This window comes from Ursus maritimus, unplaced genomic scaffold (genome assembly GCF_017311325.1).
Source record: "Ursus maritimus isolate PB19 unplaced genomic scaffold, ASM1731132v1 scaffold_30, whole genome shotgun sequence".
Classification (NCBI taxonomy): Eukaryota; Metazoa; Chordata; class Mammalia; order Carnivora; family Ursidae; genus Ursus; species Ursus maritimus.
In genome coordinates, this window is record NW_024425564.1 from 11,435,146 (window position 1) to 11,544,878 (window position 109,733).

The window sequence follows — 109,733 nt, forward strand, 5'->3', positions numbered from 1 at the left end:
CCCCCCCCCCCCCCCCCCCCCCCCCCCCCCCCCCCCCGCCCATCCGTGGGGCTCCTGGGGCCAGGCTGGCCGTGCTGTCTTCTCTGCTGCCACCTGGTGGCTTATAGCTGGGAGCTCTCAGGAGACCATGACGGTACTTCCATGAAGTGGAAAAATAAAATCCATGTTTTCTTAATTTTGAATCTCGGCTGCTTCTTTGCCAATGAGTGGGCCTTTGAATATTGAGATGCCCTCCTCAGCGCACAAGCCTGCAGAGATCTGGAAGTAGTCTGAGTTCCTGTCTTGTCCATATGCATAAGGGTGGGAGCTCAGCAGGAGGAAGTTGGCAATGTAACCATCAGAGTAACACGGACATTCAAACCCACATTTCTCCCATTCTGGAACCACTATTTAGGAAAACGAGAAACCAAATGTAGTCTCTTTTTAATAGCTTATGGTTTGCACGCTTCTGGCTGAGCACGGAAACGTCCCTAAGGGCGTCTGGGCGGGACTAAGTTCTAAGGGGATCAATTTCCAGAAGTATATGTATCCCTTCCTAAAATGAAGCTGCCTGAGGACTGCTGTGCTTTCCTTTTCCACCTGCCTCCATTAACAAAGCACCCTTCTCCCTCTAGATGGCGAGAGGCCGGGCTCCCTTGCTCACCCTGAGCAGGACCGGAGTGCTCTTCCTGACGTTGCCCGACAAAAGTCAGTGGGGAACGGAAATCATCTCATTTCGTCCCATTTCCACCTCATTTAAGAGATGCACCTGAAATAAGAACCTACCTTTCTGTTTGATCACCACCGTCAAGTTTTAATCGTCACCTTGTAGTTTTGACAGAGTGTGTCTTGTAAGAATTGTAGTAATAAACCCACTGCAGACTAACTGTTTTTAACGCCTAGGGTCTTATAGTCAGAGGAAATAAATTTCAATTTATATACATATTTTCGTTACGGAGATATACAAAAGGAATTCCCCAAAATACAATAAAATACAAGAAAGAAGTGATACAATGGAAATATATTTCATTAGGATAAAACTGTAGGGAGAGTGGAATGGAAAAAACTAAACAAATGTAAGTTATATTTGCTGACTGGTTAAAGGGCTTGCTCACTTATTAAAAGGGCATTGTGGATGCAAAAATGTTATTATATTCCATCTGCTACATTTGAAAGAGTGATGTGGCTTTTAACAGGTAAGTATGTACAATTCCCTGGAGAGTATACTCTTTGCAATATATAAATTTATGATTAAAAATGTTAGCTGTTGACTTAAAAATGTGTAAGGCATACATAATTTAAAAAAAAAAAATCTTTAAGGGAATTTTTGAGCAGAAAAGTTCAAAAGGCAGGAGTCAAGAGATGTCCATGGCCTGAGATCAATCAAGGGGCTTACCAGGATGGGCGCTGAAGAGGGGTTAAAAGAAATTGAGTGTTCACCACTTAGGACCCAATTTGTTTATGTGGCAACTCCCATCAGAACCTGTATGTGACCAGTTTGAAAACAAAACCTAATTTTAGAGTTTAGAAACGATAAGAACATATAAGAATTGTAGGGGTGGGCCTAGTAGAAATTAATAGGCCCCAAAGTGGGACTAAGTTCACGAAATTCATTCCCTTCATATGTCCATCAATGCCAAGTGCCATGGGGAATACAGAAAATACAAAATATACTGTTCCCATTCTCAGGAAGCCTAAAATGCAGCTGGGGAAGAAAGGATTTGCATGAAAAGAGTAACAGCAACGTCACTGACAGCGCGGGTGCCTGTAACTAAATAATGATGTGAGTAAGCGCCAAACAGCCTTGACAATAAACGCCGTGAGCTCAGAAGGGAGTCACGGGGAGCCGCACTAGCCCGGGGAAGCTTCCAGGAAGCAGGGCCCGAGCCGAGCAGCGGGGCTGGGGGTCCGGCCCGGAGGCCGCGGACGGGGTGAGGGAGTTGGGGGTGGGGGGGGGGCTCCAGCGAAGGCGCAGGCGCGAAGCTGCCCGCCGCCCGCCCCCCGCAGGACCTGCCGCCGCGCCTGTGAGCCGGGGGTCGCGGGCTCCTGCGTCTGTGCGCGCTGCTCGCCGTCCGGAAAGGACCCCCGCTCCGCCGCCGGTGCGAATTGTCTTCGGTGACGCCGCTCCCCACCCCCCTGCACCCCGCCCCGCGCCGCCGCGGTCCGCGGGCGCCTGCAACAAAACTCAGACGGGAGATCATGTCTTCCGTCTGCTCTCCCCTCCTCGGCTTCTTGCGACAGAGGCGGCCCGGAGCGTCTCCTCTGGGACCTCTTCGGTGGGCCATTTCGGTGCCCCGTGCTCCCAGGGCGCTGTCACTCCCAGCAGCCCGCCCAGGCCTCGGACTTCTGGGACATCGGAGTGCGGGAAGCACCTGTAAATGTTTCTCCCTCACGTCCTCGCTCCAGTACCGCGCCCCCAGCCCTTCAAGGATGACCCACAAATACGGGGTATCAACACCCTAGTCCTCTGAGCCCCAGTTGCCCTCCATGAGACTTTGCTTGGCCTCCTTCCATTTCCCCACTCCCTCTCCTTCCCCACCCCCCCTCACCTTCTAAAAATAAATCCCCTTTCCTTGAATCTTTGTCTCGGGATCTACTCCTGGGCAGCCCAGCCTAAGCCACAAAGTATGCTTTACTACAAACCACACGGCAGCTACTTAGGACCGCGCAGGGGCTGTATGGGTGCTCCTGGCAAAGGCTCTACAGATGAACCTCTCACCTGATTTGCACAGTAACCGTATCCTCATCACCGGTTTGGATCCGGAGAGGTAGTGACGTGCGTACAAGGAGACACAAATGGCAAAGTTGGGATTTGAACTCCCGTCTATCCCGTGCCAATGTCTCTGATTTTAACCACTATAGTCTCCCATCTCTTTATTCCTATTTGTCTGTGTAACCCTGGCGCCGAAGACAGTGCCTTAATAGGTTATATTAGGATTCTCCAGAGACACAGAACCAACAGAATATATATGGAGGTTTATTATAGGAATTGGCCCTTGAGATTGTGGAGGCTGAGAATTCCCACAGGCTGCCCTCTACAAGCTGGAGACCCAGGACAGCCAGTGGAGTAATTCCCAAGTCCTGAGACCCAGGGGAGCAGAAGGCTTAGGTCCCAGTCCTAGTCGAAGGACGGAGAACCAGGAGCGCGGATGACGTCTGAGGCCAGGAGAAGATGGATGTCCCAGCTCAGACAGAGCAAATTCGCCCTTCTTCCGGTTCGATTCAGCCCTCACAGCTTGGGCGATGCCCACCCACACTGCTGACAGGAAGCTTCTTCCCGCAGTTCACCATTCAAGTGCTGATCTCCTCCAAGAAACAACCTCACAGATGCGCCCAGAAACAATGCTTTACCAGCTCTCTGGGCATCCCTTAGCCCAGTCAAGTTGACACATAAAATTCACCATTGCATACATGTTTTATAAATGGCTGAATTCATTAATAAATGGCAAGCTTGTGGTGCGCCCGGGTGGCTCAGTCGGTTAAGCATCTGCCTTCAGCTCAGGTCATGATCCCAGGGTCCTGGGATGGAGCCCTGCATCGGGCTCCCTGCTCAACTTCTCCATTTCCCTCATCCCCCCCCCCCCCCCCCCCATGAATGCTCGCTCCCTCTCTCTCATTCTCCCTCTCAGATAACTAAATAAAATCTTAAAAAAAAAAAATGGCAAGTTTGGGCAACATAGAGTAGTCTGCAATCGTTCGAGTGAAGGGCTTACAACCTGGAAAAGAGGAGGATATTGTTGGACAAGTGAGTTGGAGGGAAATTAGGGAAGCCAGGTGTGCGAGCTTATATCAAAAGTCTTTGTCCTCTGATAGAATAGTGCCCACTGGTGGGGAGGCTCACACATATGCTTGCGTATGCTGCGGCAGGGAGGTATGGGAGGGAAGGGAAGAAGTCTGGATCCCTCAAACTGACCTGTAGCAACCCCCCAAACCAGTGAGGTGAAGTTCATTGAGAAAAGAATACTTGAAGGAGAGAAAAAGAGGGAAAGGAACTGCATTCTTGGTGTGGCCCACGCAAGGATCTAGGGCTCTTTACATCGTGCTGTCTTATTTAATTTCCACATTATTGTGGTTTTCATGTCTTCCTCCTCTTGTAAAGTATGAGGGTCTTGAGGGCAGAGACTGTTTCTTGTCTGTGTTTGTAGGCCTTACTTCTCCTCCTAGTCCTTGGCCCAGAAGGTGTTCAATAAAGCAAATTGTTAGCCCCATTTCACAGATGAGGAAACTACTCTGAGAGAGCTAACTCATCTGTCTAAGACGTCACCCAAGTGCCAAAGTCAAGACAATGCAAGACTGCTTGGCTCCCAACCAGTTCTTCCCAGTTTGACACAACAAATGGGTGAGTGGGAGAGAGAAGGGGGAGGCATGAGGTAATTGGAGATCTTCATAGCTATTAATAGGCCGCTGGTATTGACACCCAAACAAGGCATGTTTATTAGCAGGGAAGGAGACCGAGTGGGACGAGGGTTTGGAGTAGTAACACAGGGGAGCCCATTGTGCCAGCTATTCGTTCAGGGTAGACAATACGGCTTCTTTCCCGTCTACTTTGGCTGACCTCACCTAGGAGTGAATGCGGTGGGGACACTGTTGAATCTTAGGTCAACATGGAGTCAGAGAATTAAATAATAGAATGGGATCACAGACTTAGAGCACAATAGCTCAGTACCTTGGACATGGTAGTCAAATAAATGCTTGGCCAATGAAAGAAAAGAACCTAGAACTTGTATCATGGTATAATCTAATTATAGAAGCTGAGTTAACTTGAGAGGGCATCAGGCACAGCCCTCAGCCTTTGGGCGGGCCAATCCTGTCTTTGGACTAGACAGAAGAGATGGTTGTCTGCTCTTCTTTGAAGATCTCGGCAAAGAAACCCCAACCCACTCATTTGCTCATCCATTTGCCCATACACCAATCACTTATTGAGCGTCTGCTGTGGGGGGTGCTAGGCCGTGGCGATGATCCCAGGAAGTCGCTTCAGTCCTCCCTGCCCTCAAGGAGCTCTGTGTCTGGGGAGGAAACAAACATGTAAATCATGACAATAAAATGTGATGGAAGTTAAATTACAGAGAGGCACACCCTGAGGTAGGAGTGGAGGAGGGGAAGACCTAATTCCTCCACAAACTTCATGTTTTGAGTTCATTTGAAAACTTGCTTTGGTATAAATTTAAGCTCTCTTGCTATACATTTTCTTCCTCTAATCTTCAATTAAGTGCCCACTGGGTACCTGGCACTGGCTCAAAAAACTTGTTGAATTAAACCAAATCCACCTTCCAAGCCCCCCCCCCCCCCATATCCTCAAATATCTTTAGCCTTCCTTTTGGCCACTTAATCTCAACTCCCGTGATGGGGGAAGACAGGATGGCATAGTGGTGAGAGCATCAGATTGTGACCCAAGTCTTTGTCCCTACTCTGCTATCTATTCTCAGTATGACCTTGGGATGTGACTTTAGGGAATTTCTTTAATAATCTCTGAGTTCCCATCCGATGCTGAGAGCCTAATTCCTTGTGTTGGGTATTCTACGCTCTTCCACCAGGGGGCAGCCTAGAGGCTCCTCCAAAGTGTTTCCCTCCAGAGTCCTCCTTGCTCTTAGCCTCTACCATCATGCACTCCTCAGGCCTCAGTCAGGCCCCACTAGTACCCTCCCGGTCGCCAAGGTGACCCTCTAAGGTGAGTCAGGCACATGAGGTGAGATGAGGCTGGCTCTGGGGCCCTCAGGAAGATTTGGGCACGGGCTGCTTGGCCAAGTGGCTCACATACTCATTATTTCTTCTTTCTTTCATTGTATACCGAGTTCCTTCCACGAGCCAGGCAGAGCTCTAGGGCGGTGGTGAGTCAGAGAGGAGGGCCCTACCCTCATGGGGCTCGCCTTGTAGTGGGGGAAGGGAACAACACAGAGATGTACACGGGACATATGCAATAGGGTGTCACACAGTGATAAGTGCTCTGAAGAAAAGTGAGGCAGATTCGGCTCCGGTCATGATCCCAGGGTCCCCCATCGGGCTCCTTGCTCAGCAGGGAGCCTGCTTCCCCCTCTGCCTGCCGCTCTCCCTGCTTGTGCTTTCTCTTTCTTTGACAAATAAATAAATAACATCTTTAAAAAAGAAAAAAAAGAAAAGAAAATTCAGGGAGAAGAAGGAAATGGAGCGTGGTGGCCCATATGTGGGGTTGGGGTGCGATTTTATTTTACTATATTTTTAAAAGATTTTATTTATTTATTTGAGAGAGAGAGACGGGGAGAGAGAGAGAGAGAGTATAAGCACAGAGGGGGCAGAAGGAGAGGGAGAAGCAGACTCCCACTGAGCAGGGAGCCCGATGCAGGAATCGATCCCAGGACCCTGGGACCAGGCCCTGAGCCGAAGGCAGATGCTTAACAGACTGAGCCACTCAGGTGTCCCTGGGGAGCGATTTTAAATAGAAAAGACAGAGGGGGGCGTCTGAAGGCAATGGCAGGTGACAAGAAGTGAATGAAATGAGGGAGGGAGTCAGGCACGGGAATCCCCAGGAAGAGGAGGAGGCACAGCATGCAGCGTGTAGCTTTCCCAGTGCAGGGAAGCCCCAGCCACTGGGGTAGGCGTCGCCTTAACTGCCTGGGCTTGTGTCTGCAGCTCCGAAGGACGAGTACTAGTTCCTATCTCCTGGGGTCACTGAGAGCATCAGGGTCAGTCCCGCATATGCAGCTGACTGTGATGACCTGAGTGCTACCCACTGCCGGGCACTCAGTGTTGTTCTCTGGTTCTAGTCCCGGCGTGCGGGAGAACAGAGCTGCACCGGGGAAGCCAGCCTCTCCAATAGCATTCTGTCTTATCTGGTCACCTGTGTCTGTGGGTGATACGTCCGGTACCAGGGACAGACGCAGGAGAAGCTCCCTCCCGCCAGAGGGATTTAGGCCAGGAGAAGGAGAGAAGATGGGCTCACAGGATCCACCCCCCAGCAGCTCCAAGAGCCACACCTGGCCCGGGAGTCCCACTTGGTACAAGTCCTTCCAGCTGCCCCCGAAAGCTCCTTCAGACCGTACCCTGGCCTTCCCTTTCACCCTCCCTGGCTGCATGCTCTGGGCTGGGGAGGGAGCTGGTTCACTAATTCTGGATGACCAGTAACAATAAAAAGCATTAATAGCTACAGTGGAAAGAATGACTGTTTTCAAGGTGAGCGTAATAAGCAGACAGTGAGCGCTGGTTTCCCTAGCACTTGCTCCACAGAGCAGAGAAGAGGAAAAATATTATTGTTGCTCTGAGAGCTAATCGCAACCTGTGCCGTCACCTCCTCACGAGACAAGCGGGGCGCTGGCCAAATCAGATGTGACTTAGCCCCAGTGGTCTTGGGCCCAGGGAGTGTGACCGGCCCTCAGCTGACTCCCTGCTGCTTGCAGAAAGTGCCCAAGGGAAAGAAGGGGGAGCAGAGCACCCGGTGGGCAGAGCCCCTCCCTTCTGAGTTCTTCCTCTTCAGGACTCACTGCCTGAAGATGCCCCTGCGTGGGCCCCAGCTGCGGTGCCCTGGGTCCCGTAGAGGGTACCCGCAGGCTGCTGAGAGGGGAGGATGGGGCACGGGAGGAGCAGAAGTGGAGGCTGGCCAGGCCAAATTCCACAAGGTCAGCCCTAGAGGAGAGATGGCAGGACTGGGGAGCTGATGGAGAAGGAGGAAAAGGGAGAGCTGAGTCCAGCCCAGCCCAGCCCGCGGAATATGTTTTGAGGGAGCAGAGGATATTTTGATGAGGTGGAGACTGCTCCCCAGAGCAGGGATTCTTAGCGAAGCGCAACATGCTTCCTGGGTGGGATTTCCAACCAGAGTCACCTAAGAGGTTTTAAAGCACACAGCCCCGGCCTGCTCCACCCCGGGTTTCAGATGAACTCCGGGTGCAGGGGAAACCCCGAGACTTCCTCGGGGTGCTTCGTGAGCTCTGCTCTTTGTTAATGGAGGTGTGCTGCAACCCTCCGAGAAAAGACATCATCCAGGGGAGAGAAGAGTGGCTCAGGGGAGACAGTCACCCGTGAGGAATGCGGGTGGGACAGACGGGCCCACGAGAGAGCACAGCTGAGTCGTTGTGCGTCAGAGCCAGGTTCATGTGCCTCCTGCCCCCTGCCTGGACAGACCGCGTGCTCCTGGAGGCCAGGCCCTGGCCACTGTGGCATCCCACCTGGCACCTGGAGTGCCCGCGTACGATGTGGCTGGCAGGGGCGGAGGCACTGAGAGCAGAGAGGAAGGAGATGTATTCCAGGGTGAGTAAAGGAAGAGGGGAGAATCGCCACGGGCCCACCACGGGGAAGTGCTTGGAATTCAGTGAACAGACAGGTGCTTTGCCTGCCATCCTGGAGCCCACAGTCGAGGGCCAATGGCTGTGCGGGGGCCACATGCATAATGTGCCGCAGAACCTATCTGAACAGAGGGCAAAGAGTCAGGCCACGTGGCCTGTGGATTCTGGGCTTGATCACCACCCACAGGGAAGAAACCACAGAAGCAGGCGGAGGAGAGAGACTACAACCGAGGGAAGGTTAGCCAGTCACATGGGCACAGCTGGGCTGAAAAGGGCACAGGCCAGGTAGGAATTCCCATGTACAAATCCGTCCTCTCCTTCCTGGACTCATGTCTCAGGGACCAGGTGGAGAGCGTGGATGACTCAGGGGCACCCATCCCCACTGCAGGGAAACAGGGAGACACTGCTGGGAGTGGGCCAGGGCTGTCAGCCTCCTCCGTGTGGAGGGAACCGTGACTGCTGGAGAGAGGAGCCCACTGCAGGCTGAGCAAGTGTGATGGAAGGAGAGCAGGAGAAGAAAGTGCCTTTGGCTGGAGCAGAGCAGAGACTCAGAGGAGGGAGGAGATCTCAGGTCCCGGAGAGCAGAGCAGCCTCTCCTCTCCTGGGCTTCTTCTCTTCCTGTGTTTTCACTCCCCTGTTCCTTCTCTCAAGAGGAAGCCCTAGGTCTAAAACATCCTTGCATGGGACGTTTGTTCTAGAACTTCTGTCCTGGATAAAAAGCAGAGGAGACAAGACTGAGTGGGAGGGACAGCATGTGCTATTGACTTTCTCACTTAGGACCTCTCAACTTTGAGACTTGGATGACACACAGGAATTTTGCACACGCCCTTCCAGGGTCTCAGGAACCTCTGGGTCTGTCCATGGACCAGTGCCATTAATGTATGGCCTGGTGTCCGCTAGAAAATGGGACCTACATGGGCTCTGGAGTCCAACGGGCTTGGGTGTGTGTCCTTTCAAACTCTTGTGCAATCTGCCAGCTGGTTTGAGCAACCAACTTAAACTCAGTTTCCTCATCTGTGAAATGGGGGAGAAAAAACCCTTACCCTGTGGGGCTGTTGTGAGGCCTAAGCACCAGAGCACGTGGGGCGTACCCGGGACAGAATGTGGCCCGGGGTCGGCCATCAGGACACCGTGGCTCTCCACCCCACGCCTCCTCTCTGACCATGCTGTCTCCCCATTCAGAACCCTCCGTTCCCTGCATCTCCCGCACCGACCCGTCCTCCCTTCGCCTGCGCTACACATCACCTGGGAGGTCGGTGCAAGTCGCCTTTCTGTTCCTCCAGCCTGCTGTCCCTCTGCTGACACTTCCCAAGCCAGACGCTTGTTCGAAATACAGCTTCGGCACCACCAGGGCCCCGGGTCTGGGCTGCCTTGCTCGCTGTCCTTCTCATCATTCCCCGAAGCCCAGGGCCCGTCCTGACGCCTCTTTTCTCCACGCTGGGCCTCTCTCTAGGCTGTCTGTTCCAGCTGGACTTCAGCTCCTCAAGGACAAGGACAATTCATCTTCCTCTTGGTCGCAACTTCCAAAACCCGGGGCGGGCCGAGCATGCTGCACCAGCCGCAGCCAGGGCAGCGCGGGGCGGCCGGAAGCGGACACGACCTGCCTTCTCCTAAGTGTGGGCCCGGACTCCCGATCTCTTGCCCTTGGAAGGCACGTGCTTGAAGTTTGATTTTCTCTGGTGTGTGGCCTGGGGCCACCCCTGCTCTCTCACCCGGTCCACGAGCTGGGCAGGGCACCTGCCGCTGGGGAACACAGCAGACCCACCTGCACCTCCGTGGCCATTGTCTAATTGGTGACTGTCCCACAAGATGGCGCTGGCCTGGCAGGCACCCAGCCAGTGTCCCTTCCCTGCCCGCCTCAGCCCCATGAGCTTCAGAGAAGGGTGAATGATGAGTCCAAGGGACATAGGCTAGTAAAACATAGCAGAGCAGAGAGGATCCCAGTAAGAAACGGGAGAGCGGAGAGGAGCTGGGAGGGCGCACATGTGGGCAGCCGTGTGCGGTGGCATCGGCTGGAAAGAGGTGGACAGAGCGGACGGGAGGACTGTGGCTGTGCAGCAGGTTGTGTGGGCGGCTGGAGATCTGGAGAGAGGCCGAGAGACATTGTCCTCCTCCAGCGCTGGCTGTCCTGGCCAAGGCCTGACAGCATCTGGGAGGAATGAGAGGAAGAAAACAGGACAGACGTTGCCACCTCTGTTTGTGCTGGAAGAGAGTATCCCACAGGCTTTGCAGTTCCTCCCCTTCTCCCCACCCACAAGGCTCCTTGGGCCTCTTCTTTTGGGCACTCGCCTCCTTGCTCCCAGCCCACCCGCCTTCCCTCCTCCTCCTGGAGACCAGCGGGACTCTGTGGGAGGGAGCAGGTGTGGCCAGATGGGCGCTGGGAACTGATGTCATTTTCAGTAGCACCCCCGGAGCCTCTAGGTCTCCTCTAGGTCCGCTGGCCTGGAGACTCTGAAGAGAGAGCCTGGGGCTGTGAAGTGAGCCCACCCTACTTGCTGTCTCCCAGGGGAGGCCTCAGACTGGAGGCTTCATCTGCTAAGTGCCTGTGCCCGGAGGGCTACAATTTTGTCCCACTGAGTCTTTCTGCTATTTCCCATTTGATCCTCACAACTCCCCTGAGAGGTAGGCGTGATTTAAATATCTCCATTTCACAGAGGAGGACACTGAAGTTCAGAAAAGTTTGCAGACTTGCCTGAAGCTAGGAAGTTAGCTGGGACTGGGGCTCAGGTCATCCTGAATCTAAAGCCAGTGTTTTTTTATTTTTTATTTTTATTTTTTTTAAAGACTTTATGTATTTATCTGACAGAGAGAGAGAGACAGCCAGCGAGAGAGGGAAGCAGGGGGAGTGGGAGAGGAAGAAGCAGGCTCCCAGCAACGGAGCCTGATGTGGGGCTCGATCCCAGAACGCCGGGATCACGCCCTGAGCGGAAGGCAGACGCTTAACGACGGAGCCACCCAGGCGCCCCTAAAGCCACTGCATCAACCCTCTTCGGGGGACACTGTCCCATTACCCCCTCTTGCCAGAGCTCCCCGCACCTCCTCCTTCCCAATCCCAATGTGAGTGCTGGCAAAGTCCTGGGCTAGACGGGGTGGTAGCCACCAGCTGCACATGGTTATTTACATTTAAATTAAAATTAAGGAAAATTAAACATTCAGGTCCTCAGGTTGGACATGCAGCCCCATTTCATGTGCTTAATAGCCACGTGTGGCCAGTGGCTCCCTTACTTGCCAGCACAGATACAGAACATTCCTGTCATCCAAGAAAGTCCCATGGGCAGCCCTGGGCTGGAGGGAAAGTCAGGACGGGAGAGAGCATGGGACAGGGCAGCCAAGTATGGGACAGAGGCTGCCTTTGTGGGGAAGTATGGAGATGAGAGTCTGGATGAAGGGAGCAGGGTGGGGGAGGAGGAGAGGCAGCTTGACCCGACTCCCAGGCCTCTCCCTCCGATACTGATACTCTGGGCAATACGAGTGAGCAACTAATTGGCTGGGGTGGGGCCAGGACCAAAGCAGGAAGGAGGGGAATGGGACGGAGGAGGGTCTGCCTCCCTCTGGGCTGATGTCAGGGCTCTGATCTGCCAGTCCTGCCTTTTATCCTTCGGGGGGCCCTGAAGTCCGCCTGGCCCCGCTTTACCCCACTCAGACAGGAGCTGGCTGTTTCCTGTCCCCTCATCCAGGCCGGGGAGCCAGCTAATGGGCTGCAGGGCCACCACCTTCCCAATTAGCCTCATTAGCCCGTGGCTCACCCACCGGAGTCAGGGTCACCAGCGGAGGCGGAGGTCCTGTGAATGGCCTGTGAGTAACCTCAGCCCCAGCTATGACAGGGGTTCCCAGCCCAGGCCTCTCCCCAGGCTGAGGCCCTGGCGCCCAGCACCCCTCGGACTATGCCAGGAGCCCCCAGAAGGGAGAGGTCAGGGAGCTGGTATTTGAAGTGCAGATTACTAGCCGGTAAGAGGGAAAAGGCTCATTTAGTGATGAAACCCGTAGTAGGTGTGTGGCCGGCGCGAACCGGACAGTGACAACAGGGGGCTCAGGGGGTGCAGTGCAGATCCTTTGATGTGCAGGAGAAAAGTGGAGGCTGAGTGATGGATCCCAAGGAAAGGGGCAGGTCTAGCGGCTGTGGATGAGAAGCCGAGGGGGCGGGGGGGTGCGGGCAGAACAGGTACCTTGCTGTGGACGGGAAAGTCGAAATGTCCATGTCTGTGCACGGAAGGAAGATGCGGGTGGGACAGGCCAACACCAGGGGAGGCAGGGCCGTGGAGAAGCCCGTGACTGGGTCCTGTGGTGAGAGCGGCTGCCTGAGTGGGCAGAGGGCCTGGTTCCAGGTTGAGCAACGAAGAGCCACGGGTAGGCCAGTCAGGTGGCAGGAAGGCTGGAATTGTGAGGGGCCCCGTGGCCCGGGTTCCCCACACCGAAGCCGCCTCTGCCGCTGAGTAGGCAGATGCCCCGTGATTGCCTCAGCTCCTCCCGGCCACACCAACTTGCCCCGGGCACCTGCCCCTCCACCTCCCCACCCCTCCCCACAGTGACTCCTGCCCAGAGAATGTCCAGCCCTGGCATAAAGGCCCTGGGTGTCCACGAGCCGCTGTCAGTCAGAAGGCTGCACAGTCCAGGATGGGCTCCTCGCGGGCACCCCAGGCGGGGCGTGCGGGAGGGCGAGGAATGATGGCACTGCTGCTGGTCGCTCTCCTCCTGCCAGGTAGGAGGCTGGGGGCCGGGAGCGAGGAAAGCGGGAGGGGTGGGGAGGAAGGATGCAGATACCAGGTCAGAGACGGCTGGAGGGATCCGGGGCGCGCCGGGAGGTGGGAGAAGCCAGGAGAGGACCCCGCAGGGGAAGGGCAGGGGCTCCGGAGTCTGAGGCCTGCTCCTCGTGTCACTCCAGGCAAGTCACTCGAACTTCCTGAGCCACGGTTTCCGAAGCTCTAAAACCAGGTTGATGATAACACCTACCTCTAGTCTCTCCGAGTCTCAAATTAAATAATGTATGTGACAAGTCCTTTGGAAATTCTAGAGGGTTATATAAATGTTGGTTGTTGTTACTGCTATTATCGAATCTTAGAGCAGTAGAAGACGAAGGCCGGATATTTAACAGGAATGATTGTTACCGGCCACAGAGCGCTTTTTCTGGGCCAGACACTATTCTACGCTTTACTTTAGAAGAACCGCAGGAGAGATTCGCTGCTCCCACTCAACCGGGGACCACGTGGAGGCTTGACCGGTGAAGAAACTGGCTCAAGGTCACAACTTAGAAAGCAGTAAAGTGGGGATCCAAACCGGGGCTGTGGTGTGGGCCAGCAGGTGTTTGCGGAGATCCTGCCCACGGCCCCAGGGGTAGAGAGGAGGCTGTGTGGCTTGGGGGAGCAGAGTAAGAGTGCCGCTAGGTGAGTGCCGCTAGGTGAGGGGGGCTGTGGGCACAGTTGGGGTTGGGAAGGAGGGGGCCACCTAGGGCTTCTCTTTGAGGAGAGAATGGGGACATCACAGACTGAGGAGAAAGTGCTTGTTGGTAGACAGATTCGGCCTCTCTGAATGTGTGAACTAATGCTCAGAGAGGTTTGGTGACTTGCTGGCATGAAGCTCTGTGCACACTGCTTGGGACCTGAAGGCGGTGAGGTGGGGAGTGGAGGAAAAATGGGGGTAAGACGAACCTGGGGTTAGAAGCAAGGGCTTGGTTAAGGAAAGAAGTGGTTCCAGGTCTGCCAGGGATGGAAAGGCTGGAGCCTGGGGGTGGGCAGGCCTGGCTGATGGCTGGGCCGGGAGAGAGGAAACTGATAATGGTGGCGAGCCTCGGAGGAGGGTTTCATCCTCGAGGCCCTGGTCTGGGCCAGGACAGCAGGGCAGGCTCAGGGTGCGGTGTCCTGTCACGTGGTTCAGCAGGTTCTGAAGCAACAAGGGTGCCCCCACATCCTGTCCCCCACCCAGCTTTCCCGGCATGGGCAGCACTGAGATGGGAACGGAACTCCCACCCTCTACCCAAGCCTGGACTCTCCCAGGAGGCTGGTGACAGAATCTTAGTCCTCAAGGACCTTCGCCCTTACCTCAGTCCCTCTGCCAGCGGCTTCCTCTTTTCTGAGTCTCTTTTGCTACTTTTTCTTTCCTTCCTGGCCAGTTATTGTTTTGTTTTGTCTTGTCTCCTCCTTCCATCTGGTCCCTCCTTCTCACCTGGGATTTTCCCCGTCAGGATGTATGCCCCATCTGGAGGAGTCTCAGTCCCCCCCCCATGCTCTGTCTCTTCGGGGTCCTTCCTTTTGGACCATGAGCTCCTGCTACTCCTCCGTCCCCTCTTCTCTTAACACCCCCTCCTTTGGAGTCTCATCTTCTCTGTCCTTGCCCCTCCCAGAACGCTGAAACTGCTGTTCTTCTGCCACCTCAGTTTCCTTTACGGACAACAACCGGTTCTCCCTTCCCTCTCCACCCCAGACTCTCCCTGGGCCCCTCGCAGGAGAAAGCAGAAGCAGATGACTGAGATGGGCTTGGAAGCTGAGGGAGGAAGCCAAGTCACTCTGGCCCTTACTAACCACGCCTTCTTCCCCAGGGGCCTTGGCTAAGAGCATTGGGACCTTCTCAGACCCCTGCAAGGACGCACGTATCACCTCTCCCAACGACCCCTGTCTCATTGGGAAGAGTGGTTCCAGTAGCTTCAGTGGCCACAGTGGCTCCAGTGGTTCCAGCAGCTCCAGTTCCAGTGGCTCCAGTGGTTCCAGCAGCTCCATTTCCAGTTCCAGTGGCTCCAGTGGTGGCTCTAGTGGTGGCTCCAGTGGCTCCAGTGTCGCCCAGGGTGGTTCTTCAGGATCTTCGTTATTTAAGCCAGGAACAGGGTATTCCCAGATCAGCTACTCCTCTGGATCCAGCTCCTCCCAGTCGGGAAGCAGCAGTTCCCAACCAGGATCTGGCTCAGCTCTACCAGTCAGTGGTCTTTCTTCCCACTTGAGCTCTTCCCAGTCTAGAGAAGGCTCAAGCTCATCTGTTTCCCAAGGCTCTTGGATATCCAGCAGCGATGGCCAAGGGGTCAACTCTAACTTACACCCCTGTAGTTCAGATGTCTCTGACTCTCCCTGCAGTGGGGGGCCTATTGTCTCCCACTCTGGCCCCTACATCTCCAGCTCCCACTCTGTGTCAGGAGGTCAAAGGCCAGTGGTGGTGGTGGTGGAGCAGCATGGCTCTGGTGGCCCTGGAGGGGTTCAGGGTGCCCCCTGTAGCAGTGGTGGCCTTCCAGGCAAGCCCTGCCCCCCCATTACTTCTGTAGACAAGTCCTATGGCAGCTATGAAGTGGTGGGTGGCTCTTCTGACAGCTATCTGGTCCCAGGCATGACTTACAGTGGGGGCAAAATCTACCCTGTGGGATACTTCACCAAAGAGAACCCTGTCAAAGGCTCTCCAGGTGTCCCTTCCTTTGCAGCTGGGCCTCCCATCTCCGAGGGCAAATACTTCTCCAGCAATCCCATCATCCCCAGCCACAGTTCTTCTAGTTCCAACATCTACCAGTCAGGGGCTTCCTCAGCCATTGTGTTTCAGCCAGTGGGCTCTGGTGGGGTCCAGCCCTGTGGAGTTGGCTCTAAGGGGCCCTGTTCCCTCTCTAGTTCTGGAGCCCACAGCAGTTCTAGTGTTTCCAGTAGTTCATCCTTCCATCCTTGCGGTGGTGTTTCACAGGGACCCTGTTCCCCACCAGGCACTGGCTCCTTCAGTGGCACCTCCAGCTCCCAATCCAGTGGCAAAATCATCCTTCAGCCCTGTGGCAGCAAGTCCAGCTCTTCTGGTCACCCCTGCATTTCTGTCTCCTCCTCAACATTGAGTGGGGGTCCCGATGGCTCTCCCCAACCTGATCCTTCAGCTGGTGCCAAGCCCTGTGGCTCCAGCAGCTCTGGAAAGCTCCCCTGCCGCTCCATCCGGGACATCCTGGCCCAAGTAAAGCCTCTGGGGCCCCAGCTAGCTGACCCGGAAGTTTTCCAACCCGAGGGAGAGTTACTTGACCGTCCATAAGTTAGCTTTTGCATACGTGCATGTGGGGGCATACACATGTATATATATACACACACACACCATCTCTCAGTTGGGAGAAGTCCAGAGGCCCAGGCATGGGGTTAGCTCAGTTTCCCTCTTCCTTCCCAAGAGAGCTGCTCTATTTTCTCCATTGCTCCAATATGGCAGACTCCCCTTATCACCTCTTTTTCCTTCATCTCCCCAAATTGTAGACTCTAAATTCCTTTCCTCATTCTCGCCTACTGCTTAGATGCCCCTTGCACTGCAGTGCCCTCCCTGCCAGATAACCATTCCCTAAAATTTCCTCTGTCATTTCTTTGAGATGGTACAATCTGTTATCTAACCCTACCTATTCAGATTCTTGACTGGGAAACCCCTGAAATGTCCCATAGTAATTCTGGTTCCTGGACAATCATCCCCCTTTTCCCTATTTGCCAAATAAAGCATAGTCCAAACGGGTGCCTGAAAGCAATGACCACTTTTCATTGACCTCTCTTTGCTGTCTGGTCAACCAACATTACACCCCATGGGGTTCTCACACTCCCAATTCCACTTCCACTCAGCTATAGAGTTCACTACAACTTCTGTGAGTTCCCAACACTCCTTTTTGCCTCTCAAGGTCTCCGTCTCAGTCTCCCTTCCTGGCTGCCACTTTCCTCAATCCTCAGATGCTTCCCTGAGTGAGGGAGACACCAGGGTACCCTCAGACACTGGAGTAGGTTCCCTGCTCTCTCTCGATCCTGGACAGATGGTTCAATAAACTGTGTGAACAGACTTTTGCCATCTTCGTGTGCTGGGTCTCCTCTGAGGACCTGCATGGTGCTCTCCTATACCTCTAGATCCCCTTGTCCCCCATTTTCACTCATAAGTTGGAACAGTATTTCTCTTATGCTTTATAGCTCCTCCCACAAAGGAGGAAAACAATAAATATTTGTTGAACTGAAAGCAGAGATTGGTCTCCAAGATTCTTTCTCCCATTTCTTTCCTCCCTCACTGCTCCAGGAAATCCATTCTCTCTTCACTTCTCATTCACCTGGGGTCTTCCCCTCTCTGTGTATGGGGCTCTGATTATTCCCTTCCCCACCCCATGCAGGCTCCTTCTTCTCTACCATTAGTTTGCCTCATTTACTAGATGCCATCCTCTCTAGGAATCTGAACATTGATTTCCTGGGTTTCTGAGACACTTGGAACCTTGGGAAGGCTGGAATACAACAACCAGATCAGTTTCCTGGTGACTGAGTAGGAGCCCAGGTGGGTGTTGTTCTGGGAACTAGGGGTGGAGAGAGTAAAAGAGAGGATGGGAACATGACAGGGAGCCCTGCCAAGCATAGTGACTCACTGGCCTACATAAAAATGCCCCAGCCCATGGCAGAACAGAGCCAAGTGTCCTCTCCACCTCCACACTCTAGATGCCTCTGCTGCAGTTCTAGAGAGAGATCTACGGGAGATGAAAGGGCAGAGCACTATAGTGGAGAAGGGGAGTTGCTTCCATGGGAGAAGAGAGAGAAAGCAGAGTGTGGGGAGGGCCAGACAACTGTGTTCTGGAGACTGAGCCTGAGGCCAAGGAAGTTCTCATAGCCCAAGAAGCAGAGAGTGGGCTATGCTTATCCCTTTAGGAAGGGCCTCACCCCAAAGCACAGGCCACCTCTCAGAACCTCTGCTTGGCTACAAATGAATTTATCCTTACCCTACGATCTAATCCATTCCCCCCATTGGACGGTGTTACCTGGTCCCAAATTTAGGGCTATTATTGATCAGAAATGACCTGGCAGCTGAGCCAACCTGCAGGGTTAACTGAAGACAGAGAAGGGCTGCAGAATAGTCCTGTTTTTCTCATCACTGGTGAGTCACACTTGGCCCGGCATCTAGCCCTGGACTGCAGCCAATGACAGGCATCGAGGTCCTTAGAGGTTCCATGCACCGCAACGGCAGGAGGGATATAGACTCTGATGCGGAAATTCTTCTAGGCTCTGGTGTGGTCAAGGTCAAAAGCTTTTGAAAATTTGGTGGATGTCACTCAGAAAGGACACGCCCTCCACTGGCCAGGTTCAAAGAGGAGCTCCCTGCCCGTCCAGCACGTAGCAATCAGGGGCCAAGGATACGGATGGAGAAGGCAAATCTAAGAACTTAGTTTAGGCTGCATGTAATCAGGGATGCCGAGTCTGGGTATCTCCTGGAAGCAACAGAAAAAACAAAGGCCTTTAAACACTTTTTATTGTAAACAATTTCAAACATATTTAAGAGTAGACAAAAGAATTAATGCATCCCTGTGATCCCACAACTCAGCTTCAAAAATTATCAATTCATGGCCATTTGACGACAGCATTTAAACACCCTGCTCTACTGTTAGCTGGGAACATCTACTCCTTCTCAGTATTTCTTATATTCTGTGGACCCATTTGACCATCTGTGGTAGACTGAATGCTGTCCTCCCCAGCACCTCCAAAGATGTCCACGTCATCCCTGGAACCTGTGAATATGTTAGGTTACATAGCAAAGGGAAATTGAGGTTGCAGATGGAATTAAGCTTGTTAGCTGACCTTAAAGTAGAGAGATTACCCTGAATTATTTCGGTAGGTCCATGTGTAATCATAAGGGTCTTTAAATATGGAAGGGGGGGGAGAAAAGGTCAGAGTGATATTATGTAAGAAGATCCTCGGTTTCTGGCTTTGAGCATGGAGGAAGGGGACTATGAGCCAAGGAAGGCAGGTGGCCTCTAAAAGCTGGAAAACGTGAGGAAATGGACTCTCCCCTAGAGCCTCCAGAAAGAGACACAACTCTGGTGACTCCTTGATTTCAACCCAGTGAGAACAATGTCAGACTTCTGATCTTCAAAATTGGAAGATAATAAACTTGTACTGTTGTAAGGTACTAAGTCTGTGACCGTTACAGCAGTAGTAGGAAATTAATACACCAGCTTCTCTTAAGGATGGGAACCAGGTCTATTTCCTTACATACAAGGTCTCATCTAGGAGCAGCCTCTCCAATGGGAGGGCACTTCTGTACCCCAGAACTCTTATAGGTTGCAGTCAAGGTAAAGGAGCTATGGGGATGCATGAGAAAGGGGTGCTGGAAGAGAATGATGTGGATCCCAAAGAGAAAGTGAAGAGAAGGGAGTGTTTCTATTGCTAAGAAGGCGACGAAGAGGGGCGCCTGGTTGGCACAGTGGTTAAGTGTCTGCCTTCAGCTCAGGGCGTAATCCCAGCGTTACGGGATCGAGCCCCACATCAGGCTCCTCTGCTATGAGCCTGCTTCTTCCTCTCCCACTCCCCCTGCTTGTATTCCCTCTCTCGCTGGCTGTCTCTATCTCTGTCAAATAAATAAATAAAATCTTTAAAAAAAAGAAAAAAGAAAAAAGAAGGCGACAAAGAGATTGGGACCCCAAGGGCGAAGGTCCTCCTGTGCTTGGTGTAGGGAGCCTAGGGCAGGGCAGTACTGGCAATCAGTGACAAGCTGTGAACCAGGACACCTGGGCCAGGAAGGGGTGGGGAACCTTAGGAAAGGAATGAGAGGTGGAAACACCCAGCTTCCCTGGGACATTCAAGTTGCACCTGTTGCCACAGACTGAATTAGGAATGAGAGTGGAATGTACAGACTTATTATCTGCACAACCACTGGCTCAGCTTGTTCCTGCTGTCCCTCACCCCACCAAGAGGATAAAGGGCTGGCTGTCTCGGGGCAGAGAGAGATGTTAGAGCTGAGCAAGATGCAGGGCTTCACGGTAGGGAGCAGGGTTCCTCTCGGCCTGCTTCTTCTGATCTGTCTTCATCTCCCAGGTATGGAGGTTGTGCCCAACCCTTGCACAGGTGGAGACTGGGGGCCCCAGGGGAACTGGAATTGAGGGAACGGGCACAGGCAGGAGGGTCCCTTCGGTCCCTGGGGAATACGAAGGAACTTGGAGCAAAGAGAATCAGGGAATCAGGGAAGGCGGGCATGAGAACCAAATATCCAGTCCATTTGCTGCCTCCTCTTTCCTTTTCCTCAGGCTTCTTTGCTCGAAGCATTGGTGCAGTGGAAGAGAAAGTTCTCCAACACTTGGGAACCAACTTGCCTCTGCTTGAACAACCTTCCTTGCCCAGCCACTCCAACTCTGAACTTCCTCAGCCCAAACCAGACCCTGGGCCAAATGATTTAACAAGGGTTCCTTTGAAGCCCAATGCTTCTCCATCAGATGGCATCCAACCTGCAGGTGGTTCTGGGGTTCAGAGCTGGCCCGCAATGGAGGGGCTGCCCTCCACGGATTTCTGGCCCTCTGAAGATCCTTGGCAGACGGTGGCTGCTGCCATTGAGGACCACGGGGGTGAAGCGTTGCCTGAAAAACAGTCTTCCCTTTCTGGTGCTCTCCCTCGGGGCAGCAGTCCTTTGCCCGCAGGGCCATCTGCACGCTCCACGCGCCCAGTACCTGAGTCTTCACTCCTCTACCAGGACTCCAAGTCTAGGCGGTCGCTTCATTCTAATGTTCTGGGAGCCCAGAGAGAAATCCTTGTCCAACATCCACCCTCTCTTACTAACAGGATTCGACAGCCACTTCTGCCTGGGCACCCCTGGGGAACCCTGAATCCAGGAATGTCCTGGGGAGGTGGAGGTCCTGGAACTGGATGGGGAACAAGGCCCATGCCACACCCTTTGGGAAACTGGGGTATCAATAATCAAAACCCAAGTATTAGCTGGGGAGATATTAACCGGTATCCAGGAGGAAGCTGGGGGAATATTAACCGGTATCCAGGAGGCAGCTGGGGAGATATTAACCGGTATCCAGGAGGCAGCTGGGGGGATATTAACCGGTATCCAGGAGGAAGCTGGGGGAATATTAACCGGTATCCAGGAGGCAGCTGGGGGGATATTCATCTACACCCAGGTATTAATAATCAATTTCCTCCCAGAGTTCTCCATCCTACTGGCTCTTCTTGGAACATCCCAGCTGGCTTCCCCAATCCTTCAAACCCTGGGTCACAGTGGGGTTAGGAGAATGACAGAGGGGAAAACCCTAAGTTGGAAATCCAAAGAATGGAGTGTGAGCTGAATGAAGATTCAATGAGTGTGTTTTCTGGCATTCTCTCTGCTTTCCACTGCCTCTCCTGCTCCTCCCATGCTGATCTCCAATAAAACACAAGCAATTATTAAATTTGCTCCTTTGCCATGTCTTTGTTTCTCCGCGCAAAGTGAAGTGAGTTTTGTCCACCCCCATTTTCTAGCCACCCACGTGTCTCTCTAGGGTCTTTGGATGCTCTCTTCTGTCCCCTACCCTTTGCAAAAGATCAAAGTCCAGGTGTTTGAGGGTAGAGCTTCTCCTAGCCAAGTGGGAGAGCTGGTTCCAGAATTGTCCTGAAATCTGAAGGGGCGGGAGGGTTAGCAGGACCAGTTGAGATGGCACCTGTGGCAGAAGGGAAGGATGAGATCCAAGAAGTTAGTTCCAGGGCCAAGTGGGAAATGAATACCCTTTGATTCACAAAGAAACAGAGTCAGACAAAGTCATTTTGTTTCTGCTTATCTTTTCTTCCCCGAAATGCAAGCTTCTGGGAAACAGAGGATGCATTGATCTCCTCCCTGACACGCATCACTTGGCACATTGTGCCCTAGAGAACCAAGACTTTGAACATTTTCTGAATGAATAGTGGACCTCAATGAAGGAAGGAATAAAAGGGAGAAAGAAAAAGGAAAGAAAAACCTTGGAGTCAACAATCCTACCTGCAGCTGTGTTTGCCACTTTATTCCCAAGTGATGGCACAGTCTCCTCTTTTGGTCACATAGTTGTCTCTCTGCCTCCCTTTGGTTTCCCCGCACAAAGCTGGAGCGAAGTGCGGAGGGTCATCGTAAGAAGTGCAGATGGAAGTTAGCAGGAGCCAGCTGGGGGTGACGGGGTGTCCAGAAGGGCACACTCCTGGTGGCCATGCGCGTATTCACCAGAGTGATTCAGGTGTGTGTACCCTCTGATAGCGTGGGAATCACCCCAAGTCCCAGGAATCGGTTAGGTTATGGGGAGGAAGTAGGAGAAGAATAAACATCAGAATTGGAGGGATGGGGAACTGCCTGCCCGGGAGGTGGGTGTTCTCAGAGAAACTTCTCCCGTCCCAGTGTCTGCCACGCCAAAAATCCCTTCTTCGGACACCTTCCCAACACCAATCACGCTCCTTTCTGTATCACCTCAGCCTTGCTCCCCTAATTCTTTCCCACCATGGACTCTTGGTTTCTCCTTGTTCTTGGGCAGGTGGTTCTGTTTTTAGCACCTGTCTCTCCCACAAGCCAAGTTCGTTCTCTCAGGCTTGGGGTCTCAGTTCTCTCCGTCTCTCTTTCTGGTTGAAGACTTGCACGTCTAACTTCCAAGACAGCACCCTCCTCTTTTTTGTTCCCCACACTCCCTAGAGTGTAAGCACCGTGTGTCTATTTTGTTCACTGCTGCACCCCCCAGCAGCAGGTCAGGATGAGGGCTGGATCAAGGAACCCTCTCTGACTCCCTCTTCTCTTTCTTCTACCTTATTCCTGAGCCACGTGGCTGCAACCAAGTCTAATCTGTACTCCTTTCTGGCCTTCCCAGAGCCTCACTGACATTTCCTTTCAAACCCCACACAGCCCTTCCCAGCTCATAAAATGCTCTGAATACGCCATCGTTTTACCCTCATTACTATCTGTGAGGAAGGTATTATAAGATGAAGAAACTGAGGCCCAGAGCGCTTAAGTAATTTACGCAAGGTTACATAGCTAGCAAGGGACAGAGTCAGTGATTCAAACCGAATTCTTCTCATTATCTGTGCGGGGAGTGTTCAAGTACAACACGCGATTAACAAAACCCCACCTAACTTTCAGTGAGTACCTACTATGTGTCAGACTCTGGATAAGGTGCTCTCGCACACACCCTTCCAGCTAATCCCTACAATTCCGTCAGATAGGCACTGCCGGACCCACTGTACAGGTGGAGATACTGAGGCCCAGAGAGGGAAGTGAGCCGAGGCTCGCACAGAGGTAACACTGAGCCAAGGGGGTGAAGTCCATCAGGCACTTGCTGCGGATAGAGGGTCCTGGGTACCTGTGGCCAGCCCCACCAGTGCGGTCCTCGCCTAATGGCCAGTTGTTGCTAAAAAACAAAAACAAAACCAAAACCCCCCAAACAACACAAACAAACAAAAACAACTAAGCAGGGTTAGGTCAGTAATCGGCGACATGATAAAGGTCCCAAGGTTTGCGGTGGCAGCTGCCGCTGTCCCGGTTTTTCTGTGTCTCTCAGTGGTTCGTTGGTGGAAGTGGTGGTTGGAGCAGCAAGAGTCATTTCTCTGCTCCTAGGAGGGAAGGCGTCAGGGAGGGCAGGAAGCGCCCTCGTCGAGAAATCCAAAGGCCGGGTTTCCTTCCGTGTGTCCGCGTGGCCTTCTCTGCTGTGCCAGCCTGAGCTGGTCACCTTCCTCTGTGGACCTGAGTTTTCTCATCTGTAAAATGCGATGAAAGCGGATATCCTGTCTGTCTCCCAGTTTAATTAAGATCACGACAAAGCGCATTAGAGGCTGAAAAACCCCAAGCACTGCAAGGGACCGATGACGACGCAGTCCAGGGGCGCCCCAAGGCCATCAGGTGGGGCCACACGGAAGGATGGTTCTCAACCCCCAGCAGGGGCTGCTCTGGCCGTAGCTGACTTCACGGTTGACTGTTGAGGCTGGCGTGATGCTCCCCAGTGGGAATTCCACTCGAGAATTTTTCCAAGATCCAGAAAGGGGAGTTGGCTTCTCACTAAGTATTTCGTTCCCCAAACTGTGTTCGGTCAGATGTCCTTTACTTGCACACATACTTTTGGGCGGGAATAGGAATAGCATCTTTTTCTGTGTATTTGCCACAGACGAAATGTGTTACAGGGTTATTTCCATTCCAACAATTCTAGGACGTACTTAGATAAACAAGTAAATAAAAAAATAAGTTTTTATTATTTCCATCTTCCAGGCAAAGAGCACGAGGCTCAGCAAGGGTAGGTAATTTGCCCACGGTCACACAGCCAGCAGGCAGTAGAGCTTGGTTTGGGTACCATTTGGAAACTGCAAACGTGGGTGGGCAGACTGCGCAGAGCAGGTGAGATGCCCCACCCCCACAGCTTCACGGCCACCTTCAGTCCTTTCTCCATCTTTTCATGTCACCTGAAGACCAGCAGTCAGGTTTTGGTTTTCTTTCTCTCTGTAGCCCAAATGCTTGCCTCTCGTGTTCCTCTTACTCAGTTGGAAAGATGTCCCCTATTGCTTTTTCCCTACCTCTTTCTAGGCCAGCATTTCCCTTTTGCTGTCGGGGAAACTGGTGAACACACCTTGGAGACGCCTTTACTAACCCCTATTGTCACATGTGAGAGTGAGCACAGGGCCGTTGGGAGTATTGGTCACACGCCAGCTTTCCACGTGCAGAGCATCCGGGTCGTGGAGGCTGGTACGGTCCAGGGAGGGGGTAGTGGGAGGCACTTCAGGCTGTGGAGGGGTGGCTGTGGCCGCGTAGGAACAGCCATCCTCAAACCCTCAGCAGCAATGGCTGCTCTCCGGGTTGTTCTAGGCCCTGCGTAGACAGAGATCAAGGGGGTGGATACGGTTCATCTCAGGGTGGTAGTTAAGCTGGGGCTACAGGTGGTGTTTGTTCTAAAGGAGTAGACTGGGCTCACGTGAAGTAAGTTTTGATCTCGGACGGCCCACCTAGGCAAGCCCCACCGTGGAAATGTGGGAGAAAAAAAATTGTGAAATAGCTTCCAGGCCATTTAGTCCTTCTTGGCCTCAGCACGGCAGTCATGACCGATGGAGCAGAAGCCGTTTTCTGTAGCATCTTTCCCGCTGCCCCTCTGTGTCCTTTCCTGTGCTCGCACTACTCCCTCGCTACCCAGGTTCCCCCATCAGTACTTGCCTCTGGCTGAGTGTACTGCCGTCCCACGTGCTGGCCGTTGCCCCTTTCCTTACCCCATCCCAACCTGCCTCTCCTTATACCCACGGCTCTGGGGCTCCCTGTTCACTGTGACGTCGTAATATGCTGAACGCAGAAGAGCTAACTCTGGTCGCGGTGAACGGGGGCAAAGGTGATGAGTTTAGGAAGATAAAACCAATCTACTATGTTAGTGGACCTTTAGCTGCCTGTCTCCCAGCCTTCAAACGCAAACTCTCCTCTCCCGGGACTGCCGTTGTCTAAGTGACTGTAAGGCACTTCTGTTTAAAGTTTGTTACCCTTATAAATTTACTAAACAATTAACATTGAAGCATTAAACAACATTCCTTTATTTACATACTACTTACACAAGAACTGTAAAAGAACTTATGGGTTTAACAAACCAAATTTATGCAAACATTAAATATTGGTTCACATTTAGACCAATCTATGCATTTAATGAAAATCACAAGTCTGATATGTAAAATGCTCTTCAACGTCTTAAACCCCCAAAGAAACAAATGCACAAGTTACAACAATTGTAAAAATGATCACTTCATTTTCACTAGAAACCAGAAAGCTAGTTCCATGGATTTAAACATACTTCTTCATTCTTCTTCTCTTTCCTCTTCCATTGTTGGGTTACCTTTCTAGGATGTCAGGATGTTTTATTTTTATACCATCCTGAGGTTTCAATAATCTTAGGATCTGCATTTTGGCCGCCTGAGCTTGGGCTGGAAGTGAGGCTGGCTGTACAGTTTACAATTCGGATCTGGGCTGCTCGTCACTCGCACGAGCTGCTATTCCTCCTGCAAACCCCCCGCACCGGGTACGGATTCCCCCAGCTGCGTAGGAAGCTTCCAAGTTTTCCGTGTTCTTGTCAGCACTTGGTATTACTTTATATAGCCAGGACTGTGGATGTGAAATTGTATCTCACTGAAGAATAAAACTTTAAAGGGCATAGATTCTAGAATTTTGCAACCCATTTTTATCCCCTTAACATAACATGCTTAAAAAATCCCTCTTGCCCAGTGTCACATAATACATTTTCTCTCATTATGACATACTGACTAGATCTATTGGCTTTATTAAATCTGATGCAATCCTTACTTATATTTTATTATAATTAGTAGGGCAATCTAGAATCTTCTAGGAGATGAGGAACTAACCAGGTTGACTTTGTTAGCTCTCTTTTTCAGTGATGTTTTGGTTCATTTATTGTCTTTGTATCTCCTATTGAAACCACCTTTTCTTTCATTGCTGCGTCTGACCTTGCCCCTTGTCAGACTTTCTCATTTCTGCTAAAGCCCATATTTACAGTGCGGCTTCTTGGCTTTCTGAGAATTCTTTTGTACTTACAGAGATGAAAGCACACCTCTCTCTGCTTCATAAGAAGACACATAATTGATAGCAGAAACAAAACAAACAATTCTCTTTTTATTACAATCGATTTTTAAGAACTCCTTTATTTTCTATTACAAGCCATCTTTTGGGAACTTTATATTCATTTCATCTCTCGAGTATTGTGATGATCTCATGGCCTTCCACAGCCTCATTTACTTGAATGAACCCTAATTATCATTTTCCTCCTCACTTCTTTCTTCTCACGTTCAACTGTCTTCAAGTGAACAATGGGAGCTCCTTTAAGTTGGCTCCTTTGTCCTTTTTATTTCATTTATTTATTTAACCTCTTTTAAAAATTCAAGTGTAATTAACATAGTGTTATACTAGTGTTATATTAGTTTCAGGTGTAAAATATAGTGATTCAACAATTCCATACATTACTCAGTGCTCAAAATGACGAGTGTATTCTTAATCCCCTTCACCTGTTTCACCCATCCTCCCCCCCCCATGATCTCTGGTAACCATCAATTTGTTCTCCATAGTTAAGAGTCTGTCTCTTGGTTTGTCTTTTCCCTTTACTCATTCGTTTTGTTTCTGAAATTCCACATGAGTGAAATCATACAGTACTTGTCTCTCTCTGACTTACTATACCTCTAGATCCATCCATGTTATTACAAATCCCAGACTTCATTGTTTTTATGGCTAACATTCCATTGCATGTGTGTGGGTGGGGGGGTTTACCATATGTCCTTTATCCATTCTCTACTGACGGACACTTAGCTTGCTTCCATATCTTGGCTATTGTAAAGAATGCTGTGGTAAACGTAGAGGTATGTGTATCTTTTCCAGTTAGAGGTTTCGTTTTCTTTGGGTTACTGCCTATGTTTTCTTCTAGGAGTTCTACAGTTCCCTTTTCTGCTTATTTTTATGCATGATGTGAGAAAGTGGTCCAGTTTCATTCTTTTGCATGTTGCTGTCCTGGTTTCCCAACACCATTTATTGGAAAGTTTCATCCCTTCACTTTCCTTTGCCCCTTTTAGCACTTTCCTTGCTATTCCTGAAGTCTCCTTGCTTTCTGATAACAACAGAACATTCAAGTCCTGTCCTGATTCTTCTCTTCCCTGAGACATGGAATCTGCTATCATCCAAGCCTTGCATTCTAAGGGGTCCAAGTTTCTTTCGGGGAAGGACAGTATTTGAAACCTAAAGCAAGGTGTGGGCATCCATATGAGAGCCGATTAAAAATGCTACCTCCTGGGGCACCTGGGTGGCACAGTTGGTTAAGCGTCTGACTTCGGCTCAGGTCATGATCCCAGGATCCTGGGATCTGGCCCAAGTCAGGTTCCCTGCTCAGCGGGGAGTCTCCTTCTCCTTCTACTCCCTCCCCCTACCCTGCTCATGTGTGGTCTCTCTCTCTCTCTCAAATAACTAACACCTTTTTAAAAAATGCTATCTCCTCTGTCAGCTACTTTTAAGATAGACAATTTACATTGTGTTTGCTAAGTTAACATGATATGTCTATTGTTTCCTACTTTTGTTAGATATGTGTGCCGTTAACCGTGGAGATTTTTGACATCGCCAAGAGACTAAAGGAGGGGAACATACTCTGGACCAGGTTGTGTGGGAGGATGAAGTGAAGGCCTGTGTGGAAGCTAATGTGGGTGTGGGCAAGGTTAGAGGGTGTGAGTTAGGCAACATTCAGGTAAAGTGGGGTTGGGATTGGGAGCCAGTTCACTGCAGAGATTTTGAAGTCATCAGATGGGATAGGATAAACTGTTCAGTGATATTTCCACTTGGGAGGGCTTGTTTGAGCTATACTCACTTGGGGTGAGACCATATTCAACTCTGTTATGGGTTGAACTGTGTCCCTTAAAGCAGCTATGTGGAAGTCCTAACTGCCAGTACCTAAGAATATGATCTTATTTGGAAAGAGGGTCTTTACAGGGATAATCAAGTTAAAATGAGGTCATCAGGATGGTGCTCTTAGAAAAAGGAGGAAGGGCACTTGCTGGCTCAGTCGGTAGAGCACACGACTCTTGGTCTTGGGGTTGTGAGCTGGGAGCCCCACATTGGGTGTGGAGATTACTTAAAAATAAAATCTTTAAAAAGGGGGGATTTGGACACAGACGGAAGACAACGTAAAGACACAGGATAATGTCATCTACAAGCCAACGAATGCCCAAGGCCACCAGAAGCTAGGAGAGAGGCGTGGGAGCGATTTCCCCTCACAGCCCCCAGAAGGAGCCAACCCTGCTGAACCCTGAGTCCAGACTTCTGGCTCCAGAGTGGTGAGACGACAAATTTCTGTTCAGTTTGCGGCTCTTTCACATACACCTCCTCTGCCTGCTACCTCTCCAGCCTTCTCTCCAGGATCACCTAATCTGTTACTAGCCACCTACAACTACGTGTAACTGACTTAAGATACGTGCTTGAGAGCAGGTTACGTTCTGCACTCGTTTCGCTATGAATGTTGCCCACTTACTCTGCCCAGGCGCGGCGGCCATAGTAGGGAACGTGATTCACACGGTCCCTTCCTCCTGGAACTTACAGACTCACAGGCTAATGGGGGAGAAAGACACGATGTCATAGTCACACAAAGACTATCTGAAGAGGCTTGGGGAATGGTGGTCGTGGCCGGCACCTTCCAGCAGGGGGAGAACCTGTGGTGACACCTGGAGCATCTGCACCACCAAAGGAGCCTGAGACCCTTCTCGTAGAGATTTTGGGTTTTATCAGCATCTGAAGAACCATGGGAATTCCGAGTTTGAAGCAGGGGGTAAAAGGACCATATCTTCTCTGGATGGAGAAGGAATTGAAAGGGAATGAAACGGATGAGCGAAGGGATAGATTTTGACCATCTGGGGACCTTCAGTAACGTGAGAAACGGCTGCAGAAAAGGGCTGTGTAGAGCTCTGGCAGCAAGGTAGGGTGCTGGGCATCGGCCAGGCGCGGACTCCAGCCAGCCAGGCAGGTCACCCCGACAGGAAATGAGTCCTCCGCAGGGCTGGCCTGGTGCGCGCCTCAGGTACAGGGAGGTGCTTCCGTTTAATTACTCAATTTGTTTCCTGTTTCTTCTTTCTCACAATGGGGATCCTGCCACCTCCCGCCTGGGTGCTTACAGCAACCTCTAATTGGCCTTATACCCCCAGGCTGCATCTTCTCCAGCCCACCCTGAAGTCAGCTCGCGCGCGCCGGGGGGGTGGGGGGGGGAGCGGGAGCTCTTGTTTACTAGACAGCATTCAGGTTTACAAGATGAAAAGAGTTACGGGGACAGATGGCGGTGATAGCTGCCCAACAGTGTGCATGGCCCTCATATTACTGAACTGTACACTTAAAAATGGTTAAGTCGGTGAGTTTTATGTTTTGTGTATTTTAATACACACACAAAAAGTCAGTTCCAGTCAGACCACGCCCCGCTCAAGGATAAGCTGTTGCAGAGCCTGGAACTTGCACTGAAGGTCATTTCTGTGTGGCCAGCTGCCCCTCTGGATTTTGCCTTCCTCTTCTCACCCTGGTCCCTGGGTCCTGCTCTGCGCTGCCTCAGACATCACGAGTGGAACTCACAGGGTGTCTGCAGAAGCAATGAATTCATGTGCTCACACACCAGCCCATCCACGGGGGCCCAGCCCTCAAGCCCGTGGCCACTCTAAGGCCTTGCTCCTGCTTCACCTCCACCTCCCCTTCCTCTTCCAGTGACATGGTCCGTTCCACCACAGGACAGTCCAGTTCCAAAAGATTATAACAAAACCTGGGGAATCCTGGGAAGTTACAGCGGGTGGGGGGCGGGGGGAGGGAACAGGAAGGAAGAAGTGAAAGTATGTTTGGTTTAGGGGAAAGACTAAAGATACCTATTAATCTTTGGTGTTAAATGAAAATATAAATTTAAATAGCTTTGTTAAAAACGTAAGGGTAATCACAAATCCACTAGACCGTAAAGATCCATATTTAAACCACTGAGTGGTCTGAAATGACGATACAAAAAGCGATCCTTTCAGTGAAAATCAGGAAAGGAAAAGAAGATACCCAGGAAAAGAAAGAATACAGATACACAGCTTGTCTCTTTTTTGGTCTCTGCGCTAAGGTTGTTGAGATGACTCAATCAAATAATTACATGTTCAGTGCTGAGCGTTGTGTCCAGCACAATAACAACTCAATAAACTGCTGTTACTATTATTACAATTCACTCTAATTCCAAACAACCTTCAAGATAGGCATTACCAATAGTAGAAATGAGGAAAACAAGGCTCAGAGAGGTTTAGTAACTTGCCTAAAGTGACAGAGCTAGTAAAAGGCTTTCTGGGAAGTCAGATGGAAGCTCATCCCTGACGAGAGGAAGCTGTGGCAAATCTGCACACAGGGAATGAGAGGCACCATCTGGGGAAGGATGGCGCTAAGGAAACGTGAGAATAATCAAGTCCAATCAAAGGGTAACCCGGGGACGCATGCCTGGATGGGGACCATAACTCAGGAAGAAGAAATGGAATCCACAGTGCTGGGTCCCATCTGAAGAAAGAATGTGGCTGCAGAAGGGGGTGACCCCTAGGAAAGGAGGGGTCCGGGGGACAAGAATTGCAAACTGTTTAGTCATCACTCTGTGGGGAGACAGGGCTGTTCTGGCTCTGAGTATTCTTTCTGTTGTAGCCTACTTTTGATCAGCGACCCCAAATGGCTGTGATGTCAAGTGAATAATAACACTGAACGCACGGTCATGCTCTACATATCGAAAGATGGGTGGAGAGAGGAACTCTCGTCAGTTTGAGGGAAGAATACATGTGCCCCTATTTCACATTACCCTGGAATCTCTCCCTGGGTTATGCTGGACCAACAGAAAGGGCACAAGGATTGCACTGTTCCCAGTCTCAGGAAAAGGAATAGCTGAGCCATCTCCTGAGATTCTGGTCTCTTTTCACTTTATGGATGTTGGGTGCCATGTAATGACTGTATTTCCCTCTTTGAACTGGCTGCTAGAGAGCTCCGTTCCAAACATGTGGTCCTCTTCCCAGCATGACATTGGTACTCTTCATTTTCTCCGATTTTTCTTTCATTTTTTAAAAGATATTATTTATTTATTTAGAGAGAGAGTGAGAGAGCATGGGCAGGGGGAGGGGCTGAGGGAGAGAGAGAGAATCTCAGGCAGACTCTCCATTGAGCACAGGCCTGGACCTGGGGTTTGATCTCATGACCCTGAGATCATGACCTGAGCCAAAATCAAGAGTCAGACACTTAACCAACCGAGCCACTCAGGCATCCCCTTATCTGTTTTTTCTAACTTTTCATTTTCCCTCGTTGTAATTTTTTTTTTTTAATTATTTTTAAGTAATCTCTACACCCAATGTGGGGCTCAAACTTACAACTCTGGGACCAAGAGTCATGTGGTCTACCGACTGAGCCTGCCAGGCACTAGTTGAAATTTTTTGTTCAAGCTATTTTCGATTATGTTTAAAACAGGCTGGTATAAATGAATAAACACCATGTTTTATTTCAGGACTGGGTTTTGCTGTGACCTGGAGGAAATGTTCCCCAAATATTCACCTCTCCTGACTATGATTTCTTGGTCAACAGGCAACATTCTGATTGGCATTTGTCCTTCTCTTCCAGGAATCTTGCTACAAGGAGGTGGGCTCCCTGGGTGGTGGGCCAGAGTACTCCACCTCAGGACTTCAATGGTCCCTAAACCAGGGATTGAGCAATATCTTCTGTCTGTCCCAGTTTCTTTCCTAGGAGCGGGGATTGCTCGAAAACTCAGAAGGGAGCTTCCCGGGCAAGACTCGGAGTGCAGTCAATTCTCTTGCTTCATTTTATAGGAGGTAAACCCGTTTGTAATGCTTGCCCAGGGAAGGCGAAAGAAAGGAACCAGCACTCAGGAGATACTGAGAGGACAGTTTATTGTACGAACACATTTAATTTTGGCAGTAGTCTCTGTTGGGTTAGAGAAGCTCTCTAAGTCTTAGTTTCCTTATGTGTAAAATGTAGCTAATAATAAATGCCACCTCTTCCTTGTGTGGATTAAATGAGATGATTCATATAGGTCTACAACGATTGCCGTTCTCTTACTGCCAAGCCAGCCGTCAGCACATCCTCACTACGCTTCTCCCAAGTGGGGAGGACCGCCCCCGTTCGCGCTCCTGTCCCGCCGCACTCTTCCACTAGAGGGCAGGCTGAGGCTGGGATGCGGCAACGGGCCGCGACTTCCGGTCGCTGTGCAAGCGGGAAAGGCGGCCGCCGTGGGAAATAGGGGCAAACATCTGTGCTCCGATTTGAATACATGTGCTTCCCAAAGTTCTAAAAGTAGGAGCCAGGTCTCCTTGGGATGCCTGGGTGGCGCAGTCGTTAGGCGGCTGCCTTCGGCTCAGGGCGTGATCCCGGCGTTCCGGGATCGAGTCCCACATCGGGCTCCTCCGCTGGGAGCCTGCTTCTTCCTCTCCCACTCCCCCTGCTTGTGTTCCCTCTCTCGCTGGCTGTCTCTCTGTCACATAAATAAATAAAACCTTTAAAAAAAAAAAATAAAAGTAGGAGCCAGGGTTCCATCGCCTTCTCCTCCTCCCCGTGCGCTTCAGCCACCGTCCAGCTCTGGTTCTCTTGTGGGCTGAGCTTCCTGCCCGGCTCAGTGACACAGCCGCCACTACCAGCCTATCTTCTTCCCCCAGACTGAGACTTAAGCCCTGGATCTCCTCCACCCTCAGATTTCCTCCGCTCGCACAGGTAAACGACGGCAAACTGACAGCCCCGCGGGCAACTCCGATCTCTGCTTTAGGCTGAGCAGCAACAAACCGCTCGCTTCTCCCGTCTGCGGAGCCTACCCCCGCGCTCACATTTGATTTTCGCGATGATACCTCGGTCAATGCCTCTGCCGGGAGCCCTGCCCCTCCGCTCCCCACCCTGCCCAGGGGCACGTGCCCACGCTCCGTCGGGGCAAGGCTGGGTGGCGCCCACCTCGCAGCTGGCGAGAGACTCTTCTAGTAACCGGGAGGGCCTGCGGAAGGCACCTGGGCAGCCCAGAACTGTAAAAATTGCTCTTAAGGAAGGGCTGGGAGCCCCAGGCAGCTGCAGCAGCCGCTGCGCTTCTGCCCGAGGAGGTCCTGTTCTGCTCCCATCTCTCGCCAAGGCGTCGGGCTGAGCGTGGGGCTGTCCCAGGGCAGGACGTGGCGGCNCTGCAAGTCTGGGTGCTGCTGCTTCTCTTCGCGAGCGGGAGCGCAGCCTCCTGCTGGTCTTCGCTCAGGAGTCTCCCTGGTGGCGGCCTCTCTACGACGCCCTTCTCCCCCTTCTCCGTTCCTTTGCCACTTGCTGCACTTTCCTCGCCCCTGCCTCTTCTCTTTTGCTCCCTGATTCTCCTGTCCTTCCCGTCCACACCAACCCTCAGCGCTTGGGGTGTTAGCCGTGCTGGCCCCAGGAGCTGGGGCCTTTCTTTCTCTGGCATGTGCTTAGAGGGGATGTGACCCTGTGGGTGAGGCTATGATGTCCCTGACCAATGAAGAAACAGGGGCCTCCCTCCTCTCAGCTTGCTGCCCCTCACAGCGGACCCCGCCCCCCAGGAGACAAATTTCTGGGAGTTTTAACCCACTTGAGTGTTGTTGAGTTCCTGTGCTCCTGTGGCCTTCTTCCTAAAAGACAATAGTGTATTTCTTCAGAAGGGACTTCATCCTCAAAAAATGAGCTGATTACTCTCAGGGCCTAGAATATAGGATGTTCCCTCTATTTTATTTTTTAATTATTTTTAAATATTTTATTTATTTGAGACAGAGAGAGCGCCCTTGGGGGGACAGTGGAAGGACAGAGGGAGAGAGAGAAGCGGACTTCCCACTGAGCAGGGAGCCTGATGTGGGGCTGGATTCTAGGACCCTGAGATCATGACCTGAGCTGAAGGCAGACGCTTCACCGACTGAGCCACCCAGGTGCCCCCCTTCCCCTGTTTTAATGGTGTTTCCCACCACCTAAATCTGATTGTTAGAAAGCCCATGTAAGTGAGAAATGTCTCTCATTAAAAGATGATGCGGATAACTTCTCAGATAATCACATGCACTGGCCTTTTAGCCCGCTCCTTGCTCAGGGCGTGTGTCTCTGGATTATCTTTTTAGCTTCTGCCAGTACTGCTCTCTATAGTGAGAGTCTGCAGGAATGTTTCAGGTTTTTGCCTCTCCAGTGATTTTCAGCTCTCTGCAAGCAAATTAGACCAGAAAACTACAGATTCTTACACCACAAAGTTGGCTTGGAACGGACTCGAAGCACTTCCTCGTCAAAGGGCAACCCTTTGAAAACTATGAACCTATTTTGTTAGTATGATAGATGGACAGAGATTTCTGGGATTTCAAGTACGGAAACTACCTACGGCAACCCAATGCCCTGAAAAAAAAATGCATTGCCTCCTATATGTTTTCTATATCATTTAATTTCTTTATTCTTGGCTTCTTTTTAAGATTTCATCAACTTTAAATGGGCATTTTTGCCTTTGGAATTTTATATATATATATTAAAGATTTTATTTATATTTGACAGAGAGAGAGACAGCCAGTGAGAGAGGGAACACAAGCAGGGGGAGTGGGAGGGGACGAAGCAGGCTCACAGTGGAGTAGAGAGCCCGATGTGGGGCTCGACCCCAGGACCCTGGGATCATGCCCTGAGCCGAAGGCAGACGCTTAATGACTGAGCCACCCAGTTGCCCCAATTTATTTATATTTTTTTGAATTATGTTTTTAATTAAAAATGTTGCCTTTTAATTCTCTTAATGTTCATTTTCATAGCCTCTCATTCTTCTTTCATGGAGACAATATCTTCTCTTATTTTTATGAAAATATTGTGGGTTTTATTTTTTAGTTCTTTGCACTGTCTCTATTTCTTCAAAGTTCCTCAATTCCTGTATTTTCAATCCCTATCTTTCATTTTAGTGGCCCCAAATGGTCACTCTGCTGGTTATCAGTGTGTTTTCTCTCCGCTGGAAATCTATCTTCTTACCTGAGCTTGAGAATAGCGCTGTGAGCATTTCTCCTTTGCAGCCAGCACGAGATTTATCTTTGTCAGGAGAGGGCGCTGGTGGGACGTGTGGGAGGAAGGGACTTCTGGTTCCAAGGAGCTGCAGTTTTTGATTCTTGTAGCTCCAGCTGCACAACCCATGAGAATCCCTGGTGGGCACATCCAGTGGGCTCCGACTCAGCCCCATGCCGAGAGTATGCATTTCCTTAATGAGCTAGTCCTGACACGTACGCTGCGTGCCCCAGGCTTTGCATGGAGTGGGCTCCTAATGCCCGACTCCCTTGGTGCCTCTGCTCCACCCCAAAGGCGTGTTTCCTGCCTGCCCACAACTGCGTTGGCCTGGGCATCCCAGTGAAATTATCTGTCACACAGGGGCTCAACCGCATCCTTTCCAGGGAGGTCTGAACCCAGCTTCGGGGTGGGGGAAGCCCTTCCAGGCTTGTCATCCTTCAGGTGTGCTCTCTCAGCCCTGGACTACGCTTTAGGTTCTCCGTATGTTTTTTGGCTACTCCTTTTTACAAGTCAGTAATTCTTTACATTAAACTCACCTTGCTCAAATTAGGGCTTGACTGCTGTCTCTTGATTGGACCTGGACTGGTATGGTAGTCCTTGGCTTGTAGTTTAAGCTGTTTGATAACAACATATGTTGGTGGTTTTTTTCAGTGGGCTTCACTATAGTGCGATTGGGCTGGACTGTTTCTCCAGAAGATCCTGCATTCAGGGTCCAGTCAGGTGAAAGAAAAAACTCCATATAGTTAAACAGATCATTTTTCTCTTTTTTTAGAGAGAGAGCACACATGCAAGCAGGGGCAGGGCAGAGGGAGAGAGAGAATCTCAAGCAGTCTCCACACTCCGTGTGGAGCCTGACACAGGGCTCGACCTCACGACCCTGAGATCATGACATGAGCCAAAATCAAGAATTGGAGCTTAATGGAGTGAGCCACTCGGTTACCCCTAAACAGATCATTTTATATAAAGAATTGTTAACCATGTATTGAGATCCAAAAAAGACAAAAAGGAGCAATGAGGGACCACAGAGGCAGGCAGTGCAGGAAGCAGCTACCCATCACTAAGGCTGGGGAACAAAGGAGCTTGGGATTATTAAAGAGTAGAATCTATTTTTGCAGGGGCCCCATGGAGCTGGAACTCAGACCTCTGAGTGGGGCTTGACCCCTGAGTTGGTGTCTCTGAGGTGGAGTGATGGGCTTGTGCTGGGAGTGTGAAAGAACTAGTTTGGGCCCAGCAACTGCTACTGGAACCAGCTGTCCCTTCTGTGGTGTGCTGACAGGATTGGGGAACAAACACGAGGGAGCAAGTCTCTTCTTCTTACTCCAGCCCTGAGGGCTCTCTCTCTGCCTAAGAGGGAGCAGCTGGCAAAAGAGAGACTAGAAGAGTGGGACTGAAGCCACATGACAACAGCACAGCACCCCTACTGCTGGAGTTTGCAGGGTTTTTCTTGGTCTGATCAGTCTCTCCAGAGGCGATTTCTTTGTTACTCTTCTGAGGGCAAGTCTGGCCAGCAAGTTCTCAGAACTGACGGAGAAAGAAGACCTGGAGGTCTTGCCATTTTGTATGCAGACTTTTAGATAATTCTATTTTCAGAAAAGTTCTCTGGACCTCCCTCTCCACTAATAAAGCACGTATTAGGGTGGGCTGTGGGAGACACACCGCCGTGCATGTGACTTAGGGGTTCTGGGGCTCTCCTGGCTTCTTGCCTGGATGTTCAATGTCTGTTTCCAGGCCTCTTGCATCCTTGCATTCAGAGGTACTTGTTATCTTCATTCCTTACTATTTCTGGGGTTCTGCTCTGTGAAATCAGCCTGCTTCCAGGATTTTCCCACTGTGAGCTTGCCTTTACTTGTCTCTTATCTGCTTATCTGTTTATCCATTTACCGTCCAGATCTTGATTTATTCACTTATATGTTTACATAGATTATATAGTTTCCTGGTTGTTTTCTTCCCTGTAGTTTCTTGCCTTTTAAAAAACCTTTACCAAATTTTGGTGGGCTTTCTGGTGGGAGCAGAGACAAATGTGTGTGGGTTCCATCAGCCATATTAAGTCAGAAGCCCCAGTTGAGTTTGTAGTGTGGCTGTGCTGGACTCGAGCTACCTCGCATGGGTCAACTGTGCCATGTAGAAGCAAATGCCATGAAACCGTTCTTTCTATTTTCCCTTTCTTTGGCACTTAGGTCTCTGCTTTGGCATTATGACTTAATGCATTTCCAACAAGATGCTTCGCTACATGATGAGACAGCCAAGAACTCTGACTGATATGTCATCCTGTGGAGAGATCTTCTGGGAACAATGTGAGTTTACGGTCTCCAATTTATTTTAGTTGGCCTCTAATGATGGGAAACAAAGCTGAGCCAAAATAAATAGGCAAATATACAGTCTCCGCCACTGATGCTCATAAAATACCTGGGTTTTCTTGTATTGCTGCCAAAGCAAGGACTGCAGAAAGGGTATTTGGATGGATCTGACAGCAATCTTAAGAACTGTGGAAGAGATGGGGTGCCTGGGTAGCCCAGTCGGTTAGGTATCCACCTCTTGTTTTTGGATCAGGTCATGATCTCAGGATTGTGAGGCTGAGCCCCTCGTTGGGCTCCGTGCTGGGCAAGGAATCTGCTTAAGATTCTCTCTCTCCTTCTCCCTCTGCTCACCGCCCCCACTGTCCTGCTTATGCACATTCTCTCTTTCTCTCTCTCAAAAAAAAAAAAAAAGATTTGTAGAAGAGACTCTCTTTTGCTCAATAACTTTCCTTTTCATTAAAAAAGTAATAATATTTATTGAGTTTGGAATCTTAAGGGAGAAATTATACATATATAAGAAAATAAAAATAATCTTCAACACAATCCATAAATATTGCTAGCATTTTGATATTTTTTCATTCAATGGGCATCTGTTCCTTATACTGAACGTTATGTTGTAAACAATATCTTACCTTTAAAAATTCTCTTTTAAAAAGATTTGATTTATTTATTTGGGAGAAAGTGTGAGACAGTGAGAGCATGCACAAGCAAGAGGAAGGGTAGAGGGAGAAGAAGACTTCCCACCAAGCAGGGAGCCTGATGTGGGACCCAATCCCAGGACCCTGGAATCATGACCTGAGCTGAAGGCAGATGCTTCACTGACTGAGCCACCCAGGGGCCCCTAAAAATTCTTCATAAAATAATTTTAGATAGCTGCCTAATGTAACACCACGCGATGTTCTCTTTCGTTGGGTTTGTCAAATGTGTCACTCTTGTGAGTAATGCTGCCATGAGCACCGTGTACAAGGGATGTTTTGGTATGTGTTGACTCTTGGTGCGTGTTATGTAAGTACTGCCAAAGAGACTGTCCCCCTCATTAGTATATGACAGGGCTGTCTCACCACACCCTCTAAAAGTCAAATCATTTCCTTTATTAAAAAATTTCCAGTTCCTTTTTAAACCACTATCTCAACAGTTCAAACATGGTTTTAAATAGACCAGGGTCATGGGGCTGCCAAAGAAGGGAAGTGTGCTGCACAATGTCCACAATAGCCAAATTATGGGAAGATGTCCATTGACAGAGGAATGGAGAAAGAAGCTGTGGTGTATGTATATAATGGAATATGACTCAGCCATCGAAAAGAATGAAATCTTGCCATTTGCAATGACCTGGGATGGAACTAGAGGGAGCTATTATGCTAAGCGAAATGAGTCTGTCAGAGAAAGACAAATACCATATGATTTCACTCATATGTGGAAATTAAGAGACAAAACAGATGAACATAGGGGAAGGGAAGGAAAAATAAAAGAAGATAAAAACAGAGAGGGAGACAAACCATAAGAGACTGTAGCAAACACAGAGTTGCTGGCGGGGAGGTGGGTGGAGTAACTGGATGGTGGACATTAAGGAGGGCACGTGATGTAAGGAGCACCCAACACATGTGCAACTGATGAATCACTAAATTCTACCCCTGAAACTAATAATACACTATGTGTTAACTAACCTGAATTTAAATTAAAAAAAAAGAACAAAAGTGGGCTGTAGACATGGTTTTATTAACTTCAGCCAGGAAGGATCCTGGTTTTAAGAGATGAATGATCCTGATAACTAAATAAAATAAATAGCCACAGTATTATTACATAAATTAAAATAATTGTCTTTGGCAGACGTTTTCTACAATTAATTTGGATATCTCAAGTAAGTATACAGAAAATTAATTACATACATTTTGCAGGGTTCCTTGTCATCCTCAGAGGATTTGATGAGTAATTTCTGAGATATTTCTCTTTGTAGCAGGTGACTGGTAGTACCTGCTTTGACTTATTTTATTCAAGATAAGGTTTTTAGCTCTTCTATGAACAACATGAAGTCAGGGACTAGGTCTGTTTTGCTGTAGTGATGCTTCGTGATGTGGCTTGTTCATTGCTGTTCATGAGCTGGAGCGATCCGAAACAGTTTCCTGCAGGACGTCCTGGCTTTGGTGTTTCTGCATAGACTGCTGCATTGTTTCTGTCCAGCTGGGAGCATAGGCTGAGGGCCTTGGTTTCCATGGAGCAGTGTAGACCTGTTACCTGCCCAACTGAGCTTTTAAGAAAAGGTGGCTAAAACAAAAGGCAGAAACAGACCCATAAACACAGAGAACAAACTGATGATCGCTAGAGGGGTGGGGGTAGAGGGATGGGCAAAATGGATGAAAGGGACTGGGGGATAGAAGCTTCCAGTTATGGACTGAGTCACAGAAATAAAAGGTACAACATAGGGAATAGAGTCAATGATCACGTAATAGAGTTGTATAGTGGCAGGTGTACTTGTGGTGAGCCCAGCATAATGTATAGACTTGTCAAATGTTATACTTCCGAAACTAATGTAACATTGTGTGTAAACTGTACTTCAATAAAAAATAAATAAAAATAAATACATTTTTTTTAAAAAGAAAAAGTAACTTGGGGCACCTTGGTGGCTCAGTCAGTTAAGCAGATGCCTTTGGCTCTGAACATGGTCCCAGGGTCCTGGGATCGAGCCCCGTGTCGGGCTCCCTGCTCAGCGGAGAGTCTGCTTCTCCCTCTGCCTCTGCCTGTGGTTCTGCCTACTTATGCTCTCTCTCTATCTCTCTGTCAAATAAATAAATAACATCTTAAAAAAAAAAAAAAGAAAAGAAAAAGTAACCAATCTCAGTCAGCAATGGAAACCAAACATCCTAAAATTACCTAACAGAGAGTATAAACTAGGATTTCTGGTATACAGTTCCTAATGATAGTCCAATGGAGATAAAGGATATTTTAGAGATGATTGTATAAGGAGCATGTGATTTTTCTCCTAAGTTCTCCAATTTCTGTCCCTGGATCATGGACATCTCTATCTTTGTAGGACTTTTTTTAGCGCTTCCTGGAATCTCTTCCATTACTCTGTGTCTTAATGCTCTGCCTTCTCCTTGGCTAGGTTTGCTATAGTGAAAAAGCATATGAAATCGATTATTGAATTTGCTACAGAAAATTTGCTGAAGACTTTTAGCTTTACGTTACCTAGTACCCTTATTAAGGACCTCATGTGAAAAATTTATTTTAGAATTTACTGCTGGGAAAGGTTGCTTTACTTTTCCTCATATGTACTATAGGCTGCCCATATTTTTCTTTTTGTGCTGGTTGCCCCAAAAAGCTTAAAACACTAATTTTTGCAAGTACTTCAATATTTTCATCCTTTTAAGGTTTGGAATATTTCTATTCTCTTTTGCCTCATTTTGTATGTTTTAAATGTTTTCATGTGTATTTATATATTATTATTTCATAATTGTGTTTTTGTTATAAACCATTTCAAATAATCTGTGGAAAGAGAAGAAGTGTCTATCAATGCACATTATAAATTGTTCTCTTGAACAAACTCCCAGGAGAAGTCAGACACTGACATATGCACTGGCCGTGCCAATCATAGCATCTGTTCCACACACAGGCTCTGCTGAGAGCACAGCCCCAGGCACCCTGTGTCCTCTGATTGGTCCAGAGATGAGTACCTGATTCATGGTCAGTCGATCAATAAGCTGGCCAGTGTCTAGTAATATGGCATGGTACTAAAAATTGAGCCAAACCAACCAGATTCTTTCTATTAAGAATTCACACTAAAATGGGTACCTGGGTGGCTCAGTTGGTTAAGGGTCTGCCTTCATCCCAGGTCATGGTCTCGGGGTCCTGGAATCGAGCTCTGCTTCAGACTCCCTGCTCAACAGAGGTCCTGCTTCTCCCTCTCCTTCTGCCCCTCCCCCTGCTTGTGTGTGCTCGCTCACTCTCTTTCTCAAATAAATAAATAAAATCTTTAAAAAAAAGAGAATCACACTAAAAAATAGAACTATAAAAGTGGTTTGTAGTAGAAAGAGAATTTGGAAAGCAGCATAGCATAATGGGTAAGAGTTTGGGCTTTGGAATCAAACAACCCTAGGTTGTTTTGTTTTGTTTTTTAAGATTTATTTATTTATTTTGAGAGAGAGACAGAGAGAGAGCAGGGGAAAGGGCAGAGGGAGAGAATCTTCAAGCAGACTCCCTGCTGAGTGAGGAGCCCAACGCAGGGCTCAATCCCACAATCCTGAGATCATGACCTGAGCCGAAACCAAGAACCATTAACCGACTGAGCCAACCACACGCCCCAAACAAACCTAGGTTTAAATCTTGGTTGTGTGACTTACTAAATGTGTAACTCTGTACAGGTTATTTGACTTCATTTCCTCAGAGGGGAATCACAGTACTTTCTTAATGTTGTGAGAGTTGGGACACCTGGGTAATTCTGTATGTTAAGCGTCTGCCTTTGGCTCAGGTCAGTATCCCAGGCTCCTGGGATCAAGTCCTGTGTCGGGCTCCTTGCTCGGTGGGGAGCCTGCTTCTCCCTCTGCCTGCCGCTCCCCCTGCTTGTGCTCTCACTCTCTCTCTTTGACAAATAAATACATAAAATCTTAAAAAAAAGAATATTGTGAGGATTAGCTGTACTTTTTGTTCTTACAGGAACTAAATGGTAGTGATAATGATGGTAACGATGGTGCTGCTGATGGTAATTAATAGTCAGTGTGATGGTGACGGTGGTGGAGCTGGTGGTGGTGATGGTGATGGTGGTGGTGATTAGGCACGAGGCTGGAAGGGCCTTGATTTGGAATGAGGAAGCAAAGTTCAGAAGTTAGGAAATAGAGGAATTGTACAGTAAGTCCATGGTAGCAGAAAAAAGTAGTGCGCATAGAGGAGAATAGCCAGGCCTCTCTGATGGCCGACATACAAAGACTGAAACAGGATTCATAAGAGAGAGAAAGGAGAGGGGAGAGGGAAAGATACGGGCAGTTGGGGAACAGTGAGTTTAGTTTTTCTTTTCTTTGGGTTAGCTGAGATTGGCTGATTGAGCAAGTTCATTGGGTCATCAGGAAAAACCATTTGAGTTATTTATAGATTCTTCCAGAACCTTAAGAGCTCAGCTGTGGAGCATTTGTGGAGACTGTCTACCTGTAACGCCTGCCAGTAACCTTCCACCAACACCACCTTAAGCCACATTTGCATTTGTCTCATCAGAAATTCTCTTTCATGATAGAAAACCTTTTCTGGACCCAGTTTTATAGTTTCCTGATCTCCAGATCCCCTCCTCCTTTCATGGATTCTGAATGTCTTTCCTCTTTGAGCAACCAGATTTCCAGGTTCATAGATTTTTTTCTTTTTTCACCCTCAGTTTCTACATTCTGTGTTTGGGCAGAGGCTAGAAAGTCACTATGTAGGATGTAATGGAAAAAAATTCCTGCTCTCAGTGGGAGTTCCTCAGAATCCCAAGCACCTGAGATACCACAGATGAGAAGCTCCTCCAGAAATACCTAGAACCACCAACCAAATTTAAAGGCCAGACAACACTTGGCACATCTTTATTTTCTCCTCTGGGTATTGTTCAAAAAATCAGTTTCTTTTAAAAAAAATTTTTTTAGTTCAGTTCAGTTTGGGGGCCCCTGGGTGGCTCAGTCATTAAGTGTCTGCCTTCAGCTCAGGGCGTGATCCCAGAGTCCCGGGATCGAGCCCCGCATTGGGCTCCCTGCTCCGCTGGGAAGCCTGGTTCCTCCTCTCCCACTCCCCCGGCTTGTGTTCCCTCTCTCGCTGGCTGTCTCTCTCTCTGTCAAATAAATAAATAAAATCTTTTAAAAAAATAAAGTCAGTTTGGTTAACATATAGTGTATTATTATTTTTAGGGGTAGAGTTTAGTGATTCATCGGTTGTGTATAACACCCAGTGCTCATTACATCAAGTTCCCTCCTTAATGCCCATCACCCAGTTACCCCATCTCCCCACCCAAAAATCAGTTTCTTTTATGTTGGCTGAGTTTGAGATCTTTATCACAACATAGTATTACAGTTACTGTCATCCCATACTTGCCTTTATTTATATATCAAGGAGTTGACATCACTTTAAAGTAAAATTTTAATTGTGTCTTGAGAGCAGCGTTTTTCCCCTTTGGAAATTGTTTCCCAACATATTGAAAATCAAAGCAAGATGGATTTAGTTTATAGAAATTCCCTCCATTTATGGGAACTTATCAGAAATAAGCAAAGCAGATGTACCAACATTACATTAGCAAGAAGTAAGAAGGAAGTTAAACCATGAACAATAAATTAAAATTCAAAGGAATTGCAGAAAGCATTAGAGAAAATCAATAATAATTTCTAAAAAATTTCAACAGAGGTAGAAAAATCTTATCATGTTGACCTTGCAAAGAAGCTGGAACACAGGTTCCTTGCACTCGCCCATAACCGGGCCTCTCTGGAGGCTGCAGGCTTGGGAAGCAGCATATCACCTGGGGCTGAATGAATGAAGATTATCTCCTACAGTTCTTATTCTTTTTTAAGTTTATTTATTTTTTTAGTATTCTCTACATGCAACATACGGCTTGAACTCACGACCTCAAGATCAAAAGTCTCATGCCCTACTGACTGAACCAGCTAGGTGTCCCTCAATTTAGTTTAATTTAATGGGAAAACAATTACTGATGGAAGAGCTTCCTACGATGAGGGAAAGTCAAAAAGGAGTAAGACTTGGGGCGCCTGGTTGGCTCAGTCAGTTGAACATCCAACTCTTGATCTCAGCCCAGGTCTTGATCTCAGCATCGTGGGTTCAAGCCCACACCCAGCGTGGAGCCCACTTAAAAAAAAAAAAAAAAAAAAAAAGTAAGACTTGGTTGCTGACCTCTAAGAGTTTACCGTTTAGCAGAGGAAGACACATGCTGGGCATAACTAATGACAGAAGGCAGGAGGTGAGAAGAGCCACGGAAGGGGTCAGAGAGGCAGTGCGGTCTTGGAAAAAACACCCCGCACCTGACACCCTGGGCCTACTCCAAGGAAACTGTGTTTTAAAATGTGTTTATAGGTTTTTTTCTATCATAAAGGTAAATCATCATTACCATATGCGTTTTGGACAACAGCAAAATATTTAGAAAGTAAATCAGAGATTATTAAATCCTAGGTCATTGTGATGGTTAATTTTGTGTCGACTTGACTAGGCCATAGTACCCAGATATTTAGTCAGACATTTTCTAGGTGATCCTGAGAAATTATTTTTTTAGATGAAATTAACGTTTAAATTTCTTTCTTTTTTTTTTTTTTAAGATTTTATTTATATATTCGACAGAGATAGAGACAGTCAGCGAGAGAGGGAACACAAGCAGGGGGAGTGGGAGAGGAAGAAGCAGGCTCATAGCGGAGGAGCCTGATGTGGGGCTCGATCCCAGAACGCCGGGATCACGCCCTGAGCCGAAGGCAGACGCTTAACCGCTGTGCCACCCAGGCGCCCCCGAAATTAACATTTAAACCAGTGGACTTTGGATAAAGCAGATTACCCTCTGTAATCGTGGGTGTGCCTCATTGAATCATTTGAAAGCCCGAACAGAAAAAGGCTGACTCCCCCAAGGAGGAAGAGGGAATGTTGGCTCCAAACTGCCCTCCCACTTGAACTGCAGTGTCGGCTCTTCTCTGAGTCTCCAGCCTGCAGCCTCCACAGCTGCATGAGCCAGTTCTCTCTATGTATCTCCTCTTGGTTCATTTCTGTGGAGAAGGCTGACGAAAACAATCATGGTTCCATTTTTCACAAACACTTTTTCTTGTCTTCATGGCTAGATTTTTGGGGCTTTTTTGGGGGGGAATGTATGCTTTTTATCACCAATTGCATATGTAATTGTGTATTCCTTCATTCCTTTCTTTCTTTTTTTTTTTGAGGGAGAGAGAGAGTGCGAGTGAGTGAGTGGAAGAGGGGTGGAAGGACAGAGGATCTCAAGCAGCCTCCACGCCCAGCGCAGAGCCCATCACAGGCCTTGATCTCACAATCCTGAGATCATGACTTGAGCTGAAATCAAGAGTTGGACACTCAGCGGACTGAGCTATCCAGGCACCCCACCTTTATTCCTTTTTGAAAATTTATTATGACATTTTCATCTTCCTTGTTAATACAAAGTTTTAATAAATGTCACTTACGCAGCTCTACGATGGTGTATGAAGCGCATGGTTCATAATTTATGGTTTTTCCCATGGAGTGTTTAAGCTGTTTCCAGTATTTTTTTTTAAGGTTTGTTTGTATTTTTTAATAATCTCTACACCCAATGTGGGGCTCGAACCCACGACCCCGAGATCAAGAGTCATGTGCTCTTCCCACTAAACCAGCCAGGAGCCCCTTAAGATTATAAATAGTAATGAATACTTTTTATTTATAAAGGCTTCCCCACAACTGAGAATTTGATAGAGTCTCAGAAATGAGATCACTGCATCTAAGGCTAAGAAGAGGCACTGGGAGAGCAGCAGCACCTTTCAGCAAGCTGGACCGGAGATGCTGTCAGGACATGCAGGGAGGAGGCAGTGGCAGACTCTTCCCTCAGCTTCCCTCCCCTGCCCCCAGGCTCACATTTATTTATTTATTTACTTATTTATTTATATTCATTCATTCATTCATTCATTCATTCATTTATTTTTAGAGAGAGAGAGTGCACAAGCAGGGGGAGCGGGAGAGAGAGAAGCAGGCTCCCCACTGAGGAGGGAACCAGATGTGGAGCTGGATCCCAGGACCCTGAGATCATGACCTGAGCTGAAGGCAGACACTTAACTGACTGAGCTATTCAGGTGCCCCAAACAACAGGTAATTTTAATAATATATTTTATTTAATTTGGTATATACAAAATAATATACAATTTTAAAGTGTAATAAATATAAAATTATTAGCGAATTTTTTTGTACTAAGTCTTTGAAATCTGGTGTGTATAATTAAGAAACCATCTGAATTTGGACTGGCCCCCTTTAGGTGCTTATTGCCACACGTGGCTAATGGCTACCATATTGGACGGCGTGGACCTATGGCCTTTAATGAGGAAACGATAGCAACTTGTGTTTGTTTTGGCTCATATTCCTCAAGAATGAGTTAGACTTGAGTGATAGACTTTTCGAGCATTTATAGATCAGTCTATCACAAACTACATGAGACCAGGTGAGGTGACAGCCTGAAGGGACAGCCAGGCCTGGACACAACTATATGGAGCGAGCATGACTTGAAGGCTGCAATCATAGCCACTCTGTTTCATTCTCCACTGTCTCCTTAACTTGCTCAGTGGGACCAGTTTTCCCTGTTCCAAGATGGAAACATGGATAGTATTAAAGCTTTTCTGATCTCTCTTAGGTGATAAAAGTCCTGAGGTCATTTTGCATTAGCAAATACAGTGTCAATTCAGAAATTTGATGTCTAGTTCCAAAGTTAAAATCTTCTCTAGTTAGTGTTTTCTGAGTGTGGGAAGATCAGGAAATGCAGACACAGTTCCTCTTTTCTCTACTTTAAGCTTCTATCCCTTTCCCCTTAGCTTGCTAATGATGATTTCTGACCCCCAAGGTTGAGTAGAATGGCGAAGTGTTAGAGACAGTGGGGCCAGGAGAGTTCTTTCTTGCCTGGCAGGGTGGTAAGAGGGCTTTGTAGTCTCTGGGACTGGCAGGTGCTTAAAGCTGATTCTTGAGGGCTTTCATAGATTCTTCTGAGATCCCTTATTGTCCCACAGTCATTGCTGAAGACCACTCAACTGTAGTTCCTTATTGCAGATGAGGCCTTCTTTTTATCATTTGTGTCTTCCATAGATCCTGGGCATGCAGCAATAACTTCAGTTCGGGGAGGATGGCATGGGCAAATTAGGGATTACGAGGTACAAACTTCCAGTTATAAAATAGAGAAGTCACAGGGATGAAGAGTACAGGATAGGGAATATCATCAGTGATATTGTAAAAACTTTGTATGGTGACAGATGGTAACTCCATTTATCCTAGTGGGCATCTTATAATGTATGCAATGTTGCATCACCGTGTCGTATACCTGAGACTAATCTAATATTGTATGTCAGCTATACTTCAACAAAAAAGATTGAAACTACAAAATATAAATTTAAAACAATTTTAAAAATAGCTTCAGCTTCTCTATATTGAGCCTGCTCACACTTGTGGCTGGCTGGACTGTACAGGATTGACTCAGCTCCACACTGGCTCTCTTTCTAGCACGGCTTACGGCCAGTCCACTGGAAACACTTACATAGCCTTGCCCTGAAAAACCCAGGAACCAGCACCCGAGCCTCACTTCCTACTCTCTCACCGCCAGGCAACTGTGTTTGCCAGGCAAAGATGAGACACTAGTCCATAGTAGGCTGTCCGCTGGGGAGCAAGAAGCTCCATATTGGACCTAGAAAAAGTCTGATATTATTCCAGATTAGACACTTATATGCACAAAATGATACTGCTTAATACCTGAAGGTGACAAAAACTGGAACTTTCTTGAACCAGGAGCAGAAAAGAACAATAGGATCATAGGTTGTCATGGACACAGTTTCCATAGCTACTTTGCTATTTTGACTGTTACTGCATGCATTTTTAAAAAGATTTTATTCATTCATTTGCGAAAGAGAGAGAAAGCAGGCAAACACAAGTTGGGGGAGGGACAGAGGGAGAGAGAAACAGACTCCCTGCTGAGTGAGGAGCCAAATAAGGGGCTAGATCCCAGGACCCTGAGATCATGACCTGAGCCAAAATCAAGAGTTGGACGCTTAACAAACCGAGCCATCCAGGCGCCCCCACTGCGTGTATTTTAAAGGACTGTGCTATGAGAAAATATAGCTCCTTCTTGATTTAACAGATGTAGGCAGAACACATGATAACAATCCCACTTAATACATGGACAAGCTGAGGCTGAGTGGGATCACACACTCTATTAAAGGGCAGTCCTAGATCAGAGCCCAGGTTCCTGACTTCTGTTCTCTGTTTTCATTCTGTAACTCATCCAGTCATAAAGTTACTGACGCACAGAATGTTAGTGCAACAAAGACCGTCAGAAATCCTGCAGAACAGAAGAACAAAAGCCCACAAAGACAGGACACCAGCACACCTCTGTATGCTCAGCGCTGAAGTCCTATCCCAGAGTTGCACTTAATAGATGTGGTAGGATGAATGAGTGGTGTAGCTGTTTATAAGTGAGCAAACAAATTCCAGAAGTGTTAGTGATTCCCCAAAAGTCACTTATCATATTTGATAGATTACAAGACATATAATAACTTCCACATTTAACATATTTTTTTTTTAAGATTTTTTTATTTATTTGACAGAGACAGCCAACGAGAGAGGGAACACAAGCAGGGGGAGTGGGAGAGGAAGAAGCAGGCTCCTAGCGGAGGAGCCCAATGTGGGGCTTGATCCCAGAACGCCGGGATCACGCCCTGAGCCGAAGGCAGACACTTAATGACTGTGCCACCCAGGCGCCCCCACATTTAACATCTCTTAAATGGGGCTACATCTTACAATCAGTGGCATGTCATCATTTTTAAAATGTAAATTAAATTTAATTAACGTATAGTGTATTGTTAGTTTTAAAGGTAATTTAGTGATTTATCAATTTCATATAACACTGAGGGCTCATTACATCAAGCCCTCCTTAATGCCCATCACCCAGTTACCCCATCCCCCCACCCACCTCCCCTCCAGCAACCCTCAGTTTGTTTTCTACAGTTAAGAATCTCTTATGATTTGTCTCCGTCTCTGTTTTTGTCTTTTTTTCCCCTTCCCTTCCCCTATGTTCTTCTGTTTTGTTTCTTAAATTCCACATATGAGTGAAATCATATGATAATTGTCTTTCTCTGACTGACTTATTTCACCTAGCATAATAGTTCCCTCTAGTTCCATCTACATCCTTGCAAAGGGTAAGATTTCATTCTTTTTCATGGCTGAGTAATATTCCAGTGTGTGTGTGTGTGTGTGTGTGTGTGTGTGTGTGTATGTGTGTGTGTGTGTATTACATCTTCTTTATCCATTCATCTGTCAGTGGACATCTGGGCTCTTTCCATAGTTTGGCTATTGTGGACATTGCTGCTATAAAGTGCAGGTGGCCCTTGGAATCACTATGTTTGTATCCTTTGGTTAAATACCTAGTAGTACAATTGCTGGGTCATAGGGTGGCTCTATTTTGAACTTTGTGAAGAACCTCCATACTATCTTCCATAGTGGCTGCACCAGCTTGCGTTCCCATCAACAGTGTACGAGGGTTCCCCATTCTCCACATCCTCGCCAACGTATGTCGTTTCCTGACTTGTTAATTTTAACCTTTCTGACTGGTGTGAGGTGGTATCTCATTGTGGTTTTGATTTGTGTTTCCCTGATGTCAAGTGATGTGGAGCATTTTTCATGTGTCTATTGGCCATTTGAAGGTCTTCTTTGGAGAAATGTTTGTTCATGTCTTCTGCCTGTTTCTTGACTGGATTTTGTGTTTTTGGGGTGTTGTGGTTGATAAGTTCTATATAGATTTTGGATACTAACCTTTTATCTGATAAAACATTTGCAGATACTTCTCCCAATCTGTAGGTTGTCTTTTGGTTTTGTCGACTGTTTCCTTTGCTGTGCAGAAGCTTTTTATCTTGATGAAGTCCCAGCTCATTTTTGCTTTTGTTTCCCTTGCCTTTGAAGATGTGTCTAGACAGAAGTTGCTGTGGCCGAGGGCAGAGAGGTTGCTGCCTGTGTTCTCCTCTAGGATTTTGATGGATTCCTGTCTCACATTTAGGTTGTACGCCCCTTTTGAATTTATTTCAGTGTGTGGTGTAAGAAAGTGGTCCAGTTTCATCCTCCTGCATGTGGCTGTCCAATTTTCCCAACACCATTTGTTGAAGAGACTGTCTTTTTTCCATTGGATATTCTTTCCTATTTTGTTGACCACAGAGTTGAGGGTTTATTTCTGGTTCTCTGTTCTGTTCCATTGACCTATGTTTCTGTTTTTGTGCCAATACCATACTGTCTTGATGATTACAGCTTTTTTTTTTTTTTTAAGATTTTATTTATTTATTCGACAGAGATAGAGACAGCCAGAGAGAGAGGGAACACAAGCAGGGGGAGTGGGAGAGGAAGAAGCAGGCTCATAGCAGAAGAGCCTGATGTGGGACTCGATCCCAGATCGCAGGGATCACGCCCTGAGCCGAAGGCAGACGCTTAACCGCTGTGCCACCCAGGCGCCCCCTACAGCTTTTTTTTTTTAAGATTTTATTTTTTTTTATTAATTTGACAGAGAGAAACAGTGAGAGAGGGAACACAAGCAAGGGGAGTGTGAGAGGGAGAAGCAGGCTTCCTGCAGAGCAGGGAGCCTAAAGCGGGGCTCGATCCCAGGACCCTGGGATCATGACCTGAGCTGAAGGCAGACGCTTAAGGGCTGAGCCACCCAGGTGCCCCTGATCACAGCTTTTTAATATAGTTTAAAGTCCAGAATTGTGATGCCACCAGCTGTTTTTCTTTTTCAACATTCCTTTAGCTATTCAGGGTCTTTTCTGGTTCCATACAAATTTTAGGATTATTTGTTCCAGCTCTGTGAAAAAAGTTGATGGTATTTTGATAAGGATTGCATTGAATGTGTAGATTGCTCTGGGTAGCGTAGACATTTTAACAATATTTGTTCTTCCAATCCACGAGCATGGAAAGTTTTCCCATTTCTTTGTGTCTTCCTCAATTTCTTTCATGCGTGTTCTATACTTTTCTGAGTACAGATCCTTTGCCTCCTTGGTTAGGTTTATTCCTAGCTATATTATAGTTTTGGGTGCAATTGTAAATGGGATTGATTCCTTAATTTCTCTTTCTTCTGTCTCATTGTTAGTGTATAGAAATGCAACTGATTTCTGTGCGTTGGTTTTATATCCTGCCACTTTGCTGAATTTCTGCATGAGTTCTAGCAATTTTGGGGGGAAGTCTATTGGGTTGTCACCAGTAGAGTATCATGTCATCTGCAGAGAGTAAAAATTTGACTTCTTCTTTGTGGATTTGAATGCCTTTTATTTCTTTTTGTTGTCTGATTGCTGAGGCTAGGACTTCCAGTACTATGTTGAACAACTGTGGTGATAGTGGGCATCCCTGTTGTGTTCCTGACTTTAGGGGAGAAGCTCTCAGTTTTTCCCCATTGTGAATGATATTCACTGTGGGATTTTTGTACATGGGTTTTATGATATTGAAGTATGTTCCTTCTATCCCTACACTGGAGAGTTTTCATCGAGAAAGGATGCTGTACTTCGTTAAATGCTTTTTCTGCATCTAATGAGAGGATCATATAGTTCTTGTCCTTTCTTTTATTAATGTGGTGTATCACACTGATTGATTTGTGGGTGTCGAACCACCCTTGCAGCCCGGGAATAAACCCCACTTGGTCATGATGCGTGATCCTTTTAATGTACCCTGGATCCTATTAGCTAGTACCTTGATGAGAATTTTTGCATCCAGGTTCATCAGGGATATTAGTCTGTAATTCTTTTTGGTGGGGTCTTTGTCCGGTTTTGGGATCAAGACAATGCTGGCCTCATAGAATGAGTTTGGAAGTTTTTGGCATGTCATCATTTAACTGACTGCCTTCCCTTCCCTTCCCTTCCCTTCCCTTCCCTTCCCTTCCCTTCCCTTTCCTTTCCTTTCCTTTTTGGACTGTTTTTCTTTCTTAATTTTGCATGAAATAATGATATGTTTGCCAGCTAATGGAGTCTTAGATTCATTGAAAAATCATAGTTTTTTTATGGACGTATCCTGTGCCTTAGTCCTCAGCAAGTGCAGGATGAGGAGTGAGCTGGTGTGCGACTTGTGAGTCAAGCCAACTCCCCCTGAGGCACTCAGAAGTAGGCGCTCCTCTCTGAGGGACGCTACCCAGCCAGTGCCACTAGAGGGCTCATCAAGACATTTCATTCTGCAGAGCAAAGGAAACCATCCAGTAAATGAAATGAATGGGAATGAATGGGACCAAATATTGACAAACCATATATCTGATAAGGGGTTAATATCCAAAACATATAAATAACTCATGCAATTCAATAGCAGAAAACAAACAATCCAATTAAAAATGGGCAGAGGATCTGAATAGACATTTTTCCAGAGAAGATACAGGTGGTCAACGTGTACGTGAAAAGGTGCTCACATCACTAATCATGAGACGTCAGGGGGATGCAGATCAAAACCACAATGAGATATCACTTCACACCTTTCAGAATGGCTAAAATGAGAAGAAATAACAAGTGTGGGCAATGACGTGAGGAATAGGGGACCCTCGTTTCACTGTTGGTGGGAAGATAAATTAGTGCACCCAGTATGGAGGTTCCTCAAAAAATTAAAAATAGAACTACCATGTGACCCAGCAATTCCACTTCAGGGTATTTATTAAAAAGAAATGAAAACACTGGGCACCTGGGTGGCTCAGTCAGTTAAGCGTCTGTCTTCAGCTCAGGTCATGATCTCAGCGCCCTGGGATGGAGTCCCACATCGGGCTCCCTACTCAGCATGGAGTCTGCTTCTCCCTCTGCCCCCTCCCCACCACTCATGCGCGTGCTCTCTCTCCCTCTCTCTTGCAAAAATAAATAAATAAAATATTCTTTAAAAAAGAAATGAAAACACTAACTTGAAGAGATATATAAACCCTTATGTTTATTGCAACATTATTTACAGTAGCTGAGATGTGGAAACAACCTAAGTGTCCTCAACAGATGAATGGGTAAAGAAGTTGTGGTATATAATGCAATGGGATATTATTCAACCACAAAAAGAAGGAAATCCTGCCATTGCGACAACATGGATGGACTTCAAGGACATTACGCTAAGTGAAATAAGCCCGACAGAGAAAGACTAATACCATATGATCTCACTTTTTTGTGAAATCTGAAAACAAAACAAACAATTGCTGAACTCAAAGATACAGAGAGCAAACTGGTGGTTGCCAGGTGGTGGGTGAAATGGACGAAGTGGCCAAAAGATACCAACTTCCAGTTATGAAACAAATAAGTCCAAACAGCACCATGACTATAGTTAATAATATTGTATTGCATTTTTGAAAGTTGCTATGAGAATAGATCTTAAAAGTTCTCAGCACAAGAAAAAAGTGTGTAACTGTGTGTTGTGATGGATGCTAGCTGGACTTATTGTGGTGATCATTATGCGATGTATACAAATATGAAACCATTATATTGTACACCTGAAACTAATATGTTATATGTCAATTGTATCTCAATTTTTAAAACCCACTTCTTCAGGAAGATACAGGTAGTCAAGGACTCTCTTCTGTCTGGGCCATTTGTTGCCATGGATGCCATTTCTGCAGTTGCTTTGACATTTTAACTGTCATTACATTCCTCCCCATTATCTCTTCTCCCATGCTGAATATACATTCTAATTAAATCTTCATCCATGCCAATTTAACAATTTAATCATATCCAAAGTTTTCTAATAACCATTTTTTAAAAGATTTTATTTATTTATTTATTTATTTATTTATTTATTTATTTATTTTTAAAATTTATTTGAGAGAGAGAGAGACAGAGAGAGCACGAGCAGGGAAGAGAGGGAGAAGCAGGCTCCCCACCGAGCAAGGAGCCAAACACAGGGCTCAATCCCAGGACCCTGGGATCATGACCCAGGTAAAAAGCAGACACCAACCGACTGAGCCACCCAGGGCCCCTCTAATAGCCATTTTTCATCAACTGTAACATTCATGGTATTTATTGGACTTTACTAGTGAGTTTGGTTTTTTAAGAAGTAATTTCTATGCCCATTGTGGGGCTTGAACTCACAATCCTGAGATCAAGAGTTGCGTGCTGTACTGACTGAGCCAGCCAGGCACCCCATGAATTCTGTTTTAAAACAGCGATAGCCTCTGTGATCCAGTGTCCAACACTGCGTTACACCTCCGCTCCACTTACAGATCACGTATCAGCTGCAGGCAGCTAGACACAGCAGCGCGTACTAATCAAGATGAGGAAGAATGGGTCAGCTGTGGTCTCAGCATGAATGCCTCTGCTCAGGCGTGCAGCTGTAGCTTACCTTCCTTGCTGCTCTCTATGGTTCCATTGCTGATGGTAAATGTCATTGCCGAAAGGTCTTGAACCTCCCAAAGAGGGTGTGGAACACTAAGGTATTTCACAACTTTGGCATCCACCTGACAGCCATGTCCATTAGCTTCCACCAGACATCTTTTTTAATTATTGTTATGTTCAGTTAGCCACTGTATAGTACCTCATTAGTTTTTGATGCGTTCAATGACTCCTTAGTTGCATATAACAGGAAGGGCACGTATTGTGACGTCCACCAGACGTCTTGAGGGTGGAAGCTGTTTTCTGGCTTTCCGCTGTGTCCTCAGAGCCACACATAGTAACTTGCGTCTGCGTGCTCAGTCAAGACCTGATGGATAGCTAAACACATCACCACATTCCACCTTCCCAGGTGTAGAGGACAGAACCTAAAAAACACTCCTAGGTAGAGAAAATCACAAATGCCTTAAAGCCATCTTGATCGGGGGCTGCCTCAAAAACTACATGGAGTCCTGAGCGACTGGAGTGACTCTTCTTGTGTCCAGTCCAAGTTCTCTCAAGGGGGGGGGTCTGGGATGCCGCAAATATTTTTAAGAGCAGAACACACTTCTCAAGGCAAATAAATACTATAAATGTCAAACTGACGACACCTTTCCTACCATCCTTTGTACACACAAAGATGGTTCATTTGTGCGCGTGTGTCTACAACTCATTTTCAAGCCAGGGCTCCTCAGGAATGGGGCCTATGTCTGGTTTTTCTTGCCTTGCTCAAATCTAAAACAGATAAGAGGAAAGATCCAAGGGCCTCTCAGCATAAGCCTAAAGGAGGATTTTTATGAGGAGGCTGCTGAGGGGCTGCTCATCCCTTGAAGTTCAGCTCTAATGAGGTAAAAAGCCATTGCACCTGGAGCCAGAAGACCTGCGCTTCTCTTCAGCCTCTTCTACTCTCCTGTACCACTTACCATCCCTATGATCTGGGGCAATTTATTTAACTTCTCTGAGCCTCAGTCTGGGTTTCTAAGACGGGATGATTTCCCTATGTCACAGAATTGATATGAGGATCCAAAAAGACAACATACATAAAAGCAGCAAAAGTGCCCACAAATACGTCATAAATTCCAGGTCAGTTATCTCTTTCCCTGGGAAGCTTTCTTGGGCTTTCCTGCCGCGGCTGAGAGAGGCCCCTCCTTCAGGCTCCACACCGTGATATGCCTCTGTATTATAGCATTTAGCACATTACACTGTAATTGGTGGTTTTCTTTTTAAAGCTTTTATTTAATTTCCAGTTAGGAGACACCTGAGTGGCTTAGTCGGTTAAGTGTCCAACTCTTTTTTTTTTTTTTAAGATTTTATTATTTTACTTGAAAGAGAGAGAGAGCGCACAAGCAGCGGGAGCAGCAGAAGAAGAGGGAGAAGCAGGCTCCCACTGAGCAGGAAGCTGACACAGGGCTCAATCCCAGGACCCCAGAATCATGACCTGAGCCAAAGGTAGATGCTTAACTGACTAATCCACCCAGGTGCCCCAAGCATCTGACTCTTGATTTCAACGCAGGTCATGATCTCACCAGTGAGATGGAGCCTTGTGTTGGGCTCTGCACTGGGCATGGAGCCTGCTTGAGATTCTCTTCTCCCCCTCCCTCTGTCCTTCCCTACCCTTTTCTCTCTCTAAAACAAATTTAAAAATAAAAATAAAAAAAAATAAATTCTAGTTAGTTAACTTACAGCATAATATTAGTTTCAGGTGTACAATATGGCGATTCCATATGGTGATTTGTACATCACCCGGTGCTCATCGCAAGTGTGCTCCTTAATCCCCATCACCTATTTAACCCATCCTGCCACCCCCTCCCCTCTGGTGACCATCAGTTTGTTCTCTATGGTTAAGAGTCTGTTTCTTGGTTTACTCTCTCTTTTATTCCCCTTTGCTTGTTTGTTTTGTTTCTTAAATTCTACGTATGAGTGAAATCATATGGTATTGGTTCTCTGACTGATTCATCTCTCTTAGCATAATACTTTCTAGCTCCAACCATGTCGTTACAAATGGCAGGATTTCATTTTTTTTTTTATGGCTGAGTAATATTCTAGTGTGTGTGTGTATGTGTGTGTGTGTGAGAGAGAGAGAGAGAGAGAGAGAGAGATATCTCACATCTTCTTTATCCATTCATCAATCAATGGACATTTGGGCCATTTCCATAATTTGGCTATTGTAGATAATGCTGCTATAAATATTGGGGTACATGTGCTCCTTCATATCAGTATTTTTTTTATTCTTTGGGTAAATACCCAGTAGTGCAATTGCTGGGCCATAGGGTAGCTCTATTTTTAACTTTTTGAGGAACCTCCATACCGTTTTCTAGAGTGGCTGCACCAGCTTGCATTCCCAACAATTTGTTGGTTTTCTTTCCCTCAAGGCAAGGACTATGTTGTTCACATCTGTTAGTCTGCCATCGTTGTTCTCAAAAGAATTCCCAGCACATACTAGACACTCATTAAAGAAATTTTAATTTCTTTGTTTCCAAACAAGATGGAAACTGAAGAAATAACACCAAAAGATAGTATGCATTCATTCATTTATTCCAAAATATTTCATCAAATTTAAGAGGATACTGAGTTCAATATCCACCATACTTACGTCCCATTAAGAAAGAAAAAGTGCTGCCAACTAAACTATGACGTGCCGGCAGTGGAAAGACACATTTCTATTTTAAACCATGTGCAATGGGGGGAAATGTGCATCTTAGGATTAATGAAGCACAGTGATTACTGAATGCTTTTCATGTATTGCTCTCAAGACCCTTATTCTCAAGGAACTGAGATTCTAGTGAAAGGAGAGAGACAGGGAACAAATAAAACATAAGTAAAGATAAGTTCAGCTTGTGATCAGCTCCATAAAGGAAATCGATGTGGGGATATACAGAGACTACAGAGGGGAGTTGCAGCTAAATCACAGGAATGGTCATGACTAGATTTGAAGAATGATCATGTGTTCACTAAGGTATCAAAATATACTTCTATAGGAGGGATGTTGAATCGCTATTGCTGGATAACTTCACAAGCATTCTTGTTTGCAAAGACCGGTTATGGGACCAGAATGTGCATTCGCAGACATTTTTGTGAGAGCTGACATGCCCAAACAATCATAAATCCTGTTTAGGGACAATTCGGTAAGGTGTGTGCTTGCCTGGTCTTCTGAATCTGGGCAGCATAGGAACAGCATGTGCCAGTTGGGGTCATCTGGATTTGGTACCACTCCTGAGCATTACCTGAAGAATTCTTTTCAACGTTGGACTTTATAAAGAAAACAGGAGGATTAACCGAGTCGAGCTGGACTCACGTGAAGGGATGAGCTGTCTATGGACAGGGGTGGCACACGCATAGGTACATGCGCAGATCGTGCCGTAACGAGCATGAGTACACTACGCACTAGCCCTGGGCACCGGAAAGGACCTACTGCAGTGTTTCCCCACGTGGGGGCTCTGGTAGTCCACAGTTCTTCATGAGCCTTTAAAGCACGTGCTGTGAGTTAGGATCCCATTTGGCTGGGGTTACGGATGCTGCCTAGCTAAGCCGCAGCACATTGCTCGTCTCCTGTACAAAGATCTGGGAGCAGCAGCCAGGCCGCAGCAGCACCATCGGGGACGCAGGTGATTTCTTTACTCCACTCACAGCGTGACAGCCTTGACCTTCCCACGTGTCTCCTCTTGGTCTCAGCATGCTTGCTGCATCTCTAGACCTCATACTTACATTCCAGGTGGGAAGAAGAGTGAAGGCTGAAGGGGTGAAGTGTTTTCTCCTGGTCATGCTCTGCCTTTTCATTTTAGAAGGAACACCGCCCCAGAGACTTCCGCCTGCGTCTCATTGGCCGGAACCATATGTCATCCCCACACTTGGCTGCAAGGGACACTGGGAAATGGGCACATTGCCACCCAACGCAAACTTGCGATCCCCAAGTGTGAAACAAAGAATGGAATTTGGATAGCAAATAGGTGTTTCTGCCACATATATTTTCTTTAGAGGGTAATCTTTAAAATCCCCATAATGGAAGCATTTTCTGGATCCTATTATGACCAATAAAAAACCAACATAAAGTTAATAGAAATGATTACAATTGTCACAGACCAACAAGAATAGAACAAGCACTGTCTTACCATTTAAATGGTGCCTTTGCCTTGAGTGAACGCCAGGCAATCTGACAGCTCACTGAGAGACTGAAGGTCTTGAGACAGTTCGGACAGGGAGAAGCTGTGAAAGAAGAGTCATCACATGGCAGAGGAGATTTGCTGTAGGAATTGGTACTATATTAATGTTGGGAGAAAGGACTCTTCAGCAAAAGAATATCACACATCACATTAAATTACTGCAGTTATTTCTAACTTTATTGGCACAATAGAGCTCTAAGCATAAAGAATTGTAGCTCATTTTCTGGTTTATACACATACAGGTAATATAATAATAATTTAAGCCGACACCGGGAGTTCTAAAAAAAACTCTTTATCTTTTAAAGAGTTAATCACCAAAAGTATACATGATTATTTATTAAATAAGTTCTTTCATGTTAAAGATTGGAAGAGGCTCTGAGAAGTTAGAGAACTTGCTCCAACAGGACTGAGCGAGCTGGTGATGAATCTCTGAGTCTTTTAGCTTCTTGGGGCCGTAATCACTGATAGACCAAATATATCACTTGTCATACCATAAAAATGATCAGTGTACCTGTCTGTCTTAAGCCTTATCTGGTAAGCAATTTGTGTCTTATTTAAATTGTAGTGACAACACTTGGATAATAGCTGTTATGTAAATTTTGGAAACAGACTTAAGCTGGAGTCTAATAATTCTTTCTATGTTTCTGATTCTAGACCATAATACCATAATTCCATTATTAAATGGTGGTGGTGATGCTGACAATAGTGGCTGGGTGGGCAACCAGCCATCACCTGTCTTCAAATATCTTTACTCTTTGCTTTTTGGCCTAAACTCCTCAGGGAGCTGTTATATTTGATACTTGGCCTTGTGTGTGGTCTTAGCCATCTTAAGCATCATTTGTAGGCTTTTCCATGAAAGAAATTCCTCCTTGTGTGACTCATATAGGCACAGATTTTCTCCCAAATCAGCGGTCGGATCAGGACTTTGTTCCTCATTTCACACCATGAGAGAGCTGAAACTCAGTTGTTCGCTACAGTGGCCTGTCCGCACTGTAGGTGCTCACTGGGTATTTGTTGAATGACTAATGAGCTACATCCTGTCAACATAATCCTTTGGCCTGGGTGTGGAGAGGACTTGGGTGTAGTGCTCTTGAGAGACCAGAAAGCTATATTCTTCAGGTGCACAGACTCAGATTGGACAGACAGAAAGGCATAGAGTATTTGGCCCATGCTGGGCACTCCACCATTTTGTTAAATGACTGAATTTAGGTATGAGACCTAGACAGAAACAGACGAACATTTGCTTTATTTCTTTGATCAGAATTAATGAATATCTCTTATACCTGAGTTGTGTCTGTCTTCCTCAAATAGTTTTCATGACTAAATCTGGTAGATAGGTAAAGGCAATTTTCCTGAGGGAGCAACTATGGCCAGACAGAATTAGGGATACTCAGAGCAGTCAGGCATCCTTCTGGGTATCCCTGATGTGCTTATTCCCAGGGCCAGCTACCTTTCTCATCTGGTGGTCCCAGGGCTCTGGAATTTGGGAGAAGAGTGGAGATCTGAGGACGCACATCATGCTTCCTGGTCCTGCAGAGACTGACGGCAGTCTGATTTGCTCTAGAACCCATTATAGTTACTGCTGGAATCCTCTTCATGGTGCACCCCAATCCGTGGCATGGGGAAAATACATAACCCTGGTGGGTGGATTTAATGGCTGCAGGAAACAATTTTTCTAGAGGAGAAGAAAGTGGTTTAGTTTTAAGACAGTTCCTCTCAACTCTTGTGGTGAGTTATCAAGATCTATCCAGCTCCTCTTCCCAGCTCTATAACTCCTTCCTGTGTCACCATTTTCTTTAGAGCTTGACACTTACCCCTAGAGATACATACTTTCCAAAAATGTTGAAGTCAAGTAGGGAAAATAAAACTATTTTGATAAATGGAATTAGAGGAGAAGATGAAAATATAGATAATTCTTATCTTTTAAACATTTTTGGTTCAATGTTTATAAGAATTTAGCAAGTTTGGGAACACAAACTTTCCTCTTACTCCCTGTACTCTGAGCCTTTTGAGCCATCTCTTGTTTTTAGTCTTTGTAAGAAGTTAAGAAGGTGCCATTGCTAGTGACTGCTCTGTATCAGCACTTAGAGGCCTGGTTTGGAGGGAGGCAAGTGTCCACAAACCTGGAGCAAGAATGTCTGACTTCTCATCGTGATCCACATAATTAGAAATCCACTTGTTTGTGTAACAGGGAAGTCAAGAGGGTCCTCCCTCTACTGGTGACTACTCAGTATGACTCACGTGTGTATCAAGTACATATAGAGGCTATTATTACCATTTTCCCTCTTGTCAGCCATCCATCAGAATGTTCTAGATTCATAGTGTGATTTTGGTGGAATTAAACATGAACACCCCAACTGAATAATGCATTCTTTTCAGCTTAAATCACACTTACAACCTGATCCCAAGCTGTGGGTTTGCCTCTTGGGGCAGAGGTCAGTGCACAGTGGCATCGGTGACCAGCAAGAATTAATGAGGCTTTAATGACCTGCATGAGCTGGCCAGTCATGTAAGCTGTCACTTGTTAAGATTTCAATGGGAACTTAATCCTTAGGTCAGGGTGGCCAAAAAGGACCAGCCCTTCCCTACCCAGCAGAAGTCAGACCTTTGAAGGCTTAGGTCTTAGACCAGAAGTCAGTAAAAGCAAGCCACGGCTGGCGTGGAGTCTTTTTATCTCCTCTTGTAGAAACAGTGGGGTCCCTCAGAGGCAGAAGAATACCTAGAGCCCCGCTTTGAGAGCTCTTACCAATTGTCTCACCAATATAGAGTAGCCATGCTCATAAAAACCTCCTCAAACCTGGTTTTAAAAAATCTCTTGCAGAGTTTCAGAGTGGGTAGTAATCAATACAGAACAGTATGGTTTTTGACAAGAGTGGGCCGTTCAAAATGTTTCCATTTCCTCCTCTTCTTTTGCCACGAATGTTTTGTCTTTCTATGAAAATTTCCAAATTTCTGTAACTATTTATACATAATCGTTTATGCCTTGCTGTAGCTCTCACCATGCCTTACTGTATTTGTGCTTTTGTGTTCCTCGTTCTGTCTGCTTTATCTTTCTCCATACTCTCTTCCCCTTCCCTCCTTCTCTCCATCCCCCTCTATCTCGAACACCTTAACACTCTCTTCTTTAGTTCTGTCCTCATTTTTTGTGCTTCTTGCTCCTCTCCTTTCTCCCCCTCTCTGTCTCTGTCTTTCCCAAACTCTCTCTATGTAGGTTTCCTCACCTCTGACAGTTTATCATGCCTCCACTCCTCATGCCCACATCCTCCTCCTCAGACACCCCTTTTCCCACAATGTCCTTCACGTTCCTGGGCCAATACTCACCACAAAGAAGCCAAGTCCAACAAAGAGTGCAACTGCCACTGTGGTGACAGCCAGGGAAATGACGATGATGCTGACAGGAGCCAGCAGCCCCGTGGGTTTCCCTGAGGTTACTGAATCTGCTCCCTCAGGGCGAGTGTCTGGGTGTTTAGTGGTGTAGTGCTTGGTGGTCCTCAGGACTGCAGTAAAAGAGTCCACAGTGGTCACCAGGTCTGCAGTGGTAGAGTCCTTGATGGTTCCCGGATCTCCAGTAAAAGAGTCCTCGGTCGTCCCCAGGTCTGCAGTTAAAGAGTGCTCAGTGGTCCTCAGGGCTGCAGTGGTATAGCCTTTGGTGGTCCCTGGGTCTGCAGTAAAAGAGTCCTCGGTGGTTCCCTGGTCTGCAGTGGTATAGTCTTCGGTGGTCCCTGATTCTGCAGTAAAAGAGTCCTCGGTGGTCTCCGGGTCCGCAGTGATATAGTCTTCGGTGGTCCCTGGTTCTGCAGTAAAAGAGTCCTCGGTGGTCTCCAGGTCTGCAGTGGTATAGTCTTCAGTGGTCTCTGGTCCTGCAGTAAAAGAGTCCTCAGTGGTCTCCGGGTCTGCAGTGGTAGAGTCCTCGGTGGTCCCCACGTCTACAGTGAAATAGTCCTCGGTGGTCCCCGGATCTACAGTTAAGTAGTCCTCAGTGGTCTCTGGGTCTGCAGTGGTATAGTCCTCAGTGGTCCCTGGTTTTGTAGTAAAAGAGTCCTCGGTGGTCTCCGGGTCTATAGTGGTATAGTCCTCAGTGGTCTCTGGGTCTGCAATGGTGTAGTCCTTGATGGTCCCCGAATCTACAGAGGTAAAGTCCTCAGAGGTCACCAGGGGTTCAGTAATGGGGTCCTCACTGGAGCCTAGGCCTTTAATTACTTGATCTTCAGTGGTCCTCAGGTCATCACTGGTATATTTTTCTCTTGTCTGTGAGTCATCAGGGCTGCTCAATGGGTTCTTAGTAGAAACATTTTGGCTTGCTCCTACTCAAAAAATAATCTCTACTAATGCGGATCTTTGATTGCCTGTCATCATCTGCTCTGCTTAATATTTCCAGTAGTTACCCTTCTCATTTATATGACTGGTCTCCCCATAAAATGTAGTTGGACTTATTCAAGTTAAGGATCATCTGGTATTTTGGGTTCAGTTCTGATAAAACATATTCCACAAGGAATTGTGCTACAATATGGAGTATCCAGAGCTAAGCCATGACCTTAGAAGGTCTGCTCACCAGCCTCTGATTCTGCGTTTTGCAGTTCTGGCCTCTTTCTGTGGAACACTAAACCTGATTCTTCCTCAGCGTCACTCCCCCCCCCCATCCCTGGAGTTAGTAATTCAGCAAATGGGGTATTCGTAGTTTGCACGTGTTGCCTCTCATCCAGTTATGTCTGCGGTAAACAAATGAGGCAGGAGCTGTGATTCATACTAGAGATTAAGTTCAGGTCATGGCTTGGTATGTGATTTAGAATGAGAGAGTTCCTGGTTCTGTTCTGAAGCTGATGTGGCAAGATTGGAGGCAGGCTTACTTCATAGTGGTTTGAGGGTAGCATGGCTCATGAGGGGTCGTAAGTGCGAGCTGATTGAGAATGACAGCAGCACTGAGTTGGGTATAAGTAGAAGGAAGGCATGAAATCCCCGCACCTCCCACTGCCCCCACCTGAGGGCATCAGGACTGGGGGTATTTATTCTTATGAATAAATGCAGCCTACATGGTACAAATTCTGGAATTTTGGTCTCCTCTGTCCAAAAGAATCCCTCCCTATCTGCTGCTGGTTCCCAAAATGCCGCTAGTAAAGCTCAAATCCTTTATTTTTAAGGAGACTTAAAATAAGGAAACGTAAATGAAGAGTAAATGATCAAAAGCAGATCATTTCCTTAAAAGAGGGTGTGAGAAAGAGAATGCATAGGACCCTGGGAACCCTGCTTCTCTGTGACAGAAGGTTGGGGGCAGATAGCAGGGTCCAGAACTTCCCAAAGTGGATTCACTTATTCCATAGCTTTGCTTAAGACTAGCCCAGCCTGAGTCCCAGGATGTTCTTCTCCATAGATCCCAACCCCCACTTCTGCAGGCCCTCAAGAGCTTTGCGTCTTCTCCAAAGTTAATTCACTCACCCAGTTCCGAACCCCCGAGTAGAAGCAGGAGGAGCAGGAGAAGGGATGTGGCAGAGCAGTTTCTTCTTTTCATCTCAAGAGAATTCACATGGACTGGAAGCCGGGGTGCTTTTTTCTCCCTTCTTCCCTCTAGTGTGTCTCTCTTCCCTTCTCCTTAGCCCACAGTGGCTGTGGGGTTTATATGTGCTACTGCCCAGGGAATCCAGGACTCCTGCATCTTCCTTGTTGCAGGGAGGAGCAGGCTGCGCCATTACTCTCTGTCAGTCAGGGGAAGAGGCTCTGAGGGAGTGCAGCGGCAGGGAGAAGAGAGATGGCACAGGGGCAAACAGGGCCCAGAGCCCGGTTTGAACAGTAACAGGGTATCCAGCTTGTCAGCATGGGTGGCCTCGCTTTTTGGTGCGGAACCCTGGGTGAAATCTGCTCTCCACACAATGTCTTACTGCTCAGAGAGGGGCTAGGGCTTCCTGTCCACAGGTGGGCGTGGTAAGGTCAGGGTGGCCAGGAGGGTATAAGCCAGGTCTGCCTGGGGTGGGGGGGCTAGTGTGTGGTGACAGGAGAACTAGATGTCAGAGGGTGTAGAGCACCTTGGTCCTTAACAGAAAGGAGAGGCATTGATGAGGGGACGTAAATGCCTAATCTCAATATCTGAGAACTACTGTCTTCTCTCAGTCATCATCCAAAGCTTTTTCATTGGCTTATCTGCAGCCCCCAAATTTACCTCCTTGTTCCTACTACTTGAGTGCTCTCATCCTACCAAGATTTCCTCAATTACTAGACGAAATTCGTTCACCTCCAGAGGTTCTGTCGGGCCTGGAATGAGAATGCCCATCTTCCTTCCTTCTCTCACTTGCTCATCAGGTCTCCAAAGGCTCCTGCAATCTATGACAGTTTCTCACTTTCTTTGTTTTTTATGATGACATTTTTGGTTTTTGCTTTAAGATTTATTTATTTTAGAGAGAGAGGGAGAGAGAGAGAGAGCATGCACACGTGTGACGTAGTGGGGGGAGAGGCAGAGGGAGAGAGAGAATCTAAAGCAGACTCCCCACTGAATGTGGAGCCCCACCCAACACAGTGCTCGATCTCATGACCCTGAGGTCAGGACTTGAGCCAAAACCAAGAGTGGGACTCTTAACTGATGTGCCACCCAGGCGCCCGATGATAACACTTTTGAAGAGCACTAGTCACACATTTTTTTAAGGTTTTGTTTATTTGAGAGAGAGAGAAAGCATGAGTGGGGGGCAGAGGGGGAGGGAGAAGCAGGCTCCCCGCTGAGCAGGCTCGATCCCAGGACCCTGGGACCAGGGCCTAAGCTGAAGGCAGATGCCTAACCATCTGAGCCACCCAGGTGCCCCACTAGTCACATATTTTTGTAAAACATCCCACAACTTTGGTTTGCCTGATTTCTTATCAAGTAATTTGATTTCTTATGATTAAGTTGGGGTTATGAATTATTGGGAGGTATACCACAGAGATGCTGTGTCCTTCTCTGGGCCCTGTATCAGGGAGCTCATGATGTCAACGTGACTTATTACTGGTGATGTTAACCTTGGCCACTCTGCTCAGGTGGTGTCTGACAGGATTCTCCACTGTAAATTTACCATTTTCCCCTTTGTAATTACTAAATATTTGGGGGAGATGTTTTGATAGTCTGATTTTTTTAAGTAGTCTCTACGCCCAATGTGGGGCTCAAACTCAGGACCCCGAGGTCAAGAGTTACATGCTCTACCGACTCAGCCAGCCAGGCGCCCCACAAATATTCTATTTTTGCTTAAACTTTCAGCCACTAATTTTGGTGTCCACTGGTACATCTTGCTTGCTGCAGTTGTGACTCTGGGGTTGTAATGGTGTCCCTCATTCCTTCCATACTTATTGATTGGACTTCTTCCATAGGGTACAGTTGTGTCTTCTCCTCAGTTTATTTACTTAGTCATCTGTTTATATCATGATGAACTCAGAGGTATTTACTGTGCTCTGTGAGTTACGGCCCAGGACTGTCACCATTTATTTTGTTGCTCCAAATGGCCATTGGGAACTCTTTTGAGTTGGCCCCAGTGCCTTTTTAGTATCCTCCATCCTCTTTTTAATTTTTTTTGAAGATTTTGTTCATCCATTTAACACACACAGGGAGAGAGAGAGCGCGCGCACAAACAGGGGAGCAGCAGAGGGAGCGGGGGAAACAGGCTTCCCGCTAAGCAGGGAGCCCAGTGCAGGGGCTTGATCCCAGGAGCCTGGGATCACGCCCTGAGCCGAAGGCAGCTGCTTCACCGACTGAGCCACCCAGGCGCCCCCTTCATACTCTTTTTGAAGTTTTTTCTTACATTGGTCATCACAAGATGTTCTATGCGCATTTTGTATTTTCTCTGCCTAGGCCCTAGAATCAACAATTTCTTCATGTAACTCTGGTTCCGTATATTAGAGAATAGTATTCAGAAACCAAGATCTGGGCAGTAGGTGTGCTCATTGTTAATTGGGCGTTGCTGCTTCTTGTCCATCAAAGAAGTTAGAGCTAGGAAATATATGTGTATCTACTAACTCATGCTAAGCTCATACCTGTGTTTATTTCCATATGATGTATCTGCATATATATTAAACATAAGTGTGACTCTATTTTGATACTTCCAGCTGCAGTCCAGCAACACAGAGTTCATTCTAGCTTCTCCCCTTCCCTTATTTATATTTTCCTTCTCTGACATGGCTTGCAATATTTGCAAGATTTCTTTTTTTTAAAAAAAGATTTTATTTTTAAGTAATCTCTACACCCAATGTGGGGCTTGAACTCCCAACCCTGAGATCAAGCGTTGCACGCTCCACTGACTGAGCCAGCCGGGCGCCCCCACAACATTGCTAGCACTTATTTATTCATCCTTATTAAACAGGTGGTGGTTTCAGAATTGCTAGTCCACACCCATGTGAGAAACACATTTGTCAATGAGAGTACAGTGTTTGTGCACAGTTCTTTTTGTTTTTAGCCTAACGGTCATAACACTGCTCTTCAAAGTTACGTAGGTCAGCCACTTCCCCATCCCATTCAATGTGATCCATTTGTCAGAGTCTGCATTCCACCCCTCTCCCCACGCCCTGGTTAATTTGCTTAATTTCCATACAGTAAAATTTACTCTTTGTAGGTACAGTTGTATGGATTTTGATAAATGACAGAAGCATGTCTTTACCACAGTGGAACATTTCATCACCCCCCAAACCCTTCCTGTGCTGTTCCCTAATAGTCAACCCTACCCTGATTACCCCAACTCCCAGATTTTGGCAAAACAGACCTGGTTTCTGTCCCTATAATTTTGCTATTTCCAGAATGTTGTATGAATGGAATTATACAGTCTCTAGCCTTATTGTTTTTACTATAATCTATATATTATCCACAGAAGTAATATTTGCAATTATCAGTCAAGAATAAACTATTTTTCTTGCATATGTTCATATCTTATATAAAAATTGTCATAAGTAAGTATATTTTCTTGAGTATATTCTTGACTATAAAAAATTTCATAAGCAACAAGATATTCTTTTTTAAAAAAGATTTATTTATTTTAGAGAGAGAGCCAGGAGGAGGGGCAGAGGGAGAGAGAAAATCTCAAGCAGACTCCCCACTGAGCGTGGAGCCTGACATGGGGCTCGCTGAGGGGCTGGATGCAGGGCTCCATCTGATGACCCTGAGATCGTGACCCTGAGATCATGGCCTGAGCCAAAATCAAGAGCTGGACACTTAACGGACTGAGCTACCCAGGTGCCCCAGCAACAAGATATTCTTCAGTCTCCCCTGTGCCTGTCCCCCAGTATGTAGCTATGGCAGGAGAGAGACGTGTTGATTATTATTTAAAGGCAAGAAGGGGTGCCTGGGTAGCGCAGTCGTTAAGCGTCTGCCTTCGGCTCAGGGCATGATCCCAGCGTTCTGGGATCGAGCCCCACATCAGGCTCCTTTGCTATGAGCCTGCTTCTTCCTCTCCCACTCCCCCTGCTTGTGTTCCCTCTCTCGTTGGCTGTCTCTATCTCTGTCAAATAAATAAATAAAATCTTAAAAAAAAATAAAGGCAAGAAGAAAATTTAGAGAATTAATCATTTGATAAATTAATTTTAAGAAAATTGCCTATTGCAATTAGATGGGGACCTCCTTGAAACAGGACTTCTGACAAAAGTGATGATGGTGACCATGGGTTGTGGAGAAGGGGATTTTTAAAAAAACTTCTAGGCAGAAGCCTCTTGAAATTCACTTTTCTTTTTGACTCTCATTTCTGTGTTTTCGTGGTCTTGGATTTGTCTCTTTGCTGGGATACTACAAGAGCATTTCAATTCCAATCCCTACTGGATTCCAGACTCTATTTTCTACTCACTCAGGCAGAGTGTTCTTGCTTGGAAAAAATATTTAATCTCACAACACTTTAAAACAATCTGTTGACTTCCTGTTGAAGGAAATCTCACCTCCTTGGTGTGGCATCTAAAACCACACAGTTAACCCTCTGGCTTCATTTATTTCCCTGTGCTGTCCTATCTGGTCCCACAGCTCTTTTGACCATTCACTGGCAGGGCCACACCCCATCTTGCACGAGGTGCTTGCTTGCCTGACATTTCCCCTTTTCCTCCTTGTAAATGCCTGCTAACTCCTTATGATCCGAATCATAATCACCTTCCATGTGAGTCAGCTCCTCCTCCCTTGGACAACTTTATATGTTTTTTCTTGGGCTACTTTAATTAGTAGTTCTTGATACATGGGCCTAAACTTACCTGTCTGCAAGTCTTTCTCCCTTACCAAATTGTGACCTACACATTCATCCTTGTCTTCCCAACATCTCTGGACCTGGCACCCGGCAGGTACTCAGTAAACATGATGAATGAATGAATGAAGAAATGAATGAGAAATGTGATAATTATTTAAAGACAAAGGACTGGGAACTATTAAAACTGAAGAGGAGATAACCGATTAGTTCCTACCTTCAAGTATTAAACTATTATATAATCAAACTTTATAGTATAATTTATTAAAGATTATATAGTATAATTTATTTAAAAATTGTATAGTATTATTATGTGGTTAAAAAACCCTGTCATATAGTTTTGTTTAGATAACATTTGCAGACTGTGAAATACACAGATTTTAAGTGTTCAGTTACATGAGTTTTGGTAGATATATTAACCTGTGTAATCAAAAGACTAGCCAGGATATAAAATATTTCTATCACCCAGAAATTTTCCCTTTCTAAAAATGCTCACACACATGGGAAATCAGTGATCTAATCTCTGTCACTGTATATTAGTTTTGTTTATTCTTGAATTTAATACAAATGGAATCATACAGTATATATTATTTTGCCTTTGGCTTCTATACAGCCTTTTAAAACTGTGTGTGTGTGTGTGTTTTTTTTAAGATTTATTTGTTTAGAGGAGAGAGAGAGTACACGAGCAGGAAGGGCAGAGGGAGAGGGGCAGAGAATCTCAAGCAGGCTGAGCAAAGAGCCTAATGTGGGGCTCGATCTCACAACCCTGAGATCATGACCTGAGCCAAAACAAGAGTCAGGTGCTTAACCCACTGTGCCATGAAAGTGCCCCTAAAACTGTTTTGTTAACAGTGTTTATAGAATGTACATAAACAGCTTTGGTCCTATGAAGAAGCCTCTGGCAAAGATCCAGACTTTAAGAACCATAGAAGCTGAAGAGACTTAGCAGGGTTAAGTTAAGGCTGGTGATTCATTTTGTAGCCAGGAAGGATTAGTGCAATGTGTGTAAGGATCAAATTGCACCAGAAGCCTTGACAAGGCTTTGGCCTTCAGCAAGACCATGGTGCTGACACATGGGTGTTGTGTCCCTGCTCTGAGGCCTGGTTTTGCAGGGGCTGCTGAGTTCCCAGTTCCTGGCAGGGCAGGCTGGGCCTGCCCTTGCAGAAACTGGGAGCATGGTCTCCTTGCCTGGTACCTGTCTTGGGAGTGGGAGTCCACAGGTGAGAAAGGTGGCAGCTCACACCTATCTTTTCAGTAGAGTCCTAGCCCAGGGCAGACATGAGTGACCAGTGAATGTGGCCATGCCTAGGGATAGCCCCATTAACTGTTAAGTCCTTCTCTACCTTACAGCAGCCCCACCCCTTCATGCTCTAAGTTCCATTTGTTTTTTCATTGTGCAATACAAATCTGTGAAGTTCAGCACCTGCCTTCCCCCATCTTCTCTGATTCAATTCTTCCATCAGCCCAGAGGCCTCAAGGGAATGGGGATAGGATGGGGAAGAAAATGGGACAGATATAAAGTCCCTGGATATCACTCTAGGGATTTGAGAGCTGAGAGGATACAGGGAAGAGGGGTCCTGGAATACAAGGAACCTCTATTCACAGCAATCTATAAACACTAACACACAGAGTCTGGCTCCCACATGTATTAGACACATTTATTTAATAATTCAGTCACAGCTACAGCCTCCTTTTTATGGTCTGGAAAAACCAGGGGAAGGGAGGATGGTAAGAGCTGGGAGGAGCAGCCTGGGGGCTGATGGGGGACACTCAGGCCCCTAGTCATCCAGGTCAGCTCCCTCCCTCCCCCTGAGGTGATGCTTCTGCCTTCAGGGCTACTCGGGGCCACTTGTGCCTCACAGTCAACTCTGTGACTGCAGGGGAGAATAGTCTCCTCTGGACTCAATCACAGACCTGTTGTGGACTCCATAATTAGCTGTGAGGTGTAGACCAAGGTTGGAGCCATGCGGGTGGTAGAGATCAGTGTTGAAGAGGTTTCTTAGGCTCAGAGAGCTTCTCTAGAAAACAAAAGGATGAATCATTTGAGTTATGCCCCTCTTCTGGTATTCTCCAGTCCCAAGCATCCTCCTTCTCTGCCAGCACTCCTCCTCCCCATTGCTTTTTTTGGATCCCATCTTCTTCTCATCAGTTTCCTCTGAATATGTCTTGGCTTTTTGATCATCTGTCTTGCTGGTTCTAACCTGCTATTTCTGGGCCTTGTTTTGTAACTCCTGATTTTTCATTCCCTATTATCCCTACAGTGACCCTGCTCTCCCTACTGTATTTCTTTCCTCACTTTCCCACTCTCTTTTTCTCAGAAAAAGAGGAGGAGCCCAGTGAAGAAAATCACAGCCATTGCAATGGAGACCAAAGTGATTATGCCAATTTCCCATGGCCTGAAGTATCTGTTAGTTTTTTCCTCATTCCATGGAGGGGCAGTGCTTTTGCTTGTGACATTGGATGGCATAACTATTGTGTTAGTTCCATTGGATAGTGTGGTAGTTCCAGGGGGGTTGGTTGGGATAGTCATCCCAGTGGAGGGTGGGGTGGTTCTGGGATGGGTAGTTGTGACTGTCATCCCACTGGAAGGTGGACTGTGCCAGGATGGGTGGTCGTGATGGTCATCTGAGTGGATGATGGGGTTGTTCCAGGGTGAGTGGTTGTGATGGTTGTCCCCGTGGATGGTAGGGTTGTTCCAGGATGGGTAGTTGTGGTGGTCATCCCAGTGGATGGTGGGGTTGTGCTGGGATGGGTGGTTATGACTGTCATCCCAAGGGATGGTGGGGTTGTGGCAGGATAGGTAGTTGTGATGGTTATCCTAGTGGATGGTGGAGTTGTTCTGGAGTGGGTGGTTGTGACAGTCATCCCATTGGATGGTGGAGTTGTTCTGAGATGGGTGGTTGTGATGGTCATCTCACTGGATGGTAGGGTTGTTCCAGGATGGGTGGTTGTTCCAGTTGTCCCACTGGATGATGGAGTTGTTTCAGGATGGGTAGTTGTGACATGTCCCGCTGGATGGTGGGGTTGTGCCAGGATGGGTTGTTGTAACTGTCATCCCACTGGAAGGTGGGGTTGTGCCAGGGTGGGTGGTTGTTACAGATGTCCCACTGGATGGTGGAATTGTGCCAACGTGGGTGGTTGTGACAGTTGTCCCACTGGATGGTGGTGTTGTTCTGGGATAAGTGGTTGTGATGGTCACCCCACTGGATGGTGGGGTTGTTCCAGGATGGGTGGTTGTGATGGTCGTTCCAATGGAGGGTAGGGTTGTTCTGGAGTGGGTAGTTGTGACAGTCATCCCACTGGATGGTGGGGTCGTCCCAGTGGATAGTAGGGTTGTAATGGGATGGGTGGTTGTGATGGTGGTTCCACTGGATGATGGGGTCATTCCAGGGTGGGTAGTTGTGAGAATCGTCCCAGTGTATGGTGTGGTTGTGCCGGGGTGGGTATTTGTGACTGTCATCCCAGTGGATGGTGAAGTTGTGCCAGGGTGGGTGGTTGTGATGGTCCCACTGGATGGTGGGGTTGTTCTGGGGTTGGTGGTTGTAATGGTCTCACTGGATGCTGTGGTTGATGCAGGGTGGGTGACTATAGTGTTAGCATTGGAAGTCACAGCATATTAAGAAAGGATGGCTTGTTAGCTCCTTTGGAAACTTTTATTTTGTAACTACAACTAATAATAATGATAATTAAAATACCTGTCATTTATTGAGTGGTCACTATGCATTGTGTCCAGGCATTGTGCTAGGTGCCACACATGAATTAATACTTTCAAATCCTTACAGTACTTCCATGAGATAGGGACTGTTGTTAGTCACATTTAGGGAAATTAAGATTTAAAGAAGTTAAGCAATTAGTCCTGAGTTAAAATAGCTAGCAGATCATGGAACAGGGATTTATTCATTCGTTCATTCATTCATTCATTCATTCATTTTAAGTAAGCTCCATGCCCAACATGGGGCTTGAACTCACAACCCTGAGATCAAGAGTCACATGCTCTATTGAGCCATCCAGTTATCCCAGAACAGGGATTAAAACTAAGATTGTCTGACACAGAGCCAGTCCTTAGCCCATATACTATTCCACATCCTAGATATGGAGAAGTCACATGACCTGGGTCACAGGAGGATGGTATTATTCCTCCTCCAACTATTCATGATACTCTCCAGATAAAGAATGTAAAAAAGAAAGTTAATAGGACCGTGTATACATATTGAGCTGCCCTCAAAATAGAATTGTACCCTTTTTTCTAGGAGAAAGATAATCACAGGGAATCAGTTTGGGAAGGGACTGTAATGGACATATTTACTACTATCAGGTAATTTTTATGCATATGAACGTTTGGGAACCACCCGTGAAGGGATCCCAAAAGGCCCTGTTACTTAGTCTAGCCAAGAATTAGCCACTTGTAGCTCAAATAGATAAGATATCCTAGGATTCAGGAGAAGAGCTAAACCTCCTTGGTTAGTGAGTTAGAGTTGATGTGAGGCCATGCCTTTCCCCTCTATCTTATGCTTACCTTCTACATCCTGATTTTCCATCCCAATAACAACGTGGTCTCCCATACGCCTATATGTCCAATGCCTCATCCATGGCCCTGTTCTTCCACTGAGATTTAGATGTTCTTCTCCTCACCCTATCCATGTATTTTTTTTTTTCAGTGTTGTATGGACTAACATAAGGATTGCAAATTTAGACTCTGGGGAAGAATCCAAAAACCTTATGTTAATGCCTCTAATTAGGGTTAGGGTTAGAGTTAAGAGAGAAACTAAGTGAGAAAGTGAGATGAAAATCTGGCTTGTGGAGAAGGAATAGATTTATATTGCGTTATTCAAGGGCATAAAACAAATGAGCCAAAGCTATGGTGGAGCAAATTCTAGAAAAAATTAAAGCTATGGAAGTATGGAATAGGATTTTTCCTGACGTTCAATTAGAGGCTTGGTGATTGCTGTCATAGATATTGGAGATGGTTCCCCGCCTACTGTGGGTGGCCCGACATTAATTTTAAGATCTCTGCCAGCTCTAATGCATCTCCATTTGAGATTGATTTATGACAGAGGCAATAGGCCAGGCTTCTGGGCAGAAGAGCTGCTCTTGGGAACAGAGTGAAGAATAAATGCTGGGTTGAATTGGAGAGAATAGAGCCCTTACACCTTTTTGGAAAATGGGAACTAACAAGACAGTGTGCATCCCAGGAGTTGTCAAAATTTTCCCCAAACTCTACTCAAACTCCAAGAATATAATTTTTTAAACAAACTCACTCACCAGTTCCTGAAAGTAGAAGAAGGTGAAACAAAAGCCAGCAGGCAAAGGAAAATGATTTTCTCTTAATCTTGAGATAATCTGCCTGTGAACCCTAGAGAGGAGGGCTCCTGAGTTCCAGATAAGACTAAGACCTAAAAGGAAAAGAAAAAGAAAAAAAAAAAAAAGGAGGGTCTTGAGAGAGAAGAGGTGGAGATCTGAGGCTGGAGTGCTGGGAGTGTGAGTCTCCAAAGAATGGGTCCTTAATCTGAAGAAAACCACGAAGAAGGAGGACCTGGGGCTGCAGAGTGGGGATGCTGATGCCTGGCCCCTTGGGCTTCCTCCATAGAATGTCACCACTTTATCTTTCAGAGAAAGTCTTTATAGTATCATCTGGGCTGGGCAGGGGCAGGATATGTGGCTTGTTGTTTTTCCCGCTGTAGGCAGAATACTTGAACTCAGAGAGGAGGGTACAGAGTTCAGGAGGTACAGGAGAACTGAGAATGACATGATCCCATTAGGCAGGGCCTGGGGAGGAGCAGGAAGTAGGACAGTTCAAGAGGATCAAGTTGTCAAAGTGGAGGGGACCCACCCTCTGAGGCAGAGATGGAGCTGGAAACCTATTCTAACTCAAGACCGTGTTTCCTGGATGAGAAGTCCTGTGTGCCTGGGTGAGAGTGAGGCTGGAAGGAACACTTCATGAACAGAACTTAGCAGGAAGAACACATAGAGTAAGATTTAATGTGAGTGGGAACGGGGGACTGGACCTCTGGGACCTGCTGAGCATACAGTAGGCATGTAAAATACATTTTGAATGAGGGGGGAAGAAAAACTCAAGGATAGAATTTGGAATCTCTGGGGCATGGGAAGTAGGGAGTGGAAGGAATGGGGCTGTGTGCTGTTGGGGAGATGAGACCAGTGGTATACTGGCTTCAATGCATACCTGTCTGCAAGGGCCCTAACTTGTTAAAATTTCAGCAGTTTTTGCAACTCAGCCATCATTAAACATTAAATTAGCTTACAATGAGCTAAATTATATTTAAAACAATGGTAAAAGTACTCAAAATTCATTATTGCCCAATGATTTTACTATATTTACTGTTATCTATGTTCATGGAGTTGTGTACATCTGTTGTAACTGTCTAGTGGAAACAGTGTGTAATGGTGTGTGCACATCTCTTCTCAACCTCATGCTCAGTGATGTCACATTGATAGCCTGAAATCAGCCATGGTAGGAGCATTTGCACCACAGAAAACTGGTTGTTACATATTCACCAGTACACGCACGGGATAGGACCTACAGGGAGTATGACAACTGGAGAAGAATATTCCTGCTTCTAACCCCCTTCATAGGGGTATTCCTTGATTCTTTTTTTAAGAATTCATAGGAACTTTTATACCCTAGGGAACCTCAGCTGTGTCTTCTCATCAGTGCTGTGTGCTGGATACGCTGAATGATCAAGGGAAACACTGCCAGTATGCTGGGGAACCGAGGGCTTGCAGTAGAATTTTGTTTAGACACTTGGATGAGGCCAACAGAAATGACCCAAAGACAGCTGAACAAGGAGGACAAAACAAAGATAGTAGTGAGCTAAGGAGATTGGCAATTACTTCATCCACAGTTCATGGCAAACAAATTGGGAATAGACCTTATGGAAATTTTAATTTTATACTATATGTAATCAAAACAAGCTGTCTCCACTTCCTCCAAAAATCTGGCAAGGCTTCCTGGCAGAAGAACCATTTCAGATGATTTAGACATTTGGGTGAAAGACTATTCATGGCATATGAAGCCTGGTGGAAGTGGGCTGACAAGCAAGGAATGGTTAGGGATTCATCCCACAAATATTTAGTGATTGCCCACTATGTGCTGGACGTTGTACTCCAGTAAACAAAATAGATAAATTTGTTTTCCTTGAGAGCTTATATCCTAAGATAGGAAAGAACTGTGAATGACTGAGTCCTCGAAGCTGGAAGAGAATGAGCTATGATAGAAAATGAGGTGTTGAGTGGGGAGGGGTCAGGAATCTAGATTCTAGGATGCCCTGCACTTGGGAGTTGATCTGCCTATTGTCTGCAATGGGAAGTTCCATGCAGGGGATGGATGAGTGGTATGATCAGTAACACGTTGGTACTGGGATCTCAGCACTCTGCTCTAAGGGTAAAAGTCCTTATAATACTTCTGAATAAGAAATCTGTTTTTTCCCTCCTGAACCAATTGGAGTTAGAGAACTTGTCTTACAGTACAATCTTGCTCACTTATTAGCTCTTTTTCTGAGTTGCAGTTTTCTCATTTACTTAATGGGGGTTATAATCTGGACTTCAGAGGGTTGTGAGGACTACATTATGGTATAAGTAAAGGCACTTAGCACACTGTGTGGCACAGGCAGTCACTCAGAAACAAAAGACAAGAGCAAAACAGACAAAATTTATAAGATAAGCATTTCTTCTGGATACCACATACATTAATGAAATTTTATTCCTTAGAGTGTCTAGTCATTCTCTTCTTAGTCATATAACATCTGAAGAAGACACAAAAGAAGAAAAGAAGACTCTTCTCAAAGACAAAGTCATGTTCTGGAGGGTACTGGAATAACCTGAGCAGAAGGGAGAATGGGAAAGCAGCTGTGTTGAGTGCAGTCACTGTGCCCGTTCCCACCCCTATCAAGGGACAGCAGCCTCCTTGATCTTGAGATTCTGAGTTATGGGGAGAGTCCAGAGAATACATTTATTTAAGGTCATTTCTAAACCTCATAAATTGTGGTTATCTTTCATAAGCACACTCTGCCTGAGCTGTAGCCTTGTCAGTCGGATATTGAGAGGTTTTCCTTGGTTCTGTTCTTGAACCTATGGCCATTCCCTGGGAACATTCTGGTCCTCCCTCTTGACTCACTCCCCGTTATAGCTCTTTGTCTTCTCCTCCATGATCCCCTCCTTTCATTAGAATGTCTCCCATTTTCTAGTGGCCGTAGCAATGCGCTCTTCAGTGACTTCCTATGAAGCCTGCCCTGTGATTGTCACTAACAGGACTTCTGTCATGGTCCCATGTCTGTGGCTTCTACCCTCACCTCCTCTGTGGATACTTCATGACTCATTCCATGATCACCTTCACGACTGTGACTCCATTCACGGCCTGCCTTATAGCTTCCTCATGGTCCAAACCAAGGGCCCCTCTATAGCTTATTTTATTGTTGAAACTGCAAGACATGGACCCAAGCCTTGGTCATGGATGTAATATATGCTAATGTTTCTCAGGAGCAGAAGAGTATCCCTCTAAAAGGAAAATATGTAAATACTGAAGAAATTAATCCTTCTCTCCCATTTCATAGCCTAAAGTAGACTAAAGTCACAGACTTCTACTTTTTAGGAAAACCATTTAAAAAAAATCTCTTCTCCATTTCTTTACTTCTTCTGTGTCTCTCTTGGTATCACTGTTGTGTTATTCTTTATTTCTCTCTCTGAGAAGATAGCAAAACAAACAAAAATCAAATAAAATAATGACCTTACTCTGCCTATGAATTCTCATTCATCATGCTGTACCAATATGGTAGAATTCACAAGGCAAAAACAATCAATCTCCCAATATTCAGAAGATGGACCCTATCAAAATGCAGGAATCAGTCATTGTATTAACTAAAGAAATGTGTGTTCGGGAGACTAACAGTAACTGATCTGGAAAAGCCACAGTTTTGAAATTCATCATATAACCTTGCAGTTAAGACCATGGATTCCTGAATTTTAAAAATCCTGGGTTGAGGGGCGCCTGGGTGGCACAGCGGTTGGGCGTCTGCCTTCGGCTCAGGGCGTGATCCTGGCGTTGTGGGATCGAGCCCCACATCAGGCTTCTCCACTGAGAGCCTGCTTCTTCCTCTCCCACTCCCCCTGCTTGTGTTCCCTCTCTCGCTGGCTGTCTCTATCTCTGTCAAATAAATAAATAAAATCTTAAAAAAAAAAAAAATCCTGGGTTGAGTTCTACGTCTATTGTGTGCCCTTCAGTAAGTTACTTAATCTGTCTATGCCTCCTTGTATATGAAATGTGAATAGTGTCCTTGTATACGAAATGTAGATGATAATAGCACATTTTTTTCTGCAGGGTTGTTGGGAGGATAAAACTAAGTAGCACGTGTAAAATACTCACAGTCCCTAGAACAAAGGAAGTGCTTTATCAACATTACTTGCCATTATTATTGCTATTACGTCTTGGTCTTAAATAAGAGAGTGCCAGCACATTTAGCAGATTAGTAAATGAGAGTCTGTGTGCAGTGCTGTCCAGATGGAAGAGTTTAAAAGTAAAGAAACCATTTACGGTCCGAGATGTCTTCATCATTTGTACCCTGCCATTTTCCACGTGCTGTGTAAGGTAATCTCTCTATAACAAAAGATATAAAAATTCAGAACAAGCGGTAAATACACTGAAATAAGACAGAAAGTCCTGGTAAATATCTGAATGAAAAATACATTCTGGGGCTGAATGCAGCTCTCTCAACCCCAAGGAGGAACGCTTGAGAGCCTGGGAGCCCTGGCCGAGCTCCGCAAACTCAGTACTGTATCGGGGAGACTGTTTTGTCTCCCATCCTCTCTGGTTTATTCCTGTTACTCTGCCTTGATATGGCCACAGGCTCTTGGGTGCCAACCTAGTTCAGCTCTGCTAAGAAGATACAAGAACAGTTTTCAGCCCCAGTGGGGTAGAAACATTAAAGGGCAAGGACTGTGCTCTTGGAGAGCACAACTGAATTAAGGGGTAGAACCCAAAGGGAACCCAGTGTAGAACACTTAATTCTCCTCTCCTCTGCATCGAAAAAGGCCCCCTTTGGTGCTCAATTTGGGGAATCTTAGAGTTTTGTTCCCCTATTCCCTGTCTCTCTATTCTCCTAGACTTCAGCACGTCCCTCCCCTCTCTATTTTTGCCTCCTTTCTCCATCTCTCTCTCTCTTTTTTTTTTCCAGTTTTACTCTTCCTACCTTGTCTCTATAAGATGCAATGCTTTCTGAGTGTCCTTTTTTCTTTGTTTTTTTTTTTTTTGGTTCTAACAATCTTTACCATTTATTATTTTTAACTATGAAAACTTTAAATGATACTATTTCCATGCATTCCACACACACCCCCTAACCTGTGATCTGTTGTCACCAAAGCCTCCTCATTAACCAGTGACAAATACTTGGCAGGCAAAATCCAAGTTCTACTAATAGAATGACCGCAGCGGCAGCTGAAGCCAGAGAAATGAGAATGTGCCCCAGGCCGTGAATATCTCGGTTTTACCACAGTCACTGGAGTGTGGCTCAAACCGTGTATACTCTGGAAAGGACCTGGTCTGCTTCATGGCTGCTTTCAACGAATCCCACAGTGTCAAGGGCAGACCCTATTCCACAACTGCAGTGACTGAGCTGGAGGCGGGTCCCTGGGCTGTGGGGCCTGAAGCAGGATGGTCGTACCTATCTCAGCGGGGGTTGTGCCCAGAGCAGACTGTGACGTTCCAGCTACAGGAATACAGTTGGTGCCCACGACATAGCTGGCAGTCTCTGTTCTAGTGCAGGTTGTCCTTAAGAAGCAGCGTTCACACTATTCCCACGGGGGCTGTTGCCTTGGCCAAGGAAGGTTTTCATCTTGCAGAGCTTGTGGGCACTGAGATGGAAGGGGCTGTCTTTTCTCATGACGGTTGGCCGTGGATCTAGAGATGTGCTTGCTCCAGTGGTTGTCTGCTCAGTCGGAGCCTGATGTTCCTCGTCTGGTTGAGATGATCCTCAGGCGAAGGTTGTGGTTCCTGTTCTGATGGTAGTGCTGTCTGGGGTAAGGAGAGATGTGCCCAGTCCAGGGTGGTTGTGTCCTGGACAAAAGTGATTGAGCTTGTTCCCGCGATGGCTGTGTCCAGGCTTAGGGTGGTTTAACTACTTTGGCAGTGGTTAAACTGTGGACTGGAGAGGCCGATCCTGTTTCAGCAGTGGCTGATTCTTGGGAAGAGGTGATGGTACTCGTTTTGAAAATAATGTGAATGGGATGATGGTATATGGGATAAGGATGATGTGCCCGATGCACAGGTGGGTGTGCCTTGGGCGAAAGTTGTGCCAGTTCCCGTGGTGGTTGTGCTTAGGACTGTGTTAAGAGGGTTGTGCCTATTCCAAGGGTGACCGCACCGTGAGCCGAAGTTGCTCTACCTGTCTCCATGGTGCTGATCCTTGAGCGGAGGTGGTTGTTCCTTTTCCAGTGATGATGGTGCCTGGATGAGGGTAGGTATTTCTGACATGTGAGTTCTTATGCCTTGGGCAAAAGTTATACTTGTTCTTGTGGCGGTTGTGTCTTGGTTAGAGGTGGTCATTTTTGTTTAGTGCTGGCCTTACCTGAAATGGGGGTGTCTGTCTGTTCTGGGGCTGATGCTGACGGAGATGGAGATGATTGATGGTATTTCAGAAGGGGATGAATCTGAGCAGTCGTGTTGTGCCTATTTCCTTAGCGGGTGATGCTTGGACAGAGGAGGTGCTACGGAGAGCCTAGTCCAGTGATAGTGTTACCTGAGACAAGAGTAGATGTATCCGTTCCAGAAGCTCTTCACCTTGCACAGAAGTGTTAATGCCCATGTCAGTGGCAGCGGCGTCGAGGTCAGTCAAGGTCGTTTCTATTGCAGCGTTGATTTTCTCTGAAGCAGAAGTACTAGATTTTGTTCTAGGGTTGGTGGTGACCAAAACAGAGGTCGTTGTATATGTCCCAGTGGTGACTATACCTTGGACAAAAGTGGGTGTTTCTGTTTCAGTGGTAGTTCCCACTCTGACAATGGAATGTGAGAGGGGAAGGAAGTGCCTGCCGTGGTGCCGACAGTGTCGGGTCGGTCTCAGTGCCAGTCTGGGAGCAGGAAGAGACTCCAGGTAGGGAGACCAGGAGCAGTGCAAGATTGGGGGGGGCATCTAAAATCCTCATCTTCATTCAACTTAAACCTTTTCTTTAAAATTTCCCCCAACTTTCTTTTTTAAATTTCATTTGACAATAGAGATAACGAGGCTATATGTGAACTGAAGCAGTCTATAATGATTAAGACTTAAAAATCATTGAATTCCAAGAGGGATGGGAGTCAGCTAACCCTGCGGGCCCATCCGCTGGGCTCACACAGGAAGCTGGTTTGTTTCCCCCTTGGACTAATTGCAGTCATGTCGCCCTGGAGGTGGGCATCTTCAGGGATTATTAAGTTTAGCAATTTGAAATTAGACAGCATTTGTGGAGGAAATATCACGTGCATTGCCTTTAGATGTGGGCCTTGTACTGATTTGGACTTGAGGATGAATTAAAACTAAGATCTTCTGGTTCATTATAAAGCATGCATCAATCAGCTTCTTCAATCCAGGATGCCCAGGGAAATGAGACTCAGTCCCTGCCCCCTGATCAGGCCCATGGCTGGGGAGGTGAAAATGGATGTGCTTCAAGAGAAAGGTGGGATGAGCATTGTGGTCTGAGGAGTGGAATCAGTGATGAATTTCATAGAAATGGCAAAAAATGTAATCATCATTGCTTCTAGAAAAGGAATAAGAATTTGGGGACATGATGCCTGATACAGGGGACCCTGTCTCCTTCAGACCTTCTGTGGTCAACATGTTGTTCTTCTTGATAAACCAGTAGTTCAGCTACAAGATACCAGGAGGTCAAAGGAACCAGAAGACAGAAGAGAACTCTTTATCTTGAAATAATCACCTGGGAGAATTCCTGGGCTCCAAAGCATAAATGGGCTGCAGAGGGGGACAGTTAAGGATCAGATGTTTGGAGTCTCGATAGGAAATGAAGTTTCTGGATTAGAGGTGAAGACCGGCCAGGAGCCAGTCCTGGGAGGAGAGCAATGGGTGGGTAAACAGGGGGTGGTGGGGAGCCAGGAGCTGGGAAAGCTGAACTCCTGGGAACCACAGAGCACTCCACATTCCGTCTTCTTATTTTTCTTCTTTTTCTCCACCTGAGTATAGCTGTGGCATTTACAGCTGCCACTGGGTGAAGGAGACCAGTGTTTCTGGGCTTTCACTCCCTTTGGAGAAGCAACTTTTGGCTGGCCCGTGTGGTTTTTTAGGACTGAGAGAGGTGGGAAGCTGCATTTTTGTTTGAAGGAAGGCATGTGGTGGTGTTAGGGGAGGAAAGAGGATAGTTGGCCCTCTTCCTTTTGGGAGGAAACAAAGAGGAAAGCAAAACAAGGACAGCAAAATTTTCAGGTATCAGGATACCCAATGAGCCCAAGATGAGCAGAATCCTGGTTTTCTTGGGTGAGTTTCATGTTTAGAGCAGTAGGAAGAAAGATGAAAGTTAACTGGTCTAAAACTCAGTGAGTTCCTGTTGCATGAAAGCTGAAGATTTGGAAGTCATAAAGGTGCCTTTACCCTCAAGATGAGATTTTCTCCATAATTTTGATTTCTGAACTCCAGGCAGCAGATGTCATGGTGATTATTTCAGTAGCCTCTCCTGGTGTGGAGTGAACGGTGATGAGTACTGAAACTGGTTTATACTGGCTTTCATGAGCTGATTGCTATATTTTTAGGAAAGTTGTGAGCTTGTTGTTGAATGTGGGTATTGTTAAAAATTAAGTTATGGGAAGTTGTGTGTGTTGGGGGGCAGGGGGCATGAGGGGACTCCCTGTACTTTCTGCTCAATTTTGCTGTGATCCTGAAACTACTCTAAAAATTGAATTACATAAACTCACAGTTTAAATAAATTAAAAATAAGGTAAAAATAGAATCAAAACTCATCACTTTCTAGTTTGTTTACTGTCTATTACTGTCTATTGGTTTGCTACTGTGCGTCACATCACAAGCCCCTATTCATCGACATCATGGTGGTAGCTTGAAATGGGTCAGGGAATCAGAAAATACTACATATTAGGATTTTTTCCCCCTGAAGAGCTGGTTGTTAAACATTTACCAACACACCACCACTGAGTGAAGTTTTCACTCCCTGTAGCTGGGGGTTACTACTGGTCTCTCTAGCCACGCTTCTAGTGGAGGCTTTTTGAGCAGGGAGCAAAAGTCCCAACGCAAGGTCCAAGCCCTACATATATCAGAGTAGTAAAAATTCACATGGTGCAAAATCTGCTGTAAAGAAAAATCTGTAACATTTGATGTAACTGATATCACCTGACTTTGGAACCCCATTCCTAGGGACAGAAAGGTATGATGAGGGGAGATGTGGGGAGAAAGACCTAAGCTTGATGATTATTTTATTCCCGAGTGACGTCACCAAGATGACAAGGGAGGCTTTTGACTTGCCCTCCTGCCATAGATGCACTAACGTACATGGACCAACTTACTGTGAGAAGTATCCAGAAACTAGCTGAGTGGCTCCTACACATTGGGTGACTAAGAAAGTAACCCACATCAAAATGGGTAGGAAAGGCTGAGACATACTCTCACCATAAACCCCACCCCTAGCATAGCATCTTACAATCAGAGGGAACCCCAAACTCCCAGCTAGTCTCTGAGGAAAGAAGAGTTTGGACCACATATCCAGCACCCCAACTTTTAAGGCTGCCATTTCAGGGATGGGCTTCCAAATTACCTAGCTCTGTGAGCCAATGGGGTTTGCATTCATGAGTGCCTATAGCAAACAGAGAAGCAGTTGTTAAAGGGGCATGCAGGCACTTCCCTCCACTATCCCTCTAGGCTCAATACAGAGAGAGCAAACAAAAATGTCCATCTCCATTTTCCCTGGAGCAGGTTTGACTGCACACTTGAACAGCTCCTGTTTGGGAATCTGACTTCTAATTAGCCCACATGTAGATGCTGACTGGGATACTTACTGGAGCCAGTGGTCACTTCCTGCCGTCTTCTCCTCCTACTTGCTCCAACAATAAAACCACATCACCAGCTTCTTGTCACCCCAGATTTTACAGCTGTCACCCAGAGGACAGTCCACCAAATCATCCAGCTCTGATAGCCAATAAGGCTTGGCATTCATAAGTCCCACAGGACTGTATCCAAGGAGCAGTTGTTAAATGGGCACAAGAGAATTCCCTGTGGCTATCCCCTCTGGGGTCAGCACAGACAGATCAGGCAAAAATACACATTTCTCAGTTTTTTCCTGGGAGATGTTTGACTTTGTACTCTCCCAGCTGCTGTCTAAGGGTCCAGCTCCTAATCAGCCTGCATTTTAGTGTTGACTGGTATCTTCCTAGAAGCCTGAAAGAACTGGTACGATGTCCCCTTGCCATCTCATTCCTGGTTCACTCCAGTGGTAAAACCAAGTCTCCAGCTTCTCCCTGGAAGGAGCTTGTCTATACATCTAGCACCCCAACTGTTACATCTGCTATCCAAGGAACTGGATCTTAAACCACTTAGTTCTGGGAGCTGATAGGGCTTGGCATGCACAAGTCCCCTGGGGCCATACAAAACAAAGATGTGATTCTTAGGCACAGAAGCACTCCCAGCAACTATTCACACTGGCTCGATTATCTTTTGTGTGTGTGAGAGAGAAAACACCCCCATTCTACTCTCTTTGAAAATTTCAGGTATACAATACAGTAGTATCACTCTATCATCACCACACTATACATTAGCTCCTCAGACCATATTCATCTTGTAATTGAAAGTTTATACCCTGTGACCAAAGTCTGCCCATTTCTCCCAACCCTCAGTCCAGGGCAACCACCATTCTATCCTCAGGTTCTGTAAGTTTGACTTTTTTAGATTCCACATGTAACTAAGATCATATAGTTTTTGTCTTTCTGTGTCTAGCTTGGCAGAGATCAGTGTTAATCCCACTATAGGACATCATTCTCCAGAGAAACTTGGTGTCAGGTTAATTACATTGAACCTCTTCCAGCCTGGAGGAAGTAGTGATTTGTCCTCGTTGAAATAGATGTTTGCCACCCTGCACACAAAGCTTCCAACAGCACCACTGTCACTGGGTTTACAGAATGCCGTATTTATCACTGCGTGTCCCCAGCCATATCCTCTGACCAAGGAAATCGTAACACTGCCAGAAAAAGGTCTCAGAGGATACCTTTTTCTTTTTTCATTGAGGTGTAACTTACACAGACAATAAAGTACACAAATCTTACGTGCACATTTTAATGAAGTTTTATATATGTATACACCCATGTAATCACCATTCAGACAAAATACAGGACGTTATCATATTCCCCTCCCACAAGGTTCATCATGCCTTCTCCCAGACCTGTTCTTGAACTGTATGTGAATGCAAAAACATTGTATGTACTCTTCTGTTTGACTTTTTTAATTCAACATTATGTCTATGAGATTCATGAATGCAATTGCATGATTCAGTAGTTCATTCTTTTTTCGCTATTGAATAGCATTCCATTGTATAAACATGTCACAATGTATTTACCCATTCTAATGTTAATAGACTTTTGGATAATTGCCAGCTCAGCACTATTTTAAGTAAAGCTGCTACGAGACATGTCTTTTGGTGGACAAAGGCATTCATTTCTGTTGGATGTATTTACTCAGGATTAGGATTTCTGGGTCATAGGATACATGTATATTTAATTTTAGTGTTGCCATTTTCCCAAAATAATTGAATCAAGTTATGCTCCCACTAACAATGTTTAAGAATCCAGTTGTTCAACATCCTTGCCAATACTTGGTATTATCAGTCATTTAAATTCAATTCATTTTGGTGTATTTGTGGTGGTATCTCACTGTAGTTTTAACTTTCATTTCTCTGATAAGAAATAATATTGAGCACCTTTTCAAATGTTCACTAAACATTTTTATATACTCTTTCGTTAAATATTTATCTAATCTTCTGCCCATTTTTAATTGCCCTGGTTTTTTTTTTTCTTATTGGTTTGTAGTACTTTTTATATTGTGGATATGAGTCTTTTGTCAGATATAAGTATTACGGTATCTGATCCAATCTTTGGCTTTCCTCTTCATTCTCTTACAGGTACATTCTGATACTGGACTTCGATGAAGTCCAAATCATCAAACTTTTCTTTACAGTTAGTGTTTTTGTGTCATATTTAAATATCTTTGCCTACCTCAAAGTCTCTTCAAGGACTTTTTAAGGATTAAATGATAACGTATTTATTTATTTATTTATTTATTTATTTATTTTTTTAAAGATTTTATTTATTTATTCAACAGAGATAGAGACAGCCAGCGAGAGAGAGAACACAAGCAGGGGGAGTGGGAGAGGAAGAAGCAGGCTCATAGCGGAAGAGCCTGATGTGGGGCTCGATCCCGGATCTCCGGGATCACGCCCTGAGCCGAAGGCAGGCGCTTAACCGCTGTGCCACCCAGGCGCCCCTATTTTTTTTTTTTTAATGATTTTTTATTATATTATGTTAGTCACCATACAGTACATCCCCGGTTTCTGATGTAAGGCTCGATGATTCATTAGTTGTGTATAACACCCAGTGCACCATGCAATACGTGCCCTCCTTACTACCCATCACCGGTCTTCCCATTCCCCCCCCCCTCCTCCTGCAAGTCCTCAGTTTGTTTCTCATAGTCCATAGTCTCTCATGTTTCATTCCCCCTTCTGATTACCCCCCCTTTCTTTATCCCTTTCTTCCCCTACCGATCATCCTAGTTCTTATGTTCCATAGATGAGAGAAATCATATGATAGTTGTCTTTCTCTGCTTGACTTATTTCACTTAGCATTATCTCCTCCAGTGCTGTCCATGTTGTAGCAAATGTTGAGAACTCGTTCTTTCTGATAGCTGAGTAATATTCCATTGTATATATGGACCACAACTTCTTAATCCAGTAAATGATGACGTATTTAGAGGCTTCTGGGACAGCACCTGGGACATAGTAAGCATTAAAAAAGAAAATGACAACCCCATGAAAACGAAAAGAACAAATAGGAAAACAAGTAAGGCTGTGGTCCTGATAATATATTTATTACATGCTTTTGTTCCGTAGAGATGTGTGGTAACATTTGTAGCACCCTGAGGCAATAGGGATGAGAAACACTGACCCTGACTTTGACGGTGGGAGATGGGAGAGAAAATGTCCTGAGGATAATCACTATGACTCCCTACAATAGAGTCTGAAACTCAGGTAGAACTCAAGAAAGCTTTTTTTTTTTTTTAAAGGATTTTATTTATTTATTTGACAGAGAGAGACAGCCAGCGAGAGAGGGAACACAAGCAGGGGGAGTGGGAGAGGAAGAAGCAGGCTGCCAGCGGAGGAGCCTGATGTGGGGCTCAATCCCAGAACGCCGGGATCACGCCCTGAGCCGAAGGCAGACGCTTAACGACTGAGCCACCCAGGCGCCCCATAAAAAAAATTTTTTTTTAAATGGAGTATAAAGAGGTTCTCAAGGAGTAAGTTTAAAGATCAAGAAAAGGACCAACAAAAAGATCTCAGAGACCTTGACCAACACTGGGAAAAATCAAGCAGAGACTGGGTTTGGAGGAGATGCACAGCTTTCCCAGGCCTGGAGATGACTTCGAGTTAAAGCTTTCTTGAGTTCTAGGGGGCGCCTGGGTAGCGCAGTCGTTAAAGCGTCTGCCTTCGGCTCAGGGCGTGATCCTGGCGTTCCGGGATCGAGTCCCACATCGGGCTCCTCTGCTATGAGCCTGCTTCTTCCTCTCCCACTCCCCCTGCTTGTGTTCCCTCTCTCGCTGGCTGTCTCTCTGTCAAATAAATAAAATCTTAAAAAAAAAAAAAGAAAAAAATTTTTAAGTAGGCCCGTGCCCAACATGGGGCTTGAACTCATAACCTTGAGATCAAGAGTCATATGCTCTACTGACTGAGCCAGCTAGATGCCCCGATACTTCATTTTAATCATTCCATGATCATTCTTTTCTTCTCCTCCATGATGCCCTCCCATGCTTTCTTTTTCCATAGTATTTTCTAATATATTATCCAGGCTATTATAGTCATAGTCCATGACTATGACTGTGACTATGACTATGACATAGTCTATGACTATAATAGACTGGATAATAGTCAGAGACTATGACTATAATAGACTGGATAATAGTCAGAGACTAGGACTATAATAGCCTGGATAATAATTTTTCCATATTTTTTTCTGTAATATTATCCAGTCTGTGGCCATAACCACTTTGTCCTGCTAGGGCTTCCTGGGGACTTCTTCTGTGGCCCACTTCAGAGCTTCCTTAGTGGCCTCCTCTGTGATCTCTTTTCATGGCTATTCTAATGGCCTCCTCTCTGTCCATAACTCCTGCCATGATTCATGCCATAACTACTCCCACAGCTGTGGCTCAATTCATGGCGCACGTCATAGCCCACTCTGTGTCCAAAGCCATGTGCTTCTCCATGAACCAGTTCATTTTCCAGGCTATGGAACAGGCCAGAGTCCAGGTCTGAGTCCAGGTCCAGACCAAGGCCAAAGCTATAGTCATGAGGGTGGTAAGTGCCTCTATTTATCAGGGAGAAGGAAAAGTCCTTCTAAAGGAGAAAAAAAGAATGTTATAAAATTAATTTCTCTTCTCCCTTATCTCCCTTAATCATCTCTTTTACCATTGAATTTTTACTTTCTAGAATCATTGATTTTCTCCTCTCTTTACCATCTTTATCGTGTCTTTGTCTTTCTCTCTCTCTCTCTTTGTTGTTTCACAATCTTTCTGAGTAAACAACTTTCCTTGTCACTTCTTTTTCTTAAAGATTTTATTTTTTAAAAAAGATTTTATGTATTTATTTGAGATAGCGCATGACAGAGAGAGCATGAGTGGAGGAAGGGGCAGAGGGAGAAGGCTAAGCAAATTCTCCACGAAGCAGGGAGCCTGATGTGGGGCTCAATCCCAGGACCCTGGGATCATGACCCAAGGTGAAGGCAGACACTTAACCTACTGAGCCACCTAGGCGCCCTATTTATTTATTTATTTTAAGAGATAGAGAGGGAGTGTAAGGGGGAGGAGGGAGAGGGACAAGCAGACTCTGCACTGAGCTCAGACCCCGACGTGGGCTCCATCCTACAACCCTGAGATAATGACCTGAGCTAAAATCAAGAGTCAGTTGCTTAACTGACTGAGCCACCGAGGTGCCCCCCCCCCGTCACTTTATTAGTACATCCTTTGCAGCGTGGGAAGGTTATGTGCTGTTGGACTTTCAAGACAAAAGTAATCCACATTCCCATGTGAAATCGTGGAGACTCACCTGGAAGACACAGACATTCACACTGTTAGTCAGCTAAGGAAGCTAAAGACAGGTGCCCTTAGAGAATACTCATATGGAGCCTTTTATAGACATGGACTCTGGGAGCAAACCACCCTGGGTTAGAGTCCCAGATCTGCCCCGTACTCCATGTGCTGGGACAAATAACTTAAGATCACAGAGCTCCAGGCTCCTCACCTATAAGGTGGGTATAATGTTCCTATAAGACTGTAGAGCAAATTAAATGAAATGGTGCATTTTAGGCACTCAGCTCTGGGCCTAGCACTTAGTAAAACATCAATTAATTTAGTTCTCATTATATGTTGATCTTGCACATAAATTATAAGGTAATTTAGTAAGTCATTCCTGGATGATGGTCTTTATTTTGTATCCCACATATGGATGTAGCCTGAAAATGCTGAACTAAAGAATGCTAGTGAATTGACTCCATTATGTGTCCTTAGGCTGCAGCATGTGTCACATTCGCTTATCCACTGTTACCAGTGGTGTACTGGTGATCATGCAGCACCTGACTCTCCAGAGGGAAACAGACCTGATTTGTAGCATTTGCTGGTTTCTCGAATGTAAATACTTCCACCACAGAATGTTTTAAGCTACCAATGTGATATCACTGAACTCAGAGCTGGGAAGAGATGCGCAGTCTCTTGTGAGGCAGTATGACCTAGATCCAGCACTCCACAGATTTGTACCATGAAAATGTGAGCTTAGTGACAGAAACTATGAGAACACGGGAAAAATGAAAATAAGCTAAAATATCAGAATAGGAAAAATATGTATTTGAAGAAAGATCAAGACCAGAAAGCAGAGATACAGTGGGAAGTCAGAGAGTGACTAGCCCAGAAAAAAACAGGATTTTATTTATTTATTTATTTATTTATTTATTTATTTACTTACTTATTTAAGAGAGCATGCAAGTGGGGGGAGGGAGAGAGAGAGAATCTCGAGCAGACTCGATGCTGATTGTGGGGCTCAATATCCCAACCTTGAGATCATGACCTGAACTGAAATCAAGAGTGGGACACTTAACCAACTTATCCACCCAGGCGCCCTCCTGCTTGCTTTCTTTTTCTTTTTTTCTTTCTTTCTTTCTTTCTTTCTTTCTTTCTTTCTTTCTTTCTTTCTTTCTTTGTTTCAGATTTTCTTTATTTGGCAGAGAGAGTGAGAGAGCACAAGCAGGGGGCACAGCAGGAAGAGGGAGAAGCAGGCTCCCCGCTGAGCAGGGAGCCCAACACAGGACTCGATCCCAGGACCCTCGGACCATGACCCGAGCCAAAGGCAGACGTTTAACCGACTGAGCCACCCAGGCACCCCTCACTCCTGCTTTCTTTGTTTATCTCCCTCCTGTTCCCTCTCAGGTTAGGGAAATATTTTGACATTGCCTGTCTAGCAGCTGAGCTGAGGAAAACCAAGGTAGACCATTTATCTCTACCTGTGCAAAACTATCAGAGGCCAAGAAGTGTCCATGGGTAACCAGTGCTAAAATTTGCAATGGAAATCAGTAAACAGAGTGAAGGCCTAGTGACCCCTTACTCCCTGGAGATTCTTCTTCCAGTGCTAAAACAGTCTTACTTCCAAATTTTGTTTAAGAGACATGATTCCTGAAAAAAATACCTTCTGTTTTCCCCCTTTCACAAAATATCCTTTCACATTAGCCCCAATTTTGTATATTTCCTCCTCTTTTTCTACTTTACATTTATCACTTACCCTGATTTAATCATTCTTTCTAGTCTTCATGCTATGAAGATGATTCTTTTCTTCCTTGCATACCAACTTATTCTCCTCTCTCATCTGGATATCCTAATAGTGCTATTTATATGAATTCTTCTCCTATTCATAATATACTTTCTTAGCAGGCTCCTCTGTTAACTCAGCCTTGATACTCGCCAGCCAAAACCGCAGTCCTGCTAATGTTCCAACACCCACCACGACTGCAGACAGAGACATGAGGATGACGCCCCAGGGCTGCAGATAGCCACTTGGCTTAGTCATTTGTTGGCCTTCGGCTCACGGTAACCGTGTCCGCCTGGGTGAGGGAATCTGCTTTGTGTGAGGTGGTGCTGCGTCCAGGAGTGGCGCCTGGCTCCAGGGTGGACTTCATCCTGGTGCTCCTGGTATTTGGAAGAGAGCCGCTAGATGGTGCTCCAGCCGTGGGTGTGCCCAGGCCAGGGGCATTCTGGGCCATCTCAGGGACAATATTCCTGGTAGCAGGGGATATGAAGTCCATTGCAGGGGCCATGGTGACAGAGATGGGGGTAGTTGGTCTGGTTCCAGTGGTCCTCGTGCCTAGGAAACAGATCCCATGATGTGATGCATGTACAGTGACAATAATTGAAGAGGAGGCAGCTGTACATAGAGCAGAGGGATTGAAATAACACACGAATGGTGGTGGTGGTGGTTTGAGAAGAGCTGTTGTGGTAGGAGGAGGGATGGTGGAAAGTGATTCACCTGAAACCATGAGGGCCTCAGAGTAGAGGTGAGTGTCTCAGAGAAGAGGAGGTAGGCTATGCCCACTGGTGGTGCTGGGGATGGTGGAGGCTAAGATTGAGGAAATGTGACTGGGGTTGATGCAGGAGAAGATTATTCAGTTTTAGAAGTGATCACCCAAATAGGGGGGTGGGCTGGGATAAAAGAGATAGGCTCTAATATTCTTGTGATGTACTCATGAGCATAAGGACATTGCTAGAGGAAGGGATGATGGAATCAGATTTTCTCAGGGATGAAACAGTGGCCATGGCTGGGAGCACAGGTGACATAGTCTAACACGATCATGGTGGTCAACAAAGGTGAGGTGAGTGCGTTCGGAACATATGTGGAAGCACCGGACCACGGGGAGGAGGCCGGGCCTAGGGAAGGAGAGGTTGGACTCTGAACAAGGCGGGAGGACCTAATACATAGAGCAGGTGGCATCAGCAGCAACGGCTGTGCTTAGACCGGAAGTGGTTACCCTGATACAAGAGCCCTGGGTAGCTCAGGACAAAGTGGGCAGAATCACATCCGGCGGGAGTGCTGATGGCAAGTGCAGAGGTGGTTTTATTCAGAGCAAGTGCCACAGATGAAAAAAATCATTTTGGTCTTAACCAAACTTGGAGCAAGCGTTGGTAAAGGGTCATCGGATGTAAATTTTTAAGCTATTTGGGTCACCAAGTCTCTGTCACAAGTATGCAAAGTAGCTGGAAAGCAGCTCTCGACATAAAGGAGTACGTGTGGCTGTGTTCCAATAACACGTCATTTGGGAAAACAGGTAACAGGCCAGCTTGGGCCCATGACGTGTAGTTTGCAGTCCCTGGACCAGGGCTCCATATATTGAAGATGGGATGGCACTGTCACAGGTGGTGGGTGGAACAGAGCTGACTGTGCTTGGCACAGAAATGACAGCATCTGACAAATTGGGATGTTTGTCAGAGTTGAGGTGAGTTCCTTCTAGGCAGAAGTGATGGAATATAATTGTGTGTGTGTGTGTGTGTGTGTGTGCGTGTGTGTGTGTGTGTTGGGGGGAGATACTTGCAAAGAAGTGCTTCTGATTAGGCTGGAAATGATGGACACTGAACAAAAGAAGGTGAGATCAGAGTAGAAATAAATATTATTCAAGAGGAGAGAACAGAAGTATATCTAACAGGAGTGATGGCTTGAGTAGAGTCTAGAGCAGAAATGACGGAAACAGGCAAAAAGGTGACGGCCGGTTGACATTGGAGGTAAATGTGTGTGGTCAATACCTGATACAACTGCATTGGTGTTGGACTGAGTAGAAAAGTCAATGGCCTTGATGGGCACCAAGGTGATGGAAGAGACCGTGAAAGGTCCAGAGACCCTGGTGGAGACTGTGGGGACCCTAGCGGCAGAGGTAGAGGCCCAGGGGAGTGATGAGGCTAAAGTGAAGGCTTATGGTGATCTCTGAGGCTGTGGTTGGCATAGTCAGGGGCTGAGAAACTGTGGTATTATTTGTAGTAGCTACAGAAAAAGCAGACAAATCTGTGGTGAACTGAGAAGCTGATGAGATGGCCATGATGGACTCGATGGGCTCAGCATCTGTGCAGGAGCTCATTTTGAACATAGGCTCCACAGTGAGTTCTGAGGCTATGGTGGAAGGTATAGTGGTCCTAGATCTTGTGGCAGTTTCAGAGGTCATGATAAAGACTGTGGTGGGAATAGACGTTCTCATGAAGGTTGTGGTACTCTCAGGAACTGTATTGAATGATGTGGTGGGCACAGATATTGTGGTGGTCTCAATAGGTATTGTGCTGGCTAAGGAGGTCGCAGAGGCTACAGTTGTCCCAGAGCCTTTAGTGGACAATCTAATGGTCTCAGAATTGCATTGGCTATGGTAGAGGCCATGGTTGGGTTGTCCAGAAAGGCATTGTCATTTGTCTTACTGTCAACCTGTTGTGCCTGATATGATTGGTGCGTCTGGAGCTATCCAGCTTTTTACTGGAATATTCATAAAAATTATGTGATGAGATGAGATATAACAGTATTTTTCCATCTTTCTTTTATATTACTCTATCATAGACAAGTTCTACTTGTTATGGATTTAAAAATTAACATTTTTCTATTCCTTCTTTCTATTACACCTATCCTATACTTCCTTGTAGTTCTGGATAGTTTATTATCATTATTATTTCTTCTTTATATTGGCATGTGTTTTATCTCTTCCTCTGTGACTCTGTGTTTTCCTTTTGCTTCATTAGAGTCATTTTTAAAAAAAAACGTTTTCAAGTGATTACACTGTCTTTGATTCTCTGTTTTGCTCTCAGAACAATGTATTATTTTGGCATAATCTTATTCTTATCGAAATTTAAAATGTAGCCCAATACAAAAACCTGCATGTACCTGTTTTTAGAGGGGTTTTTTGAAGGGAATTTTTTTTAAGTTTATTTATTTTTTTAGTAATCTCTACATCCAACATGGAGCTTGAACTCATGACCCCAAGGTCAAGAATCTCATGCTCTTCTGACTGAGCCATCCAGGTGCCCCAGTTTTTAAAGGTTTTATTCAAAATCTGGAAACAATGCAATTTCCTCTCACTGGTGATGGGGTAAGCACACTATGGTATATCCATGTAAAAGATGACGAGCAGTAAGAAGGAAATACTGATGCAAGCAAAACATGGACTAGTCTTAGATGCATTTTGCTATGTGAAAGAAGGCGGACTCAGAAGGCTACATATTGTAGGATTCCATTTATATGACATTCTAGAAAAGGCTAAACAGTTGGAACACAGAACAATTCAGTGGTTTCTAGGGTTTGGGTGGGGGAGGCATTGGCTACATAGGGTTCTGAGGGAGCTTTGGGAGATGATGAAAATATTCTATATTTTGACGATATTAGTGGTTACATTACTGAGCGTTTGTCAGAATTCATAGAACTGTACCACGAAATGTGTGAATATTATTGTATGTAAATGATACCTTAATTTAAAAAATTATCCATGTTTGGAAGGCACCAGATAATTACAATTGTGGCCCGTTACATTTTTTACTTTACATTTTCTTTGTTGTGGTAATTGGTGTTCCTTAGAGGAAGAAATTTTGGTTACTGGAGACTTCATAGAGATAATGGCACCTGCACAGGTTCACCATAATTGGGTATTTTTTATTATTTGGAAGTAAGACAAGATGTGTAAACAGTTTTAGCTAAGACACATTCGGGAGTGAGTCACTTTTTAGAGACATTAAGTACACTGTACCAAATCGATGAATCCTACAAATTCTATCACAGGAACATTAGGCCCTTCAGTTCTGTGGTTTATGAATGGCCAGATTTTGAAGGGCTCTTTCAAGGAGTGCAATTTATTGTTGATTAGTTAGGCATGTAGTGGAAGGTCTTGAAGAGAAACACAAGGAAGAAGAATATTTTCTGGAGATATAAAATATGGGTAGAATGGATCTTGGTATTAGATGAGCTGAAGCTTTTCAAAGTATTTCTAGTTTCCAAAAATAGTCTGCTAGGCCAAAGGAGGTGGTGGGAATGGATTATAGCTGAATTTGGAAGTTTAGGCTAGTGTTACTTTAGTATATAATCAATATAATTTACTCATTTATTCAAAAATGTTGAGTTCTTAAAATGTGCCTGATATTTTACTAAACTCTGGGCATACCACTGTCAACAAAATAGTCGCGGATTTATATTCTAGTAAAGAAGAGAGATAAAACATGTAAAAAATATAAATACACATTAGGTTATGTGCTGTTAATGAAAGCAGGGGTCCTGCTTTAGATATTATAGCTGGGAAAGGTGTCTCTAAGGAGCTGACCATATGAACTAAACTCTGAGGGATAAGAAGGCGGCCATCTAAAAGCCAGGAGAGAGATGTCACGGACCGATAGCAAGAGTGAAATGCTCTGAGTTGTTCATGAGCTTAATGTCATGTAAGAACAAAGAGGAGACCACAGTGACTGAAATGCGGTTATTAAAGGAGAAAATTGTAAGAAAGAAGGTTTGAGGGAGACTTGTAGACCATGGTAAAGAGGTTCAGTTTCATTTCAAATATAGTAAGGAACCACTGTAATAACGTGATCTGGTTAATTATTTTTTTTAAAGATTTTTATTTATTTATTTGACAGAGAGAGAGACAGCCAGCGAGAGAGGGAACACAAGCAGGGGGAGCGGGAGAGGAAGAAGCAGGCTCATAGCAGAAGAGCCTGATGTGGGGCTCGATCCCACAAGGCCGGGATCATGCCCTGAGCTGAAGGCAGACGCTTAACCGCTGTGCCACCCAGGCACCCCGTGGTTAATTTTTCTTAATTTGTTTTTATTGTGAAAAAAAGTCACAAATTCTTTTGTAGTAAGTACAGAACAAAGACCTTTTTTCCTCTGAACCATTTGGGATTTATTTGGTCATCTGATATCCCATCATCCCTTAATACCTTATATACTCTCATACACAGCTATCATGCAGTCATCAAAATCAGGAAATTCCTGCTCATATATTGCTGCCCCTAATGCTCAAACCACTCTCAATTTTTACCAGTTTTCCCAGTAATGACTTTTATAGCAAACCAACCCAAAGCAGAATCATTTGTTGCTTTTAATTCATGTCTCTTTAGTCTTCTTCAGTCTGGTGCGGTTCTTCAGTCGTGCTTTTACTTTCATGACCTCAACAAGGAGGCTATTATTAATACCTAGAAAAACAAAAACGTACAAGAAAGGAGAGTAATCATAATACAAGATATGACCCAGCTATATGTGTTTCTTTTGTCGTTATCATAATGTAAACACTAAATACTAATTGACCGTCAAAAGTTTGATAAAAACATCTGAGACGGGGCGCCTGGGTGGCACAGCGGTTAAGCGTCTGCCTTTGGCTCAGGGCGTGATCCCGGCGTTGTGGGATCGAGCCCCACATCGGGCTCCTCTGCTGTGAGCCTGCTTCTTCCTCTCCCACTCCCCCTGCTTGTGTTCCCTCTCTCACTGGCTGTCTCTCTCTGTCAAATAAATAAATAAGATCTTTAAAAAAGAAAAAACATCTGAGGGGATGCTGAGATGGAACATGAGGTGTATGTATACCCCACTTAGGTGGAGTCTAAGAACTAAATCCTCCTTTTCATTAGAAGGAAGTCAATAAATCATGCCTGAAAAGCAGGGGGGGAAATCCCCAGCCAACAAACAAGTAGCATAAGAATGTTATTTAGAAATCTGAAGATAAATGCTGAAAGAAGCCCTGGAGAGTAGGACTTGTGAATGAGAAGCAGTAGCAGAAAGGGGTGAAGTCCGAAGTCTCATTACAAGTCTTGCAGCTTACTTTCTTTTTCAGAACTACTTACGTGCATTACTTAATAAAAATAAACAAGTGAATGGGAGGTGGGATGATATAGCAAAGTAGAGAACTCTTTCAAGAGAGTGTGTATGAAGGACGAGGAAGGGCGAGGCAGTGGCTGGGGAATGGTGTGGGTGGGGAGGAGTAAAGATGGATATCATGAGAACAATGTTCAGTCCAGGGACCTCTGTGATTCAACTGCCTGAGGAGCTTGCTATCAATGAGGTCTCAGTGTCGCCCCCTCAAGCTTACTGAGTCAGGATCTCTAGGGGTCAGAGCCTCAGAACCTAGGTTAATAATTCCCCTGAGTGGGGCGCCTGAGTAGCGCAGTCGTTAAAGCGTCTGCCTTCGGCTCAGGGCGTGATCCCAGCGTACCGGGATCGAGTCCCACATCAGGCTCCTCCGCTATGAGCCTGCTTCTTCCTCTCCCACTCCCCCTGCTGTGTTCCCTCTCTCGCTGGCTGTCTCTCTGTCACTCTGTCACATAAATAAATAAAATCTTAAAAAAAAAAAAATTCCCCTGAGTGATAATTATGCACACTGGACCAAAGCTTGTTTGTATGCTGATGGAAAGGATCCATGAAAAGTGGAGGGAGAAAATATAGGAAAAGGAGAAAACTCACTGAAAATGCCTTGAGGTAGCAGGAGTGTGAGAAGGGATCCAGGACTCCGATGGAGGGGTTAATCCTTGTTAATTCCTTATAATAGAGTAGGGGTGGGAATGATGGGTTAGTTTATACATCTGCTGGTGGGAAAATGGGTGCCTGTCAGCATCTCTCACACTTGTTCTTTTCCATACTGAAGTGTTGTTCATGTCTATCTCTCGCAGTAGACCAGGAGTTCCATAAAGGCAGGGACTATGGCTCTTGTGCACCATTCTTCACCATGGCCTAGCATGTATCAGTGCCTGGCCTAGGGTAGGAGTACCATCAGTGTTTGTTGAATGACTACGTAAATGACATGTTCAGGATGAGGTGAAAAGATTAATGTTTTAAATCAAATAAGACTACAGTGGGGGATCCCTCGAAGGAGGGAGTGCAGAGTGAGGAAGCAAATCAAGAAAAAGATGCAAGAGACATACATATGGGGGAAGAAAGGAGGAGAAAATTCACCCCAAAATCTTCTATGTCATTCAGTCTAGACCTTTTCTTTCAAGTCTGCACTTCTCTGTTCTTGACCTGTCATCCTAGAATAAAGGCAAAGGAGATAGATAAGCTGATTAACCTTGTCCTCATAATTAAGGAAGAAAGCTTGGTATTACAAGAAATCAGAGACAGGTGTCAATGGCTCCAGCTCAGGCAGTCAGTTGGAATCACACAAAAGCCCTAATACCTTCTCCTTCAGGCTCTCTTCTTTCGTAGCCGCTACTGACTCAGTGCCAGAGCCCTGGTTTCCTAGTCAGCCTCCAATTTGTTTCTCAGGGTAATTCTGAGGGATGAAGCATGGATTTGAAATCAGGCAACATTCAGGGAAAAAATATTTACTTCACTTAAGCCTCAGAATCTGGCTCTAATATGGTATTAAGAATGCTGGTGGAGGGGCGCCTGGGTGGCTCAGTCGTTGGGCGCCTGCCTTCGGCTCAGGGCGTGATCCCGGCGTTATGGGATCGAGCCCCACATCGGGCTCTTCCGCTGTGAGCCTGCTTCTTCCTCTCCCACTCCTCCTGCTTGTGTTCCCTCTCTCGCTGGCTGTCTCTATCTCTGTTGAATAAATAAATGAAATCTTTAAAAAAAAAAAAAAAGAATGCTGGTGGAACTTGGATGTTCCCGTTAAAAACAAAACATTTATGCAAATGCAAAGGGAACCAAGACGCCCCTACTCACAGTCACAGCTTGGGGAGAGGACTATGGATTCCCACGAAGACAACATCAGAGGCGTGGTCAGTGGAGCTGCAGTCAGTACTAGCTTTTGCAGAATGGGCAAAAGAGTGAATCACCTTTGCTTCTGAAAGAAGAGACTTGCCAGAGCTTGGCACACCTGCCTCCTTCAGGGGTGGCCTCCATACCCCTCTCCTTTGTTAACTGACAAGTCACCCTGTGCCAGGAGTCCAAAGAACCGTGAAGGAAGCATACAGCAACAGGAGCCATGAAGCAGGAGAGATTTTTACTCCTCATCCTGAAACGATTCACAGGGAAATTCGTCCTCTAGCATGCCTAGACTCCAGAGGAAAGGTGGGCTGCTGAGGCAGAGAGTCAAGGGGCATACCCCAGGGCTTCGACTGAAGATAAAGTTGCAGGAAAAGCACTGAAGGCCAGCCAGAGCCAGGGTAAGCCTTGTGGGGGTGGGGGGAAAGGGAAGCTCCCCAGATTGCTCCACAGTTTGACTCTATAGTCATCTTTTTTCTCATGGGTGTATCTAAGGCATTTGAACCTGCTATGGCAGGGGAGGCCAGAGCTTTGGGTCCTCCCTTCCCAGGGAGGCGCATCTCTGCGCTCTGCGTCCTGCCGTTCAGGCTATTTGGAGAGAGGTGCCCTGTAGGAACCAAAACAGAAGAGGGGGCTAGTCCACCAAATCAGTGGGTGCAGGCATGAGGAGGACCAGGGAGGGAGGCAGAATGGGGACCTCAAACTAGTCATGTGGGAGGGATCCACCCTTTGACACAGAGACAGTCGGAAACCTGTTATCTCTGGGAATGCCTCATTTCCAAAAGAAGCAGAAGGAAAGAAGAGAAGGAAGCAAACGAATCTTACATTTCAATAGGTGTCTATTTGGGGGAAGCTGGAGATCTGGAGGTTGTAAAGACCATCAGACACACTTGAGGTTGTCTCCACGTGTTTTTTCCTAGATGTGGGCAACACATGGCTGTGAGATGTTTGGTGGATTCTCCAAAAGTGGGGACAGTCGATGACACTGAGTGAATCCCTCATCCCGAATGGGTATAGCACCACTAGTTTGCCAGACCTGTTTTTGGCAATGGCTCTGTCAGCATTATCAGGGCATCCTAACTCATAAGGGTCCTTGTTTCTAGGCCTTACAACTAGCAGTGGGTTAAAATTTATACCTTGTAATTCAGTTGTGCAAGGAAACAAATGTGACTTGACTTGCTCTAACTTATCTGAGTTTGTTCTTGGACTCTTGCTCTCCCCAGTAGCAGGCAGGACTGTATTGAGGGATGAGGATGAGGATATGGACTTCTGCTTGCCAAATGTTGGTCTTTCAATTTCATTTTCTTTCTTTTTTTTTTTTCTTTTGAAGATTTTATTTTTGAATGATCTCTATACCCAATGTGGGACTCGAACTCACAACCCTGAGATTAAGAGTCGCAAGCTCCACTGACTAAGCCAGCTGGGCATTCCATTCAACTTCATTTTCTTTTAAAAGGTCTCTTGATTTAGTGCAGTCTCAATCCAAATACCAACAGCATTTTTCAGAGAACTGGAACAAATAATCCTTAAATTTGTATGGAACCACAAAAGACCTTGAATAGTCAAAGCAATCTTGAGAAAGAACAACTCTGGAGGTATCACAGTTTCAGGTTTCAAGATATGCTACAAAGCTATACTAATCAAAAGTGTATGATACTAGCACAAAAGAGTATGATGTAAAAAAAAAAAAAGCATGATATAGATCAATGGAATGGAATAGAGACTCCGGGAAATAAAATCTTACCTATATAGCCAATTTATCTACAACAAAGGAGGTAAGAATGTACAATGGGAAAAGACAGTCTTTTCAATAAATGATGTTGCGTGTTTGCAACACGCAAAAGAATGGAACTGGACCACTTTCTTATACCGTATACAAAAATAAACTCGAAATGGATTAAAGATCTAAATTCAAGACCTGAAACTATAAAAATCCTATAAGAAAACATAGGATTCAGTGTGGCTTAGTCAGTTGAGCATCTGACTTTGGCTCAGGTCCTGACCCCAGGGTCCTGGGACCCAGCCCAGTATAGGGCTCCCTGCTTAGCGGGGAATCTGCTCCTCCCTGTCCCACTGCTCCTCTCCCCACTCATGCTTGAGCTCACTCTCTCTCTCTTTCTCTGCTCTCTCTCTCAAATAAATGAAAAATCTTAAAAAAAAAAAAAAGGAAAACATAGGAAATAAGCTCTTGGACATCACCCTTAGTGACGTATTTATGGATGTCTCTTCAGGCAAGAGAAACAAAAGCAAAAATATACTATTGGGACTATGCCCCCCTCCCCTCAAAAAAGTTCTCTGCCCAGGAAAGGAAACCATCAACAAAATAAAAAGGCAACCTACTGAATGGGAGAAGATATTTGCAAACCATATATCCAAGAAGATGGTTAATATCTAAAATATATAACAATTTATGCAACTCAACACCAAAAAGCCCCAAACAATCTGATTAAAAAATGGGCAGAGAATCTAAATAGACATTTTCCAAAGAAGACATACAGATGGGCAACGACACGTGAAAAGATACTCAAATCACTCATTATCAGGGAAATGAAAATCAAAACCATAATGAGATACCACCTCACACCAGTCAGAATGGCTGGTATCAAAAAGACAAGAAATAACAAGTGTGGGCGAGGATGTGGAGAAAAGGGAACGCTCGTGCACTGTTGGTGGGAATGCAAAATGGTGCAGCCACTGTGGAAAACAGTGACGTTTCCTCAAAAAAAATTGAAAATAGAACTACCATGTAATCCAGTAATTCCAGTATGGGATATTTATCCAAAGAAAATGAAAACAGTAGTTTGAAAAGATACATGCATCCCTATGTTTATTGCAGATTACTTAAAATAGCCAAGCTATGGAAGCAACCCAAGTGTCCACTCATAGATGAATGGATAAAGAAGATATATATGGATATATATGTATGGAATATTTCTTAGTTATAATAAACAATGAGATCTTGCCATTTGTGATGACATGGATGTACTTAGAGGGCATTATGTTAAGTAAAATAAGTCGCACAGACAAATACCGTACAATTTTACTTCTAAGTAGAATATTTAAAAAACAAAAAATAAATAGAATATATAAAAAAAAACCCAATGAACAAAACATTCTTTTTTAAAAAAAGATTTTATTTATTTATTGAGAGAGAGAACATAAGCAGGGGGAGGGTCAGAGGGAGAGGGAGAGAGAGATTCTCAAGCAGACTCTGCAGTGAGTGCACAGAGCCTGACGTGGGGCTCGATCTCATGACCCTGAGATCATAACCTGAGCCAAAATCAAGAGTCGGATACTCAACTGCCTGAGCCACCCAGACACCCCAAAAACATTTTTGAATACGGAAAATAAACTGGTGATTGCCAGAGAGGAGGTGGGTGGGGAGATGGGGGGGAAACAGATTAAAGAAGATTCAGAGATACAAATTTCCAATAATAAATAAGTGACAGAGATGAAAAGTACAGCATAGGGAATATGATCAATAATGTTATAAGAACGTTGTATGCTGACAGATGGTGACTACATTTAGGGATGATGGGAATGCTTCACAGCAGGGTCTGGATTGGAGGGTATATAAGTATATGCATAGGTTAAAATTCAACAACTCGAATACTTATGATGTGTCCACTTTGCACACTTTACTGCATATATGTTAGCCTTAATTGAAAAATTAAAAAAAAGAAAACCTTTTAGAGGACTCTTTTGGTTAATATTCAGCCCATATGAAATCCAGTGCCCCCTCGCAGCACTGTTTTTCTCCTTTCAAGAAGTCTCCCCTCCACTTCTTTACCACGTGTTCTCTGAGGTGAATTTATATCCCCCAATGGAGTGTGGAGAAAGGACTCAGGTCCTTCAAGCAGGTCTCTCTTGAGCTCACACTCATCCCATATGGTCAGGTGGAGCCTGTGCTGGTGTCCAACAACCCTACGACACAGTGCTACTCTTGTCTCCATTTTATAAATGAGGAAACTGAGTCACGGAGAAGGCAAGTAAGTTGGCCAAACTCACAAAGCTAGTAAGTATTAGAATCAGCAAGTAAACGAAGAAGGCAGCTTCAGAGCATGTGCTTTTAGCCATCAGCGTGTCATGCACAAACAAGGCTTCCAGTCTGGCTGGTCCCATACCTATCTTCTTCCAACCAGATTGCCTGTTCGCAACCTCATCCTGTATAGAAATTCTGGACCTGCCACTGTTGGAAAGCTAGAATATACGACCGCAGACGCTGCAGAGGCCCAGCCGTGTGGCGTAGTAAAAAACAGGTGAAATCGTCATCAGAAGGCACAGGTCAGAAGAGTCAATGCGTTAGGAGCAGATTGCCTGACTGTCAGAGGTCATTTTCTGATGACTATGAAGGGAAGAACATGTAGAGGCTGGAGGCTTAGAACTCTGGTTTGTTTTGCAGAGTAAGAGGCTATCACAGAGTAAGGAATTTCCGGAACCCAGCACTTATGTAAAGTAGGCAGTCTGTAAACACGAGCGCAGGTGTGAAGTTCTTCCTTCTCTTGTGCTGAAAGTTTGATTTAGGAAATTCCTGAGTTCACTGCCTGTCTCCCAGCCTCACTGTGTCCTTCTCCAAGCTGGCTGGACAGGAGTATGCTTTCTCTTTCTGAATCCTCAATTCCAGCAGAGATCTCATCTGCATAAGGAGCTGCAAAACGGCCTTTCCATATGACATGTGGTTTATCAGAAAATGACATAAAAAGAAACACGACCTTCTGTGACATGCAGACCTAGAGGATCGATGTCTCTGACCCATCTTCCGACAAGCTGGCCCCCTGATGGCAGCAGTCGTCCTCGGATTTAGAAGTGAAGCTCCTTCATGAGGTTGTTTACACTTCACCAAATACCTTGAACCACAGTTTGTGTAGAAATGTCTTTGTGTACTTGAGCAGTGGTCTTCCATTTTTCCACTCACATACTCTCAAAAAGAATGTTGAAAAACTGTATATTCCCTCATCTGCTTATGTTGAATCTAACATTCAAATCATAAATTTAGTAATTGCAAAGAATGTAATTTCTACCACATTGTAAATAGAAACACTGAAACAATGAAACAGTTTCACTACTCTTTAAATGCCTCAACTCTGGGACGCCTGAATGGCTCCGTTGGTTAAGCATTGGCCTTTGGCTCTGGTCATGATCCCAGGGTCCTGGGATCGAGCCCCATGTTGGGGGGCTCTCTCGCTCACTCTCTCAAATAAATAAATAAAATCTTTAAACAATAAAATAAAATGTTTCACCTCTGAATGGCATCTCAACTCTGTAGCATCTCAATATTCACCAATATCCTTTTTAGTAGCATATAAGGAAGTTCTTCCTCAACAAGCAAAATTTCACGTAGTTCCTTCTGCGCTGTGAACATTTTCCTTGCCCCACATTATTCTGCTGTAATATTTTTTGCTTGAAGGAGTTTTATTGGCCATGCTGTCATGCTTCTATGCACCAAAGGATATGTTTTGTGTGTTTTTTTCTCATGTTTTTTTTGTTTTGTTTTGTTTTCTGTCTATTCTCAGTTTATGATCTCTGTCATTTGTTTGAAAAGGAAACATACACACTAAAAGAAAACATTACTAACAAATGTACACATCATGAACTTGTGAATTTAAGCTACTAAATTGAAATTTACTTGTCACTTTTTGGTCATATATGTTTTATTGAACAAATTACAATTTGCAACTTCAGAGGAAAAAGTAGTAATACTAAATTTATAAGATTTGTTTTATGATAAGAAAATGCTATGCCTTCAAAATTTTCAGTTATTATATTATCACAAAACAGAAACATGCAAACTAATATGCATAGCATTTTTAAAAGATTTTATTTATTTATTTATTTATTTAGAAATCAAGCCTGAGGGGGGGGGGAGTGGGGGGGGCAGAGGGAGAGCAGACCCTTAGCTGAGCCTGGAGCCAGAGTGGAGGCTTGATCTCATGACCCTGAGATCATGACCTGAGCCAAAATCAAGAGTCGGGCACTCAACTGACTACGCCACCTAGGCACCCCAGCATAGTATTTTTTACATTAAGTTTTTGTTTTAATTCCAGTATAGTTAACATACCGTGTTACATTAGTTTCAGGAGTACAATATGGTGATTCAACACTTTCATGCAACACCCGGTGCCCGTCACAACAAATGTACTCTTAATCGCCATTGCCTATTTCACCCATCCCCCTAGGCGTCTCCCCTCCAGTAACCATTACCTGTTCTCTACAGTTAAGAGTCTGTCTCCTAGTTTGTCTCTCTCTTTTTTCCCTTTATTTGTTTGTTTCCTAAGTTCCACATACAAGTGAAATCATATGGTATTTGTCTGTCTTTGACTGGCTTATTTCCCTTAGCATTATACTCTCTAGCTCCACCCATGTCATTGCAAATGGCAAGATTTCATTATTTTTAGTGGCTGCATAATATTCCATTGTATATGTATATCACCTCTTCTTTATTCATTCATCTATTGATGGACATCTGGGCTGTTTCCATAATTTGGCTGTTGTAGATAATGCTGCAATAAACACAGGGGTACATTTATCCCTTTGAGTTAATGTTTTTGTATTTTGTGAGTAAATACCCAGTAGTGCGATTACTGGATCATAGGGTAGTTCTATTTTTTTTTTTTTAAGATTTTATTTATTTATTTGACAGATAGAAAGCACAAGTAGGCAGACCGGCAGGCGGAGGAAGAGGGAGAAGCAGGCTCTCCATTGAGCAGGGAGCCTGACGTGGGGCTCGATCCTAGGATGCTGGGATCATGACCTGAGCCAAAGGCAGACACTTAACCAACTGAGCCACCCAGGCGCCCAGGGTAGTACTCTTTTTAACTTTTTGAGGAACCTCCATACTGTTTTCCAGAGTGGCTGCACCGTTTGCATTCCCATCAACAGTGCTAAGTGTTCCTTCTTCTCCACATTTTCACCAACACCTGTTGTTTTTGTGTTTTTGTTTTTAGCCATCTTGACATATGTGAGGTAATATCCCATTGTAGTTTGGATTTGCATTTCCCTGATGATGAGTCATGTGGAACATCTTTTCATGTGTCCATTGGCCATCTGTATGTTCATGTCTTCTGCCCATTTTTAAATTGGATTATTTGTTTTTTGGGTGGTAAGTTGTATGAGTTCTTTATATATTTTGGATACTAACCCTTTATTGTTTATGTCACTCGCAAATATCTTCTCTCATTCACTAGGTTGCCTTTTACTTTTGTTGATTGTTTTCTTTGATGTTCAGAAGCTTTTTATTTTGATGTAGTCCCAATAGTTCATTTTTGCTTTTGTTTCCCTTGCCTCAGGAGATATATCTGGAAAAATGTTGCTATGGCCCATGTCAGAGAAATTACTGCCTGTGCTCTGTTCTAGGATTTTTATGGTTTCAGGCCTCACACTGAGGTCTTTAATCCATTTTGAATTTATTTTTGTGTATGGTGCAAGAAAGTGGTCCAGTTTCATTCTTCTGCATGTAGCTGACCAGTTTTCCCAGGACCATTTGTTGAAGAGACTTTTTCCCATTGGATACTCATTCCTCCTCTGTTGAAGATTAATTGACCATATACTTCTATAGGTTTATTTCTGGGTTTTCTACTCTGCTGTATTGATCTATGTGTCTGTTTTTGTGCCGGTACCATACAGTTTTGATCACTACAGTTTGTAACGTAACTTGAAGTCTGGAATTGTGATGCCTCCAGCTTTGCTTTGCTTTTTCAAGGTTGCTTTGGCTATTCGGAGTCTTTGTGGTTCCCTACAAATTTAGGGATTCTTTATTCTATTTCTGTGAAAAATGCTACTGGTATTTTGATAGAGATTGCATTAAATGTGTAGATTGCTTTGGGTAGTATAGACATTTTAACAATATTTGTTCTTCCATTCATGAGCATGGAATGTCTTTCCATTTCTTTGTGTCATCTTCAATATCTTTCATCAGTGTTTTATAGTTTTAAGAATACAGGTCTCTTACCTCTTTGGTTAAGTTTATTCCCAGGTACCTTATTATTTTTGGCATAATTGTAAATGGAATTGTCTTCTTAATTTCTCTTCCTGCTACTTCATTATTAGTGTATAGAAATGCAACAGATTTCTGCACACTGATTTTGTATCCTGTGACTTTATTGAATTCATTTATCAGTTCTAGTAGTTTTTTGGTGGAGTCTTTAGGGTTTTCTACATATAACATCATTTCATCTGCAAATAGTCAAAGTTTTATTTTTTCCTTACTGATTTTGATGCCTTTTATTTCTTTCTGTTGTCTGATTGCTGTGGCGAGGACTTCCAGTACTATGTTGAAAGTGGTGAGAGTGGGCATCCCTGTCTTCTTCCTGATCTTAAGGGAAAAGCTCTCAGTTTTTCCCCATTGCATATGATGTTTGCTATGGGTTTTTCATATAAGGCCTTTATTATGTTGAGGTATGTTTCCGCCCACCTGCTTTGTTGAAGGTTTTTGTCATGAATGGATGTTGTACTTTGTCAAATGCTTTTTTTGCATCTACTGAAATGATCATATAGTTTTCATCCTTTCTTTTCTTAATGTGTTGTATCATGTTGATTGATTTGCAAAAAATGGAACCACCCTTACATCCTGGGAATAAATCCCACTTGATCATGGTAAGTGATTTTTTAAATGTATTGTTGAATTTGGTTTGCTAGTGTTTCATTGAGGATTTTTGCATCTATGTTCATTGGGGCTATTGACCTATAGTGTTGGGGTGTTTTTTGTTTGTTTGTTTTTTGTTTTTTGTGGTGTCTTTATCTGGTTTTGTTATCAGGGTAATAGTGACCCCATGGAATGAATTTGGAAGTTTTCTTTCTTCTATTTTTTTAAATAGTTTGAGAAGAATAGATATTAACTCTTTAAGTGTTTGGTAGTATTCACCTATGAAGCTGTCCGGTCCTAGACTTTTGTTTGTTGGGAGATTTTTGATAACTGATTCAATTTATTGCTGGTAAACAGTCTGTTCGAGCTTTCTATTTCTTCTTGCTTCAGTTTTGGTAGGTTATATGTTTCTAGGAATTTATCCATTCTTCTAGCTGTCCCATCTGTTGGCATATAATCTTTAATAATATTCTCTTACAGTTGTTTGTATTTCTGTGGTGCTGGCTATACCAAAAGAGATGTTGATAAACATTTTAAAAATTTCCTGTCACGTGTAAGACTCTAAGGGTTAAATTTCACATTCGCCAATAACCTTTGGTGGTAAATGGAAAAGTTTTTCTGATGCAATTATTTTCCATATTTTCAAGAAAATATGAAACATTAACTTACCCAATATAGAAAACAATAACAAAATTTATAGTGCTACCAATACACTCATGAAGTGCACGCAACCTCATGAAATGGGTATATATCATCCCCATTTTTACAGATGAGCAAACTGAGACCCAGAGAAATGCACCCTGTAATAATATGGGAACTAGAATGAAAAAGGTGGGTGGCCGTAAAATGGGAGTTAGAAAAGTTTAACTAGGGGCGCCTGGGTGGCACAGTGGTTAAGCGTCTGCCTTCCGCTCAGGGCATGATCCCAGGGTTCTGTGATGGAGCCCTGCCTCTGGCTCTCCACTCAGCAGGGAGTGTGCTTCTCCCTCACCCCTTGCCACTCCCCCCACTCAGGCTCTCTTTCTCGCTCTGTGCTCTCTCTTAAATAAAAAAATAAAATCTTTAGGGGCGCCTGGGTGGCACAGCGGTTAAGCGTCTGCCTTCGGCTCAGGGCGTGATCCCGGCGTTACGGGATCGAGCCCCACATCAGGCTCCTCCGCTAAGAGTCTGCTTCTTCCTCTCCCACTCCCCCTGCTTGTGTTCCCTCTCTCACTGGCTGTCTCTCTCTCTCTGTCAAATAAATAAATAAAAAAATAAAAATAAAAAAATAAAATAAAATAAAATCTTTAAAAAAATAGATGTCAGTGATTTTTATCATATTTACAGCGCCGTAATTGGTGAACCCTTTCCCTACGCAGATTCAAACCTTGTCTGTTTTCTTTTACTTCCTCTCATCCATCTCTTCGTTTTTTCTCTGTTTTGAACCTTATTACTTGCATGTTAGTCTTCCTGAATTTATTCTCCAAGTGTCTTCTATTTTCTGGGTGATTTTCATCTCTGTATTGTTTTGTATAATTAAGCTATTTTTCCCACCTGCTCTTCCAGGTTACTAATTTTATTCACAACAGTGGCCAGCCTCTTTCCATTTACCAACTACAGTCTTTAACTTGAAAATTCATATTTACAATTTTTAATTATCTAAATGGATTTCCTCACCTGACTTTCACAGTATGTTTTCCACTGTTTACACCAGTGGGAGGCACCTTTTCAGGGTGTTCAACTCAGCTTCTCCTTCTAGTGCTGAATCCCTTTAAGTGAAATGGTGATGGTGATGGGCCTGCCCAGGGCTTAACATGGCCTCACTGATCAAGATCAACTGGTTTGCTCACACTAGAGCAGCCCAGTAGGTATTGGAAAGCACAGCAGTTTCCACTGCTACAAGTTGGGGTGAATCCCCCAACAAACTACTAATCCTGTCTGAGGGCTCTACCCCCGATGGGGTTTCTCTCACTGCCTTATGAATTTAGGGCAACTCAACCTTCCAAAGTAGCTCCCCTCTGTCCTTCAAGACCTGTAGGAACGGGTAGGCTTCACCCCTGCATCCATGAAAGAGATATGTTCAGCCCTTCTGGGAGGGGACTCATGAGAATCACAGGCTTTACCACAGGTGTCTCTGCTACGAGCCTCTTGAAAGATTAGACCTTGGCCAGAAGGGTTAAAGCTGAAAAGTCCTTCCTTTGGTAAAAGGAAACACTCTTT

The 109,733-nt window shown here is 45.6% G+C and overlaps 3 protein-coding genes and 1 long non-coding RNA gene across 4 annotated transcripts; 3 read left to right on the plus strand and 1 right to left on the minus strand.

The window, feature by feature from the left end:
- The first annotated feature begins 12,421 nt into the window (after positions 1–12,421).
- CDSN (corneodesmosin) lies at positions 12,422–17,143 on the plus strand. Its single transcript, XM_040644638.1, has 3 exons — positions 12,422–12,578; positions 12,758–12,822; positions 14,709–17,143. The coding sequence occupies exons 1-3, from the start codon at positions 12,422–12,424 to the stop codon at positions 16,206–16,208; spliced, it is 1,722 nt and encodes a 573-aa protein (XP_040500572.1). The 3' UTR covers positions 16,209–17,143.
- A 2,771-nt stretch (positions 17,144–19,914) lies between these two features.
- On the plus strand, positions 19,915–21,238 carry CUNH6orf15 (chromosome unknown C6orf15 homolog). Its single transcript, XM_008692924.1, has 3 exons — positions 19,915–19,984; positions 20,194–20,937; positions 21,004–21,238. The coding sequence occupies exons 1-3, from the start codon at positions 19,915–19,917 to the stop codon at positions 21,171–21,173; spliced, it is 984 nt and encodes a 327-aa protein (XP_008691146.1). The 3' UTR covers positions 21,174–21,238.
- Positions 21,239–32,927: 11,689 nt separating this feature from the next.
- On the plus strand, positions 32,928–45,837 carry LOC103665014. Its single transcript, XR_569213.2, has 3 exons — positions 32,928–33,125; positions 37,580–37,696; positions 45,574–45,837. It is a non-coding gene; the product is annotated as an uncharacterized LOC103665014 (long non-coding RNA).
- Positions 45,838–62,165: 16,328 nt separating this feature from the next.
- On the minus strand, positions 62,166–64,374 carry LOC103665172 (protein PBMUCL2-like). Its single transcript, XM_008693069.2, is given in 3 exon segments — positions 62,166–62,880; positions 63,106–63,175; positions 64,176–64,374. Coding segments are annotated over 3 exon segments (984 nt in total).
- Between the last annotated feature and the right edge of the window lie 45,359 nt (positions 64,375–109,733).

What these genes read in the sequence shown, in the direction of transcription:
- CUNH6orf15 (XM_008692924.1), top strand. Translation starts at nt 19,915, where the DNA reads ATGCAGGGCTTCACGGTAGGGAGCAGGGTTCCTCTCGGCCTGCTTCTT. An exon ending in GATCTGTCTTCATCTCCCAG is followed by an intron (nt 19,985 to 20,193) that starts GTATGGAGGTTG and finishes CCTTTTCCTCAG; the next exon opens with GCTTCTTTGCTCGAAGCATT. An exon ending in TATTAACCGGTATCCAGGAG is followed by an intron (nt 20,938 to 21,003) that starts GCAGCTGGGGAG and finishes GGTATCCAGGAG; the next exon opens with GAAGCTGGGGGAATATTAAC.
- CDSN (XM_040644638.1), top strand. Translation starts at nt 12,422, where the DNA reads ATGTCCATGTCTGTGCACGGAAGGAAGATGCGGGTGGGACAGGCCAAC. An exon ending in TGAGCAACGAAGAGCCACGG is followed by an intron (nt 12,579 to 12,757) that starts GTAGGCCAGTCA and finishes CCCTCCCCACAG; the next exon opens with TGACTCCTGCCCAGAGAATG. An exon ending in GTGTCCACGAGCCGCTGTCA is followed by an intron (nt 12,823 to 14,708) that starts GTCAGAAGGCTG and finishes TGGGCTTGGAAG; the next exon opens with CTGAGGGAGGAAGCCAAGTC.